The 125,206-nt window shown below is 39.8% G+C and overlaps 8 protein-coding genes and 1 long non-coding RNA gene across 28 annotated transcripts in view; 4 read left to right on the top strand and 5 right to left on the bottom strand.

Moving 5' to 3' along the window:
- Positions 1-3,731: 3,731 nt before the first annotated feature.
- LOC124855058 lies at positions 3,732-4,587 on the top strand. Its single transcript, XR_007034982.1, has 3 exons — positions 3,732-4,172; positions 4,351-4,394; positions 4,560-4,587. It is a non-coding gene; the product is annotated as an uncharacterized LOC124855058 (long non-coding RNA).
- A 12,606-nt stretch (positions 4,588-17,193) lies between these two features.
- Positions 17,194-29,534, top strand: LOC118117935. 5 transcript variants are annotated; one of them, XM_047343898.1, is made up of 5 exons: positions 17,194-17,239; positions 17,383-17,796; positions 28,814-28,951; positions 29,127-29,170; positions 29,338-29,534. In XM_047343898.1, the coding sequence occupies exons 1-5, from the start codon at positions 17,203-17,205 to the stop codon at positions 29,461-29,463; spliced, it is 759 nt and encodes a 252-aa protein (XP_047199854.1). In that variant the 5' UTR covers positions 17,194-17,202; the 3' UTR covers positions 29,464-29,534. The 5 variants fall into 5 exon arrangements, with proteins under 5 accessions (XP_047199854.1, XP_047199848.1, XP_035026523.2 ...); XM_047343892.1 differs by lacking the exons at positions 28,814-28,951; positions 29,127-29,170; positions 29,338-29,534 and adding exons at positions 24,687-24,821; positions 24,979-25,040; positions 25,245-25,817; XM_035170632.2 differs by lacking the exons at positions 17,194-17,239; positions 17,383-17,796 and adding exons at positions 23,478-23,612; positions 23,756-24,169 and having other exon boundaries at positions 29,338-29,530.
- A 4,226-nt stretch (positions 29,535-33,760) lies between these two features.
- On the bottom strand, positions 33,761-46,004 carry stim2a (tromal interaction molecule 2a). Of its 4 annotated transcripts, none has more exons than XM_035170537.2 (12): positions 45,108-46,004; positions 42,262-42,392; positions 40,979-41,090; positions 40,716-40,827; positions 40,465-40,580; positions 39,526-39,700; positions 39,247-39,424; positions 38,753-38,914; positions 38,451-38,551; positions 38,115-38,362; positions 37,592-37,778; positions 33,761-37,455 (listed from the first exon to the last, which is right to left on the bottom strand). In XM_035170537.2, exons 1-12 carry the CDS (start codon positions 45,229-45,231, stop codon positions 36,183-36,185), a joined length of 2,919 nt encoding a protein of 972 aa, XP_035026428.1. In that variant the 5' UTR covers positions 45,232-46,004; the 3' UTR covers positions 33,761-36,182. The 4 variants fall into 4 exon arrangements, 2 of the variants coding, with proteins under 2 accessions (XP_035026428.1, XP_035026436.1); XM_035170545.2 differs by having other exon boundaries at positions 38,217-38,362; positions 45,108-46,003; XR_004697847.2 differs by having other exon boundaries at positions 37,314-37,455; positions 37,592-37,746.
- Positions 46,005-47,120: 1,116 nt separating this feature from the next.
- LOC118117920 (recombining binding protein suppressor of hairless) lies at positions 47,121-55,216 on the bottom strand. Its single transcript, XM_035170588.2, has 11 exons — positions 55,073-55,216; positions 53,131-53,169; positions 52,931-53,026; positions 52,680-52,845; positions 52,120-52,294; positions 51,835-51,972; positions 51,558-51,670; positions 51,102-51,242; positions 50,587-50,742; positions 50,354-50,457; positions 47,121-49,332 (listed from the first exon to the last, which is right to left on the bottom strand). The coding sequence occupies exons 1-11, from the start codon at positions 55,090-55,092 to the stop codon at positions 48,990-48,992; spliced, it is 1,491 nt and encodes a 496-aa protein (XP_035026479.1). The 5' UTR covers positions 55,093-55,216; the 3' UTR covers positions 47,121-48,989.
- Positions 55,217-57,097: 1,881 nt separating this feature from the next.
- hgsnat (heparan-alpha-glucosaminide N-acetyltransferase) lies at positions 57,098-65,387 on the bottom strand. Of its 2 annotated transcripts, none has more exons than XM_035170564.2 (18): positions 65,108-65,387; positions 64,172-64,287; positions 63,888-64,024; positions 63,274-63,392; positions 63,061-63,130; positions 62,699-62,768; positions 62,313-62,416; positions 61,929-62,005; positions 61,754-61,784; positions 60,988-61,148; positions 60,731-60,846; positions 60,487-60,608; positions 59,642-59,768; positions 59,364-59,450; positions 59,176-59,253; positions 58,946-59,016; positions 57,995-58,107; positions 57,098-57,732 (listed from the first exon to the last, which is right to left on the bottom strand). In XM_035170564.2, the coding sequence occupies exons 1-18, from the start codon at positions 65,316-65,318 to the stop codon at positions 57,551-57,553; spliced, it is 1,992 nt and encodes a 663-aa protein (XP_035026455.2). In that variant the 5' UTR covers positions 65,319-65,387; the 3' UTR covers positions 57,098-57,550. The 2 variants fall into 2 exon arrangements, with proteins under 2 accessions (XP_035026455.2, XP_035026465.2); XM_035170574.2 differs by lacking the exon at positions 65,108-65,387 and adding an exon at positions 64,571-65,085.
- Positions 65,388-66,240: 853 nt separating this feature from the next.
- Positions 66,241-69,203, top strand: LOC118117969 (dynactin subunit 6). Its single transcript, XM_035170682.1, has 7 exons — positions 66,241-66,349; positions 66,539-66,603; positions 66,721-66,826; positions 67,440-67,525; positions 67,668-67,715; positions 67,855-67,997; positions 68,866-69,203. Exons 1-7 carry the CDS (start codon positions 66,321-66,323, stop codon positions 68,956-68,958), a joined length of 570 nt encoding a protein of 189 aa, XP_035026573.1. The 5' UTR covers positions 66,241-66,320; the 3' UTR covers positions 68,959-69,203.
- A 282-nt stretch (positions 69,204-69,485) lies between these two features.
- Positions 69,486-79,609, bottom strand: gtf2e2 (general transcription factor IIE, polypeptide 2, beta). Of its 2 annotated transcripts, none has more exons than XM_035170601.2 (8): positions 79,374-79,609; positions 78,121-78,276; positions 72,667-72,749; positions 71,928-72,035; positions 71,373-71,555; positions 71,038-71,131; positions 70,402-70,517; positions 69,486-70,232 (listed from the first exon to the last, which is right to left on the bottom strand). In XM_035170601.2, exons 2-8 carry the CDS (start codon positions 78,269-78,271, stop codon positions 70,113-70,115), a joined length of 855 nt encoding a protein of 284 aa, XP_035026492.1. In that variant the 5' UTR covers positions 78,272-78,276; positions 79,374-79,609; the 3' UTR covers positions 69,486-70,112. The 2 variants fall into 2 exon arrangements, with proteins under 2 accessions (XP_035026492.1, XP_035026500.1); XM_035170609.2 differs by having other exon boundaries at positions 70,405-70,517.
- smim18 (small integral membrane protein 18) lies at positions 73,413-77,584 on the top strand. The gene is made up of 2 exons (XM_035170695.2): positions 73,413-73,893; positions 76,391-77,584. Exon 2 carries the CDS (start codon positions 76,399-76,401, stop codon positions 76,720-76,722), a length of 324 nt encoding a protein of 107 aa, XP_035026586.1. The 5' UTR covers positions 73,413-73,893; positions 76,391-76,398; the 3' UTR covers positions 76,723-77,584.
- A 44,993-nt stretch (positions 79,610-124,602) lies between the features above and the next one.
- The window catches only part of adgrl3.1 (adhesion G protein-coupled receptor L3.1), a 123,704-nt gene continuing 123,100 nt past the window's right edge, over positions 124,603-125,206 (bottom strand). For all 11 annotated transcript variants that reach the window (XM_035174108.2, XM_035174122.2, XM_035174097.2 and 8 more), the window contains one exon: positions 124,603-125,206. This exon is cut by the window's right edge and continues 2,117 nt beyond it. The gene's annotated coding sequence lies outside the window, so the exon portion shown is untranslated.

The following is a 125,206-nucleotide window of genomic DNA, read 5'->3' as shown; positions in this document are numbered from 1 at the left end:
AGAGGTGTGGTGCCGTTTGTTGCTTTCATCCGATCAGTTTAAAACAAAAATACAAAAATATACAAAACAGACGTTCACTACCTCGGTAAAAGAATTTGTGCTGACGACACAAAATGTGTGAACAAAACCAGAGAACAGGCCCGGTCGAGGGCCTGGGCGTGTCGATCCCCTGTAGGTCACCTAGCTCTGTGGATATGTATAATATATGATTCAGATCATAAGCCTTCAGGCTGTATTATAATGTATAAAGCAGTGTATCACCACTAGCTACAGGGTTTCCACTGGTCAAGTAAAAAAAAAGGGAATAATTCAATTCAATGTCTTAAATATGTTAAAATATTGCATACTAGGGTCTTCAACATTAATAAGGTAGGTCTTATATATGTTAACATTCTTTTAATGCTACTTCTCCACGTGCTTTAAAAAATTTTTTTTTAGTTTTCAGCGCCATCATAGTTTGTAATGTCTCAGTGTTGTAGTTCTTTTCTCAATGATATTTCCCAGCTTTCTTTGTAGATTCTAGTTTTGTTGATGTTGGTCGGGTATTTTGTGGAAGTATTGTAAAAGAAGATTAAACTTCAAACAAGAGGAACTGAAAACTCAGAACGGGGTCCAAATACTTCCCTCGGTTTGTCTGTGGGAAAGACTATGAACACTTATTGTCTCTGCCTGTAGTTTGTGAGACAACGTGGTGTTTGGTGTTATTCTCTACTGCTGCTACTTCACCTTATCTTCACCTACGGGCACGTGGAAGTAATTCTGGGACCCTGATATTCCTCATATCTGCTGTATTTATTGTAAAGGTCTTAAAATTCATTCATTGTGTTCTTATTAAGGTCTTGAATACAACTTCTTGAAACAGTGGCTATGCATTAGATTTAGTTTACAGGCGGGAGGTTGATAGTTTCTGTCACTGTGAGAATCCTGTCCTGTGGTTTTTTCATTGGATGTGAAATGATTCACTTTCAGGTCAACAACAGCAGAAAACCACACAAATCTTGTAGACCTCTATCACGAAGAGAAGCTCTGCATCAGAGTCCACTGTGAATGATGCGTTGGGCTCCTGTGATGTGTTGTGAATGTGTGTGTGATATCCAGCAGCTTCCTGTTTCCTGTGAAGTGAAGTGTTAGAGCACACAAAATATTTCTGGAGTCTCAGGGGTAAACTTTGTTAGAGCAGAATCCAATACTATTGAAGTCAATGGTGAGTCCTTCTTCAGACGTGGTTAAACAACAGAAAAACCACAACATGCCTCCATACTGCTCCTGTGGTTTCATCGAAGTGTCTGCAAGCCCCAACATTCAAATTCGACTCAAAACGTGTTTTTAGCCTAAATGTCCTCTATCTTCCAATGAGGTGCATTCAGGGACCGTCGGAAATGCTATTGTCCGCTAGCTTAGCCACTTCTGGTGGACTTTTAGGCTGAAAACACGATGTTAATGACCACGTTTCGAGTCGAATATGAATGTCGGGGCTTGCAAACACTTGGATGACACCACACGAGCAGTATGGAGGCATGTTGTGTTTTTTCTGTTGTTTTATTACATCTGGAGATAGGTAACTAATCAGCTAAACTGTTTACCCCTGAAACTCCAAAAGTGTTTTGTGGACTCAAACACTTCACCCACCCCTCCATCAGCATTGGGGTGAGTAGATAATGAGGGCATTTTCATTTCTTGGTGAACTATCCCTTTAAGAAGGTTGACCGTGTCCTGTTTTGAAAATAATTTTATTATCCAGTCCATATTTGCATTGATCAGAAATCAGTCTTACATCCAACTAGGTTCTTAGAAGGCAGTTGGAATATTGATCTGTTCCTTGGATGACGTTATGTTAAATAATTCTAATTTTGAAATGAAGGCGATACAGTTCAGTGATTGATGAACTTGACTCTATTTTTATTGTACAGCCACAATTTAGGAGTAAACTATAAGATTCAACGCTGGGGAACTTAAGCATATTCTGACCATGCAAAAAAAACTCCTACTGTAAGCTTTCATGCACCATGTTAAATGATTAAAAGTTAGTTTAACCCATTTGTTTTTCACCTAAAACACTAATCTTGCAGTATAATATCCACTTTACTACATTATTAAACTTTTTAAAAAGGGAAAGATTTTTGTTCCAGTTTTTAACACAATTCGTGTGACATCACTGTGAACTTTTTCTGTATTAAACCAGCCTAAGATCATGAGTGCCTGAACAAGATCAGAAAAAGATTCAGTAATGCTGTTTGCTGTCTACATCTGTTTTTTGGCTGAAAATAAATAGAATTTGAACAATTATATGTTCAGTATCAACATATTTTCATATTGCTCCAAAACATTAAAGCACAATGACACACTCAATTCATATAACATAATCCAGTTGTAGCAGATTCCAAACAAAATGCATTTGTCATTTGCAGTTGAGTTGCATAAAAGTCTAATATCTACCTGTAAGGAAAGATCTATACGTACTGTGACACATAAGTGTTCTATAACTTCAATGTAAAACTCTCCAATTACAACTGGAGCAGAAGTATCACAAAGTGCCTTTAATGTTTACATCTCTACCCAGGATGTTGCATATTGTAAAATTGTAGTATACAGTGTAAATTGCAAAACCTTTGTTAAGTGTGTGCTTCCCAAAAGTTTCTTCTTTTCTATTCCTGCAGGAAATTATTCTTTACCAATCATTGGCCAAAACATCACATAGCATCACCCCAATAGAAAACAGCAACAGAAACTCTTAACGAGCCAATCACCACCTTCATTTCTTTAACGGAAAAGTCTGCACAGATATGAACCCAAGTTCAGATCTTTGACTAGAGGTTCTTTTAACACTTGGATCGTGATCAAAGATGATCAGCATGTCTTCATCATCCCTTCTTGCAGGTAATTATGATTTTCGTCTTTAAATTTGAAATTTAACCTTAAACTTAACCACTGCTCTCAAGGAAGGTTCGATTGTAGAGTAAAACGCTGCACATTAAAATTACAATTTTGGGTGGGTTCTACCTGTGTTTGCTTGTTAGGCCGTTGCCAGCAGTCAAGCCTATATCAATGGATCAGTGTTGAATCTGACAGTGAGCCACGGAGGCAACGCTCACTCTATTGTGACTGCAAAAGTTCCAGTGGAGTTTATATAGTGTGGTACAGGAACTGTTCATGTGAACCAGCCAACGCTTGTTATGAAGACAAGATACCAAGCTGAACTATTACTGCCAAAACCATAAAATACAAAGACAATCTGCATCCCTTCCTGTTTTCACCTGGTGAAGAATGAGTCCTCTGAATCCTATGACTCGTTGATCACTTAACATCAGCGACTCTGATGAGGGTCTCTACTATCAGGAATAGAACAGGTCAACACAAAGGATGGGAAAGAGAAGGATAACTATATACTTAGTGCTATGGCAATGTCACAAGAATGATTTAACGTGTAAGTATCCTGGTATGAGTTCTCTTTGAGTGTTTCCTTGCAATAGAAACTCTAAATAACAAGAAAAATACGCTGCACATACAACATCAACCCGAAAAATAGCTGCATTAGTATCACCTGGTTGTTAGTTCCTGACAAATCAGAGACATCTTACTTTTGAATGTGTGAGTCTTGGACATTGTGCATTTGATGATAGATTCCTTGTTTTGAACAATAACGTTCACATATTGCTGGAACCGACATAGTAACAAAACTTTGGAATAGTTGTATTGATATCAAGATTTGTTTATTATTATTATATTGGTAGCCAAAAGTGAAAAGGTAAATGAATGGTTGATACACCAAAAACAGTGTTTTCTGCCGCCCAGATCGTATGACATATATATACAGAGTGTGTATGGAAGTGCATCTAAAAATATAACACACCAAAAAAAAAATCACTTTTGATAAGATTAGAGATTTGTTAATGGTTGTTTGTCTCTGGATGTCGGCCTCCCGCTTTTCGCACAGTCAGCTGGGATTGGCTCCAGTCCCCCATGACTCTTAAAGGATAAGATAAAAAAAGATGAAGCAGAAAGAAAAGTGTTTATGAATTTGTGTTTGATTCCAGATTCCATGGGTGACCACAGTGGATGCAGCTCGAGCGGTGGGTTTGCGTCCTGGAGGCTGGTGGTGTTCACGCCAGCCATCGCTATTCTCTCCTCTCTCCTCTCCTTTATTTTGGTTTACCACTTCTGTCAGAAATCAGGTAGGTTTCCTGCTGTGATGTCTCAGCAGAAAAGTTTTTTTCTCTTCTCATCACATATTTCCTCTCATATTTTCTTTAAACATCTTGTCCAGTCGATTTGGAAAATCTATTTTTATTGATCTTTTTCCAAAATAAAATTGATAAAAAGACTCTGCTACTTAATAATTCATTTTTGCAGATAAAGAGCCTCAGGTTCAGAGAAGACAAACCAAACAGAAGCAGGTAACCCACATCAGTTTTTGTATTAATATTTTTGTCAGCATTTTATTTTTCACTTTTATGCAATTTCTTCATAATTGTACATATCCAGAATTTATTGAAGTCACAAATCTTCTAAACAACAGCAAAATAGTAGTAATGATTCTTAACTGTCGTATTGTTTCTCAGGATGAAGAGATGTGTTTAACACAAGTCGGTTCCATAGAAAGGACGGATAATACAGCAGCAGACAGAGGATGGAGAGCACAACACCTTTGTTTGTCTGAAGCAGCAAGTTAACAGAATTAAAATAGTTTCTGGAATTCTGAATGTTTAGAATTTTAGGGTCAACGGTCTTCTATGTTCGCGTTGAGTTTGTCCTGTGGCTTACACAAATAGTGCTTTTAAACCACAAAGAGGTTAGATACTAATGCTTTGTGACCAATTACATTCACATATTTACTGGTTTATATTTACTTTTTCTATCATAACTGTTAGTTGTGACATTGTTCTTTCCTGAATTAGTTAACTCAAACTTTTCTAACTGTAATTGACTGTTGTTTTATTATAACATTCGAAAACAATGTCTTCCGCTGAATTCTCTTTTTGTGTGCTTTATGAAATAAAAACAACATATTACCAAAGACAGTAAAATGTTTTTCTTGTTATGTAGCAAATTTGAAGTTATCTGACTTGCAGGTTTTTGTTGGTAACAGTTTCACTGTGTCAAGTTATCAAATCCCACCAACAAAGCACCTGACCAAACCACATAGATGGGCACAAGTACATTTGTTGGTTAAACAACGCCTCTTTAGACTGGAAAAATTTAAGCTACGCTGGTGTGAAAATAGCCATTTCACACATCATGCTTGATTTATGGCCAGTGCAAAAGGGCTTACCATACCACTCACTTCTAAGATTTAGATAAGATTTCAGATAAGTTGTACCATTTGTTACTGTATTTACATTTAGAATTAAAAACTGTGGACAGACACAAAGCTGCTTTTGTATTTTAGTGACAGTGAATCTAACTGTTTGACCAACTGACAGATAGAGTGATGGATAGACTTGTGACTTGTACTAACAATGTGCTCATATTAAAATCGTTATAGTTACAGTATACACTATTATGTAGTGGAAAAACTATTGTCCAACATGTAATATTGCACATACAACATCCAGTATATCTAAAAATAAGAACTGCCAGCCTGAATTAAATACTGTATCACACTAATAGTACTACAAGGAGCTCCCATGTATGAGGGACCTCTTGATCATGGTAAATGACCCAACAAACATTTTGTTTTCATTAGAATGTATTTTACAGATATATAGATATATATTTCTTGAATTCTGTTAATTTTGTCCAAACAGATGCACTATTGGTATTTGATGCATTTATTTTGAAATGGTGTTGAGACAGTTGAGAAATGGTATACTTCTTTTATTTTGAAAAGGTAGTTCAGAAAACCAAAAGATGACTGAGCAAAATAGCAGGTAGTGGGACTAGTTGTCGAATGAAACATTACCTTCAGTTGTTTAGCACCTGGCTGATGAGGGCACAAGGTTTGTGGATATTTCGTTTCTTATTGTCATTATTATAAACTGAATTCTAAACGTACCTTTGCAGTTGTTCTAAGTGTAAGGACACTTTTGTGTGTGTGTTTAATTGTACAATACGTGGGGCAAAGTATGCTCATACTGAGACTGTGTATCATTCACACTAATAATTTGTCGTTATGTTTATGATAATATGATGTGGTTTATAAAGTGACAAATCATTTTATTTAAGTTGAATTTGTTTATATGCAGCCCTCTATTAAGAGTTTGTTATTTTGTTAAAGATAAATAGCTATTAAGTTCATAGGATTTTAGTGTTTGTATAAATTCATGTTAAAGTCAGTTTCATGAAGGACAATCTGGCAAGACAGTCGGTTAATAATATCGTTAACCTGAAGGACTATACATGTTTATGAGTACACAGGGAAGTAATATTTGTTTTGTTTTCCTTCTATGTGTGTTCACACTTATCACAGCATGTATGGAGATGGAAATAAAGTATTGTGAACCATCAGTAAAAGAGAGTCAGACCATCATTCAGCTGGGGATGCTACAAGTGGTACAACTCATCATAAATGTGCATGCAGAAGTTTCCTCATCCACGTGTGTATTTTAGGCATATTGAGGTATCATTAGCCTCATTATCACCAGGCTAATGCCTTCTTCAGAGTACAGGCTCCAGATGTGTGTGCATTATATATAGACAGACATGATGGAAATTAGAACTTCAAAAGACAACCTTTTAATTTCTACACTACAAACCCTGAACAGTGCTATTGGCAGCTCAGATAATAAAACAAATGCAGCACCAGTTCAGTGTTGGTCATGTAATGGAAAATTTTACCAATATACCAAGCTTGTATTATCTCTGCTTGTGCATACTATTTCTCTGTGTGAAACTCAGAGCCACATATCTGCAGAATGCTTGTCTTCCCCACCAAGACCTCGAGGAGGCCATCAGCAGGTGTTTGTGTCTTATCTCCTGGGATTTCACTATTCACTCAGTTTGCACACATAGTTTACATAGGCACACACACAACTAACATAGTTCTCACACACACACACACACATTTCTTCATTGTATCTGCATAAAAAGCATATACCTGCAACTGTTTCTTGTTCATTCCCTCTGCAGAAGGCTCATCGCACACTGTATGACTGTCTGACCTTCCTTGCAAGGAATAAAATCCTCTTAAAAGACTATTACTCTCGAATCTCTTTATTTCAGAAGTCTCACCAGGTCAAATTTCCATCACAGTCAAATGAAGTGTAATTCTTACTTCCTCATTAAGTCTTCTTCAGTTATGTTGTGTTGGGACCTGGTATTTGTGAACTACAGTTCGGCCTACATGTGTAGTCAAAAGCCTAAGGCCGCATGTCCTTTGTTCTGGAGAAAACTAGAGCCTCCAGAACTCAGTCTCCCACGGTGCCTCAACGTCACACAGAGGTGTGAAAACCGACCGGAGACACAAGTGTCAACCACTATTGGTCACTCTGGGCCCCATGACCTATGAGGTCACCAAGCCAATATAAGGCCAGGTCTCCCCTCTCTTCTCTCTTTTTCCATGCACCTCTTCGAGAGGAGAAGGCTGTCCAGCCTCTTTCCAATTCCTCTTTCCACGAAACCCTCAATGGAGGAGAGGTGCAGCTTCCAGCTCATCTCACCAAGGAAAACTGCTCGCAATCCAAGCTCTATCAACCTTCAAGCAGCGACGCGATGTCCTGCCGGAGAACTTCGAACAGCAACTGAGCTGCACCGCACAACAGAACCACAAACGCAGGAGCCACAAAAAAAAGCAAGACGACTTCACAGAACTTCGAACAGCACAGCACATTATATTCATAATAAATGTTTTTCTTTCACAAATGTTTTTTCATTGATGTTGCATAAGATAATTTTGCCAACCTCTACACTGTCAAGAACTCTATATCCTTCAACTTAGCTAACTATCTATATGGTTATTTTGGTTATAGTTATTAATTTAATCAGTGTTCCAAATTTGTAGTTAGTACTTTTATGAGACTTAATCAATAAATTGGCTATCTTTTTCCTTCCTTTGAAGGGTGGTGCCCCGAGGTACCTTTAATCAATTAAAGTTATTATTTAATATTAATATTATTAATTATTTTATTTTGATAACCAAATTTATTGAATGCCGAAAGGCACAATATTTTATGGTGTCACGTTTAATGCATTATTGCACAACAGTTGTTAACCAGAATAATTCACTGTATATAATCGGTGTATATCACTAAAGGATTTGCAAAGAAGAATAAAAGACAAACACATTTAGCATGCTTCTTTTCTAATTCATTGTGGAAATCTGAATGCTGTTGTTTCATTCGACAAAACAATCTCACTGCAGTGTGTTGTATCACATGATCTTCAGCAGGTGGACTTTGCCCATAATGTCAAAAAGTAGCTTCCTTTGAGCACTTAAAGAACTTCACATATGTTGTTGGATTAGCAAATATGTCTCTTCAATGCCCAACACACACTTTTCATGTTGCAGGTGCATATGGGCTCATTGGAGACCCCCCCCCCATCCCAGACGGAGGTTTAAACGGGTAAGCCTGCTACTGGTGTGCCTCTATAGGTTGAATCCAAGGGTTCTCATAAACAACCATAGTCATTATGTTGTTATATATGTAACTGTCTATATATTTTTCAGAATCAATTAAAAAAACACAATGACACATGGAAACCTACAACAGCCAAATAGTTATTGTATAAGTTCAGGATCCTTTAGAAGTAATAACTAAGTTTCCCAGTGACCTGATTGGTCAGTGGTCAACATCTTTTTGATCTGGTCCTCTGAGGTGAACTTGCTTCACAGCAGCTTAGCGCTGCAGCTCATGTTGCCATGGTGATCTAAGAGTGTGAAAGTTGGGCCAGTAAAACCTGAGATAAACCCGATGATAGCTGGATAACTCACTTTAAAGGCCCCTGGATACTGAGGTAAAGATGCACCAAACTATTGTTGTAGATATATTCTTGGGGCATTTCAGCTGAGACTGAGGTCAAGATTTTATCTTTGACATGAAACGATTCACCAAGCACAACACTGAACCTACTTTATGACAACAGCTGTAATTATTTTGATGACAGTTTGGCCAGGTAACTCTTTTATCAAATATTCACAAACTAGAAATTATATAATCTCAGTCTTCACGGTGTACACGTTGTTCTTATTTCTATTTTGTATCTTTTTTCTTATAATAGCTATAAGCACGGATGCATGATCAAGTGTGTGAGATCAGGCTCACAGGAAACCCACAGAGACAAACAGCCCCTGCAGAGCTGTGCACTTAAACCAGTTGAAACTCCATGTCAGTGACCTGCTTAAGATCTTGGTGCTTCACTGTGGTCATTGATAATGAGTGGAAAACTAAAGACACCTACATCACACTCAACCGCAGATGACGCAGGCACTGTGCACACAGAGTGAGTGTGATTTGCTCGCTGAGAGATGCTTTTTGTTGGTTCGAGCACAGACAACAATGTCAGTGAAGTCACATTAAACCTGCAACTACTTTTATTTTGAAAATTTCAGTCAAACTAAACAAAACACATAAGTGCTGTAAGTCTTATAAATGCCCATAGTATTTATCTTCCTGTCTGAATAAATATGCAAAGGTCAAATACAAACTCACAACACAAACACAAAACCACATTAAACTACAAACAACAGAATAACGTTTACAAACAAACACTGCATAACTTATCGCAGCCACCTTTACATTGGTCAGCTCAATTATCCCTGTTTTCTCTTTGCAAGCCAATGTAGTTCTGAGAAAGCTGTTGATGAATCAGTGTGTTAGTCTGCTGACCTTATGATTGACTCTCTTCACAGCCACAGTTTAGAGAGACTAAATTGAAAGTTCCAAAGCTGAGGAATGACCTGAAATATATTCTGACTATGCAAAGAAACCCTGTTGAAATCTGTCATACACCAGATTACAAGATTAAAGGCACTGACTCTAAAACCGGAGATTACATTTTACTTTTTCAGCAAAGTAAATTTAGTAAGTAAGTCAATTTGATCAAATAGTCCTGTACAGTTTCTTACTCCTCTTGGTCAATGGGGATTTGTAGAAGCACAAAGTCAAAGGAAATGCCTCAGTATGCCATTACTTCAGTGACCAAGAATCTACACAGTTGATATGCCTTTTGGGAAAATCCATCCATCCATCCATCCATCCATCCATCCATCCATCCATCCATCCATCCATCCATCCATCCATCCATCCATCCATCCATCGTCCATCCATCCATCCATCCATCCATCCATCCATCCATCCATCCATCCATCGTCCATCATCTTATCCAAGATTGGTTCGTTAGTTGATATTATTGTATTTTATGAATGTTTGAATAAATACATTTAGTATTCAGTATTTAGAAGTTTGTGAAGCTAGCAGTGTAACCAGTGTCTCAACAGAAGAAAGAGTTTCTCTTTTTGCATCAGTGATATCAGGATGTAGTTTGGTGGCTCTTATTGATGACTTTGGCTACTTCAAGAACTTAAAACAACACACATTGACGTTGAACTTCACCACAACCACAATGTGTAGCCCATGTGATCAGGGCCACAGGAAACCCACAATGACAAACAGCCCCTTAAAGGGACAGATCATCCAAAAATAAAAATGCACTCATAATCTACTGACCACTATGCCTATGGAGGGATGGGTGAAGTGTTTGAGCACACAAAATACTTCTGGAGTCTCAGGGGTAAACTTTGCTAGAGCAGAATCCAATACTATTGAAGTCAATGGTGAGTCCTTCTTCAGACGTAGTTAAACAACAGAAAAACCACAACATGCCTCCATACTGCTCCTGTGGTGTCATCCAAGTGTCTGACACCACATGAGCAGTATGGAGGCATGTTGTGTTTTTTCTGTTGTTTTATTACATCTGAAGATAGGTCACTAATCAGCTAAACTGTTTACCCCTGAAATTCCAAAAGTGTTTTGTGGACTCAAACACTTCACCCACCCCTCCATCAGCATTGGGGTGAGTAGATAATGAGTGCATTTTCATTTCTTGGTGAACTATCCCTTTAAGAAGGTTGACCGTGTCCTGTTTTGAAAAGAATTTTATTATCCAGTCCATATTTGCATCGATCAGAAATTAGTCTTACAGCCAACTAGGTTCTTAGAAGGCAGTTGGAATATTGATCTGTTCCTTGGATGAAGTTTTGTTAAATAATTCTGAATTCTTGACGAGCTTGACTCTATTTTTATTGTACAGCCACAATTTAGGAGTAAACTATAAGATTCAAAGCTGGGGACCTTAAGCATATTCTGACTATGCAAAACTCCTACTGTAAGCTTTCATGCACCATATTAAATGATTAAATGTTAGTTTAACCTATTTGTTTTTCACCCAAAACACTAATCTTGCAGTACAATATCCACTTTACTGCATTATTAAACTTTTTAAAAAGGGAAAGATTTTTGTTCCAGTTTTTAACACAATTCGTGTGACATCACTGTGAACTTTTTCTGTATTAAACCAGCCTAAGATCATGAGTGCCTGAACAAGATCAGAAAAAGATTCAGTAATGCTGTTTGCTGTCTACATCTGTTTTTTGGCTGAAAATAAATAGAATTTGAACATTTATATGTTCAGTATCAACATATTTACAGCTGCTCCAACACACAAAGTGACAACATGCAATTTCAATTCATATAACATAATCCAGTTGCAGTTAAGATTCCAACAAAATGCATTTGGTTGGGTTTGCAGTTGAGTTGCATAAAAGTCTAATATCTACCTGTAAGGAAAGATTCTATGGGCTTACCTGTGACACATAGGTGTTCTATAACTTCAATGTAAACTCTCCAATTACAACTGAGCAGAAGTATCACAGTGCCTTTAATGTTTACATTCTACCCAGGATGTTGCATATTGTAAAATTGTAGTATACAGTGTAAATTGCAAAACCTTTGTTAAGTGTGGTAGTTTCCAAAAGTTTCTTTCTTTTCTCTTTCCTGCAGGAAATTATTCTTGTCAATCATTGGCCAAAACATCACATAGCATCACACCAATAGAAAACAGCAACAGAAAAAACCTTTCAACGAGCCAATCACCACCTTCACTTCCTTTAACGGAAAAGTCTGCACAGGATATGAACCCAAGTTCAGATCTTTGGACTAGAGTGTCTTTCTTTTACTGATCGTGATCAAAGATGGATCAGTTGCATGTTCTTCATCATCCTTTTCTTGGTAATTATGATTGCATTTTAAATTTTAAATTTAACCTTAAAACCTAACCACTCATTCCTTTAAGAAGGTTCGATTGAAGAGTAAAACGCTGTAACATTAACATTACAATTTTGTGTCTTTACCTGTGTTTGCTTGTTAGGGGCTGTTGCCAGCAGTCAAGCTCATATCAATGGATCAGTGTTGAATCTGACAGTGAGCCACGGAGGCAACGCCACTCTCTATTGTGACTGCAAAGGTTCCACTGGAGTATATATAGTGTGGTACAGGAACTGTTCTCATGTGAACCAGCCAACGCTTGTTATGAAGACAAGATACCCATCTGAACTATTACCGCTAAGCCATAAATACAAAGACGATCTGCATCCCTTCCCTCGTTTCCACCTAGTGAAAAATGAGTCCTCTGAATCCTTTGACCTGCTGATCATGAACATCAGCGACTCTGATGAGGGTCTCTACTACTGTAACAGAACAGAACACAAAGGATGGGAAAGAGAAGGATAAATATATACCTACAAGTTATGGCAATGTCACAAGAAGGATTTAACATGTAAGTATCCTGGTATGAGTTCTCTTTGAGTGTTTTGCAATAGAAATCCTAAATAACAAGAAAAGAAAATAGCGCTTGCACATACAACATCAACTGAAAATAGCTGCATTAGTATCACCTGGTTGTTAGTTCCGACAAATCAGAGACATCTTACATTTGAATGTGAGTCTTGACATTGTGCATTTGATGATAGATTCCTGTTTGAACACAACGCTCACATATTTTGAAACTGATATAGTGAATAAACTTTGAATAGGGTTGTATTGATATCAAGATTTGTTTATTATATTACACAGCCAAAAGTGTGCGTAAATGAATGGTTGATACACCAAAACAGTGTTTTCTGCCGCCCAGATCGTATGACATATATACAGAGTGTATGGGAAGTGCATCTAAAATATAACACACCAAAAGAAAAAATCACTTTGATGATAGTGCTACTTAGATTATACTGAAAACCGACTCCGAGAGCCGCTAATTAGTAGAAGTGTGTGTTTGTTTCTACAGCTGGAGTCTCAACAACGTGAGACTGCACAGCCGTGGTCCGTGCTGGATGCTGCTTTTCTCTGTGTCCAGCTTTCGCTGTTCTCTTCCTCTCTCCTGTCGTCTTGTCTGGTTTATCACTTGTAAGAGAACAGGTACATGCTGTCATCTTCTCAGTTCTCCACACACATGATTAATTCCATATTATAATATTTTTGTTTTCAGTGTTAAATTATTTTAATCACATGTAAAAAATTTTAAAAATGTCTTCTCAGTTATCTGGTAAGAATTGACACAATATTAATATTTGCAGCTAAAGAACCAGAGGTCCACGAGGAAGGATCTAGTTCCAGTGATCGCATGAGAGGAAATCAGGTATTTCACATGCAGCAACTCATGGCCATCCACCATAAATGCGTATTAATTAAATTGCTTCACACTGTATGTTCACAACATGGAGCGGATGTAATAGACGTTCAAAGTAGAGAAAACTTTTGACAGTGAATTGTAACACATCAAAGTATCAAATCAACAATGGTCGCGTGATTCTAACAAATGTCAAACCCTTTAGATGGAGAGACGGGTGTTACGCTGCACTGGAAATCCGAAGCAGACCACACAGAGACCATGAGGAAGAAAACACAGAGTTCTCTGTAATTTTAGCACGTATTCTGGACATCAAGACCTGCAGGTTGTAAAGGTGATGTGATGCAACATAAGACAAAGTTTGACTGCTTTGTTGCAGTGGTGCGGCTTTACAGGCCATTGACAAATCAGTAAACTCACAGCCTCATCCTCTGTCTGTGGTGGTGATCTCTGATCGGTGTGGACAAACAGCAGTGTAATGTAAAGTCAACATTCACATTCAACCTAACCTGCATGTCCATGGACAGTGGAAGTGACAACACACAGAATAAACACTCACACGTGTGAACTATGAAAAATTAAACACTACATATACTGTATATATATCTGACTATACAAGACGCTGTGAAACAGAAGTGACATCGCAGGACACAAAGCAACATGACAACAGACACACTTGCATTTTTTCAGCCACAGTTATAATACTGTAGTTGAGTCTATTTCTCTGGAGCAGATATACTGCATTGGTTTTCTGTGTTTGTTTTATGACAACAAACGATTTCTGTTGAAACTACTTCCTTTCTTATTTATTTTGACAAGCATAATAAGCACAGTCAGGATTGTTCGGCCCAGCAGAGGTGTGGTGCCGCTTGTTGCTTTCATCCTAACAGTTTAAAACAAAATACAAAAATATACAAAACAGACGTTCACTACCTCGGTAAAAGAATTTGTGCTGACGACACAAAATGTGAACAAAACCAGAGAACAGGCCCGCCGCAGGCCCAAGCGGTCGCATCCCTTGCAGGTCACCTAGCTCTGTGGATATGTATAATATATGATTCAGATCATGTTTCAGGCTGTATTATAATGTATAAAGCAGTGTATCATTCTCACTAGCTACAGGTTTCACTGGTCAAGTAAAAAAAAAGGAATAATCTGAATTCAATGTCTTAAATATGTTAAAATATTGCATACTAGGTCTTCAACACATTAAGGTAGGTCTTATATATGTTAACATTCTTTTAATGCTCACGTGTTTTTAAAAAAATTCTTTTTTTTAGTTTTCAGCGCCATGCATAGTTTGTAATGTCTCAGTGTTATAGTTTTCTCAATGATATTTCCTAGCTTTGTAGACTTTAGTTTTGTTGATGTTGGTCGTGTATTTTGGAAGCATTGGTAAAGAAGATTAAACTTCAAACAAGAGGAACTGAAAACTCCAGAACGGGTTCAAATTACTCGGTTTGTCTGTGGGAAAGACTATGAACACTTATTGTCTCGGGCTCACAGCTCTTTCCAGAGACAACGTGGTGTCGGTGTTATTCTCTCTACTGCTGCTACTTCACCTTATCTTCAATTACGCACGTGAAGTAATTTGGGACCCTGATATTCCCTCATATCTGTTGTACTTGACAAAGGCTCAAAATTCATTCATTGTGTTCTTAAGGTCTTGAATACAACTTCTTGAAACAGTGGCTATGCATTAGATTTAGTTTACAGGCGGGAGGTTGATAGTTTCTGTCACTGTGAGAATCCTGTCCTGTGGTTTTTTCATTGGATGTGAAATGATTCACTTTCAGGTCAACAACAGCAGAAAACCACACAAATCTTGTAGACCTCTATCACGAAGAGAAGCTCTGCATCAGAGTCCACTGTGAATGATGCGTTGGGCTCCTGTGATGTGTTGTGAATGTGTGTGTGATATCCAGCAGCTTCCTGTTTCCTGTGAAGTGAAGTGTTAGAGCACACAAAATATTTCTGGAGTCTCAGGGGTAAACTTTGTTAGAGCAGAATCCAATACTATTGAAGTCAATGGTGAGTCCTTCTTCAGACGTGGTTAAACAACAGAAAAACCACAACATGCCTCCATACTGCTCCTGTGGTTTCATCGAAGTGTCTGCAAGCCCCAACATTCAAATTCGACTCAAAACGTGTTTTTAGCCTAAATGTCCTCTATCTTCCAATGAGGTGCATTCAGGGACTGTCGGAAATGCTACTGTCCGCTAGCTTAGCCACTTCTGGTGGACTTTTAGGCTGAAAACACGATGTTAATGACCACGTTTCGGAAATGGTCATATGAATGTCGGGGCTTTTGTAAACACTTGGATGACACCACACGAGCATATGGAGGCATGTTGTGTTTTTTCTGTTTTATTACATCTTGGAGATAGGTCACTAATCAGCTAAACTGTTTACCCCTGAAACTCCTAAAGTGTTTTGTGGACTCAAACACTTCACCCACCCCTCCATCAGCATTGGGGTGAGTAGATAATGAGGGCATTTTCATTTCTTGGTGAACTATCCCTTTAAGAAGGTTGACCGTGTCCTCTTTTGAAAATAATTTTATTATCCAGTCCATATTTGCATCGATCAGTCTTACATCCAACTAGGTTCTTAGAAGGCAGTTGGAAAATTGATCTGTTCCTTGATGATTGTTATGTTAAATAATTTAATTTTGAAATGAACATACAGTCTATGATTGAGAACTTGACTCTATTTTTATTGTACAGCCACAATTTAGGAGTAAACTATAAGATTCAAAGCTGGGAACTTAAGCATATTCTCATGCAAAAAACTCCTACTGTAAGCTTTCATGCACCATGTTAAATGATTAAATGTTAGTTGAACCCATTTGTTTTTCACCCAAAACACTAATCTTGCAGTATAATATCCACTTTACTACATTATTAAACTTTTTAAAAAGGGAAAGATTTTTGTTCCAGTTTTTAACACAATTCGTGTGACATCACTGTGAACTTTTTCTGTATTAAACCAGCCTAAGATCATGAGTGCCTGAACAAGATCAGAAAAAGATTCAGTAATGCTGTTTGCTGTCTACATCTGTTTTTTGGCTGAAAATAAATAGAATTTGAACATTTATATGTTCAGTATCAACATATTTTCATATTGCCCAACACACAAAGTGACAACATGCACTCAATTCATATAACATAATCCAGTTGCAGTTAAGATTCCAACAAAATGCATTTGTCATTTGCAGTTGAGTTGCATAAAAGTCTAATATCTACCTGTAAGGAAAGATCTATACGTACTGTGACACATAGGTGTTCTATAACTTCAATGTAAAACTCTCCAATTACAACTGGAGCAGAAGTATCACAAAGTGCCTTTAATGTTTACATCTCTACCAGGATGTTGTATATTGTAAAATTGTAGTATATGTAAATTGCAAAACCTGTTATGTGGTAGTTTCCAAAGTTTCTTTTCTTTTCTCATTCCTGCAGGAAATTATTCTGCTGACCACAATAAACATCACAGCATCACCCCAATAGAAAAACAGCAACAGAAAAACCTTCAACGAGCTAATCACTCACCTTCATTTCCTTTAACGGAAAAGTTCACAGGATATGAACCAAGTTCAGATCTTGACCAGAGTGTCTCTTCTTTTACTTTGATCGTGGATCAAAGATGGATCAGTTGCATGTCTTCATCATCCTTCTTGTAGGTAATTATGATTTTCTGTCTTTTAAATTTGAAATTTAACCTTAAAACTTAACCACTCGTTCCTTTAAGAAGGTTCGATTGTAGAGTAAAACGCTGTAACATTAAAATTACAATTTTGTGTCTTTACCTGTGTTTGCTTGTTAGGGGCTGTTGCCAGCAGTCAAGCTCATATCAATGGATCAGTGTTGAATCTGACAGTGAGCCACGGAGGCAACGCCACTCTCTATTGTGACTGCAAAAGTTCCAGTGGAGTTTATATAGTGTGGTACAGGAACTGTTCTCATGTGAACCAGCCAACGCTTGTTATGAAGACAAGATACCAAGCTGAACTATTACCGCTAAACCATAAATACAAAGACAATCTGCATCCCTTCCCTCGTTTTCACCTGGTGAAGAATGAGTCCTCTGAATCCTATGACCTGCTGATCACGAACATCAGCGACTCTGATGAGGGTCTCTACTACTGTGGAACAGAACAGGTCAACACAAAGGATGGGAAAGAGAAGGATAACTATATACGTAAAAGTTATGGCAATGTCACAAGAATGATTTTAACGTGTAAGTATCCTGGTATGAGTTCTCTTTGAGTGTTTTGCAATAGAAATCCCTAAATAACAAGAAAATAATACGGCACATACAACATCAACTGGAAAATAGCTGCATTAGTATCACCTGTTGTTAGTTCCCACAACCAGAGACATCTTACTTTTGAATGTGAGTCTTGACATTGTGCATTTGATGATAGATTCCTGTTTTGAACACAACGTTCCACATATTGTTGGAAACTGACATAGTAACAAACTTTGAATAGGGTTGTATTGATATCAAGATTTGTTTATTATTATTATATTGGTAGCCAAAAGTGAAAAGGTAAATGAATGGTTGATACACCAAAAACAGTGTTTTCTGCCGCCCAGATCGTATGACATATATATACAGAGTGTGTATGGAAGTGCATCTAAAAATATAACACACCAAAAAAAAAATCACTTTTGATAAGATTAGAGATTTGTTAATGGTTGTTTGTCTCTGGATGTCGGCCTCCCGCTTTTCGCACAGTCAGCTGGGATTGGCTCCAGTCCCCCATGACTCTTAAAGGATAAGATAAAAAAAGATGAAGCAGAAAGAAAAGTGTTTATGAATTTGTGTTTGATTCCAGATTCCATGGGTGACCACAGTGGATGCAGCTCGAGCGGTGGGTTTGCTAGCCCCTGAGGCTGGTGGTGTTCACGCAGCCACTATTCTCTCCTCTCTCCTCCTTTTTATTTTGCTTCTACTACCTCTGGTCAGAAATCAGTAGTTTCTGCTCTGATGTCTCAGCAGAAAAGTTTTTTTCTTCTCATCACAAGCATATTTCCTCTCATATTTTCTTTAAACATCTTGTCCAGTCGATTTGGAAAAATTATTTTTAGTGATCTTTTCCCAAATAAAATTGATAAAAAGACCTGCTACTTACTAAATTCATTTTTGCAGATAAAGAGCCCTAGTTCAGAGAAGACAAAAGTTCAAACAGAAGCAGGTAACCCACATCAGTTTTTGTATCAATATTTTGTCAGTATTTTATTTTTTCATTTTATGCAATTTCTTCACACTGTAATATATCCAGAATTTATTGAAGTCACAAATCTTTCTAAACAACAGCAAAATAGTAAAGTAATGATTCTTACTGTCGTATTGTTTCTCAGGATGAAGAGATGTGTTTAACATGTCGTTCCAGAAAGGGACGGATACAGCTACAGCAGCAGACAGATGGAGAAGGCATACCTTTGTTTTTGTCTTGGTATGAAAGCAAGCTAACAGAATTAAATAGTTTGAATTCTGAATGCTTGGGAATTTAGGTCAACGGTCTTTATGTTCATGTGAGTTTGTCCTGTGGTTTAAGACACACTGCTTTTTAAAACTACAAAGCAGGGCAGATACACGCTTTGTGACCAGTTACATTCACATATTTACTGGTTTATATTTACTTTTCTATAATAACTGTTGTGACATTGTTCTTTCCTGAATTAGTTAACCTCAAACTTTTCTAACTGTAATTGACTGTTGTCTTTATTATAATATCTGAAAACAATGTCTTCCATTGAATTCTCTTTGTGTGCTTAAGAATAAAAACTAAATATTACCAAAGACAGAAAGGTTTCTTTCTTGTTATGTAGCAAATTTGAAGTTATCTGACTTGCAGGTTTTTGCTGGTACAGTTTCCACTGTGTCAAGTTAACAATGCATCAACAAAGCACCTGACCAAACCATTACAGATGGGCACAAGTACATTTGTTGGTTAAACAACGCCTTAGACTGAAAATTAAAGGCTGCTGGTGTGAAATAGCGACGAGGCACGCATGCTTGTTTGCGCTTGTGTGCAAGGGCCACTATACTCACTCACTTCTAAGATTTAGATAAGATTTCAGATAGTTAAATGCATTTGTTACTGTATTTACATTTAGACCAAAACTGAGGACAGACACAAAGCTGCTTCTGTATTTTAGTGACAGTGAATCTAACTGTTTGACCAACTGACAGATAGATAGATGGATAGACTTAGACTTGTACTAACAATGTGCTCTCATATTAAAATGCTGATAGTTACAGTATACACTATTATGTAGTGGAAAACTATTATCCAACATGTAATATTGCACATACAACATCCAGTATATCTAAAAATAAGAACTGCCAGCCTGGAATTAAATACTGTATCACACTAATAGTAACTACAAGGGAGCCCTGCTGTATGAGGGACCTCTTGGATCAAGTGGTGTAAATGACCCAATAAACATTTTGTTTTTCATTAGAATGTATTTTACAGATATATAGATATATATTTCTGAATTCTGCGTTAATTTTGTCCAAACAGATGCACTATTGGTATTTGATGCATTTATTTTGAAATGGTGTTGACAGTTGGAGAAATGGTATACTTTTATTTTGAAAAGGTAGTTCAGAAAACCAAAAGATGATCGATAAAATAGCAGGTGTGACTCGTTGTCGAATGAAAAACATTACCTTCAGTTGTTTAGCACCTGGCTGATGAGGGCACAAGGTTTGTGGATATTTCGTTTCTTATTGTCATTATTATAAACTGAATTCTAAACGTACCTTTGCAGTTGTTCTGAGTGTAAGGACACTTTTGTGTGTGTGTTTAATTGTACAATACGTGGGGCAAAGTATGCTCATACTGAGACTGTGTATCATTCACACTAATAATTTGTCGTTATGTTTATGATAATATGATGTGGTTTATAAAGTGACAAATCATTTTATTTAAGTTGAATATGTTTATATGCAGCCCTCTATTAAGAGTTTGTTATTTTGTTAAGATAAATAGCTATTAAGTTCATAGGGATTTTATGTTTGTATAAATTCATGTTAAAGTCAAGCCTTATGAAGGACAATCTAAAAGACAGTCGGTTAATAATATCACAACTTTAAAGGACTATACAAGCCGTTTATGAGTACATAAGGGAAGTAATATTTGTTTTGTTTTCCTTCTATGTGTGTTCACACTTATCACAGCATGTATGGAGATGGAAATAAAGTATTGTGAACCATCAGTAAAAGAGAGTCAGACCATCATTCAGCTGGGGATGCTACAAGTGGTACAACTCATCATAAATGTGCATGCAGAAGTTTCCTCATCCACGTGTGTATTTTAGGCATATTGAGGTATCATTAGCCTCATTATCACCAGGCTAATGCCTTCTTCAGAGTACAGGCTCCAGATGTGTGTGCATTATATATAGACAGACATGATGGAAATTAGAACTTCAAAAGACAACCTTTTAATTTCTACACTACAAACCCTGAACAGTGCTGTTGGCAGCTCAGATAATAAAACAAATGCAGCACCAGTTCAGTGTTGGTCATGTAATGGAAAATTTTACCAATATACCAAGCTTGTATTATCTCTGCTTGTGCATACTATTTCTCTGTGTGAAACTCAGAGCCACATATCTGCAGAATGCTTGCCCCCTCACTGAAGACCTCGCTGAGGCATTCAAAGCAGTGCTTCTTGTGTCTTACTTCCGGGATTTCACTATTCACTCAGTTTGCACACATAGTTTACATAGGCACACACACAACTAACATAGTTCTCACACACACACACACACATTTCTTCATTGTATCTGCATAAAAAGCATATACCTGCAACTGTTTCTTGTTCATTCCCTCTGCAGAAGGCTCATCGCACACCTGTATGACTGTCTGACCTTCCTGGTATGAATAAAATCCTCTTAAAAGACTATTACTCTCGAATCTCTTTATTTCAGAAGTCTCACCAGGTCAAATTTCCATCACAGTCAAATGAAGTGTAATTCTTACTTCCTCATTAAGTCTTCTTCAGTTATGTTGTGTTGGGACCTGGTATTTGTGAACTACAGTTCGGCCTACATGTGTAGTCAAAAGCCTAAGGCCACATGTCCTTTGTTCTGGAGAAAACTAGAGCCTCCAGAACTCAGTCTCCCACGGTGCCTCAACGTCACACAGAGGTGGAAAACTGGGACTGAGACACAAAGTGTCAACTACTATTGGTCATCAGTCCCCATGACCCATGAGGTCACCAAGCCAATATAAGGCCAGGTCTCCCCTCTCTTCTCTCTTTTTCCATGCACCTCTTCGAGAGGAGAAGGCTGTCCAGCCTCTTTCCAATTCCTCTTTCCACGAAACCCTCAATGGAGGAGAGGTGCAGCTTCCAGCTCATCTCACCAAGGAAACCTCCTCGCAATCCAAGCTCTATCAACCTTCAAGCAGCGACGCGATGTCCTGCCGGAGAACTTCGAACAGCAACTGAGCTGCACCGCACAACAGAACCACAAAGGCAGGAGCCACAAAACAAGCAAGACGACTTCACGGAACTTCGAACAGCACAGCACATTATATTCATAATAAATGTTTTTCTTTCACAAATGTTTTTTCATTGATGTTGCATAAGATAATTTTGCCAACCTCTACACTGTCAAGAACTCTATATCCTTCAATTTAGCTAACTATCTACATGGTTATTTTGGTTATAGTTATTAATTTAATCAGTGTTCCAAATTTGTAGTTAGTAGTTTTATGTGAGACTTAATCACAAATTATTACATTCTTTCCTTCCCTTGAAGGGTGGTGGTCTTATAACTTTTAACTAATTAAAAGTAATTATTTAATATTAATATTATTAATTATTTTATTTTGATAACCAAATTTATTGAATGCCGAAAGGCACACTATTTTATGGTATCACGTTTAATGCATTATTGCACAACAGTTGTTAACCAGAATAATTCACTGTATATAATTGGTGTATATCACTAAAGGATTTGCAAAGAAGAATAAAAGACAAACACATTTAGCATGCTTCTTTTCAAAATGTGCATGGTGTTGATTAACTAGTGTCCCAGTATCCTCAAAGTGATCAGAAAGTCGGTTGTTGGCTCAAAAGGGTGCATCAGAGGAAAAATGGCATACCTGCATCAAGAATATCAAGTAAGCAGCATGTATGGCAACACAATCATGCTAGTGGTGAGATGGAAGACACAAGAAAAGAAAAACACAAAGCAGAGTCACAATTAAGACGTAACGGGTACATTTTCAAAATAAAGTAGTTGCAGGTTTAATGTGACTTCACTGACATTGTTGTCTGTGCTCGAACCAACAAAAAGCATCTCTCAGCGAGCAAATCACACTCACTCTGTGTGCACAGTGCGTGCATCATCAGCGGTTGAGTGTGATGTAGGTGTCTTTAGTTTTCCACTCATTATCAATGACCACAGTGAAGCACCAAGAACACATAGGTGTTCTATAAATTCAATGTAAAACTCTCCAATTACAACTGCAGCAGAAGTATCACTCAATTCATATAACATAATCCAGTTGCAGTTAAGATTCCAACAAAATGCATTTGTCATTTGCAGTTGAGTTGCATAAAAGTCTAATATCTACCTGTAAGGAAAGATCTATACGTACTGTGACACATAGGTGTTCTATAACTTCAATGTAAAACTCTCCAATTACAACTGGAGCAGAAGTATCACAAAGTGCCTTTAATGTTTACATCTCTACCCAGGATGTTGCATATTGTAAAATTGTAGTATACAGTGTAAATTGCAAAACCTTTGTTAAGTGTGGTAGTTTCCAAAAGTTTCTTTCTTTTCTCTTTCCTGCAGGAAATTATTCTTGTCAATCATTGGCCAAAACATCACATAGCATCACACCAATAGAAAACAGCAACAGAAAAAACCTTTCAACGAGCCAATCACCACCTTCACTTCCTTTAACGGAAAAGTCTGCACAGGATATGAACCCAAGTTCAGATCTTTGGACTAGAGTGTCTTTCTTTTACTGATCGTGATCAAAGATGGATCAGTTGCATGTCTTCATCATCCTTTTTCTTGGTAATTATGATTTTCTGTATTTTAAATTTTAAATTTAACCTTAAAACCTAACCACTCATTCCTTTAAGAAGGTTCGATTGAAGAGTAAAACGCTGTAACATTAAAATTACAATTTTGTTTCTTTACCTGTGTTTGCTTGTTAGGGGCTGTTGCCAGCAGTCAAGCTCATATCAATGGATCAGTGTTGAATCTGACAGTGAGCCACGGAGGCAACGCCACTCTCTATTGTGACTGCAAAAGTTCCACTGGAGTTTATATAGTGTGGTACAGGAACTGTTCTCATGTGAACCAGCCAACGCTTGTTATGAAGACAAGATACCCATCTGAACTATTACCGCTAAGCCATGAATACAAAGACGATCTGCATCCCTTCCCTCGTTTCCACCTAGTGAAGAATGAGTCCTCTGAATCCTTTGACCTGCTGATCATGAACATCAGCGACTCTGATGAGGGTCTCTACTACTGTGGAACAGAACAGGTCAACACAAAGGATGGGAAAGAGAAGGATAAATATATACCTACAAGTTATGGCAATGTCACAAGAAGGATTTTAACATGTAAGTATCCTGGTATGAGTTCTCTTTGAGTGTTTTGCAATAGAAATCCCTAAATAACAAGAAAATACGCTGCACATACAACATCAACTGGAAAAATAGCTGCATTAGTATCACCTGGTTGTTAGTTCCTGACAAATCAGAGACATCTTACATTTGAATGTGAGTCTTGACATTGTGCATTTGATGATAGATTCCTGTTTTGAACACAACGCTCCACATATTTTTGGAAACTGACATAGTAACAAACTTTGAATAGGGTTGTATTGATATCAAGATTTGTTTATTATTATTATATTGGTAGCCAAAAGTGAAAAGGTAAATGAATGGTTGATACACCAAAAACAGTGTTTTCTGCCGCCCAGATCGTATGACATATATACAGAGTGTGTATGGAAGTGCATCTAAAAATATAACACACCAAAAGAAAAAATCACTTTTGATGATAGTGCTACGAGATTATACTGAAAAACCGGGACTCCGAGAGCTAATTAGTAGAAGTGTGTGTTTGTTTTACCAGTTGAGTCTCAACAACGTGAGACTGCACAAAGCTGTGGTCCGTGCTGGATGCTGCTTTTCTCTCTGTGTCCAGCTTTCGCCGTTCTCTCCTCTCTCCTGTCGTCTTGTCTGGTTTATCACTTCTGTAAGAGAACAGGTACATGCTGTCATCTTCTCAGTTCTCCACATTGCTGATGATTAATTCCATATTATAATATTTTTGTTTTATGTTAAATTATTTTAATCACATGTAAAAAAAAAAAAATGTCTTCTCAGTTATCTGGTAAGAATTGACACAATATTAATATTTGCAGCTAAAGAACCAGAGGTCCACGAGGAAGGATCTAGTTCCAGTGATCGCATGAGAGGAAATCAGGTATTTCACATGCAGCAACTCATGGCCATCCACCATAAAGTGTATTAATTGTAATTGCTTCACACTGTATGCTCCACACATGCAACACAGAGCGGATGCATGAGACGTTCAAAGTAGAAAAAAAAACTTTGACAGTGAATTGTAACACATCAAAGTATCAAATCAATACACGGTCGTGATTCTAACAAATGTCAAACCCTTTAGGATGGAGACGTGTGTTACGCTGCACTGGAAATCCGACAGACCACACAGAGACCAAAGAGGAAGAAAACACAGAGTTCTGACTTTAGCACGTATTCTGACATCAAGACCTGCAGGTTGTAAAGTGTGATGTGATGCAACATAAGACAAAGTTTGACTGCTTTATTAGTGGTGTGCTTTACAGGCTATTGGAGCAAATCAGTAAACTCACAGCCTCATCCTCTGTCTGTGGTGGTGATCTCTGATCGGTGTGGACAAACAGCAGTGTAATGTAGAGTCAACATTCACATTCAACCTAACCTGCATGTCCATGGACAGGAAGTGACAACACACAGAATAAACACCCACACGTGTGAACTATGAAAAATTAAACACCACATATACTGTATATATATCTGACTATACAAGACGCTGTTGAAACAGAAGTGACACGAGGACACAAAGCAACACGACAACAGACACATTCTGCATTTTTTCAGCCACATAATACTGTGCTGAGTCTATTTCTCTGGAGCAGATACACTGCATTGGTTTTCAGGTTGTTTTATGACAAATAAACGATTTCTGTTGAAACTACTTCCTTTTCTCTTATTTATTTCGACAAGCATAACAAGACAGTCAGATTGTTCGGCCTTAGCAGAGGTGTGGTGCCGTTTGTTGTTTTCATCCGAACAGTTTAAAACAAAAATACAAAAAATATACAAAACAGACGTTCACTACCTCGGTAAAAGAATTTGTGCTGACGACACAAAATGTGTGAACAAAACCAGAGAACAGGCCCGGTCGAGGGCCTGGGCGTGTCGATCCCCTGTAGGTCACCTAGCTCTGTGGATATGTATAATATATGATTCAGATCATAAGCCTTCAGGCTGTATTATAATGTATAAAGCAGTGTATCACTTCTCACTAGCTACAGGGTTTCCACTCGGTCAAGTAAAAAAAAATGGAATAATCTGAATTCAATGTCTTAAATATGTTAAAATATTGCGTACTAGGTCTTCAACACATTAAGGTAGGTCTTATATATGTTAACATTCTTTTAATGCTACTTCCGTCGTGCTTTAAAAATTTTTTTTTTAGTTTTCGGCACCATGCATAGTTTGTAATGTCTCAGTGTTGTAGTTCTTTCTCAACGATATTTCCCAGCTTTGTGGACTTTAGTTTTGTTGATGTTGGTCGTGTATTTTGTGAAGTATTGTAAAAGACGATTAAACTACAAACAAGAGGAACTGAAAACTCAGAACGGGTCCAAATTACTCTCGGCTTGCCTGTGGGAAAGACTATGAATACTTATTGTCTCTGCCTGTAGTTTGTGAGACAACGTGGTGTTTGGTGTTATTCTCTTCTCTACTGCTGCTACTTCACCTTATCTTCAATTACGGGCAAGTGGAAGTAATTCTGGGACCCTGATATTCCCTCATATCTGTTGTACTTGACAAAGGTCTTAAAATTCATTCATTGTGTTCTTATTAAGGTCTTGAATACAACTTCTTGAAACAGTGGCTATGCATTAGATTTAGTTTACAGGCGGGAGGTTGATAGTTTCTGTCACTGTGAGAATCCTGTCCTGTGGTTTTTTCAGTGGATGTGAAATGATTCACTTTCAGGTCAACAACAGCAGAAAACCACACAAATCTTGTAGACCTCTATCACGAAGAGAAGCTCTGCATCAGAGTCCACTGTGAATGATGCGTTGGGCTCCTGTGATGTGTTGTGAATGTGTGTGTGATATCCGGCAGCTTCCTGTTTCTTTTTGGACTTTAATTTTTCTCGAAAGAAGTTAAAAAAACTAAAAAAACACTGTGAACATGTGACCTCCTGTTCTCCTCCAAAGTAAAACAGTGCATGAGCTGCAGGGTCAGAGTAAATCCGTCCTCGTATCTATGCTTTATTTTTGCAGATCTGTCAGCGGTGCTTAGGTTTTTTCGTGTGTAACTGAAATAGAATGAGCAGTTAATTTTGGTGTTGGAGATTTCACCTCCTCAGGAAGAAGACAGGTATACAGGGAGGGGATATGTTCAGTCAGATACCGAAGAGATAAGTACACACTAAGGCACAAGGATTTGTATGATCGATGATATTATTTTCTGAAAGTTGAGACATTTCACTTCAAAGGAAATTCAAATATCACTATAAGTTTGGACTTTAATGCTTGTGACTAAGTTATGGGATCGTCTTAGACAAGAAAAAAAGAAGAAAGAAAAAAAAGAAACCGCACAATAAAAGAAATGTCCATTCGACGAGCCAATCACCACGGACATTGCCTTTAAAGGAAAAGTCTGTACAGGTTATATATCTGCGGTACGATGTCACGTTGCGTCATTTGGCTGTTTTTCAACACCGGTCATCTCCAGACATGGACGGGCGCCAAATTGTTCTCGTCGTTCTCTTAGGTAATTGTTTGTAATGAAACTATATCGTTCTCTGCCGTGAAGTGAAATGTATATTTTTTACATCCTTGACATTTTTACTGGTATTGTGTGTTTTGTTACCTTTTCTTTTTATAATTCAGGAGTTGTTTCCTGCAGTCGCCATGAAATTACTGGATCGCTGTCAGAGGTGACAGTCAGACGAGGAGACAACGTCACTCTCTACTGTGACTGCAAACTGTCCACTGGCGTTTACATCGTGTGGTACAGGAACTGTTCTCATGAGAACCAGCCCACTCTCGTTCTTAAAGCAAAACCTAATTATTTAGTTGATTTCCAGTTTTTGAAGAACTTTACTTCTAACTCCTTTGACCTGCTGATCGTTAACGTCACCGATTCTGATGAGGGTCTTTACTACTGTGGAAATGAGGAGATGAAGGTGGTGGATACGGAAAGGATCGTCCCCAAATATTTTCGAAGTTACGGCAATGTGACAACAAGGATCCTGCTGAGTATGTATTGTGGTCTGACTTTGCTATGTATTAGGCAAGCAGCTTTTCTATCATATTAATTCTAATGAAATTAGACAAAGCTACAAATCAGAGACTGCTTGAGTTTGAAGGGTTTGGGTTTTTTAAAGTGCAACATTTTTCATTTAGTCTTTTAATGAATATGAGAAGCCTGAAAACAGCTTTGCGCAAGGAATAAACAGAATAAACACTGTAAAAAAGATATGTCCAAAAAATTCTACTTGTTTTCTGAATTAAAGTTGTAAACATTTGGTTGCATTTGTATTTAATTTGTATTTATCATTGTTTGTGATTAAGTTCATGGTTAAACTGTAAAATATCAAGCTACAATTACATGTCTTTGTCTTAATGGTTTGAGAACGACACCTTGAGAATTATTGCCAAATTTTTTGATGTAAATATTGGCCAATGTATAGTATCTGAATTTTTTAGTCCCCAATATTGACACAGGGCTCAAGTCCTCAAGCCCCGAGTGCTCTGGCTTCCTCCCACAGTCAATGTTAATAATTGGTGATTCTAAATTGACCGTAGGTGTAAATGTCTCTGGATGTCGGCCTCCCGCTTTTCGCACAGTCAGCTGGGATTGGCTCCAGTCCCCCATGACTCTTAAAGGATAAGATAAAAAAAGATGAAGCAGAAAGAAAAGTGTTTATGAATTTGTGTTTGATTCCAGATTCCATGGGTGACCACAGTGGATGCAGCTCGAGCGGTGGGTTTGCGTCCTGGAGGCTGGTGGTGTTCACGCCAGCCATCGCTATTCTCTCCTCTCTCCTCTCCTTTATTTTGGTTTACCACTTCTGTCAGAAATCAGGTAGGTTTCCTGCTGTGATGTCTCAGCTGTTTTCTTAATTTGTACCTCAAGTTTTTTTCTCTCATATTTTCTTTAAACGTCTTGTCCAGTCAATTTGGAAAATCTATTTTTATTGATCTTTTTCCAAAATAAAATTGATAAAAAGACTCTGCTACTTAATAATTCATTTTTGCAGATAAAGAGCCTCAGGTTCAGAGAAGACAAACCAAACAGAAGCAGGTAACCCACATCAGTTTTTGTATTAATATTTTTGTCAGCATTTTATTTTTCACTTTTATGCAATTTCTTCATAATTGTACATATCCAGAATTTATTGAAGTCACAAATCTTTCTAAACAACAGCACAATAGTAAAGTAATGATTCTTACTGTCGTATTGTTTCTCAGGATGAAGAGATGTGTTTAACACAAGTCGTGTTCCATAGAAAGGACGGATACACACAGCAGCAGACAGAGGATGGAGAGCACAACACCTTTGTTTGTTCAAGCAGCAAGTTAACAGAATTAAAATAGTTTCTGAATTCTGAATGTTTAGAATTTAGGTCAACGGTCTTTATGTCCGCGTGAGTTTGTCCTGTGGTTTAAGACACACGGTGCTTTTTAAACCACAAAGAGGGCAGATACACGCTTTGTGACCAGTTACATTCACATTTTTACTGGTTTATATTTACTTTTTCTACAATAACTGTTGTGACATTGTTCTTCCTGAATTGGTAAACCTCGAAGTTTTCTAACTGTAATTGACTGTTGTCTTTATTATTACATCTGAAAACAATGTCCTCCGCTGAATTCTCTTTTGTGTGCTTTGCGCGAATAAAAACAAAATATTACCAAAGACAGTAAAAGGTTTCTTTCTTGTTATGTAGCAAATTTCAAGTTATTTATCTATTTAATTATGAGATAATATCACCTACATTTCTGATTTATATCATTTATGGAGCAAATAGCCACTTTTTTTATATACAGATGATACAGGATGTGAGACAGCCCAGGATCTGGTTTGTCTTTGCAATGTTGGCTGTGAAAACACAATACATAATAATAATTTGTATTAAATGAACAAAGAAATTAAAATAACAGAATAAAATTGAATATAATTTATACAACTATTAGGCTATATGGGCGGCATGACTCAGGAGGTAGAACTGTTGTCTAACAATCAGGAAGTTCCTGGTTTGATCCCCAGCTGCTTCAGAGAACATGTTGAAGTGCCCTTGAGCATGACACCAAACACTAATTGCTCGTAAAGTTGTCAACGGTGAAGGAACAAGTTAGTGGGAATAGATGAATGAGACAAATGATCCATTGATTAGAAAAGTACAAAATGTATTTATATACAGTATTGTATATTTGTGATGGGCCGTCTTTACTTGTCTCTGTTCTTTTATGATTAATATGTATTATTGTTTACCACTTTTGTATAAGAAATATATTTCAGTACTTTCATAATTTCACTATTTTTTGCTTTGTGTGATTGAATTTTTTTGGGACCAACTATTTACACACATTATTACATTATTAATTTAATAATTAATAGTGGCTCAGGGGTACAGTGGTTAGCACCGGCGCATCACAGCAAGAAGGTTCAGGGCCCTTCTTTGAGGAGTTTGCATGTTCTCCCTGTGCTCGTGTGGGTTTTCTACAAATGGATGAGCAGTAAACATCAGACTGTTCTGAAGTAGTCTACGAGTCCTGACCTTCATCACACTGAACTATGTATTTATGGAAAGATTATAGCAGCACTTGGGAGAAGGCATCTGTCAAACCTGTGTGAACTGGGGCAGAGTGGGCCACACTCCGAGCTGAGAAGTGTAGGCGTCTCATTAGGATTTGCAAAAAGCACTTGACTGTAGTAACTCCCACAAAAAGCTGTGCCGCAAAATAGTAGGTCAAGGGTCCCAATATTTCAACCTGTGCCAATTGTTTTTGTTATTTTATTCAAAATGTTACATTGAAAATCCAATGCAACACGTCTGTACTGTTAGATCTGAGATACAGAAAAGTGAAGGCTAGTTCTTTTTTTGCGGTTTCAAACCATTTCAGAGAAAATGCAGGTTCCTTTTATTTTAAGCGAAAAAGTACAGACCCTGACACTCAGTTTCCAAAATCTCACAAGAGCGAGTGTTCAATAAACCACAGCATTCTGTCCATGCATGAACAGCGAAGCTTTTACAGGAAACTAACACTGACAAACATACGACCACAGAGCACAGACGCTGCAAAGCTCCGAATGGTCTGCCCGCTGAGGGTGGTGGCATCTGGCCTCGATCTGTAGAAATGTTTTTTCCTCTTACAATGAAAATGCAACATGTGCAAACATAACGGAAGTAAAACACGGGTTAGAACTGCAGCTCTGTAGCCACCTCAGCTCTGAGTCTTTACACATATAGCACTGTTACAGTCACTGTTCATCCTCTGAATGATAACATCTGAATTACTCACATGGATATGTATCACCTCCACAAAGGAGCTTATATTTTGACCCCTGTCTGTTTGTTTGTTGGTGTTACGACCCAGCCCAGGCGAAAACCCAGATGCAACATGATGAATGAGTCTCCCCTCTTCTCAGCTCCCAAGAACCACCAGCAGCAAATTACTACAGCCTGTTTAAAGGTTTATTAAAACTATGTTTTTGCATCAGGGTGGGCCAACAGCAAAACGACAAACAAAAACAACCTTAAGGCTGAGTGTGAGAAATTGGGTGCAGATCCAAACGAAAACCTGGATATAGTGAATTTAAATCTAGTTTCATAGGAGGACTGTGTGGCCTTGGTAGAGGTTAGAGACATTCTAACCTGTTCATGTACTGCCTGTTTCTGTTGCACCAATGATTGATGATAAAAATATTTGTCATTCAGACCATGTGAAATTAGAATATTTATAGAGGAGGTCAGGAGAGGTAGTGATCTCTTAACATCACTCAGTAACGTGACTGACTCCATTTGAAACACTACTGACCTCTAGTGATGACGATAAGAAAAAAAGAAAAAAAGGGCCATTTGTGGGTCTTCATCTGTTGACCCATCTGATGACATTACAGCTCCCCAAAAGTGATGCCAAACTGTCTTGATCGCCCCCTGGTGGCTGGCTACAGTGTAAGTCAACCCTTCCTTCTCCATTTAACTGGATGGTGCATGAACCAAACTAAAAAGTGAAAGTAAAGGAATGAAATAAATGAATTAGTCATTTGATGCTCTAAAAACAGGGTGAAACCTCATGATTGACAGTTGACACTGACACACGATTGGTTGTCCCCTGATCACTGTTGTGCAGAATGTGGTTTTACATGACATCATCATCACAAGATGGCAACATTCGTATCCAGGATATTTTAGGTTCATTTCTGGAAAGTGGAGACGCGTCGTCCATCTTTATATTCAGTCTATGAATTATGCCTTTTTGTGGCATGATTTATTTAAGATGAAAAACCACAGGAAGTATGTCTCCTGTCTAAGTGTAGTCTCAACAGAAAAAGGGTTTCTGCTGGCAATGCCTTAACTTCATTAAAATGCAATAAAATCTCATGTCCCCTAATGTGACCATCTTACAGAGTAATCTTCATCAATCGGCGCATCATAAACCAGTTCTTCAGATTTTTATGTGACATTAAAAATGCTTGAATACAATTAAAATGATAAAAACATGCTCAAAGCAGGTAATTGTACCAAAGAAGCTCGCTGCAGGCAAATTATTTAACAAGCCACACTGGTGGTAAAAAAAAAGTCTGAATAACCGCATTAAATTTGAATACGATAAAAGGATATGTCTCCATTACACAGGCTGTGTCGTCTGGTGCACAATGTAAAAGAGTGAATTTCTCTGGAAGCTGTCTGAAATATAGTCCACGGTCTGATGATGAGCATTCATGTCACAGATGGTGTTCTCAGTAGGATTTGGAATGAATACGTGTCAGAGTGGCAGCAGACCAACCTGGAAATGGGTCGTCCTTTTTTCATTGTATTTTATTATGACAATACGGCAGCTTTGTTTTTTTAATCAGACCAAAAAAAAAAAGAAATGTGTTTTGTTCCCATTCGGATTTTCTAAGCCTCGTTTTCACACGGAACAGTGAGCAACGAGTTTCTTAAAACATTTTTTTGCATTTGTGGTAAAGCCCCTGCAGACAGTAAATGCTCTGATATAGTGTCAGCTTCAGATTTACATGCTGTTTGTCACAGATTCCATAGATGTAATGAAAATCAAATGTACTGTACAGATTAACAGTTCAACCTGTTGTGGTTTTTGTAAGAATATTTCCCTTATCTTTCTCCAAGGTACTTTTTATTTGTGTAAATCCTGCAACGCTGAGGACATTTCATAAAAAAGAAAAATTATAATTATATATATTTTAATAACTAAATAAACATATTTTCATTTGACTCGTTCTCATCTGATGTAAAATTATTCTTTTCAGTTTGAAGGGAGGTGTACTGTGAAATAAATGATTCGTAAAGATGATCTTTACCTGACCTCTAGTGGAAAGTCAATGCAATGCACCGTATAGTCCAATTAAAAAAGTTGGACCTCACAGTGAAAGGGTCCAAATTGAATTATACGGCTCTTTTTAATTCTCAGTCACTGTGGCTGCAGGAAAAAACATGATGTTCTACCTTTAACAATAGAAACACTGCTGGTCTATTCAAGGGGTCTGATGAAAACCTTATTTCTACTAAATAAACGAACAAAAACATTACCTGTCAAAATATCCTTTTTACTGAGCATGAAGGTTCTGTCAGGACTATATCCATTCAAGCTGCAATTCAATATTTCAGGTCTCTTTCACAAAGGATTGAAATAATTTATAGACTGGTGATGTGTTGGTTGTTTTTAATCGTACATATGAGTGCACAACATTTCCTTATTTCACCTTGTTTATTTTCTCAATCATCAGTTGCTATTAAATCAGCAAATAACAACAGTCCAATAAATCTTATTTTCATACTAATACACAGCAGCAAACAGCAGTTATTCTCAGATAAGAACAGGGGAAATATTGTATTGATATATCCCCGATACTTGACACTCATTCAAAGTAAGACATGACATAAAACATATTCCAATAATCATTTTTAAATCAATAAAAAGGCATTTTTTTCAGTTATTTGATTTAAAAGGTCATAATAGGCTACTGTATTTATGTCTGTAAACAATAAAAGGATCATTAATAATCCATAAACAATTCACGCAATCAAATATGCATCTAAATGCACTTATTTAAAAAAGAGAAAAAAAACCCTTTACTGTTTTAGTAAGTAAACTGCTCTTCAGAATTATGCACATTTAAAAAAGAAACTTGGGTGATTCCAAACTGGGTCAATAAAGGGTCAATATTAGCTTTGTTAACCCTGATCTATCTGCAACCTTGTAGGCTATTAGATTGTTAGGGATACACCAGCTGTCAAAAATGCCCCATTGCACTTCATGAAAACGCAACCAGAACGCTGTGACTGAGGTAGCTGCGAGTGAGTAGTAGAGTGCAAAAAATAAATAAATACACAGCAACCAGCAGTTTCCGTTCTGAAAGCATGTGCTCCAGGTTACAAGGTAATGCAAATGTTGTTTTATGTCTATTCCAGCTGGTGATCAGAGTCATGGCCCTTTGCAGGGGAGCCTGATGTTATGGCTCTGTTACGTTCTTAGATCCAGCTCATCCTTCTCTTTTGTTTTTAACTGGACCACAACAGCAGGGCCTGCCCTACAGCCCCAAACACAAATGTCTGACCCGCTGACGCACTGGTCAATAGCAAACAACAATCAAATAATAGGGAAAAAAGCAAGACTAAAAGTTTAAAGCAAACAACTACTTGGCTTATCTGCCTCAGCAGTAGTGTGTGGGTGTCGTCAAACAGCCATACAATAAATCTGATTTTGATTTAAAATGTTCCTAAACCTGATTGGTGCATGACAATCTGCTGTCAACAGCCGCCATGTGGTCAGATATATCTTTCAGATTGTAAAGGGAGAAGTTGGATATTGACAGTGACAGAAAGCTAAAATTAGCTTAACACAAACCATGACCTATATGCCAACAATGTAACACTACAGTCTAGATGAAGGAAAACAACTTAATAACCTCCAGTCCTGCTCTTATTTGCCTGCAGGCATGTTTTCTGTTCAGATCATGGTAACTGTGGTAGTTGAAGTCAATATCGCATCGGTCATGCAGCAACAGCAACAACTACTCCCCCCCCCCCCATGACTGTTGTTTCCAAGCGTTTGTGCTTCTGCCCAAGGCTTCCACTTCTAGAGAGGAGTGCAAAACGATTACTGCCTTTAGTTAAAAATACAAGTGTTACCAGAAGCCAAGAACTGTGACTGCCAGAAACCAAAACATTGTACATTGTACACTTTACTGTGTGTCAACCTCCAATAAATGTTGATTAAAAACTTAATCCTTACTGTATTAAAAAAAATGATCTGGTCACAATTACTTTTTTGTTCTAGTTTATTCGAAAGGTAATTTATAGGAGACAGCGTAAAAAACAATAAAAAAAAATCTTTCATGCAATATTATCAAAACTGTCGTAGTAAAAAACTAATTGACAAAATAGGTTTTTGGGGCCTTCAAACTGCCTAAGTGTGATGTGTTCACCAAGCAGCTGTAGGGAAAATGAAGCTAAATGTCGGACCAGACTCCCTTTCATTCGTTATATCATAGAATACAAATCGAGTTCCAAGGGGGGAAACTTATCAAGACCTCACTTAATATAACCACAGTTCTCTCAAAACAAAATGCTTTCATTTTCTACTGCAGTAAGTGTCTCCGTTCAAACCTCTGTTATACAGAAGAGCAGCATGTATTTAAACATTATTTAATCCTTCAGCCATAGGCAAAGCATCAAAAAAATCTACATTCAAAATAATATATGGTATCAACCATATGTGTAAATAAGACTTAATCAAAGATATCATCTTTAAATATAAGTAAGTCACGTGAAAAGCTTTTGCAGTTTCCTATTGATTACATATTCAACTGTCATATGTTAACAAATGTACTGTATCTTCTTAAAAAAGTGTTCACAGGCAACATTAGGCATCATGCGTGTACCATGATTCTCTCAGTGCCACCAAACTCAGAGAATGAAAACATCATATTTAATATTCCAGACACCACTGACTTCTTCAGGTAAAATTGTCCTTTCTTGAAGTGCTACCTGATATCTTCCATGAGATCCTAAAACGCCATTTTATGATTCAATAAAATGCTAAGAAAACGAAAAAAAAATTGATTGTCAGAGTTTCTGAAGACCACTTTGAGGCTTCTCTGTTGTTGAATCATTTTTCTTTTTAAAAAGACTTTTGAGCTTCATGGATTTCTTGCTCTTTTCTTTATCCTTGCTCTTCTCTTCTCCAGTCTCAGAAGGGGAAGTGAGAGATGGAATGGCGACCCTTGGTGGTGGCATAGGGGGCTCCACGTCTGCTGGCAGCCTGGCCTGAGGAGGTGTTGGGGAGATGCAGGACTTCTCAAGGATTCCATCATACACGAGCTGGCTCAACGGACCAGCGTTAAAAAGATCTGATGATGTCCACGGCCCCTGGGAGGTTAACATAAGGTCTGGAACATCAACTCTATCCCTGATTTTTCCTGCGGGATTGTCAACCAAACTGTCTGTGTCATCTCTTGCCATTCTTGGTATTCTCCGTCTGAGAGAACCAGTAGACAGCTCAAGTTCATCTCTCAGCATCCTCCGGTTTGCTGGTTCTTGCATCTCTGCAGAGGACGAGATATCCATAAGGGCATCAAGTTTCTCTCTGGGTAGCATCTTTTGGGAAGCAAGATCTGTACAATGCTCCAACTCATCTCGTGAGATCCTTCGTGGTGCTCTAGTTGTCTCAACCATTTTGTCCATTGCCAATGCCCTCACTGAGGAATCAAGCTGACATTCTCCTTTATTCCACAGAAGCTTTCTTGAACCTGTGTCTAGGGAAATAGCCTTTGAATTTCTTGTCACTCTTCTGGGTACTAAGTCAAAAGGATGCTCAGCATCATCTTGTGTTATCTTTCTTAAGCTGCTGTCAAATGAAGCCCCCATCATACCTCTGGATATGTTCCTTTGTGGCTGTTTATCTGTTGATGCTTCTAATTCATTCCAAATGATCTTTCTAACATCCATTGGTAAATCACTTATTTCTCTGTATATATTCCTTGAAGAAGGGTCAATAAAATCCCCTATTGTATCTCTTTCTACTTTCCAGGATGGAATATCTTTTGAAGACTCTTCTTTAGACATCTTCAAAGATTCCAAAGACGAATCCAGCAATTTGTCTCTCCCCATCTTCCTGCAGACAACATCTACCTCAAGCTCTTCTGTGGAAACTTTACGAACTGGAACAACAACCTCTACTTCTTTACTCAAAGTCTTTGAAATTGAGGGATCTGCAAGTAGCTCAGTTTCATCATGATAAAGCCTTTGAGAGGAAGCATCAACAGTGGGATTATGGTACATTTTGCTGAGAGGAGGAGAAATCATGCAGTCTGTGTCTGAGTACTTCTCTTGGGAGTTTCTATTAGTGAGAGAAAGGAATGGAAGAATAAGGGGAGGAAGAAAGGAAGGAAGGAATTAAACTATGGACAAACATCAATACAGGTTCTGCTGAAATTGTTCACAAACTACTAAAAGTTGTGGACAAGGAGACATACTGTTGCTTTAGCGTTTTCCGGAGAAGGCTTTCTTCCTCATCAAAGCAAAGGTAAGGAGCTCGGATGGGGATGAGAAGGTCAGGGTCTGGGGAGATCATGGCAGTCGGTGGCTGAGTAATGACACCAGGCCGACGTGGCCGACATTTGGTAGATCCCTGTGTTCGAGGAGAGCGCTTCAGTGGTGCAACTGGAACCAAGATGAACCAATTAGCAGGTAACAATCCATATATATCAGACAGTGTTGTAGTGTAATGCCAGGCACAGACAAACATGTTTTCCTACTTGTTCAGCTAGTTGGTGAGCTAACCACCAACATGCTAGTCAGCCATAAACATGCTAATGTCAGTCCCTTTACACTTTCTTCCTATATTAGTGGAGAAGTATAACATTTGCAAGTCTTCCAGGACATGAATTGTTGATCCAAATGTAAAGTCCAGAGCCTCAAGAGTCTGCTGATAGGAAGCTCTGTGGACTGTATACGTGGGATCTTAATAGACAAAAGCTTACAATTCCTGTTACTTACCTGTCATCTGTGGTAAGATTGAGGATTCTTCTAACAGATCCTCTAAAGATCCATGTACAGAGCTATGGCATGAACAAGGTGGCTGAGGCACTCGGGGCATACCCAGGGCAATTGAGTCTGAGTAGAGCTGAGCAGTGAGGTTTGCTAGACCAGAATTCCTGATTATGGGAAAGCCGCAGAGGCGTTCAATCTGCTGCCAGCGATGGAGTCGCTCCCGCAGGCAGGCTGTTACTTCAAACAAGGCATTCCTTAACGAGATACAAAGACGTTTGTCAAAGACATTACATGTTGCATATTTACTGGAACACAACCGGCACAGGGAATTCTGTCACTCACTTTGCTTGCAGGATCTTGTGGTCGACCTGATCTAAAGAGGAGCTGTGGGCAACATGGAGAGTCCCCAGCAGTGAACTCCTCTTCTTCTTAATCTTCTCCGCCTGCAAGGAAGTAAAGGCAGTGGATCAGTCAACAGGAAGTAGGTTGTGCAGTACAGATCAGCTCCATATCCATTGTAACTCATTTCAATTGTCTCACCATGATCACCAGTCACACAATCATGAAGGATGAAAGATAAAATGTCCATGTCCATGTCCAATGTACATTTCCATGTATTCAAAATAGTCTTCTTCAGACATTACCTCTTCCTTGGCGACGGAAAGTTGCTGTTCTGCACTCTGCTTCTTGACATTGTAGTACTTGACCTCTACTTCATGCGTTAGCTGGAGCCACTGCTGCAGAACCTCTGAGACACTCCAGCTTGCATGCATGTCCTTCTCCGCCTGCTTCAGTGCCCCACGGACCTAAATGGATACCATCGGTTCAAGGTTCGCCATCAATTTGTTCAAACTACAGCAAAGGTAAGCTACTTAATGCTGCAAATGTGTTGTTTTCTCTGGTTGTGTGAATGAATAATAAATAAATTCAAGCATTTATTGTCATTGAACAGCTGTACAACGAAACTTAAGTGCAACTCCTCTCAGTGGTACAAAGAGACAATAACAACAAAGATCAAAGATCAAAGATCAAAGATCGGCCAACAACTCATCATGTAAAAAACTATTGTAAATAAATAGATATTGCATAGACGGTTATAAGATAAAATTAGGTATGGTGTATGATGCGTTGCATCTACCTGTTCCAGCTCTTCCTCTGCATAGCGCAGGCGGCTGAGCTCAGTGACAGCACCCTGCCTCAGCTCATGCAGACGATAAGTCTCCTCCTGTGCTCCCATGATCTCATCCCTCATCTTCTCCTCCAGGTTCTGTTTCTCCTCCGCAACATTACGCTTCTCTTCTTGGGCTTGCTCCAGCCTGAGGGCGTGGAAATGTTATTAGTATAACTCGACAAGACTACCAGTCATTTATACAAAGCACTGCAGGTGACAGACAAAGAAATACTCCTGGATACTCACTGTTCCTGTAAATCTGTGAGGCTCTGCTCAGCCCTCTGAAGACTATCCAAATCTTTCATCATCTTGGTTATGTGGACTTTACTGGCTTTGTTCTGGGCCTGAGCAAACCAGCAGCCTCCAACTCCCATCACCACCGACACAATGAGCACCAGGTCCTTCATGTAATTATGAGGACCTATGGTTTAGTGAAAAGATGATAAGTTATGGTGGATGTATCATAAATGAATCATAAGTGAAGAGATAAAGGCTAATAAAAGGAGATTTTAAGGACAAGAAACAAGATGAAGTAAACCAAAAACACAGACTAAAACCTTACGTGTTTTGTCTGACAAAATGTCTAAGCCTCTTAAAACTAGTGCACACCCACCCACAGTTCACTTGTACCGTTTTTAGACATTATTCTTTACAGCACATTGATACCAGCTTCGGCCCCTATCATCAAAAGTTCTTGAACCTCGTTGTCTCTGCAAGTTAACATCTTCGTCAGTGTCTTCTACATATATGACACCTTTTTTTTAATCCCAAGATATTTTTCTTTTTGTTGTTTTTTTCAGTTTGGCCCCTGTTGCATTTTAGAAACTTCATTTTAATGTCCCATAATGTTCCTACTGTATTCTCACATTCTCACTCAGACATTTACACAGGGGTCTGGAAGGAAAAGTTCTGGAAAATGTTGGGGGAATGTCCGGTGCATGTCTGAAAGCAGCTTCAGTATGCCAGATTAGATTTATACTGTTTAGGAATGTTATTAATAACATTGATATTCACTTCACATTTTTAATTAAGTGGATTTACGATGACTTTCTTAGTGAAACGGTACAATACCAGTTGTTGTCCATTAAATATCGGAAAAACAGGGTGAAAACTAAAGAGGCAGGAACAGAAACAGATACATTTAAGAGACATAAGAGTTGGGAGAGTGGGGGGGCTTGTTCGTACGTGCAGGCGGTCCGAACAGCACCACGTCCAGAGCTTTGATGTTGAGCTTCTGTTTGTCTCGCTGGTCCAGAACTCTCAGCTGGGCGCTCAGGAATGAAGGCTCATTAGCAGCGATCCTGCACAGGGACGTCACAGACAGTGCTTGTTCACCGTGTTGCTGTGGCTCTTGACAACACAGTGACTTAGTTTGACAACATGACACAAGAGAAGTCGTTTTGGTTGATATTATCTTTCTCGTCGGCCATTCTCACCTGGGGAGTGTGTTTCCATTGACCTTGAAGTCTTTAAAGTTTCTCTCATACTGCGGCAACTCAACAAAGTCCTTCAGCCAGCGAAGCACCTCATCTTGAGTCCAGTTGTGTACTGACGGTGAAAGAAGACAAAGAGAGATAAAGCCAAAGTAAGAACCTGCACGCACGCACGCACGCACGCACGCACGCACGCACGCACACACACACACACACACACACACCCACAGTCTCTCTCTCCCTCTCTCATACACACACACACACACCTTCAGATGACTTCCAGCCCCTCCACAGCTCCTCAACCGTGATGTGTTGGTCTTCTCTGTGCAGGTTGCTGTGTTTGTTGGTCTGCTGCTGCTTCATGTCTTCGATGATGAACTGCAAAGAATGGAGGGACACAGGAATAAAGAGTTTTTCAGATACAAACATAACAGAGCGAGGTCAGGAGCCACCAGGCGTGGATTTCAATCTAGGCATAAAGAGAGAGAGACTATTGACATATTGAGACTATATTTATTTATAATGGGTGCAGAAGCACTAGTGTGTATTGCGAATTCCAGCGAATGCATGTTCCTGGTTGTGTGTGTGTTAGTGCTGTCTTGGAATGTGTCCTTGGCTGTAAACGGAGGCTTCATATGATGGCCTGGAGGAATCTCGGGGCTGCGTTCTGATAATCCCAGGCCCTTCCCCTTACGTTTCTATGGCAACCGCAACCTGAGCCCCTGGATACTGTATCCGCGCACCGCATTCTGGACGGAGAAGGCATTCGAGAATTCTGGGTTTACTACCGATGTCACACACAACTAGACTCTCTGAACAACATATCTTTCTGCTCTGAATGTTATCCACTCAGAAATATGCATCTGAACACAAAAAGACCACACAAATTGCACATGCAGACAAACGTGTTTTTACATTGATTAAAAGTGCCTTAGCCCTCGTATAGAGCTAAATAAAGACAGTGATACATTTTCAGACTGATAAATTGTTTACATGGCTGAATGGAAAAGTTTTGATAATTGCTTTTTGTGCCAAATGAAATGTTTTTCTCCAATTGATGAAATGCTCTGGAAGTGTGACATTATATATAAAAACATATTATTATAGTTCTGCAAACAGAAGCGACGCATATCAACCTCAGTTTGCCAAAACATTCCGTGATATTTAGTTATGTGTTGCTTTTTGTTGGGTTTTTAATTGGATAAAAGAAAATCCTTGCAATGGACAAACAGATAAATAGTTTGCGACTTCCTGAAGAAAATCTATGTTTGATTCAGGAAACATTGTGAGGACTTAAAGTCTTAAGCGTGACTGTGAAGGTCAACAGTGTTTCAGTATTCTTTTGTCACTGAGCCAAAAGCAAAAGTTATACTGTTACTATCCTTGAAGCAGCATTTGACTCTCGCTGCAGCCAGGACACCTGTTGTCAAACTGCTTTACCCTGTCGGCCTCTTGCATGCATGAGCACGTACACACTGCGATTTAGAACATCTAAGAAAATGGTGTAAAGATTATTGGGGGTTAACATTCTACGAAGAGCGAGCTGTACCTCCATACTCTCCTCCACCTCGATTCCCCCGTCCTGGTCATCATCCATCATGTGATGTATGCTCCGCAGGGCCTCCAGGCTGTAGCGATCGGCCTCGCTCATACATGGTGGGGTCACCCCCATGCAGGGGTCTACAAGGGTCAGGGGGACATTTTTAATAATCCATACTTCACTGAACACATCCAAGGAGTAACCCTCATTTATTCATCCATCCAGCTCAACTGATCCCTTACAGCTCGGATCTATAGAGTAAGCGTGTTCATTTCTGTTGACTCCTCAGTTCACTGATCCTTTCAGAGCAGAGAGATCATCTCATCTGCTCTGTGCTGAGTGAATGGGATTGTTTCTGCTCATGCCGGGAATGCACAATGAATAATTTCGACTAGTTTGGAGCAGCAGACATAGAGTGTGCGCATTTTGTCAATATTGCTACTGAGAAGTCTTTTTGTCGATGCAGAATTTTCACATTTCAAAAAACAATATGTTGAGTCATTGGCTGTGGTTTTTCTCCTCAAAACAGGAAGTAGGTCATGTTTTTGCCCCTGTTTGTTTGTTGGTTTGTTTTGACTACACAGAAACTACTGATAAGATGTCCATGTAACTTGGTGGTAGGATTGGACATGGGCCAAGAAAGAACCCTTTCATTTTTGGCACAGATCCGGACAAAAGGCTCCAGGATTTTTGTCACTTTCTTTAACACTGTGAGGCAGTGCGTTTTTATTAAATTATTTTCCCCAATATCCCCGCTGGCCAATTATGGAAATGATATCTATGAGTGTAGTTAATTTAGTGTGGCTTGAGTTCATTTAAGGGGACTGTTGCCATCCAGGCTATGCGCTCTGCTAAATACAATAATCTTTTATCAACATCAACTCGATAAATATGCAAAATAAACCAACTCCATAATCCTGACAAAAAAAACTCACACTACAAAAAAATTGCTTCTGGCTCCAGGGAAAATTAAAAAAAATGTCCAATGTCTCTCAGAAATGAAGTAATACATTACATTTAGCATTTCTCTTCATCAGCCATTCAAAACACTTTTCTTTTGTTTTCTACCATAACCATCATCCATTGATGATGTGCTTTAAAGCCATGCAGGGACACACTGGCAGATTTGAACAGTTTTAACCAACATTGACAACACACATTTAATGGTAAGCACTTGAATGTTACACTTCAACAAACTGAATTTTTTCTATAAAGTAAAAAAAAAGAGAACAAATAAAAACAAGGTTGTTATAATCGAACCAGTTCTGAATTATGTGTTTGAAAATCAAATTGGTGCAAAAAAAGTTGTTGCCTCCAGCACACGGAAAAACAGCGTGGGCAGAAATTCCGTAGCAGAATGTCCTTGGTCACGTGGCGATGACGATTACATGGAGGATCTAGTCATCGAGACCAAATCAGCTGTTGTTATGAGGCATTAAATCGTACATTACGTTTAACACAGGGATACTGTATGCATGGGAAGATGACACAGCTTTCTGTCGGCGGTCAGGCCAGTGAGTCAGAGTCCATTTTTGTCTCCGTGACTTTAGAGTTTCGGAGCTCAGAGGATCTGGGAGTCAAAAGGTCGGCCAGTTAAACCCACCATGATCCGTTCCACTGACACTAACTGCTCCCCAGTTCAAGTGACCTGTGGAAGAAGTAAATCCTGGTTTCTGTCATTAATCTTTTGCAAGAATATTGGACTTGATGTCTTGAGTAGAATTTTTACATGGAGCAAGTCGTCTTGGAATGAGCCCATGCACGCTCAATACAATTCAGCACTGAAATAAGAGTAGGCCTTTGAAAGACGATCCTACAACATGGATCACTATACTAGCAGATAAACAGGTGGAGCTGAGAGAAGGTGCAGAGAACAACACAAACTGAACATGAGAGGGTAATATGATCTTCAATTCTAAATGACTCCATTGTTTCCTGTTTGTGTTGCTTACATGACAGACATGGAATTTTTTTTTTCCAAGATAATTACGGCAACAAATATTGAAACTATCGATAATCTGCTGTTTCACTTTACATCGTCAGTATCCTGAAAAAAGAAGAGTAAATATCATGAAGAGAGATCCGTGTATATCTCCTCAGTCCCACAGTGTTTGATGTATAACACTTAAAGTACAGAGCAGAGACATTGGTCCCCCTGGCTTTTGGTGATGAAACTTGTATTTCTAAACAATGAAGAGACATCTCAGGCTATGAAACATGTGTGTTGTATGCAAAGGTCTTTCTGGACAGTTTTCTCAGGCAGTTCCTCAGGCACCTCCAACTCCCTCTCCACAGGTGAGCTGAGGCTGGATTAAACTGGGGGGAAAAATCCCTTTACAAAGTCAACATTTTACTGAATGTAAAGAAAGAAAGATTTATCAAAATGTCCCCAAAAAAATGGTTACAAAGGTTTTTGGTTTATTTGAATTATGCTCTCTGTGCTGCCTGTTGAATAATAATAGATTAATTTAAAGGGCGGCAGCTCAATTCAACCTTCAGTTATCATCAAAATGCACTGAACTGGCTGAAAAATAAGTCAAGACCAAACATTTCTAGTCAAGTCAAGTGCGCCTTCGAGAGTTCTAAGGAAAGTTCACATAGAAGATAACACATTTGTTTCTCTCATAAGATTGTAGAATAAACCTGGATGAAGTTAGATGGAAATCATGAGACATCCAGACATCCAGCTGGAAAGCATATTTCAAAACACTGGCATGCACTGTCATCCTCAGCAGTGAAATGTGCCAATATGTGTATCCATGGTAAATGGTGCTTTGATAGATTTGAATACGTGTCCAGCTTTCCTTATTGATGTGAGTCTTCAGTTGCTCCATGCATGCTGCTTGAGCACGTACCTGTAGGGTCGAAGCCCGCGCTCCCACCAGGGAGGCTGAAACCCTGCAGGTCCCCGGCGCCTTGCGCGGCCACAAAGATCGCAGCGGGGAAGACGAGGAGCAGCAGAGGCGACAGAGGCAGCATTTCAGATGATATCTCACAATATATCGTCGTGCAGAGTTGAGAAACTCCTTAGTACAAATGGAGAAGATATTAATCGCGACACCACCCCCCGTTTGGGAGCGCACCAGTGTCAGTCTGCGAAAATGTGTTAAGCGATATCCGTGTTGCTATTACGGGGCACAGCCAAGAAGTGAGATGTGATACCGATGATTCGCTTGAGAAATCAGACGAGCTGGATTTATAGTGTGCAACCCGGGATATTGCCTGTAACAGTGCGCATAACGGGTTTGGCAGTCAGGATTTGCGGAGTCATCCAAATGCGCAAAGGCTGTGCGTAAAGGTTCCTCCAAACGGCTGTTAATCCCCAGAAAAAGGCTGATTCTGCTCAGATGATGAATAATCCAAACTAGATCTGATAAAAACACATCAGAATAAATGAACCTGAGGCTGAAGCATCCTTCATAAAACCCACTGTTATAACCACACAGACACACAGCAGATCTCAGGAGTTTAAAGAGGAAGAAGGAAAGCTCCCTTTTTAGGTCAGATGGTGTTTGAATTGAGGAGGAAACACAAGTTTAGGATCCTGTTCAGGTCGAATACACCCTCTCATTCCCTCGAGTCCAGTGAGAGTCTGTTCTGTGTCGGCTATTGATTCTCTTCATGAGCCAGATAACCGGAGAGGCTTCAGTCTGGTCTGTCTCCAGCCAGCCCTTTCCCAACAGAGACATCGAGGTGTGACGCTGTTGCGCGGAACTCTCTCCCCCTTCCCTCTCCCTCTCCCTGTGAGTGTGTGTGTGTGTGTCAACAGGGCCCCCCAACACTTCATTAGGTTTCCTGACTCACACTCCGACCCAAATATAGGTCAGCATTTTTCAGTTCGCCTCCGTGTTGGTCCAGATTTGTTTAGATGTCCACTTGTCCACTTTTTATAACTTCTGTATTAACACTGAGGGGGTGACACATCCTGAAGAGACATTCCAACTCCACTATTCCTTTTTTTACGGCCTAGCTGATTCTCACTTGGAAGGAAGATAAATTAAAGTATGAAGTATTGCTCCAGATCAAGACCACCATTCCAGAAATAGAGTGTCATATGTCATGTCCTGGCCAGGCTGTCCGGGTCTGACAGTTGTATCCACAGATCCTCAAGCAACGTGGATGGACGTAGCAAATTTTGGGGCTTCTAATGATGTCTAGATGTGGCTGGGGATGGAAGTATCTTCGTCACAATTGGGCGCGTGGTCGACTTAATTAAAAGCTAAATTAACAGGAGAAACATTTTGTGTTGAGGGGACACAAACAGAGCACATTACTACACACACACACTAAGAGTAACAAAGTGTCACGTTACAGCCCAACAATCCGGCTCCTGGTTTAAAAATAGTGGGGCACATTCAACCTCTCCCCGCAGAGCAACAGCCCAAGTGGCAAGTGTCCAGTGAGGCCACAGTAGGACCGGTGTAACCAGTGAACTGTATATGTGTATTTGTTATAATCCTAAATCCTACAGCTCATGCTCTGCTCTGCGATGAGAATGACACAGAGAAGGGAGATGGAGGTGATGCAACAAGAGCAAAAAATGCCCAACTGAAATAAAGGAGAAAATCTGCACAGCTAAAAGTCCCGTTAAAGGATTTCTCTTTCTCAGACGTCTGTCTCCCTCAGCACCCATCAAAAGATTATTTACTGGATGTGCGTGTTGTTCAGCTCATTTTTATTCATGACCTTTCACTGAAGAGAACCTCGGCAGACTGACTGACTCTCTGTATGACCAGAGTGTTATACCAGACCTGAGAGACGGAGGGAGAAGAGAAGGTACAGCGTGAGAACAAAAAGGCAGGATGTGAGTCCCAGTCACAAAGACCAGGTCGACTGTGGATCTGCATATGTGACCAAAAATTCAATAATTTGAAATAAGCAAAGATTTTTATAAGGTGTACAAATAACAAAGACACATTCACCTCTGCAGAACCAGTTGTAATACTGAAATTTGCAGTAACAGAATCTCTATGAAATGTTTGTACATCAGTTAAGAGACGAGCAGGACCTCATCTACAGTTTGTTCCTCTAATACAACTACTGTGCTGGGAGCATGGAGGGAAAACAATGGAGCGGACACGAAAGGCCTTTCAGGTGGAGTTCGGTGGCACCAGAGGAGGTGATGTAAATACTTAAGTCTATACAACAATAAATCTATTAGGCACGGTGAAAACACATATGTTACAACTGAAGCGATTCACATCACTGTCATGAAAACTTCCAATGGGCAAAAAGTTGGCCAACCAGCCACATGTACTTAACTTTGATGTCAATCTTTAAACATGACAGAGAGCACGATACAAACAGAATGATGGGAATCAGGTCACTTTGTGAGTCAGGTACTGCAGGTAGTGGTTTTTAAGGCAAGATAAACTGCTCAGTAAATCAGTTCACAGTTACATTTTTACTTTCTAAACAAGGTGGGCGGAGAGTCTGAGTCTGGACAAGCCATCATCTCATCCCAGAAGACTCAAGAGCACAAGCACAGCTGATTGTTCTGGAGTTAGATCTACTGTATCTGCAGCAGACACAGCTCAGTCCCAGCATGGTTACTGAGCAGGTGAACTACAAGCTCCACGGCAAAGACGGTGTTAAAGCTTCTTCTTCCAACACGTAAGCACAAAAGGAGTCTTAAGGCCTCTTAAAATCAAACATATGAAAGAGTAAAAAGTCACAAAGACAGTTTAGAAATGCTCTTCCTTGGTTCAATTACTTTTTCCTCTGGGAATATAATAGCAGTACTTTTGTTTAGATTTAAGTTTACGCAGTTTACTAGTACAAAAACAGCTCGCTGATTAGAAAACCTAGACCTTGTCTCACAGAACACACCGATAGTGTCATATGTTATCCACAAATACACTACACTAATCAAAAACGGTCATCTTGGATGTAAAGAGACTGATCAGAGAAGATCTAAGCGAATAACTGGGGCCAGATATGCTCATGTCTTCATTCTTTAAAGTGCCTTCTTAAAAACACAGTTTGATCATTTGTTTTTTGCACAGCATGTGGAATTGTGAAAAGTTCTGTTAATAAGTATGAATTTGGGTATCAAGTTCCAAAACACACCAGTGGATATTAAACTAGAGGTGAGGTGTCAGACTACTAGAGACTCACTAAAAGCCGTTTCAACCTTTAACCCTCCATTGAGACAAAACTCTATTTGGTAACAAAAGTGAACTTACTATGCAAATGTCATAATGTACCTCAGCAAAAGCTTATAAAATATAATATGAATAAAATAATATAATAATATTTCTTGGTCCGTAAAAACTATGTTACTCTTACAACAAAATGTTTCCCTTACACACAACAGAAAAATCCCCACAGTACAAATGTGACTGTGGCAAAAAGAAAGCACAGTGAAAATAGCTTTCAAGCCCATGTATAAAAAACTAAATGTTTGTTTACAAATCAGGTTTGTTGGCAGATTCATCTCCTTTTAAGTGACGTTTTGAGACATCAAGCTTCTCAGATTGGGGCGTATGTCGTGTCCACAACGAACCACAAGATGGAGCTACAGAGAGGAGTCAGTAATCCCAAGTAATGTCGGTGAACTTTTTTCCCTCGACTCGCTCGTTCATTCCTCATGATTCCACAGCTGCTCTGTCGTGAAGAGTTCCTGTGCAGCTCTTCAAAAGGTCCATGAGCCTCTTTGGAAAGTACGTGCACACATTTTCTATCTCATTCACAAAACAACGCGCACACACACACACGCACACACACGATAGGTGTTACTACGACAGCACTGACATGGTGGAGGCTCCTGATGACATCCCTGAGTCACTACTGTTGTAAGCCACCTGGACGTCCCCGAGCCCACCCAGCGAGGATGATGGCGAAGAGGAAGACGCCGGTGATGACGAAGAGGTGCTGTGTGAGCGCAGAATGGCCCCGGCAGCACTGCAGTGGGGTCGCGGCCCAGGTTCAGGGGTGTAGGTGAAGGTGAGGGCAGTGGCATAGATGATTCCATCGTTGCGGACCAGTGTGACAGGGACCTGCACCGGCTGCCTCACCCAGCGCCAGCCCTCCCTGAAGGCAGAAATGTCCGGCACCACACACAGAATGCTCTCTCCACATCTTATGGGGCAGACAGATGAGACAAGGTTTGAGCATTTGAACCATTAAACATTAAATTCTCTTTTCCACCGGTGAAAAAACACAACTATCATCTGATAGCGACGGAAACATGACACTCAGGTGAACACGTTAATTTCTTCTACAAGACGTTATGACACACATTGAACTATTGGGCTGTATGAATAGCCATGAACGTTACTATACTTATTGTTGTTTACATCTTGGGCACAACGTGAACAACGCGCCCTACGCAAGATGCAGCACTGGCGAGACAGTGAGGTGACAGAGCTTCACAGTTTCCGTCATTAGAACTTGAATCACCTTTTCAGCAGGTTTACCCGCATTTAGAAAAACCTGCGTATCCCTGCATATTTTGTTGTAAACGAGTTATTAGGGCGCTTTTACATCTAGCTTGTTTGGTCCAGACCTTCAGACTTTTCAGTTTAGTCCAAACCAAAATAACAGGTGTGAAAGGTGCCTCCAACCGACCAAAATTAGGTCCAACCAAAAGAGGTGGTGTCAGTCCACATCAAACTCTACCATGGTTCAGTTCTTTTGCAGCCTGAAAATACGTTTTTGGATTGTTGGGACTTCAAATTGACCAATGAGGTTACTGGTCTCTCCAGAAACATAGTTGCCCAGGTTTGCAGGATTGCAGTGTTCACCTCTCAAAATATTGGAAATTTAGGAATGAGGGAGTTCATTTCGCACATTTAAACTCGTGTTTTGTACTGCACCTGAAGTTGGTGATGAAGGTGGCAACGAAATTAACATTAACATTAACTGGTTCATTCATTTTATCAATTGAAACAGAAAGAATACTACCTGCTAATTTTTAACGTGCCAATGTCAGACTCATCTACAAACCAATCAATGTCGAACAGGACAAACGTGCGTCTTACAAAAGTCTCAAGTCCGCTCTCTAAATCAAAACGTAAAACTAAAACTAACGTAACTAATGTAAAGAATGCAACAAAGACATGAACCTTGGTAAATATACACACTGTATAAGCACACTCACCTGTACATGGTGTCAGCCTCCACATCTCCGAACCACACTCTGAGGTTAGGGGTGAAGTTCTGTCCTGTCAGTTCCAACATCGCCACATCTCCTCCTCCGTTTAACTGGCAACATTAAAGCCCAAAAGGTTTTATGACTTTAAGAAATGTCCCCACAGGCTGAGTAAGGCTTAAAAAGGAAGTAGTTTGGAACCACATAGTCACTCATGTTTACTGATAAAAATCATGACAAACCTGCAGACTTTCCACCACAGGAACAGGTGTGACCGGTGTGGGGACGGGACCCATGCCCTCATAAAAGGTGTACTCTGCCTTGTTAGTGCTAATAATAGTCCAGGAAGCCCCATCGTTGATAATATCTTTGTTTGTCTCTTTGGAGCACTGTGTGGCCTGGAAGAACAAATAAAAGTAAATTCATTTCACTGCCCACTTCATGTCTAATGAGAGGAAGAAGCTACTGGAGTGTCGGGTCGGAGCTTCTCATAGATAAGATTATTATTATTGACAAAGATTAGACTCTCTTCCTGGAGTCCAAGGCAAGAAGAAAAACAGCAGCTGTGAGCAATGCCCTCAGCAGAAATATTAAAGGGATAGTTCACCAAGAAATGAAAATTCACTTTAATATTCTGTTCGCTATAGGCAGAAACAGAAGCACTATTTCAACTTTATAAAATGTTCTGTCTCATAAACCAGTTCATGTTCGATGGATTATGAGTACATTTTGAAGGACTTTTGGTGACAATGCGCACCTGGAACTGGATGATCCTCTCCTGTGAGAGACAGAGATACATCCTTTCTGTGTCTTTCAGGTAGAAGGCACACTTGTGCAGCTGAGACACTGGGTCATCTGCCTCCATCAACGCCATCTGCTTGTCGACTTTGCGAATGACCTGAGAAAGAAACAAGTTATATATTGTGTATTTGTGCAAACACATTTGGAAACGTTGCACAGTTACACTACCAATCATACGTTTTTAAACTGTTTTTTAAATATAAAGACCAAAGATTTGAAAAAAATGTATCATGGGGGAATCTTAAATATTAGGTTTAGTAAAGAATTTGACTCATCCAGCAGCTGACGTGGGGTGTTGTAAAACTTTTGACCAGTGGTATACATACAGATATCACATACACTATATTTTAAAAACATCACTAGTATGGCCGCAAACTCTCTCACGTGCTATTTGACATAAACACACACATACCAGTCTGGGCAGGGCCATGCCAGTAACAGAACAGACCAACTTGACCGTCTGGCCATAATGGATGTAGCCATCTCTCACAGCAAACTCCTCCCCCTCAGACTCCTCCTCGTCCACTGAACACATGAGAAAACACAATAATGAGTTAAATGTCTAAAAGTCCCGCATTAGCTTTACATGAATGCCTCAGATGGGTGTAAATAATCATGAAACGCACAAGAAAACTGGCCATGGATAAAGTATAACAGGCAAAAAAGTAAAAAAAGAAACTGTGACTCACAGAGGTGGATGAAGAAGGCGCCCCACTGCTGGGAGCTGGCATGAAAGTTTCCGCCCTCCACGTGAAGATACCTGGTGCTGACGGTTTGGGAACGGAGACGGTTGAACAACGCCACCTTAGTCCCTGAAGCTATACACACTAGGAGGACCGAAAGAGAGAGAGAGAGTGAGTGAGAGCGAAAAGAGGTGAAGGATGAGAGATAATATGAAGTCTCTAAATTAAATGTTTGCGGGGAAAACATGCAGTTGTCTTTATACGAGTGTATTGACGCGGCCTGCTACTCACAATCTGCATTTTTCAAGGACTGCTTCTTCTTGGAGGGCTTCGAGATGACCTTGATCCTCTTGCTGAGGAAGACTCCTATGTTGGCGCTGTTGCCGTATAACATCTTCACAGAGAGCATGAAGTGTTTCCTTTTATCCGAGTCACTGATGTACAGCGTCTTAGCCGTGCAGAAGTGCTAACGCAGAAAGAAGATACAGATTAGGGGGTTATGTGAGTGTATGTGTTTGTTCTCCATCTACATCCCTCCGTCAGCCAATTATCTGATTCTGAAAACAAGCTCATTAATGGCATCAGTGCACTTAGAACACAATGGCAGCTACAGTAGGAACCTTAGAAGGGGTTTTGCAGTAACAAACACAGGATATTGTCAAGCTGTAAAATGCAAAGCAGCTTTGCATTTCATTGTGAAGCAGAGCAATAAACAAGTGGACCAACAAACGATCTGTTTCTTGCTAGAATGCCTGAAAAGAGAGACGTATATGTCAGTATTCGAAGCGGCCATAGGAAGGATATAAAATTCTAAGTCCTGAAGTGTTGCGTTATCACACACGCCTACACACCTTCCCCTCCAGATTGAGTTGCTGCATCTCCTGCTCACTGTTGCCGATCCCGATGAATGCACATGGCTGAGCCTCCTGCTCCGTGCAACCCTCCTTCTCCATAATCTCCAACTTCCTCTTCCAGCCACTGCCCAGCAGGTACACACAGGGCGGAGGGCAGAAAAACCTGAAGTAAACAAACATACATACTTGAGTTCCAATGCATCCATTCTGACTGGTACAGACGCTGTGTCAACCAGTAATATACAAACCTTTTTTCATTGCCATATGACTTTTGGGCCACTTTTGCGTGTAGTATGAGCACCGTTTGATCATCTTTGTCCTTCAAGTAATTCCTCATAGCCTCCCTGAATGGGGAGAGGACACATTATAACACAGCACAGTACAAACTGTTGGAGCATCTGCTTAAATCAAATTGTGTCTCTTGACTTTTTGCAATGTTTCCCTCTACCTTGTCAAACGCTGAGGCTGAGAACGCTCACCAAACTTCCTGCAAAACAACAAACAACAGACCATACAGAGGTGTTTACACGTACGTGTAATACAAAACCAGTGAGTACAGTGTCCATGAGATCTGTGAAGGTGATATTCCCTCCGTCATAAAACTACTGGACTGATGGATGTGGTGGGTCAGGGAAGAACCCATTACACTTTGGTGCAGGTCCAGATTTGTCCAGTATTTTCCTTGATTTCTTAAAGATTAATTCATGGATCTTGATGAACAAGATAAGGCACATTTACGGGACTAACAATTATAAAGGTGCTAAAATCAGTCTTTAAACTTTAAAGAAATAAGGGCTGAATGTGATTTAATATTGCACAGGAGATATATTACATATATTATCAAACCCTTGTCCTCTTGGTGGCTTTTTATACACTTTTTTTTTACTCTAATTAACTTAGTATTTATTCTATATTTATTCCTATATAGTCAGATCCCTCATTTAGCTCCTGTATATCTTGTAACTGTCTGTGTATGTTTTGACCAAGCTGATTTATAAAGTTGGTCAGAATTAACACTTGATATTGAGCTACAACTAGACAGTGTAAAGTAATGGAATATGAATTGTTTAAAGGGGATCTTAAGTTGTTTAAAAGGGTGAAATCATTATTAAAAAATCAAATCAAATCACCAAAAGCTATGCTCATCAGTACTATTACTGTAAATATATTTATACTGTAACTATTTAACGCTGTGATGTCAATGGAACAATGTTGGTAAAGATCTCACTTTACTCAACTTACTGAAACAGAAATTAAATAAAACATAAATAAGTTGTTCAGACAAAATGCAAAAGTGTCAAAAAAAGATTCCGAAAGAGTTTGAATGTCATTGAAACCTTCGTTCTTTTTCATCCACTTTTTCAAAAACCTTTTTACTCTCATGAACCAATAATGATAGATTGTATATTTGTTCTTATAGCCTCACATCCCTCAGTTAGCTCTCTTATATCCTATATCTGTCTGAGTATGTTTTGTACAAGCTGTTCTAAATGAATTGTCCCCAGTGGGATCGATAAATTAACCTGAGCTAACATGTGGAAGTTACTCAGAATTGACTTGAAAATAAAACAAAAAAGAAATGTGAAAGTGATTTTAAGTTGTTTAAAAAAGGGACAAAACAATCATTTAAATGAGTTTATGCCCATCAACACTCTGCTGTGACTACTTAAGGCAACAGGCTGTGACGTAGAGGCAACAATGTGTGAGGAGTTAGCAAAGATTTCACTTTACTGAAACACAAATGAAAAAGACACAAAGAAGCTGTTGAGGGTCCAACAAGTTAGTAAAATAGTTTGAATGTGATTTTATGTCACATGGTACAAAAGATCCTTAAACCCTATTGTTGTCCACTTTTAAAAACATGTGTATAGTCGTTAATTTACCACTATACAGTCTAAATTACTTTTATAGTTCCAGCTCGCCAACCCTCGCCTGGGACTACTTGGTGCAACAGGCTGTGACGTGAACGTAACAATGTGTGAGGAGTTAGCGAAGATTTGACTCTGCTCAACTTTACCGAAACAGAAATGAAACCGACGGAAGTTGTGGAGACCGAACGCAGAAAGTGTCGAGTGTGTCTAGAAGGGAGTGAAGTGGCGTGAGCGTGAGTGAATGTGGCGGAACAACAGACGGAGCGGCGAGCAGCACAGACACCGAGAGGAAGAATGAGGGTCTTTTTCTGCACAACTGACCCCACATCAGGCTCAGTGTGTGTGGGGTCGATTCCGCTGGGGCTCCGGTAACAGCTCCCCCCACACACACACACACACACACACACCGACAGATACACAACCCAGACAGACACACACACACACACACACAACAGACAACACACTGACCGAGAGAAAACTTTCTCCACAACAACACGGTGCCTTGATTTAAACACTTACCCCGTAACAACGGGCGCCATCTTCCGAATAACTCACCCCCCCTGTGAGAGAGAAAAGTCCAACAATCGCGAGATCCCTCCCACAGCCGGACCCCCCCCCACACACCCACAGAAGACACAGACTGAGTGAGTGAGAGAGAGAGAGAGGGAGTGGGGGAGAGAGACAGAGAGAGAGAGAGAGGGAGAGAGAAAGAGAGAGAGAGAGAGAGGGAGAGGGGGGAGTGACGGGGCAAAGGGGTGAGAAGAAGTGGAGGGGGGAGGGGGGAGGACAGACGCCAAAACAACAGGCGTGGGAAAGTTGCGCGCTCGCGCGAGAGCAGGAAAACTCTCACCGTCGACATGAATGGAGGCGGAGCGGAGATATCGCGAGATCACCCCCTCAGTGCTGTTTTTGTTTTTTTTGAACATGGCAGCCGAACTGTAACTCGATTCCCACGACTCACTGAGGCTCGTTGAGCAATACACACAAACTCACACCTCCGTACACAGCCTGGAGATTATTATCATAGGCACTAACACAGACATTTAAACGTCTTCACATGACCTTTATACAGCGTTGGGAGGTACTTTAGTACGTGTTTCATGTTTCTGTACTTTACTTTAGTAGATTTATTTCCAGGTACTTTTCCCTTTTGCTCCACTACATATACCAGCAAATAGATTTCCACTCCACTACATCTTTACAATGCATTGCGTTACATGCTCGCATTGTTTTATATTTATGTTTGTAGTAATCAATAACGACATAACAGCAGCAGTACTTGAGAATATGATATATTACATGATATTACTATTTCAATTGTGAATGTTAAAAAAAAAGAGTAAATGTATAAAAAAAGTACAACAAAAGGAATTTCATCAGTTAAGATGAGCAATCATTCAAAAATCTCTCTCAGTCTTTAGATCCTCTACATACAGAACATGTGGTTTTGTAAAGTCAGTTCACAAGAGTTATATTTAGAAAAACGGCCAATCACAAGATGGGGAATATATAAACAGTATGGTGGGAGTAATGGTAACAGTTGTATAGTGAGATATGAGATAATTAAATATACACTCTGTGGTTTTACAAGGTTACAAGGTACACCCCCGGGTACACCCAGCAAAAACATGAAGTCTCAAAACAGTCCTGTGATAAATCCTCCCTTTGTGACAGTTTTTTATGTTCAGCATGTGTTCAAACTCTTCTGGTATTAATTCAACTTTATGGTTCATGCTGTAGTTTGCATTACCACTGAACTGAATAACGTTATTTAAATAATATCTAATAATCTTATAAATTACATTATGGACAACAAAGTCGAACTTTCTTTATGGAAATTCATGACTCATTTAAGAAAGACAAATCATTTCTGGAAAGGCAAAAGTAAAAATGGGCATTTGTAATAAAATAAAAAGGGAAATTCAGTGACTTCTGTTTTTGTAAACCTATTGATGACAAACATGTATTTAATCACAATGCAAAACCAGCAAACCTCAATGGGTTTCAACAGTCAGCGGATGTGGCCTCCTTCACTTCCCCTCAGTATTGAGAGGAGCTGAGGAAGGAGAGGAGCTGAGGACTGAGAGGAGCTGAGTAGTGAGAGGAGCTGAGGACTGAGAGGAGCTGAGTAGTGAGAGGAGCCTAGGATTGAGAGGAGCCTAGGATTGAGAGGAGCTGAGGATTGAGAGGAGCTGAGGATTGAGAGGAGCTGAGTAGTGAGAGGAGCTGAGTAGTGAGAGGACTGAGTGAGAGACTGGTAGGAGCGAGGCTGATAGGAGAGGAGCTGGTAGGAGGCTGAGCTAGTAGTGAGAGGAGCTGAGAGTGAGAGGGCAGTTGAGAGGCTGAGTAGGAGTTGAGATGGCCGTCTATCCTACAATAATGAATGATGACTAAATCTATGCAGACAACTGATTAATTAAATATGGCAAAACTTTCTTATTTCAAAATCTTGACACATTGTTTCACCTTTGTATAAATATCACTTCCACCTTGTGTAGTGGAAAATGATCACACAATCTCACAAAAAAAAACAACAACTTCAGCTTTCAGAGAAATGCTGTAATTACGGTGGCAGCAGAAGAAAGGGAAGTTAACAAGTGGCTTGTTAAACATAGTCTGTGTCACAGGGTGAGGAATGAAACCTGAATTAATAACACAAAGTAAAAAAGTAGATTAACAATGAGAGTCTGCAAATTCTCTAACTATTCTTGGACAAGTTCTTCCTGAGTCAGTGGGGATATGAGACGCTTCATATCTGAAGATCTTTGGGGGGAAAAAAAGCTTTTAAACATTAATGGTCGTAAAAAATAGTGTCTAAACAGTTTGAAAGAAGAAACCCATTCATGTTCAGGGACACAGAAACAACATAGTTTTGCCAAAATAAATCTTTAGTCCCCGGTTATCTGTGCTCCAAAAGTGTTCTGATTAGGACTCCAGCAATTCTGATTTCATCAATGTCCTCTGCTACTGGAAGGAATCATTATTCAGGGATTCCCTCTAAATCTTCCAAAAAATCCTCTTCCTGTACAGCACATAGGCGATGAACACCCAACAGGAAGTAGCCACGAGGTTTTGGGTGAGGTGCTCAGCGTGGGATTGGCTGTTTGCCATACGCCAGCGGAAGGGGAAGTACTCCTCCAACACTTCATGGCCCACATACACCAGGATGGAGTTCATACCTAAAATGTTTGACAGAATTTGCGATTAGTACATTTGGCAGATTTTATTTCTCACTACACTAAAAGACAGACAATGCCTGTTCAGTGGTTTCCTAGACTTACTAATTTTTATAATTGCTAATATCAAACCACAAAACCCTGATTTCTAAAATCATATCAAACTGTATTAATTTGGGAAATCAAAGCCTGCCATTTGGTTATAAGTCCAAAAATTCACATTCCTAAAAACTGAGCCGGCTTTATGTCTGATGATATTACAAACCTGGGTAGTAGAAAGGTGCTCCAGACCACCACCTCTGCACGTCCACTATGAAGTAGAGCAGCACTAGCAGCACAAAGGCAAAACAGGCCAGTGTTGTCACATAGGACAGAGACCTAGAAAGCAAGAGGACAGAAACACGCACAAGTGTTAAAGACATCTTTTAGAATCCTTTGTCCAGAGATCTGCTACAATTTCTCTCTGGTTTAAGAGAGATGCTTTCACTCAACACAACTCCACACCTGTAAGTTAAAGCACACCACTGCAGTGGCCGCTCTAAACCTTCCTGTGTGTTTGGCCCTGTGGTGATGCTGGTTGCAGCTTATATTTCTGAAACTGTTAAAGTGACCTGCAGTAAATGAGACACAGAACCCCCGTAGCTGAACCCCCGCTGCTGCACAAAGAACTGTTCAGCCCTTAATTCAAAGTTTGGTGAAGCTCTACTCTGCAGAACCCCGAACTGGAGACTCAGTTATTGTCGTCCTGAACACGCTGTTGTCATGATCAAATATGTCCCTTGTTTATATCTGTATCATGTCTCCAAATCGTATCAAATTCAACATTGCACTTCCTTGGGCCCTTAACAATACACATGTAAAGTGTGATGCTGATAAGGTGAACAGTTCTGGAGATGTGTGAGCCACATACAGACTTCTGAGATTTCTGATATTAGTGGATAGATTATTAATAACAGTGGCTTGTGATAAACTTCAACAACCTCTGACTGTGCTGAGCAATGCACTATCATGGCTGGGTGTCCAGCTTGAACTTGTGCTCAAAATCTTACCATGTCTCACTTTATTTTGTGATGGAAAGTGTGTGTGTGTGTTAAATGATTAGGACGTATATTTAGGACAGTGAGAACTTCCCCAAACATTCAGTCAACAGCTGCGGTATAAAAAAAAAGCTGCCAAAACCAAGTTCCATTTGAAAGTGCATGAAAGCAAACGTTACCATAGGTTCTTGTTGACAGGAATGAAGCCCTGGTCTGTGGAACACTTGGTCAGAATTGCTGATATGGCTCCCTGAGTGTCACAAGACAGTTTATTATAAAATCAAGAAGGGGAAATGGTCCTGGAAATAAATGTGTTTGGGGAAAGTCAAAGACATTGTGCAATGAGTCATTGAACAGCAACTGTTTGAATACATATGTAAAACGTGATATAGCAACATAAAGTGCTTACCAAAAAGAGACCCCATAATAGAAACCTTGACATTATACTTGTGTGGAGATCTCTGTAGTGTAAGATAATTTTTCCTGCCTGGGGAAATTAAAAGCACAACAAATTATTATCAATGGCAATTTGGACTTTAGAAATATGACCAAAAAAAGAAAGACACAAAAAGAAAGAGACAAATTCATGTGACAAACCTGTAAACCAAGAAAAGCCATGAGGACAGAGTTGATGCTGCCAAGGACACCTTCTGGATCAAAGGGCATGCGAGTTGCGTAAATCACCTGAATTGAAATGGAAACCGAAGTGGAAACTTGTAAATAGGTTCTGGTGCAGTTTAACCTACCATCACCTGTCAAGTCAACATTTTTGGGAGTTAGAAATGTGGGTTAGCCTGGGAGAGAGAAACCTGATAAGTCAGCTGAAATTTCAACATCCCAAGTTATAAAAAGACTGAACGTGTGGGGTCACTTACCCGTGACGACGGAGTCTGGTAGATGTGGTTCTCTCCCAGCAGCCAACGGTCTATGAAACCAGCCGCTCCACCAGTGCAATTCATGTAAAGGCCCATGTCCCCAATCCCACCTGGGCCCAGATAGCCTCTGTTGAAAAGAGTGAGGTGAAGCTAGTGTCAATAATGTGGGATAACGGCCATCGAGAGCAAGGATAAGATTTGAAAACCAATACAAGCTCGACTGAGGATTTGGGAAGGGACATTTTTTCAGATCTGATATAAATTTGGACTCTTTATTAATTTACTACCACTATTCATTTTATCAGTTTTTATTTTTTAGAGCTTATGTCTGCAATCCCAGGACTCTGCAGTCAACAAGGGTTTTAATCGGCTCCATCTTCGATCGGCAGTGATGGAAACCTCGGTGAATATCCTCGACTGGCAATGGGAAAGGAGTCAAACCCCCCTTTTCTAGTGCATTTACCTGCATTTAAAAACCTGATCATTTCGGTGTAAAAGAGGGATTAGTTTCATCATTGTTGAGTAAAAGTAAGTAAATGAAAACTTAAAGGGAACCGAAAAATTAAAATCTACACAAAAAGTTAACATTTGTCAGTTTTGAAAATCTTATTAATGAAAAACTTGAGTGAGACATATCCGAATAACAGACCAAACTGCCATTACATGTTACTTCATTATCAAAGCACACAGACATAGGACCAAAGACACATGACACAAATACTCATTGGAACTAAACAATTACGTGTTGCTTGCCGGGAAATGTTCCTTATAACATGGACTCTTATAACATGGACTCTTATAACATGGACTCAAAGAGACACAAAAACATGCCCTGATCAACTCACGCTGGACAATCTGCTACCGGGAGTTGGAAAGTGAGGAACAACCAGAGGATTTCTAAGAGGATCACACACAGCCAGGCAGGCCAGTACAGCAAGATGTCACGGAAGGGGGACCACCAAGCACTCTGGAAAACACACAATCATTAATCAAACACTTAAGTTTCAGTTTATTTCAGGGGACTCTTGTGCCAGCAGAGCAACAAATAGAAGGTTAAAGAACGTGGGTAAAATGGAGCTGTTGGCTGACCGTCGTGAGGATGTCGAGGTGACCTTTTGCCACCAGCAGATCCAGGCAGGCTACAACCAGGTAGGACCAGGCCAGGCGCTGCAACACACCTGGGATTCGCAGGTTGTCCCAAGATACTGTGGGGTGGACGAGGAGGGAGTGGGAGCACACGGGTCAAGAAAGGAACAAATTACACCAAAGAATAATAGTTAAATAAAGGTTTCAATAAAGGGTTTAGGATTTTGTCATCAACATGTAAGAATAGTGTTTATACTCACATGGTCCCTGGCAATAGTTTGGGTTGATAATGACGACACCGAGGATGAAGAGCTGCAGGCTCCTCCACACAGTTTTCCTCAGCAGTGAGCAGCGTGTTGAGCCTGCACACAGCAGGGAGTTGGTTGACAGTGCAATGGATGTCCCCATTATAAACACAAACCTGGTGGAGGAGGGAAACACAGTGTGAGGAACAGAGAGCAGTGCATTCAAGGGAACTGGGAAAGGATTTATTATTTTGGTTTGATTCATTTTATTTTTTTCTTGACAGGTGAAATTTAGTCTCCTTTACTGCAAGCTAAGAACACTTAGATACACTGAAAAACACATATTACAAGCACAAAGAACAAAACTCTGTTGTAAGATACGCAACACACCAGCTGGGAAAGCAACACAGGAGGTAATGGATGCTGAAATCACTGGAAACTGCATTTCACCTCACTTTGGACAAATGTGCAAATTCAACTAATCTACAGGGGTAGGGTTGAATTAGTTTGTGGTTCTGGCACTCTGTTAAGATACATATGTGATCTTTTATCTCGTACAACCCTGCTCGCACTTTGAGATCCTCTGGTAGGGGCCTTTAATTGTTACAGATCTCGGCTAAAGACGAAGAGGACAGAGTTGTTTTAAATTTATTTTCTACGCGTTTTTTATTTGTGAAGCACTTTAACTTTGTTTTGAGAAGGGCTGTATAAATAAGTGGGGTTCCATAAGCTACAGAACTAAGACATACTAGTGAAAATCTGTTGGAGGAATTGATCTTACCAAGGGAAGACTAAATCTGCAACAGTTAGACCTGTGAGGAGACAAATGTAAAACACAGGTTTATACATTGAATACAATACCAAGGATAATACTGTGCCAGTTTACAAAGATCTGTGAGTATCTACTAACATGGTTTAACAGAACAACAACAAAAGTAGAACCAGTCGGGGCTCACCATTCCAGCTTTGGTGCCTGAAGAACCAGTATCGCCCCCCTCCATAGTTCACAAACACCATAATGACTAAGGCAATTCTGACAGGAAACACAGAAAATGCACCATAACTGAAAAGCACCACAAGCAAGAGATTACAGAAATACAGCTCAACGGTTCGCTTTGAGAGAAATGTTGCTTGAAACAAATGTACTACTTCAGATAACTGGATCCTTAACGACTGACATTTCTGGTGTCAGCTGCAAAAATGTCACGCTGCAGCGAGAACCCAATGACACAGTGTCACACATCAGATCAAGTGGTAATTCAAATAAGAAGCAGTATTTTCTCTGAGAAAGTCGAGCTGCAGGGGTGAAGGGGGGTGAGGGGATGTGGAGTGGGGTTTACCCTCTGAATGTGTCCAGAGATCGCAGCCTCTTGCTGGGGTTGGGTGGAGGAGGGAGGATGGTGTCACTAACTGGTGGCACAGCTCTGCCAGGGGAGCCCAGTTCCTGGACGGTGAAATTACAGTTAAATATGAACATTATTCTGTTGGAAGCACACACACTTCTGCACGAAGACACGAGTCATGCATAGCGGTTAAAATCATTTGTTTTAACACATTTTCCACAAAAACAACAACTTCCACTGTGCTTTACAATGCAAACTATAACTACACAGGGTGTCAGAACATCACTCACTTTAAACAAATCGAGTATATTAGTCACAGCATGAAAATGAAGCTGCTTCACTCGTGTGGTGTAATGACAAGCTCCCTACATATTAACACTCACAGAGTTGATGAGCCTCTCCGTCTCCAACGAGCCAGTAACTCGGAAGAGGATATTCCTCACCACGTCAAGCCTGGACAAGACGTATTCAACCAGGTTAAGAGTCTTTCTATAAGAAGCTCAAGGTGCACAATACATTAAATAAAGCAGCAGTGCATCTCGGGGCTTAGTAATAATAATAGTTGTTTACACTTATTATTCTACAGGACCACAACAAATATCTAACTAATTACACAAATCCAATGCAATCTAGTTATCGTTACATTAAGACATCATTAGTAGAGTTGACTTTGTTGGTATTATCACAGTTCTATCTGGGAATTTAGTGCATAAAGATTAAGAACGAAATGATAACATGACATTACCTCAATATTATCCGACCAATGCAGGACATCAAGATCAGTCCAGCAAAGATAAGAAAAGCCACTAATATCGCTGTGAAGAGTGGAACAATATCAGTTAGATGTAGCGTGTACATGGTACAATGCTATAAGGATGAATATAGCACTTATAACAACACTTAGAAGACGACATGTTTCCATGTCACACAAGCTAATGAAGGTGTTGAATTGACTCACGTATGTAGCTGTTGATGGGGTCTGCGTCAGTCACTACAGAACAATTCACCACTGAGGAGTCGGTGAAATTTTTCACCCACAGAGAGTAGTTCCCGTGCTCCCCAAAGTGGAAGGGAACCCTGCGGATGAAAGACGTTACGCTAAACACATAGCAAACCAGCCAAACTATAAATATATGAAGGGCATATTCCTTACATGGATGTAAACTGTGATTCAACAGTGTTTCTGTAACAAGATTAACTCACACAACACTCACCTAGATAAAATGTGCAAGACATGAATTTTAGAGTTTGCTCGTTTTAAAAAGTGTGTTTTCCTCATATGCTGGTTGGATATGCAAACAGAATTTTATTTAATGATGTTTCACAACACCTCGACTGTTAAGGATCTGTGAAGACCCTGAATTGTTATATTCATGTATTCATTCATGATTAGCCCAGCTATGGAGTACTGTCACATGACTGCATATCTACAAATCATTGAAGTTACTTGTTTGGGACCATTTACACAGTAAATTCTATTAATTGTAATATTCCTGAACATTTACTGCATAAAGTTAAAAAAAAAAGCCTAGTTCTCATGTATGGGAAAGATGTCAGTGTTATTAAACTTACGTGCACAGCTCCAGGTTGACAGGGGTGCTGTTGAGCTGTAGTGTTATTTCATGCTGTGTGCTCACAACAAAGTCAACCGAACTGGGCTGTCCAGGAGTGGGCGCTGCTGGTACAACTCCCAGCTGCTGGTACAAACACTAGCTCACAAAGACACAAGACCAGGTACATTAAAAAAACCAAAAAAAAAACATCTTCCTTCTCATCTGACATAAAAGCCATACAACCACCGAACAAACTGAAGTCAAATATTAGGTGTGTGTGTGTTTGTGAGTGAGTGAGTGTACCTGGTAGCAGCGCTCTGACACCCAGGACACCACCACCTCAGTGCCCAGCTCATTGTTGACTCTCAGAAATGCCTCGTCCATCTTCAGCACCCTGTGTTTGTGATGGGTCGAGCCAGCTGGGGGGAAAAAAGAGACATCAGTTGAAATGCATTTGCTGTGCAGGAGGAAAACACATGCAGAAGATGGTGCAGCTCCACAGTGGGTCTGACCACACCCCTCTGAGCTGACACAGCTATAGATATCATCTGAATCACCAAGAAACTCGAAACACTGGGTTTGCATTAGAACCAAAAGCCTGATGGTAGATTAATCCCAGCTGCCACAACTCAACGTGGACTTGAACCGACGAGAGATAAACAAACCCTGAATGCTTCGCTACAGCCACTTTCACTAACTTACCTCAAAGCGATGGTTCCCTGCTACTGAGAAACTTACTCCAGACATAAGAGTGTGCTGGCTCTATAGAAAGGTCTCTGGAGAGAAGAACCAGTCCAGCCTAAGTGTGAGCTACAGGCAGCTAGCAGCTAGCTGTGTCTGAGGAGGGAAGCATGTGAGAGGGTTGAAGTCCCGGCTGCACAGCCCCATGGTCACATGCTGGATTAATCCGTGCGACACCCCCCAGGAGGGAAGTTCAAACATCCAGAGCTCAGGCTTCCTCTGCTGACTGGATTTCTCCAGTCGATGCTAGAGTCAGCTCCTATCTAGAAAATGTTAACCGAGCCTATTAAAACCCTTGTTTATGGGCTTAATGGTCAAATACTTCAATCAAGCTACGTACTATTTTCACGTGGTTGACGAAAGACACTAATTCATTGGTGAAATGTGATCTACACACATGCAGGCGTTTATGTAAACAAGTGTTGACATGTTCGCTAGCCGTGTAGCTCACTAGCTAGCTCTGGTGGTCCTCAGTAGTAAACACTGCTGGTTACTCACAGGCAGACGCTTCAGCCGCCAGTGGAGCCACACACACCGCTACAAGCAGAGCAGTGGCAGCAAGGACAAACATGTATTTCTCTAGTCGTGTCATGTCTTCCTGTCGTTGCTGTTTCCCCCCCTCGACAGAAGAAGATGTGGATTTGGACTTTCCTTCAGTTTCCCCTTTTCCATAACTGATTCCACTTCCGACCCTTCCTTGTTTTGACATTGTAGAGGGAGCGAGAAGGGACAAAGTTCATTATTAACGCAACCAGGCCAATGCCCTCCTCAAAGGTTCAATAACACGATTACTATTATCTGTGTGTGTGTGTGTGTGTGTGTGATGGAACCAAACTGTGCCTGATCAATTTGCATCGTATGAGAGGTTTTGTGAGAACTAAAGTCAGATTTACTGGGATTAACTGCCTGTTGTCAACATGACATTCATGTATTTCACTTGCTTTACCAATGTGCAGAATATGTAAACAATCAGCCATGCATAGACAATCTAATTCAAATCTACTATGCAAGATCAGTCAAATTAAATAATAATCAATAAATAAACGTAAACGTTATGAAATAACATAAACGCAAACGAGTCAAATTACTTGGGGTCAGAAAACAATAGTGTGTGCTCACTTTTTTTGTAATTTAATCATAACATTATGAACATTTGGAGAGAACTCTAATAAATATGAAGTTAAGGGGTTAATAGTGACCAGACTACTTTTTATATATTATTTTTTTGATAACTAATTTGACTCATTTGCTTTTATGTTATTTCACTGATATTTATTGAATATTAGTATGATTTAATTGTAGATTTGGATTAGATTGTCTGTACATGACAGATTCAGATTCAGAAACATTCCCTTAAAGACACATTTCCAGACATGGACTACAACCATAGGACTACAACATGATCAGCTGCACATGTTTTCCACTTCCTGCGCGGACCCTGTTGCCGTGGTAACATGAATATTTTTCAACGAATCAGTGGACTATAAATGACTCAACTCCACAGCAGAGTTTAAAAACAGATCTTCAGCACAAGGAACAATTAAAGCTTCGAAAACGCACTGAGCTGTTTCTAATTACAATCTAATCAAATCAAATAACGTTGATCATCAAATCTGCCAATTGACGCATGCGCAGACGCGATCATAGCAAGGATTCCTAGTCGATAACCGAGTTAATCCCTAGTGCCTCTCACCGGACATCATTCGTCACAATGGCAGATAAACAAAGTGCCCAGAAAAGGTAACGCGAGTAATAACATGTCAATGAAGTTTGGCCGCTTGATTAAATAACAACAGTATCAAAGTTCAGTGTCTCCACAGCCACAGTGAAGTGGACATGTTGCTAGTTTTATCGGCTTTTCCGAGGGGTTAGCCATAGCAACATAAGCTAACACCTCCACGCCTTGTTTGTCCCTCTTCTGTGTTGCAGTGTCAAAATAGCCGCCGGAGCCGTAGTTTGTGTGGAGTGTGAAATCAGAGGAGATGTCACCATCGGTAAGATGTCCCCCTCTTGCTACTGGACACTGGTGTCTTAGCGACAAACCCGCACATCTATGCGAGTCCGACTTTGTTGGAGCCACTGACACACTTGTCATCCTCTTGTTTCCTCAGGCCCCAGAACAGTGGTGCACCCAAAAGCTCGTATTATTGCAGAGGCAGGACCCATAGTGATTGGAGAAGGCAATTTGATCGAGGAGCAAGCTCTGATTATCAATAGGTAGGTTTCCTGTACATATCTGTCTACTACTACTACTACTACCACTACTACTTCTACTTCTACTACTACTACTAATCATAATAATACCTTTTTTCTTAACAAGGTTACAAAGTGCTTTAAAACAACACAGAACAACATAACACAAAATGAAACAAAAACAAAACACTGTTAAAAGCAGTTAGAATCATCAGGCATTAGAGGCTTTATCATAAAAAGATGTTTTAAACAAAACTTGAAATCAGGTAAATAGATGGAAAGTCTAATCTCCTTAGGCGATGCATCACATTTGCCTTGTCACCCACTTAGGAACTACTTGCAACTGTTTGTTGGAAGATCTTCGATAATGGCGTGGAGCACAAGGAGTGAGTGGGTCTGTAATGTAACTGTGGGCCAGACCATGCTGAGATGGAAAAGTTATTAAAAGAATCTAAAAACCTGGCAGCCAGTGAAGGGAGGAAAGAATCGGAGAGAAATCCACCCTACAAGCTGAGGTTGAGACTCAGAGGAAACAACATCTCTCTTATCTTCTTATATGAGCTGCCTCTGATTTGTGATCCTCCTCCTCACCTGCATCATAATAACCACCAACCCGTTTGCTCTGCCCCACCTGCAGTTACCCAGAAAACATCACACCAGATTCGGAGGTGGAACCAAAGACAATGACCATCGGCATCAACAATGTATTTGAAGTCGGCTGTGGTATCCTTTTTATTAGCCCGAGCAGTCTCATCGTATTATTCAGGGGATTTTAAGGTTTAATAATCTAATAAGATTTTAAGGTTTAATGATTCTGATTCTTAGCCACCAAAAGCATAACTTTGCCTTGACAGACGACGTACAGTATCACAAGCTCTGAAGATCGGGGACAACAATGTGATCGAATCTAAAGGTGGGATGTTCGTGTTGCTTCCAGTGTGTGTTTGTGTAGCGATGTTAGCAAGTGAAACCCACATCTGCTGAGGAGGTCGGAGCATTTAGACGAACACCATCACCAACTGTATCAAATGTCATCTGTGTCGCCCTCCTAGCTGACGTCGGTAGGAATGTGATCCTCACCAGTGGCTGTATCATCGGAGCTTTCTGTCAGGTCAACACGTGTGAGGTCATACCTGAGAACACGGTCATCTATGGCTCCGGGTGTATGAGACGGGTTCAGACAGAGAGACCACAGGTACGTTCACACACACACACACACACACACACACACCTGGCCTACATCCTGGGGTGGAGATGGATACCCTGTGCTTGTAATTATCAATTCAACTTCATAAATAAAGCAGTCATGTGTAGATTGTGTTGTACAGGTTTTACTGCTATTACATCCGCCTTATCTTAACATAATACTGCATGTGAACGTGTACTTTGACTGTGTCTAATGTATTTAAGTACAATGTTAAATACTAAGGATTGAGCAGTGCGGCAGTACTATGACCTTAGAGACAGATTATCTAAATATGCTTAAACATGAGTGTTAGCAGGTGCATACTGTACATACTGAAACATTTGGTCATGCTAATATGATCAGGGTTCTGACCAGTCTGTCCTGTGACCTCATTAGAGAAGCTTATGTCCAAAAGGTCCTGCGTGTACATATCAAAAGTAATCGTCTTTTTAACAGTGCTGCATTGAAAACACAGTTTGACCTAATTACATAAAAGTATAAAGTTTAGCTTAAACATCCCGGGCCTGATGTTTTTATGACCCTCCACTTAAATAAAACTTAGTTTTTGCACTCAAGCAGATTTTATGAGTTTTTGTACATTACTGCAATAATCTGCATTTAAGGAAGAAAAGTGGGGCTATGGTTATCACAAGTTAAATCTACTATATCACAATTTGTGGTACAGGATACGCATTTAAATTTCCATTTGTCATTTTCTTCCATAGTCTCCTCAAATTGTTCAAGTTGAGATCTTAGTATTTCAGTTGTCTAGTGGTTTTGAGTTGGTGCAAAATGTTCAGATGGCAAAGCATTATGAAACACACACATTGTGATTATCACCATTCGTTAATAAACATTTGTTTTGTTGCCTTCACAGCCCCAGACTCTTCAGCTCGACTTCCTGATGAAGATTTTGCCTAACTACCACCATTTAAAGAAAACGGTCAAAGCAGGCCACACCGCCAGCTAAAATTTAGCTTTCTAGTTTTTAAGTTGAATTATAAATGGCTAATAAAACCTTATCAGGATTAGCGCTTACTGGAAGGAAGCATGAATGTATATAATCATATATAATAAGCAGCTGGCTTCATCAGTAAGTATTTTCACTTGCCGATTAATATTTTCTACTCTAACTGAAACAGATTTAAGCATTTCATCTTTATTTCGCTGTGCTGATGTGCTTTTCTATAATAAATTAGATAACCTCAAATCAAAGAAGTGTGTATTATACATTTTTTATAATCACATAGTTAATGTCTAATATTGCAGTTACAGTAAGAGTAACCATAGATATATCCACATTTTGAAAAAGGAAAATACCAGTATTAAATGATAATTGTTAAGAAATACCATTGATTTACAACCTGAATTCATATTCAACAACTAAATACTCAATGTTGGAAACTAAAATGGTAATTCAGTCAGAAGTAGTACCACTACAGTGTGTGTGTGTATATATATATATATATATATCAGACGTTTCAGAGCAACCATCCATTATCCTGTAACAGTGTAATTTATTAAAACAATTTCAAAACAAATTCCATATTTCAAACCGCTATGCCAAGGTGCTGCAAATTAAAAGAATTTAAATATTTTTTTAATTCCACAGAAGGTAATGTCCGAGATGTTTCTTGCTGGATAAGAGACATCAGTGTGATGCACTGCACAACAAAACATCTGCAGTTCCTGATCAAAGGAAGCCGTCAGACGACTGGTGCCATGTCACATAAAACCTTCACACACACACATACACACCTCTCTGCAGTACTCTAAGTAAAATAAAGAAAAAAAAGTATTTACACACTTTAACTCATTTACATTTTAACAGTAAGGTTACAGCGCCCCCTTAAGAGCATCCACTGTCCTCAATGGTCTCAATACTCTTTTTCCCCTGCAGTGTCCTTCAGTCATCACTGATCAATAAACAAACTGAAAAGGATTCCGCAACACGGGTGCTTTTCACATCATGTAATACACGATCACTGATCACTGAGAGGGGTGCAAAGAAGGAAAAGAAGCCAGTTTGTTTGACCTAACACCCAGCAAAGGTCTTTGTACTGTATTGTGGCCAGGGTCCCCATCTGATGAAGGGACTCAGCTGCTCCTCTGAGTGAAGGGACTTCACTTCTTTGCAGGAACACCTTCTGAATAATCCTCCAGAACCCCGGCCAAATGGTTGTTGTGGGTCTTGAAGTGTCTCTTCCTCTGCCCACCTTGCTTCTTCCTCTTTTGAACTGGCAACTGCACAGAAACACAATCGCTGATTATGACGCTTAATGTAGTAAGTATAAATGTCAGTATTCAATATGAAAATGTTTGTCTTCATTTCTCGTGACAAATCAGGACGAGTCCATTCAAAGTTCAGGATGTGAGACTGAAAATCAAACATGTGAAAACAGAAGTCACTCGCCACTTTTTTTGGTCCCGATTCCTGCATGGACGAGATGCCTTGTTTCTTCAGGTACTCCTCGATCTTCTCTTCATCAATGGAATCAACTGGAACGCTCCTCCACAGTTTCTGAAATTCTGCATTTTACAGAGAGAAATACACTGAAGACCCAGACGTAATAATAATTTCATGAGTTTGACCAAATACATTTATGAACATAAAAATTTATACCAAAATATGGCTGGTAAATACATTTAATATGAGTCTATAATGAATATAGAGCATTTGGGAAACATTTTCTTTTTGTGCATCAATCACCTTTATAAACCGACTTTAACGTGAGGCCGAATTTGCTTGTTTTGACAATCTTCCATGTTAAAGTCAGACGTTTCAGAGCAATTAAAAACCTGGGTTTCCTAGTTAATCACAACTTAATGTTAATGTTATAGTGAACCTCAGTTCCAATTTAGAATTTAACAGAATCTTCTGTTAGAAGAAAAAGCACCAAAGTTTGGCTTACACATTTTGATTTGATGAGTGTATTTAAAGGTGTTGGTTGTTGTGCATTTTGATGATAAATGAATTGTGTAGGAGGATCATTGACAGCCAAGACAGAGACTGACACATCACAACTGACAGAGAAAGACGAATTCTCACCTTCATCTACTGTAAACTGACAGTGTTTGTCGTTGTAGAAGAGGATCTTTTTCTTGTCTGGCCTCGTCACAAAGATGATCTGATCCCCCAAAGCCTGTGAACGACCACATGAGTGCTCATTACTCAATATTCACACAAGATAGAAAAGGTGTGAGACTGGAGTTTATAACTAAAATGGGTCCAACAGTGATTTGAAACTTTCTTTAGTTAAATGCAGGAAAACTCCGAAGTAGTGTTGACGGCAGGTGTAACTGTAGCAAGGTGTTTCAAAACTAAAACATAGCAGTGTGGATGTAGCCTTTGTGTAGCCATACATTATATTTACTATGCGTTACCTTAATGGCTTTGGCCGAGTTGGGCAGCCCCTCCTCTACATCGTCCAGCAGCACTCCTCCCAGGCCCAGCTGGTCGTGTTTGTCCAGCAGCCTCAGTAAGGCTTTCTTGTCCTTCAGGTTGTACTTGGGCTTGAAGCCATACGTTCCATCCCGCACGTCGATTTTCGGATTGTTGACCAAAGCCTGACATTTGCAGGGAGATGTACAGCAGTGAATTCCCAATTCTAAGCTCACTGGTTAAGTAGTAAACCACAAAATATAAACTTCAAAATCAGGTTGAAAACGTATATTTTATATTTACATAAAACACCATCTCTTTTCTTTAGGTTATAAAGGTAACTAGAAGGTATGTGTTATTGATTTGTTGCGGATCTGTGGCTTCTATCTTACATACTGGATGATATTATAGAAGTGAGAAGGAAGCCTACAGATGTCCGTTAGGGCAATCAAGTATAATTTGAGAACGTCAGATGTAAAACAGCTTAGTGTAATGGTGCAGGACAAACGTACTCCTGATGATAAATACAAAGGTTGTATACAACTTAAGAAACACACCTCAGTCATAAGCCAATGTTTCTGCTTCATGCTGATGTCCAGAAGCTTGGTCTCATCCAGAATCTCTTCTAAGGTCAAGCAGTGCGTGTCACCATTCTGATGCCTCGTCTGAGAGTGAAGCACAGAGAAGCACATGAATTTACAAACAGAAAATACACTCACAGTAAAAAACAAAACTTCTTTAGCACTCATTCGATCTGAGCAACTCGTCATCTTACACCTCCGACAGAATTTTAGTTAAGTTTAATTTTGTCCCTCTCAGCCAACAGTCAGGTTTTAAGATTGAACTCTGTTTTCGATTATTCAACAGATGGCACAAAAAGGCGCACACTCAAAGAAAATCTGTCAAGTTGAGAGTGAGTTTGCCGCGAGGGATGAGTCAGACAGTGTGACGGGGCCTGGCAGCCTCTCTGCACAGCCACAGCATGAGGAACAAGCTGTTTACAAACCAAAAGGAAGGCCGGGGAGCAAATGTTACAAAGGGGACACAACTGACTCACTTGGTTGACACAATAGACAAGTCAAAGCTTTTCAAGAGCTTTGATGGAGATGACATGTTAAAAAATCTGGGAATCATGCAGAGGCTATTGTGACAGCTGAAAGCAGCATGGAGAGGAGACACCCATGAAGCTGAAATGTCTAAGACAGAGGTTGTTTGCAGAGAAAAGGATTAATACATTCACCACTAAATTACAATTTTTTTTTTTTTTTAAAAGAGACATTTTCTACGGAAACTTACCTTCATATAATTGACTATCTTGGCCAAGCAGCCAAATTTGTACCCGGAGCTTGCTTTGATGTTTATGTTGCCATTACTCGACTCTGAAAAAAGGAAGAAGAAGAAGAGCAGTTAAGTACAAATATTTTAATGTTATTCAAATGGATAAATAGGAGCTACAGGTTTTGGTGAAAAGCCCCTCCCCCTTTCACATGAAGAGTGAGAACATATGGTTTTCATTGCTGAGAGGGGAAAGGGGGCCGGGCATCTTCTCCAACCTCATTCATTACATTGATAAGGCATCACCCTGTGTAATCTCAACAATACAGATGATTAACATTAGATCAAGGAAAAGACATTTAGTTCAGTTAAATCTAGTTCACACATGCCAAAGGAAACTGGTGGGATGTCCAAGTTTGATTCTACTTCAAATCCATCAGTATCATATCAGTGATATATATCATATTTCAAACAAAACCTGGTAACCCCCGCTCCCTTTCAAATAAAAAAAGAAAAAGATGAGCTGTACTTTTGATTGGCTCTCGAAAGGAACAGAGCATCTACCATTGAAGAGCCAAAATTCCCATCACTACTATGTTAGGTTTTGGTAACAACGCTTGTTAGTGGCATCAATTTATTGTTGATTTTGTTCTTTTCAGGGAAAATACAGATAATCACCTGCCTTATTCAACATCCTTCTAAAAATACAGCTGGAGCAGTATGAGAGCATAATTTGATAAGAGTGATTAGAGGAACAGCCAGATGGTCCCATTGTCTCTCTTGGGAGTAAAACAATGCTGCTCCAACCCCCAGGAGACTGTCTGAGGTCTGGAGTCAGCACTCGCCAATCCAGGCTGAAAACACACTGACTCATGAATGATTCATGGTGTGGGCGGGAGCTTCTGTCGCTGCGAGCTGCGCCGTGGGCCCGACGCCGAGATTGTGACAGGCTGGTTAACCAACGGTGCAGAGGCAGGGCAAAGACGGAAAGAGCCAATGATGGAGAGGAGGAGCCTGTGCCGCTCAGCTGAGACGTGAAGAGCTGCAAGGAGTGGCGGAAGGGAGCAAAGGGAGGGAGTGCACGAGCGACGGCTGGAAGTGCACGAGAGTGCTAGAGGAGGAAAACAGGTCGAGGAGTGAACGCGGGGGGAGGGCGAGAGTGGGAGACAGAGCGATAGGTGGAGCACCGAGAAGAGGAGAGAGCATCTGTTGACTTGCATCTTCTAAAGAACTGATCCAGACACACAGGTGAGTCTGCATATTTTTCAGAATAGCATCCTAGGAATCGTGTCTGTGTGTCTGTGTGTGTGTGTGTGTGTGTCTGTGTGGGTGTGTGGCATCAACGATCCACAGTGTGAATTGAAGCTGCGGGCTGTTCTCGGTCTTAATGTGCAGCTATGACTGAGGGGTTTTGGTGAATAATGATGATAATCTTTAATGCAGCAAATCTATTTCAGCAGCCAATTCCTTCTACATTTGAATAATCTAATATTGCGATTACCGTTTCAGGCAGTGATGTCTGTTATACAACAACTAAGTTAAGACCTTTACATCGAAATTAAAACATTCAGGGCAAAAATAAGGAGCTACGCAATGGATTAGATAATCATGGATCTGTACGTATGCACTCATGCCACTAGTATAGCAAGTATTATTGTTTCTGTGTCTGTATCTGTGTGTGTACTCATGTGCATCATGTCCGTCTGTGATTGTGGAAAATGCAAGAGTCGATACAAACTGCAGCTCTCAAGACAAATCACTGATGGTACTGACAGCACTGAGGCGCCAAGCAGGGGGCATTAGGAGTGTGCAAGTGTGTTTGTGTGTTTAGTGAGCCTGTGAAACCAGAGGACAACATCTAGTCCCACAGCACCTTTTAGAGCTTGGCTGGGGTGCGGCTCATTAAGAATCTTATCTGTCACTGTGTAGGAATTGTTGTAAGAATAGGTGAAATATTCAAATTTTCTGAACCAACTTCACACATCACATATGCATTGTCATGTTGGGAAACACAACCAAACTAAACCTGTGCTTGAAATTTCACAGAATGTTCTTGATAAAACAATAAAACAAAACATTTGACTGACATGGTGACGTGCAGAGCAATATTTGTTGGTAATGTTTTAAAACGAAAAGTAACCTTAACCCCATGTCAAGCAGAGTACAAAAAGAAACCAACTAGAATGGCATTAAGTAGAGCTCACACCTCCGCCAGGGCCAAATAGTCCCCTTAAATTCAATCAGGCACCAAAACTGACCAAATTGCACACACACCCCTACTGTAGATATTATACCACTAAATATACCTGATTCTTTCCCATCAAGATTCATGAATTAATCTGCGACAATGTCAAAAAACACCCTATAGCTCAATGTTAAATGAGTGATACAAATTCCTGGATCTGCCCCCGGATCTAGATCTGCACCAAAATGTAATAGGTTCTTCTCTGACCGATACCACAACCATCCACCAAGTTTCACAGAATTCTATCTGTCCAGTAGTTTTTATGTAATCTTTACAATCAAACCAATCAACTTAACATCCAGGTTGTATAAAGATGTCCCAAATCTATTCAACATACAAAAGTCCAGTTTAAGGTGTAAGGGGAGAAAAAGACACAGTAAAATGACAGGATGCTGTAAAAAGAAGCATGACCCTCTTTTCTCTGCCTCTTTTAGTGGTTGACTCAAGTAATCTGGGTCAGCTGCCTTGCTCTCAGTAGATAAATAATAAAAATGTCTGTGTGAGTCTTTAAAACATGCATGTGTGTGTGTGTGTGTGGGCAGAGAGACGGGTGCACTGCTCCCTGAGGATTTAAAATGGTAGGCGCTGGCTAAAAATGTGAAAGTATTGCAGAAGAAAGACAAATGGCCTGACAACATGCATCGTTCTCCTCATTTCTTTATTGCAGTTCCTCAACTAGACGCCACATCTCACTGTGCACTCATCCGATCTATGGCCTCAGTCAGGTTTCGCTCTGTAACATTATTTGCAATTTCTCCAATAACACGTGAAAGTCCTTCTTGTTCTGACAGACGTAGACTCAGGTATATTCTGTGAATAGGTCGATACTGCAATTCCTTTTTACAACATGACACTATGACTGCTACTGATGTAGTACTAAAATAATTACATTACAGCAAAGTACCCAACAGAAACCCTTTAGAGCAAATGGCTTCCCCATTCAGTCTGTGCCCTCCAGTGAGGATGTGTCTTTTACAAACAGCCTATTAGCAGTGCACATGGTCCATAGAGACAGTAATACGTTCACCAAGGAGGTTATGTTTTTGTCTGCATTTATTGGTTAGTAGTATAGGGCGTTTTTCAACATTTTCCTCAGTTTCTTGAAGAATAATTCATGGATCTTGATGAAAACAATTTGGTATATTAAGGAGACTGATATTTATGAGTGTTTGCAATTTAGTGCATGTTTAAATGTGGTTTTATAAGGGACTACTGGGCCTTGGCGGAGATACTCTGGTGTGGGACATTTGACCGTTTCTAATATCTATTGTTGTTAGAGGTGCAGACACTGTCTAGTCTGTCAGGTTTAAGATATTGCATCACATTCAGACAACAAAGACAATCTTAAATATAATGGCCTAAAGGGGAATTCATTCATTCTTTCACCATGGAAACAAGTATTTCACAACCAATACTCTTGAATTTGCCGTCACCACCTTAAAGTGAAACGCAGAACCACACTCAATACTAATATTTTTCTCTGTTTTTGTTGCTTTTAAGGAGAAATCATGGCCAACCTCACTGCCACTATAAACCCAAGTAATCTCTCGTGGCACCATGAGGCAGTCTCTCTTTCCCATGTCTCCTTGCAAGTCCAGGAAGTGTACCCCTTCCACGACGGCTGGAACGTGGCGTGCTTCGTCATCCTCCTGCTCTTCATCCTCACTGTCCTGTCTCTGGCTGCCTTGGCCGTGCTCTACGAGCTACTTGACTGTGGGTGCTGCGCCAAAGAGAAGACACATCACCAGCTACAGGAGGAGGGGCCAGGGAGCTGCAGCAAGCTCATGACCAGCATTTGCAAGGAGCCAGAATCGCATACTGAGGTGGTATAAAGGCGGCCATGACGACGAAAAGGAACTGTAGGAATTCGGGGGTCACTGCTGAGCCGGGCAAGAGCACAGGCGCTGACCTCGACGCACAGAGAAATGAACTTCTAAAACAATGTAATAGTGGTTCAGACGCTCACAGTTGAAAAGGGAGCCCAGATACCATTAAAAAAGAAGGGGGCAGTGTTTCATTGATTTGGAGTGAGTCTTAATAGCTTTTTTATTTTGTCTATGAGGAAACGCTCACACATATACATTCACTACCACTTAACATAGAGTGCAGACCCTGAAAGCCATATTTTACACCAGAAAATAATCAGGAGAAAGAGAGAGCACCAGAGTAGAAAATGACACCAAGAGTGATTAAAAAAATATATATACACAATTTAAATAATCTTGTTTTTACTTTGTTTTCTTTTATATAGTAAAAGCCCAAACATATTAACTTAAAAAAAAGACACTAATCGGAACAAATATCATACATTTAAAAAAGAAAGCAAGTTTTCTTGTTCAGCGACACCTGCCCTGTGAGTACTGCACATACTTATTACCTGTTTGATCCAGAGAACCATCTACGAGAGGTTGTAAAATGTTGTACACAAAGAAGAATTTGCATATTCTTGTTTCCCAAGCAGCAAAGACATAATCTTTAAGTTGGATATCATCTTTGCATTGGATAAAGCCTGTGTTTTTCTGCTCTTTAGTAAATTGTGTAACTGTGCTGTTAACATGTTAAGCATTACAACATTATTTGATGACTGACAGTTGGTTGCTGCACAGTGATGTACTTTATCATGTCATATTAAGGACGATGTATAATTTCATATGCCTTACCACAAAATGCCTAATAAATTGTCACTGAATTATGTACCAGTATTTTGTTTTTTCTGCTGAAAGAAGCAGATTATTCAGTAATTATACTGAGAGTGGTAATATGATGAATATAAACTCTATTCTTTGGTTGTTTGTCATATTATATATGACATATTGTATTATATTCAGACAGTATCTTGATTCGTGAATTACTGCTCCTTGTAAAATAATAGTTTTAAAACAAATACCCTGTATTTAGATGCAAGCATTTTTAGTTTGGAGGAGAGGAGGGAACTGAAATTATGAGAATGATATGACACAAGGCAAAATCTGTGAATAAGAGGGGCTCATATAATTGCACTCTCTAGAAATTTGGGAAACTTTACTGAATGGCTTTGCCTCAGCTATTGACATAATGAGACAGTGTTGGTTATATAAATGTTGACAGATGCATCCCTATTGAAACTGAAAAGTAGTACAAGTAGTCTTTTCAGTACAAAGCACTGTAATACATGTTGCACAGACCCTTCACGACAGCGGTACCAATCAAACACGTGATAACCCGTTTTTAAAGCTGCCTGCCTCACTTACCAGCGCCGTGCTTGGACCCTGACGATCCGTCCTTGTCTGCTTTGGACTTCTTTTTCTTGTGAGAGTCTGATGTCTGTCTCTTCTCGACAGCTGGAGTGGACAGAGCTCTTTTTTTGAACAGCTCCCTCTCCCTCAGTAGTGCTGGATCCATCCTGGCTGATAGGGCACGAAAAAAATCATAATTAAAAACCACAGTTTAATGAATATTCAGCAAAATATGAGTCAACAAAGCTACTTTTGGAGATGTTAGTGTCATTTTATAAGTTCACCAAGGAGGGTATGTTTTAGTTGCTGTTGCTTGTCAGTCGTTCAGCAGAATTACTCAACAACCACTGAACCTGTTTCCATGAAATGTTGGAGCGGATCTGGATAAATTGGTGGAGAGATTCAGGACTTTTTTACCCTCACTTTCTTTGACGTGGCCAAAAGGTCCATTCACCTCTGAGGTGTGTATCTACACTCACTCTCCTTCTTTGTACTCTACACTCAGTCTTCTTTTTAACTTTTCAAATGCAGCCGAGCTGTTAAGGCCGAGGTTTCGCAAGTACCAAATATTATTCATCGTGCATCCAGGAGAGTGAACGGTTTCATATCCCACACCGAACACAGGAGGGATCCCACTGTAAACACAGCTGTGTGAAAAGAGTTCAGGGCTCCTCAGTAAAAACAAGCAGAGAAATGTGAGACCCTGACACCCTCAGATTTACCTCCTGTGTGTTATGTGTCCCCTGTCTCCTCCATGTCCACCCAGCAGACAGCTCAGCCTCATATTCCCACTGAGATCAACCTGTACTAGTACTAGTGGACTTCATCATAAATAAAATCATAAATAATGACAATAAGAGAGTGGAATTTGACATGAGGCTCCTCAATGAACCCAGGCTTCTTGGAGAACCAGTATAATAACATTTGATATGGAGCATGGAGAACACTAGTAGCTGATAAGAGCAGCCAGACTGTGTGGACATTAAATCATTGTGCACTAATATAAACTGAACAGAGATAAGACCCCCACACATAACAGCTAACTGAGTTAACATTAGCATGGTTCATGTACCAGCCTGGCGTTGTAGCTGTATCGAGATGCATTTAACTCGTCAAACAGCGATGGCTGCCGCTACCTCGCTTTACCAAACGCTGTTTACTTGTTTGCATCCTCTGACACCACCGAGGTTAAATGTGAAGCTGCGACACAGTCCAACACTGGCTAGTTAGCGTTAGCATTAGCTTTGCGGGTCGTGGGCGAACGTTACCTGAGACTTTGTTCCGGTTCTCAGAGAAAGTGACGGATTCGTCCCGGAGGACAAACTAATATCAGAGGTGATGCACCAGGAGGACAGCAGCTTCCTTCCAGAAATAAACCACTTTGTCTTCCTGCAAAGATCATAGAAGTTGACGTTAGCTAAATAACTTCAGACACAAAACATCACATTTTTCTCCACAGGCTGAACTTCCGGTTCTTGTTCGATTCCTCAGGATTCGACAGTTGATCCTTGGAATACGTCATCGCGTATGATAATCATTCACAGTTGAAAAAAAGGAAAAACAAATAAATGTATTTGCAAAAACTGATAAATAAAATAACATAATGTAGCCCTGGCGAGTTTATTCACATCAGAGACAGCAACCAGGCCTGTAATAATGTTTATGATTAAAAAAAGCTGAGGAATACTTAAATCTAAGCTCAAAATTTAACACGTCAATATAATTTCAATTATATATACATATATATATTTTTTGTTTTGTTTTGTTTTTTTTGGGGGCACTACTGTTTCATAATCAGTTTCTATTATATTTCTACAACGCATGGTGTATATTTCTGTTATGTGACTTCATGTGTACTTCATCTTTTTATTCATAATTTGATGATTAATAAAAGAGGAAAAAAAAGATATTGTAAAAAAAGAGACACAATTTGAGTTCAGTGCAGTTTCGCATATAATTATTGATGTTTTCCATCAAGCAAAGTAACCTGAATAAAAATTACAAAGAAGATGGATGGATGGATATTTCTTTCAGAATATTAAAATATACCTCTGGTTTGGGTGAATAGGGAAATTAATTAATAGTTTTGTTTAGATATATCAATATTATTGAGAGTACTTATTCAGAGCAGTGCTCAGTAGTTCTTTAATAACTGCACCTCTGATTATTAATTTGAAAGTGGAGCTGGAGGCAGTAAATGGCACAAGGGCGCCTCTCAGTTGTTCCTTCATGGTACTGCCTCGTACACACAAACATTTCTCCAATTTTCTCTGCTCTGACTCTGACAACAAAAAGATAAAATCTGTATGTTCAACGTGAACAGTTTTATCAGCACAGGGGGAGAGAGAGAAAAGCATAGTGACAAAGAAACTAACAAACAAAGACCGGAACAAATTAAGATAAAATGAAAACATTGATGTGCTGATACATAAATCATTTTTGTCATGTGACCCCCATCAGCGCTTTGTTTTCATTCTACCTGGTGGCAGAAGAAAACAAGAAAAGAAAAAAATAAACACTAAAATATTTCATGACAATACTAATAATTTTGTACCCTCAGCAGAAAATGATTTGTTCACAAAGGAACATTATTTATAGTAAAAAGCTCATTTAATATCAAGGTTTTAAAATAAATCTTTGGAAGACTTTTGTTTTAATTACAACAATTGCGGATATAGTAACTAAATTACAGATCTTACAAGGTTTGTTGTAGTTGTTTGTAGTAATGTATTTATTCATGCTGAGCACACTCATTGTACTGAAGTGGTTTTTACCTCCCATAGTGAGAAAGAATAACCAGAATATGAAAAATAATTAAATTGTCTTTGTCTGTTATTATCAAATTTTTGATATGTGTTGTGTTCTCTGTTGTAAAAACCACACAACACACTGTGACATATTATGTTTATTAATAGATACTCTCCACTGGGAAATTAAAAAAAATGAATAGGAGCTTATGTACATTTTTGGTGCAAACTAATCTTATCTCATATCCTCCATCTGTTCCGGGGCCTTAATATCAAAAACTGGAGATGCTGAGATTAAAAAAAAAATATTCTCAGTGTGATCTGTGATGTTTGTGTGTGTGTGTGTGTGTGTGTGTGTGTGTGTGTGTGTGTGTGTGTGTGTGTGTGTGTGTGTGCGTGAAACACACATCCACACACACTTAACATCGACACATACATACACACGTATGCATGCAACACAGTGAGAAGCAGACGGAAAGTGGTACGACTATATTTCTTTCAACATTTCTCCTCCTGTGTCCTGTGAATTTCTTCACTGAGGCGTAATTGTGTATTTTTAACCTCACAATGTGGTAATCACGTGGTTTTCCTTGGTGATTCATACAGTGGATCAACAAATCAGTATTTAAGCTCACATATTTGTCAGGATTAGTTTGATGTCACATTCTAGATTCTTATCAAAGCAGTGAACTAAAATTTATTTCATTCTTCCCCGAATTAACTCAAGTCCCTGGTTGGTTCCAAAAATGATCCCCAGTCTTTGACGATGAATAATGCAGAAAAGACTCGATGAGCAGGTGGAGAACAGCCCAGAACATAAACGCACACATCAGCTCATCCAACTCTCAGATGTTCATGTGAATCATAGGACAAATTAGCATCTCCAAAACTCCTAATTAATGATTCAGCAGGCCAGTCAAAGAAGTGAGCCCACATGAATGATTAAATATGTGCTAACCTAATTTAGGGCCTGATCCATAATGAATGAATTACACTGTTTAGTCATAGCAGGGAGGGAATGGAGGGGAGAGGGAAAAGATGTGGACATCAGAGTATTGTTCGACTCACGAAGCGATGAATTATTGTGCTTCAGAAAGCTCGACCTCTCGGTTCCAGTCGCTTTCAAGCCACAACGACCTGCACAGAAAAGTATAACCACTGGACAGGAGTCACAATTTGCTCTGTATTAATCTGTTCAGTGTTTTGTTGGTTCTCACAGCTGAAATTGTGTGAGAGAGAGGGGTCATTATATCATGTTCCACTGTAACAGAGGGAAAGAGAAAGAGAGTCAGCACCAGTAATCTACAGGTGAGGAGCAGAGAAGAGATGAGTGAAGTCCTGGAGCTGCAGACAACCAGTGCAAATCCCTGCGAAGGAGGAAATCTCAAGGTGACAGCTTTCAATTACAACAGCAAGAGAAAGTGAGAGTGTGTGTGTTTGTGTGCGTGCGTGTGTGTAGTGTGCGTGCATGTGTGTATGTGTACTACCTGTCAGCACTCCTGGGCTTCACTGACAGTTCAGTGTCACAGCTTCTGAACTGAAAGTACCTCATACACAAAGAGAAACACACACATCCTCACACACACACACACACACACACACACACACACACACACACACACACACACACACACACACACACACACTTTTTCTCCGTCTTGTTTCCACGTTTGTCTTTGCTGTATTCTCAGGTATCGGGGTCGATCTTTTGTTGGACTCTGAGCAGCAGAGAAAAGAGAAGGGAGAAACAGCTCATTGGAGCTCGGTGTACATTGTGTGTGTGGGTGTATGTAAAGTGTTATATGAATATATCATGGATCGGGAAACAAAGGCCACGAGCAAACAAACTACAACTGAGAACTGACAATGTTATTTATTTATTTGTTAGATTGTTTAATAGGACGATACAGGAAAAAAAAGTATAACCAAGAAAGAAGGCAGGAAATCCAACAGATATTGGATTCAAGAATAAAATTCAGCGAGCACCAGGATTAACATTATTTATTCAATTAACATTAAAGAAAATGACAGAAGTAGCAAACAATGCATTAATTTGATTCTATTATTATTATTATTATTATTAGTAGTAGTAGAAGTAGAAGTAGTAGCAGTAGAAGTAGTAGTAGTAGTAGTAGTAGAAGTAGTAGCAGTACGATTATTTGTATTATTTGTGTTATCCATCCATTTTCTATATCACTTATACCTTAATATTTTTAATAATAAAAATAATACTCATAATAACCATAATAATGTTGCTAAATATGTCATTCCAACACCATGGGCATAGATATGCTACTTTAACAATGTCCCCATGTCCCATTCACCAATACATTTCTTCATAAATGCAGCACTTTCTTTTTTCTACTCATACTCTGTCGGTAGAGCCACCAAAGGGCAAGTTGGGTTTCAGTATCTTGCTGGGGATCTAAGCTGGTGTCTATCTGGAATATGACTTTATACTCAACTGCACCTAAAACTCAGCACAGAAAAGCAGCAACAGACCAAAAGTACACAAAGGTGTCCACATACCCTTTTCCACATTTTCACATGCAGTGCAATTTTCAGATCACCTTCAGGTTGGTTAAGCGAAGTGTCGCTATATCAACACAGCTGCCAATTCAGGTCAATTGTTATTGCATTGCTTGTCAAGCGTGAAGATGATAATGATGTCATCGGTGACATCATCACAAGATTTTCTCTCAATTCAGTTCAAATGAATGGATGAATCTCTCTGTGCGGATTCTTCGAGAACCGCAAATCCAAAAGAAATCTGTAGTCTGCAGTGTTTATTGAGAAAATGAGACAGACAGACATTCATTTATTTATTGGTGGCCATATACTGCTACTGGTGTGAGGTGATTTTGTAAAAATAAGCAATTTTGTAATTGAGCTTCATAATGACAGTAACCACAGGGTGGCAGTAGAACAGCATTTTCCTCTTTGCGAGTGACTCACCGAACCAGAGGAGCTGCAGCCTCTCAAAACAGACAGAGGAGATAAAAACAGCCAAACCTGCCATATTGACCCCGGTCTCAGGGCTGCATCTCGTCCGCTAACCTTCCAAATGAAAAGCCCACCACGACTGCTGAAGCATCCGGATTTACTCGTTAAAAGTCAAAATCCAGGAGGTCATGGGACAGAGCATCTCTAATGGAGGAGACGAGGAGGTCTGACATGCTCTCATGCTCGAAAGCCAGGCCAGCAGTCTGTGGCTTTGTGCAGACAAACCTCTTATCAAAGAAACCAATGTTCTATTTTTGACTGACTGGTAAGAAGGGCACCGGTCAAGCCAAATGATCCTTTGTGCGAAATCTGAAAATTTAAAGAGGAGATGTCTCTTAAGGATTTTGAACAAGCTCTCTCGCTGTGAGGTGGCTGGTGAGGCATCGTTATGTAAGACAGCGAAGATACTCGAGGATGAGGCAGAGTTTTGTTGCCGAGGCAGTTTTTAAACTATTCTATACTTTGTAGCAGAAACAGTGTCCCAGAAATGAGTCGTACTGGCTTGTGAATATGAGATGATGAACAGCATTTTATGTAACTGCAGAAAAGGGGATTTTCACTTATGTACAGAAGGGGTTTAAGATACACACACACACACACACACACACACACACACACACACACACACACACACACACACACACACACACACACACGCATGTGCATAGTCGTGACTTGCAATGATTTCCTGGAGACTTACTCTAACTCTAACTCTAACCATGGCTACTACTTGCCTAACCCTAAACTTAAATGTAACCAAAACCATATCGTAATCTTAACCTAAATTTAGCCTTAACCAAAACCTTAACCTAACCTTAAACGCATCATCACCTTAAAATGTAATGAAAACGGAATGATTTACATTACGAGGACTTGCTTCATCATAAGGAAGACATGTCCCCATAATGTGATGTGAACAGATGTAGGTCCCCACAACGTCAATAATACCACACTCAGACACACACACACACACATATAAATATATATACTGTTATTTCTCTTCATTCATTAATGTCAGCCTTCATCAGTAAATGCCAAATAACTTATTCTATCCATATGTGCACAAATACATGTGTGTGTGCTGTTCAGATGCACATGCGTGTGCTGTGTGGTTGTGTGGGTGGCACCCGAGCACTACAGGGGACAGCCAGGTGAAACGAGTGTGTGCTGTCCAAACCCTGCAGGGCCAAGCTAATCCTGGTTCCTGATGTTAATCTGAGTATTGAGCCTCTGTATGGGGAGGGGGTGCTGACACCTGATGGTGTGGAGGTCAATGCAGTGTGTGTGTGTGTGTGTGTGTGTGTGTGTGTGTGTGTGTGTGTGTGTGTGTGTATGAATGATGCTCCTCTTGCCCTTTCCAAATGTCACAGAAGGGCCAACTCCTGAGAAGCAGGCCCATAACGTGGGCCTACACAACATGAGTGTGTGAGTGTTGCTGTTTCCGTCTGTGATTGTGTGTGTGTGTGTGTGTGTGTGTGTGTGTGATGATAATCTCCACCATTAAGCCCTTCAAAAGCCTGCCAATGTTTGTGCGTCTATGCAAGACAAGAAAGCGCGTGCACATTTTTGTGTGCACAGTCTGTTTGCGTGGAACTTTCTCTTCTGCATCCCATTCTCTATTCTCTTACTGCATCTTTAATAACCGCTGTCCACGCCGCAGTGCAGTTCACAAACAAAGTCTTCAAAACAACATCTGCTTACCACAAATTTAAAAAAATGGATTTTCATACATTTTCCCCAAGTGGTTTATAGTTGAGTTTTGATTTATATTCACTTAAAGATAGAAATAAGAAGAGGTGAATGAAGGCCCAGGTTTGCCACACTAACGATATTGTTCGAGGATCTGTGTCACAAATGGTTCTGCTTTAAAATAATTAGTTCACATGTGTATAAATTCAGCCTGAACAATGTACACGCCTTGCTTAGCAGCATTAATCACCATTTAATCAAATTCATTCCTCAGCCATGTGACTAATGTGGGCGAGAACAAAAGGGAGTGCACCACGGTGCATGCATTGTCCGCCTACAGTCTGTCACCTGTTTGTCCTGTTCCATTCCTCATAGCATAACAAAAAAACAAACAAACACATAAACACAAACCATTAGCACAGCCACAATGCTTTCTTAAAAAAAGTTTGAGCTTCATTGCCAAACAGAAGTTGAAAAGATGAATCATTCCTTTATGGTGATAAAGTTTGTTTTAGGCACATTTTAGCAGAACATAATTTTTTTTTTTGCCTGCTGGGAGTGTCCAAAACATAAAAGAATAAACAACAAATGTTTGATGTATTCCTTTGCTGCTCTTACACGGCTTGTGCCTCACTTTCTACTTCTTCTCTTCCTTTTTTATTTATTTGTTTATTTGAGTTAGTTTCCACATTTGTGAGCGTTGTGTTTGTGTTGCCAACGCTGATCCTGATGTTCAGAATTAGAGGTTTAATAAGATTGATTTTCCCTTCAATCACCACATGAAAATAACAGTTTTCACCAAATTTTGGGGGAGGGGAATAATTGAATGGTTTGAATTGCACAGGAGATGGAACTACTAATCGGATATTTTATTTTATTTTTCATCAGTGCATCTTGATACAAAGGTGGTTATTTACAGCTTTTACAGTCAAACTCTGCAGGGGACTGGGAGTGGTTGATGCTGCTGATGGCGGGGGGTTGCACATATACAAGCTCACAGAGAGCACAGTTCATTTAACAGTTTCTATGTCCATGATGGTTTGACTTAATAATGACTGTTTGAATTCTTACAAACTGCGAAAATATTGTCATTATTCCAGCAGACAAACTTCATCCATAGTGCAACTGCCATATCCCTGGAAATACGGATGAGGCATCTATCATAAAGCCGACTTTAAGGTTTAACAAGCAATATTTTAACTGTATTTTTTACACCATCAAAGAAACAGGTAAGGTGCTAATTTAAAACGTAACAACTTGCAAAAGTGCCCAGCTGTTTTTAAGTTTAAATAAAGCAATAGCTGTGTCCAAATTCATCCTTTGGAGGCTGCATTTACAGACAGATTGCGTCACAGAGGCGCGACTAGGCGGTCTCATTAAGAAGGCTCCTTCTTTCGCCCCCGTGCAACAAAGGGTCCAAAGGGTGGATCCTTCTCAGGACAGCGTTTCCCAGGATTCATTGTGCTTTGGTTACAAACATGACACCTCAAAAACATCCGATGCTTATACACTTTCAAATGTATCAGTCTTCAACTCGATAGAACAGCTAATGGTACAAATGTCAAAAAAACTAAACAAGGAGCATTACAACTTTCTCACCATGTCCAATTACAGCTCTGTTGCTAGCCTAACCCGATAGTGACAAGCTGGTGTCGCAAACCAAGAAAAGATACCAAATTCCCTGATTAGTGTCACCAACTTACCGCTCTCACCTAGCAACAGAGCTGCAGTTGGACAAGATGAGAACGTTTATGCCCCTTGTTTTTTGAACATATATCTGTGAGCTGCCATTACCTCTTCGGTTCATCACCGAGGAACAATAAATGGTAAATGGTTTGTATTTATATACATTATATATATTATGTATTATTATATTATTTGAAAGAAAAAATGCTCCGAGCAATTGTATCTTCTCTTTTCATTAATAAATAAAGATAGATATATAGAGTTTTAATTTTTAAACTGCATTTTAGTCTTTTTTCCGTAAACTATATTGCCTTTTGATATTTAGAGGTTTCGGATTTCATCAGTGAGATGCATTCACAGGCAGCGGGAATCCCAAAATACAATTTTCTAGTCTTGATGACCACTCAGCGCGCTTACAAAAATCCTGGGATAGGTTGGTTGGAGAAGGAGCCTTCTATCTCAGCGATAGAAGGAAGCATTTATTGGCTGCATTTGGAGCCTTCGAAATGGGTCTTGCTGCGCCACTGTGACACAATCAGTCCACAAGTGCAGCCTCTGAAAGATGCTGCCCCTGAATTGAGACACATGCTTATATATTTGCGACAAACAGTTTGATGTACATCTTCTGTAGAGTAATGAATTGGCTTGGGGCTGAGTGAAGAAGGCAGGGCAGTGAAGCAGGAAAGTACTGAGAGATAAACTAACACGGTGATGGTTTGATAGAAGAGACAGAAACAGATGAGAGGGACAGAGGAGAGAGTCCACCTCTACTTTGAGTGACTCACCAGAATTAGATAATTTAGACATCCTTGCCATATGACTGCTTTATTCCCACCACGTACGCTGTGGGAGATCTGTTCTGCTAATCACTTGTTAATAAGATGGCTAAAAGCACAGTTTCACAGAGGCCACTCAAATCCACTCATCTATTTCTGTACATCGTGTTTTTTGTGAATTCCTCTCATGTTCCAAGGAGGATCATTGTGGATTTCCTACTCGACCAACTGGACTCTGTGGCAACAGATGTCATGGGAACTGTAAGGGTCACTCATGTGTGCGTGTTTGTGCGTTTGTGTGATTGTGTATGTGGTTGCATGTTTCCACACACTTTTATCTGTGTGTGTTTGTGAGCTCAGATTTATTCGGGAATTCCCCTGATATCAGCTGGCACACATTTCTTTCCCAGCCTCCTTCATAATCCTCTTCCCTTTCCATAAGTGTTTCCCAGACCAAAATGGAAAACCAATAGAATAATGAAATACAATATAATACAATAACTCACATATTTTCCCTGCACTAATGAGGCAAACAGGGTAGCTTACCAGTCTGTTTGGGTCGGACATCATGGCTGATTTACAGCGTGTCCCTTTAGACAACTGATAAAGACACAGATTCATATTCTACCCAGTGTTTCTTGTTACTTCTTTCACTCATATTTAAAGGGGGCTTTACTGACTTTACTGTATAAATAGCACAGAATGTGTATAACATATATCATCAAAATTCATATTCCAGCCCATGTTCTCATTGAAAATAAACCTTGAGGGGCTACCAGTTTCTTTGCAAACCCAACAATACAAGACATTTGTTTGCAATTGAAAGTGGAATGGAGGATTGTAATTCTTTACTTCTGTGTTATTTCTGTTGAGTCCCAATACTTTCAACTTTCTACCATGAAAATTCATGTACATCATTTGCAGATTAGCATAAATTTTGTCTGCTAACAACTGATAGAGCCGTTAGTCAGTATAACATAATCCTAAATATACTAAATATAGCAAATCTGGAAAATAAGAAGACTGAATAATGCTCATTCCTCCACAACTGAGGCCTGGATAGTGTTGCTAGATGGTAAACGTTTAGAAGTATCATACCAGAGGCTTAACATTATTTTATCATTGAATCGTATTTAAGAAAACAATAACAATGCTTAAACAAAAATATCTATAAAAAACTATATTTTCATAAAGTATTTGACACCGCCCACAAATCTTACCATGTGAAAAAAGCATGGTTCAAGCTCCACCTCTGAATCGTAGCCTGTGTCTCCTACTTCCTCTGTGAATTAGGATTGGCTGTAAAGACGTCATGTGAAAAGAGAAGTGTAAACAAACATGTGTAAACAAATAGACACATGGTCCCTATTAATGTCATCAAAACAAGCATGTTTATACGCAGACGTTTATCCAGATTTTACTACTGATAATTCCTAGTACTCCATATATTGTCACTAAATGATGAAGTATCATACATTTAAAAAATCTGAAATCACTATTGATTGCACATCGTACAGACGGCGACATTATTGTACAAATGCAATAATTATCTGACACCTAGTTACACTTCCTTCTTGAGGGACATTTTAAGATCCATATATATGGCCAAATGTGTGCAGAGGAACAAGCTGTAAACACACCACTGACCTTCTCACCATTAACACTAGCATTCATTTGGTGTTGTGTGTATGTCCACCTGATGAATCCAAGTCCAATATTCACTCTCTTTTAGCCATTTCCACCAACATCTGTGAAAAATGTCTGTCTTTCTAGCTGGCGAGATGGTCCACTATGCTCACCGGCTAGTCAACAGCTTTGTCTGTCTGTCATTCGATGCTTTTATCTGAGGTTTTCTTTTCTTTTTTTTTTGCTGAAGACAGGAGACTGCTGCCAAAAATCTGTTTAATAAAAGCAGAGTTTTTACACTTATGAGCTGGAAACCTTGACAGACAACTAAAGTCGGCTAAAAAGCTCCACAGATGCCGAGGTGAGGTGAAATGTTGTGCGAGTCTACAACCATTGCTCTTTGTGGCTGCACTTAGACACAGCCACTGCTTTATGATAAATGCTACCTTATAAATCCGATGCTTAATGTTCATCATCTTTTAGCATGTTAGCATGCTAACATTTATTAATCACCAAAGCCCTTAGGCCTCCTCGTCGTCGTCTTCATTAAAATTTCCTTACATCCATCAAGCAGGAGCTGACTCACAGACCGGCCCTACAGCCAAGCCACTGGCCTTACTAAAAATATTGACTGAGTGCAGCTTTAACACATTAATATGCTGTAAAGACATTAATCGCAACACGAGAAGAGTGATGACTAAATACCCAAAATATTTCCATCACAGGGAGAACGGTCCTGGGAACCTTGTGCATGCTGTTGCATAATATACGCAATCATCTGAAGCTTGTGTTCTGGTCTTGGAGGCTGCATGTGAAGGATCAAGCTCTCCTTCCATTCTGGGTGAGATTTAATAGTCATTATAAAGTGATTATTGCCTCTGTCCAGCACCCCCTCTCCCACACTCCCCCTTCATCTCTCTTTCAGTAAAGCTTCCACAGATCGTCAAGCACATGCAGCCGCAGGTCCTTCAGAAGACTGAAAAAACTGATCGTTCACTGCTGTTAAGATTTGCAATTGCTGGGTATGTATATGTGTGTGTGTGTGTGTGTGTGTGTGTGTGTGTTGTGTGTGTGTGTGTGTGTGTGTGTGTGTGTGTGTGTGTGTGTGTCTTACTTACAGAGTGAGGATATTTTAAGAAAGTGAGGATATTTTGGTGGGTCCTTACTTTCTGACCCACCAACAAAGTTCTGTATGAGGGTCAAGAATATTTTTTGTCCACACTTTGTTGCACGTTTAAAAATAAATATCCGATCATGTGGTGTCAATCCTTTTTACACACAGACTCCGAAACTTTTGTCCATCCTAAAGTTTTCGGAACAGGTTGGATTTGCTGCAGTTTTTGCATCTGTCATCATATGTTCCAGAGAGTTGTTTGAGTTTGTTCGAAATCAATCCGATCATAGAAATGTGTTTTCTCATGATTTTCCTTGTGACTCATACAGAAGATCAACAAATTGTGGAAATCAGTTTTCAGTTGCAGTTTGATGCCACAAACTAGATTCTTATCAAAGCAATTGAAGGAACCAAACTTTACTTTTTTCCCTGTCTCACACTTTCCTCGTCTTCTCAGCATTCCTTCCTTTTTCCTGTTGCACCAAGTTGGCACCACAAATCCTGTTATTCTGACTCTCCCATCTCACCCTCTGTGGCTGAGCCTGACTGCGCGGTGGAGGCAGCACTGATATCTCAGTTGTGGGTATTATTAGTCTCTCTGGAGAGCTCCACCTGTAAACAAGTCACGCCACTGTCAGAAAAGAAGGTGAAACCAACTGTGAGACATGGGCAGCGGGGGGGTTGCAGTGGGAGTAGCACACTAATGAGAAAATAACCACAGAGAAGACACTGAGATGAATGTTAGCGGAGTGCTTTGCCCAAAATTAGCCTTTTCATATTAATTACTCCTTCTGAAATTAAATGCTTTTTGAAAACGTGAGCAGCAGCAGTAATCTCCAAAGGTAGAAGCAAAAACTCAGGACATTTGAATCTAGTTTCAGTTGACAGAATACATTTAGATACAATGGGCTGATTCCAAATGTAAAGGACGATATTTAGGTTGTGTGTTTTTATGGATAACACGTTTAATACACCACAGCAAATTGAAAGTGGGTGCAAATCTCAAACCATTTACGTCGCCGCAAATATTCTATTCCCTTCACTGTGTACTTTCCCATGTCTGACAGCCACAGCCTGTAAGTGCACATCAAGGTCCAGTGTAATACTGTTGTCAGTTCGTGTTCATAGTTGTGCTGTTGTTGTGCAGAATCCCCATGAAGATGATTCAAGTGTGCAGGAACAGAAATGTGCAGCACAGCTATTCTCTGAAGGACCTCGGGATTAGGTCAGTTTGAAAGAAAAATGCTCTGAGCAATTGTATCTTCTCTTTTCATTAATAAATAAAGATAAATATATACATATAGAGAGTTTTAATTTTTAAACTGCATTTTAGTCTTTTTTCCGTCAACTATATTGCTTGTTGATATTTAGAGGTTTCGGATGTCATCAGTGAGATGCGTTCACAGGCAGCGGGAATCCCGAAATGAGATCAACAATGTTTGTGCCTAAAACTTGTCCAAAAATGTCCAACATCCTCATATGAGTATCTCAGGCAGCATGTTAGCATCTGCTCATATGAAAATCATCGGTGGTCTACAATGGTAGAGTTGTGTATTTAAGTTTAACCTGTGCTGTCAGTATATATTTATGAACACACAGGTCACGTCTCTTTGCCTCTGCTAACTTTGTGAACAGCCTCATGCAGCATCAACACTGCAGCTATCTGCTGATTCTCACCGGAGTATGTGTCATGCAGCTGTCAGGGCTGGGGTTTTAATAAAAAGATAGACCTACGCAATGCAAGAGTGTATGTCGCATACAAATTCAGCTCAATGTTCCAGGTTGCCAGCAGCTGATTTATTCCTCAAAAGTGAAAATGATCAGACATTATGACAAGTGCAAATGTGTCGTCTGCACAAATGCTGTGCGTGCATTGTTGACTGTGAAAACCGAGAAACAGATGCAACTCTGAAATGGCATCTATGTTGATTACAACAACTGACTACAATCTTGTGACCTGCCACCAAAGTGGTTTTCCCTCCTGGATGCACACACTGTACTCAGTTACTTTCTGATAATGTCAGAGCCATCTCGCCTCATAGTTTTCATAAAAGAAATATACTCGACTGTTGAGTTGATCTTTTTTAATGTTTACTTCTGGCATTTCAAATGATTCATAAATGATTTGTGAGACGAAGTAAAAATATAAACAGTTAATCCACATCTCACCATGACTGCAAACTTAAGGAACACTTCGCTTTTTATCACTATGCTTTATATTACAACAATAATGATCTCATAACTACATATTTTATACAGTTGTGGTATTCACTTTTGTAGTTCCCTTAACGTTTCCTTTTCTCTCCTTTATTTCTATTGAATAAATGGATAAAGATACATCTATAAATATTTATAAACTGCTTATTGTTACCGCTTATAATTGCTAACATGGGGGACTTAAAGTAGTATCTTGATGTTTCAAAGTAAGTAACACTTGTTTTTGTTGTTACAAGCACAGAGGGTGCTCTTAGTTCTGTTATAAGGTTTGATGAGGCATCAAGTGTGGATGCAACTGAAGCATGAGATAAAGGAGTTGTTGGCTATTATATAAATGTAGTATTTTATTTTAAAAAAACTTTAAAATCTAAAATCCATTAACCCAATTTTAGATTTTAACACAGAATAATGAATTTGAATTATTAATTGTCCCATGTAATTGTATCTTAAAACTTTACAAAATGTTACTAATTGTTTTTTAATTGCACAATCTAAATGCAAATTTAAGTAATCACTTAATAACTTGTTTCAATATATCAATGAATTAATCAATTATGACTAAGCACCGACAAACTCTATAATTATTTCAGTGGCACACTTAAGCCTCAATACAAATTGCCCCCAGGGGACATAAAAGATATATTGAATTGTACTTAATGGAATCCACCTTGGCTGTGTGAAGCAGCGATGGGTGCCGGGTCGTCTTTAACACAGGAGGCTACAGGTCGGACTGAGTCACTGTGACAACAGTTATCATAGAGAAAGGTGGTACTGATATGTGTTTCATTTTTTTCTGTTCAATGAGAGGATAGAAAACATATTACACACAGGCTCAAAGTGTGTGTGTATGTGTGTGTCCAGGTTTTATTCATATTGTGAGGAACTAACGCCCAGTCCACACTAATGTAGACATGTTGCTAAACAAACTTTTTCCTCTGTGTTTGGTCTCCTCCACAAACAAAAAGCACCAAAAGTCTATAAAATGGTGACTGTTTTACAAACGCCTACCTAAGTGCAGATTTTCTAAAACTGCTTTTTGTGTGTGGATGAGACCAAACACAGAGGGAAAAGTTTGTTAAGCAGAACGTCCACATTAGTTTTCCTCACAATATGAATAAAACCTGGACACACATACAGAAACCAGAGCATTTGGGGAAACAATGACATCACAGCTCATTTTGTGCATGGCCACTGTTGCTCTGTGTGAGGATCATGCGCCAGAAACAGCAACAACAATGGCGACTAAATACTGGTTTATCTACGTCTAGTTACCACTGATATGTCTAATTACAAGTTTACAGCTAAATTTAGCTTCACTGCACCACATCACCAACATTCACAGTCTCAGCCAATGTCGGATCGTACCAGATCATTGATGTAGACTTTATCGCCCCCTGCTGGACCGGCATGCTTCTTTGATTGTTTCTAGTCGTTTTTTGTGTTCTCGTCTTGATGAGGATATTTTGTAAAACTAAGGTCGTGCGAACAGAGATGTTTTAAGAAATGGAGGAGAAAATATCTATGTGTGCATAAGAGAGAGAGAGAGAGAGAGAGAGAGAGAGAGAGAGATTGCACATACACATCTGTGTGTTGAGGCCTCATTGTTCATTAATTCACTGCAAACCCACCTCAGCAGCTTGTTTCTACGTCCCTTGCAAAAAAGGACACAACTGGGACATTGAACAAAAAACTCTGGCTGATGTAACGTCCAATTAAAACAGATTTAATAAATGTCATTACTTTTAAAAACTTTTTTCTTTATCGAAATAACATTTATAATATTCAAAGAACCTGTGTAGGGCATGGAATACATTATATTTGGGTTATACACGTTGTTTTATAATAATGTATCCCTCATAAGACTAGAATGGGAAAAATGTATTGGCGCATCTTTAGATGGTTAATGGTATTTAAATGCATTGATTGGGTCCTATTGTAGCTATATGGCTTTAACACTTTTCCTTCTACTGCTAAAGTAATTTGTGGACCCAGCTGAGCTGAACACTGCCTTGGTGCCTCAGACACGTCACATTCACAACGTGGGCCAGCCAAGCTCGGCTCGCTCCCTCCTTTTAAACTCTACTTTTTAATCACTTTCACTTTTGCTATCTTCACGCATCTGTTAGCGTCACCATCTCTCTCACCCTCACGCACACACACTCTCAATGTCTCATTTCCTCACACACCCGGCAATCTTTTCAAAATCACTTCCTTGATTCACATCTTTGCCCTCCCCATTTATGAGCACTTTATTGAGAGGCAGAGAGGTGGCAGAAAAACAGACATAATTGCCTGGGGTGGTAAGTTATTGGAAAATGGATGAATTGCTTTCTTCAGGGAAAAGCCGTGAGAGTGTCAGGAATAAAGAAGCCTTCTTAATAACACTGAAGGTCATGTGGAGATGTTGGGGAGTGATTTCTCTGTGCTGCAGCAGAATGAGGGATGAATAAACACACACTGCATTTTTTTTCTCTCTCTCTCCCTCCGTGCATATGCAATTTATGAGTGTGTGTTTCTAAGGGCATGATTCTTCATGTGTATGGGGCTCATGGGTTTGGGCGTGTGCCGGCGAAGGGCATTGGGACCGCTGGTATTGTTATTCTCTGCCAGCTGGGCTTGGCTGAGTAAGGTTAGGGCTCCGTTTGAAAGGGTCCTTCAAGTTCATCTCCATGGTTACAACCAGACCCCCACAAGGTGGTTCAGTTGAGTTAAGTTAGGATGGATATAAAAAATAATGCTGAGGCACAGCAGGCAAAAAGGTGCATTAGTCATTCGGGTTTATATCTATATAAATACACACACACATACATATATATACATGTATACATACATGTATACACACATACATACATATATGTGTGGGTGGCACATGGTGCGGGGAGCAGTTGCCTCTTGGCAAGGGGGTTCCCGGTTTGAATCCCGGTTTGGCTGGGGTCTTCATGTGTGGATTTTGCATGTTCTTCCCATGTCTGTGTGGGTTTGCTCCAGGTACTCCGGCTTCCTCCCACAGTCCAAAGACTTTGGGGTTTGGATTAAATTAAATGTGAACAATGAATGGATGACTGTATCTGGCCCTGTGATACGCCGGCAACCTGTCGTGTATCCTGCCTTGTGCCCAAAGTCAGCGGGGATTGTTGGGATTTATCCAAATATTGAGTCTCTTTAATGCAATCTTAAAATGCAATTGTGATCTTGTAAACCCAACACACGGGGAACTGCAATATTCAGGGATAGGAAATAAATGATTCATTCAAAATCATTTAATATCCTATTTCTTCCTATTTCTCTCATCTCCTGCGCTTCTCCTACACTCATATTAGTCAATGCTAACAGATGGGTGCCCGAAAATAGATGTAAAGGAAACTGTGTGCACCATCCAGCAGATCCAGCACATCCAACAGACCAGAGACAGTCAGCACATTGCTGCCATTCTGTGGGTGGACTCCTCATGACCAATCAGTAAGAGACGCATCGGAGTACAGGAGTCAGAGCCGCCGGGGGTTCCAGGAGACTTCATCTGTCTGATGAAGTGTTCTCAAAGGCAAAATGATGGATTATTGAAAAAGCAATTATCACTTATCACAACTGCTTTCTTAAAAATCTAATTAGGTCATTTTTATTGTCAGTCATTGAGGAGCAATAATAACGAGTAAATATTGCGTTGCCAGTCATGATCAGTGACAGAGACAGTGAACACATGGGCTCCATTTCTTCCATTACACAATCTGACTTCATGTTTTCGCGCCTGTCCGTTTGTTTGTCAGCTGGATTGCACAAAAACTACTGAATGGATTTTTACGAAACTTGGTGAAAGGATGCGACTTGGACCCTATACAAATTTCGCATATATCTGGACAAAGGGGCGGATCCAGGAACTTATTTTAACCTGTCATTTTCACCAAATTCCCAGGGAATAATTGATGGATCTTAATGGCATATTTAGATGAGAAATATGTGTGTGTACTGTTTGGTGCAGCTTGATTTAAGTCAAGGGGACAGTTGGGCCTCGGCGAAGGTATTTGCTTTGTGCAGATGGAAGATTCTCAGTCGTAGTGGCATTGGTGCATTTATCTGGACAGACGATGACAGTAGAGAGGGAAATTTTAGGATTTCGAGGAGGAATCTGAAAGACGTATGTGGCATGATCAGCATCTTAAACCCTGCAGGCCACCAAGCCACTTGGATTCAGCTATATTCAGCATCCATACGAGAAGACACCCAAAAAAGGACTGCATGGCTGTAAAGTCAACATCAGCAATGCGTCGAATACCAGAGAAGCCAATTGTGAGCATGCTAGGTGAGCTTATTCTCCTGGCATCCGTTATGTCGCTGCCATGTTGTTGATGCTGGTGCATTATGGCACAAAGCAACAGGGAGCATGTCAGCAGTAAGCTTCCCAGTTTTACACGCACACACAGACACACAGACAACAGAGTTTTTGAATGGATGAGACCAAACGCAGAGGGAAAAGTTTATTTCGCTGAAATTCACTGAAGTGGGGACAGGGACCCAAATAATGACAATGCCTCCACTTTTTTTTCTCCTGATAGTAGAGACAATGAGCCGATTTAAATACGTTTTCCTTCAGAGAAAATACAGGTTTTAATTAAATCGAAATAACCAGAGTTACTTGAAATATCACTGCGATGCCTGACACTGCTGTGTTACTAAGAATAAAAATGTGTGTTATTATATTCATGCTGAACATTAATTAGGTACAAAGGTGTTACATCCCTGTCCAACTGACGTAACACTGACTCACACTAATAGTGACTTAAGCTTCAGGCAAGTTGGGTTGGCATGTTAGGAATATAATGACATGAAAATGTGAGGTAGAAAAGTGTGAGTATGTGCAGGTGTTTGTGTGTGTGTGTGTGTGTGTGTGTGTGTGTGTGTGTGTGTGTGTGTGTGTGTGTGTGTGTGTGTGTGTGTGTGTGTGTGTGTGTGTGTGGGAGAGAGATTGATGGAGTGTCAGAGGATGTCTGTGAAGATTCTCAGTCATCCAGATCCTGTTTATCCAAGAAGAGTCGAATTGAGGACAGCTGGACTTGGACCTGTCATAACCAAGTCCACTTGTCCTCAGTTCAACTCTTGTAGGATGTCAGACGATGGGATTTGTATGGACTGAAGCGTCTCACACATACCAGCCCTGCAGACAGCCCTGGAACCACAAACACCGAGCAGCTCCCTTGTTGCTCTGAGAGTTTTTACCTATAGGCAAGTGGTGCCTCGTCTTTGCATGATCCCCTGGGGACACGAGACCTGACATCATTCACTCACAGAAAGAAACACAGCAGCACCTTGGTGCAAAACCATTGACGCAAATGCAGACATTCAAATGCCTTTACATGCACACACACACACCCACCCACCCACACGCACACACACACGCACACGCACTCGCACACGCACACGCACACGCACATACACACCCATTTCCAAACAAACTCTATAAGAGTTTCTCAGTGGGAAACTGGGACAAACTGTTCTGGCAGGGGAAAACGTCTGTGCTCACAGAGCAAATCTTACTGTTTGGCAGCCAACGAAGCGAACGGGCAAGCTAGCACGTGCACGAGAGTGACTACACGCACATGCACATGCACAACCAAATGCGATTATTTGTTATAAAGGAGCAGGCCACAGTGGCAGATGTAAAATGGATGACATCTGGCTGTAGAAGGGTTTTCTCTCCGTGTTCATGTGTGTCCTATTATTCTGAGAAATAGAGGGAGAAATGGCTAAATTTGGCAACGAGTTCTCAACATCTAGAGGCAAACAATAATCTCTGTCATGCAAGAACGTATTAATATCACCTGAAGACAAATGGTAACCGATATGTGGAGGATGAGAGGAAAAGAGGTAGAGGTGAAAAGGCTGCGAGAGGAGCTGAAAATAGGACGTAGAATAAAGACGAGATGTGAGAGCTAAAAGAAATAAAAGGTTGATTGGAATGTGAGGAGAGAAGGAAAGGAAAGAAATTCGAGGAGAGGAAGCGGAAAAGGAAGAAAAAGAGAAAGCAAAGAAGTTTTAGTTTTTTCCTTTTTTTTGCTGTCATTTTTTCACACTTTTATTCAATCTCTCTTTTTATTCCTCTCCCCCACTGCTGCTCTCATGGGAACCCAGTTCTGAGTTGCTTGAGCTGTTTGGAGTGTTTACCAGTGTTTGTGTGTGCATGTGTGTGTGTGTGTGTGTGTGTGTGTGTGTGTGCGCATGTGTGAGTCGGCGCGTCAATGTGTGTCGGTGCATGCACGTGTGGGAGGTTGTAAATTGAGCAGGTGTATCAGGAACAAAGGAGCAGGGAAGATCAGTGAGTCAACTATCGCCAAGCTGTGTGTGTTTGAGCGCATTATTGAATGTGTGTGTGTGTGTGTGTGCGTGTGTGTGCGTTTGAGTGAGACAGAGAAAGAGAGGGCGTGTAATAAAAGTGTCGACCTGGGGGATTTGTCAGGGGAAACAACACTCTGTGAATCCCACTTAATGTGCGAGCAAACCCACACACACACACACACACTCTTGCACAGAGACTCAAACATGCAAACACAACATGTTGATTTTTGTAATTTCCAGGAGACACTCAGTGATGCAAATATGCCTCTGAGTGATTGATTCTTGGTTTGAGGTGACAAAGTGGCTCTTGACAAACACGAGGCCTTCCAGAGCTTTTACGTTTATTTATTTATTTTGTAATGCTGGCCTTTATAAACCACCACCGCAGTCATACTGTACAGGGACAGACAAATTACATAACGTTACGACAGCTCAGGGTTTGTTTATTGCACAGGACACAATGTGTGTGTTAGAATATGCAAATCCTATTCAAATGCAAAAAAAAAACTGAACACGAGTGAGTCAACAATATTATTCAGTCACATTATTATGGAGAGACCCGGGCTCCAGGTAATAGCAGCAAAGATCCCCATCTATGATTTTCCCCCGAAATGGCTTCTTTGTCAAATATAAATACAAACACTAAAGCAGACACACAATTTGAATTCATTTTGTTTCCTTTTTTCTTTTGATCCCCTTGTCTCAGAACTTTAATGAGGTGCAGCGTGGGTGCTTCTTCTCTCTCTCTCCATCGTTTTCCTGCCTCCCTCCACACCCACTCTATTCCTCTTTTTTTTTTTTTTCTGTCAAACACCCCCCAGTCCAGTTTAACTGCCTTCACTTTCCGCAGGGCGTACTGACGGAGGTAGCTTCCTGACAGATGTTGGTCTCTTATTGTCTTGTAATGAACAGCCTTAGAAATCCAAGACGCTACATGCCACATGAATATATATACACAGTAAATAATCGGGGTGTATACATGGTCAGCTTCTATCTGGCTTTTCAGGAATATTTGAGATGTTTTGTTGATGTGTGGTGAGCTGGGTTGTGGCCGTTGGAGTTCGTCAGGAAACGTTAAGTGGTGAGAACATACAGGGATCTGTTATGATGTCTCTAAAAGCCTTTATGTGGAGAAAAGGCTTGCTGCACCAGGTGCATGGTCCAACAGGGTTGTTCTTAGTCTCTTAAATAATCATGGGAAAGTTTTGGGTGTAACATGCAAGACAACCAATCAGAGTGCATCTCCTATTCCCTTCCTAAGCCACATCTCTGTGGATTGCTGTTATAACGGTGTATTTGCCAGATAGTACGAAAACACGCTGTTCTGGAGAGGGAACAAATCAGAAAGGGAATGAGCAAAGACCATGTATGTGTGTAGCAGAGTTTATGCATGTTGTGCACCCACCTAAGCACATGTTACTATCTTCTTAATGCACCCTTACAACAGTGAAAAGTTGAACCACTCACTTCAGATCAAGCTTTTGTTGGTCAAACGTGCAATGGCTCCCGACTGCCTGAAGATATTGTGCCAATTATGTGCGTGACCACATCTTATAACAAGCCTATGTGCATTCAGATGGGCACAAATACATTTGTTATTTAAACAATGTGTTCAAATCCACTCATGGTAGAATAATCAAAACCAAAAAAGGAAAAAAAAAATGTTGCTGCGCCAGTTGCACGGTCCAACTGTTCCGTCCAACTGTTCTTAGTCTTTTGATTAATCATGGGTGTGTTCTGGGGGTAACATGCCATTAGCCATGCCATTGTCCCTCCTTTGTGCATATTACTAACTTCTTAAAGCTCCCTTAAGAATAACAGTGAAACACTGCACTATTGACTGCAGGTGTTTTTTTTTTCCTGCTGTTTCAAGACAGCATTGCAGCTATAATGCATCTAATTTTGAATGCAACAAACCTATGTGTGCTCAGATAGACACAAGTTAATCAATAAATTGGGTTTGATAATGAAAACTGTGTCCGTCTCTAAGTAGAAAAAACACAAAGTACTGCAGGTGAGGGGGGCTGTAGATTCAGACCGACTTACTGCAATGGTGTTGGTGAAGATACAAAACACACCACAGAATTTAAGAATTATACTTCATATGTTTGAGCCAAATGGTTCTTCATCAGTTTGCATTTTGGTCACGGAGCACACAGCACTGAAGGCAGTAGATTTATCATTCAAACCGTGTGTGTGTAGATAACTATGTCTGTCTACAATTTTACCTGCAAAGGTTTATGAAAAGTGTCGTATCAAGAGAAAAATGTCATTATTGGTGTAAGGTTTTCATGTGACAGAAGGGATGTGGGTGTCAATACCTCAGCATGTGCTGGTGCCTTGATGTATGCATGTACTGTGGGCGTTCAGTCCTTCTTACCTGCCTTCTCTCTCTCTCTCGCTCTCCTTCTCTATGTTCTATGATCCCTTCTTTGCTTTTCTGCTATGCAGTAAATTTATGTGGTGTAGTAAAGACAAGGCGGGAGGGGGGGTGTGCTGCTAGGTGGGTGGTTAAGAGGGGTGGAATTGAAAAGATGGAGCAAGAGAAAGGGGGAGGTAGTGATAGAGAGTGAGCAAATAAGGGATACACAGAGTGAGAAGGAGAAAGAGAGATTTGTGCACAGCCATCTGTGCACGTTAGACTGAATTTTGTGGTGTGTGTGTGTGTGTGTGTGTGTGTGTGTGGACATCTATATTCTCTTTACAACAATACATTGTGTACACTGCATTTTATTCACATATAAGTATTACAAGGGATTTCTTAAAACAGATTATATCTAATTATATTATATAACAACATAATCAACATGTATATGGATTCATGTGTATGCTGATACAGATATTAGGGAGTACACATATTTATGATTTATTGGCCAATATTTGTACCGTATCAAAAACATTGACAATGATTCCTAAGATATAACTATCAAACCCTTATGACAAAGAAATGCAATTGAGGTTTGATATTCTACAGTTTTACCCAAAAAATTATCATTAATAATAATAAATAAAAGAAAAATTCAATTCAATCCAATATGTATATATAGACCCTGAATTTCATTTTTTTAAATATATATGGCATGTATAAATGCACATCTTTTCTTCATAATTTATTGTGTGACATAAAAGTTTTCAATTTGGCGCATATTAGCAAAAATAAACCTTGATAAAGTCTGTGAGAAGCTCTTATCAGCTGATTTATCCTTCCTCAGCCACCATTTCCAAAAGTTAGAAAATATGTTGATGGTCTTTCCCTTTGTGACATAGCCAAGATGGTGACCATTGACTTATTGTAACCATGATGATCAAGGTCCTCTAAATTAAAAAAATATATTTTTGGCCCATAATTACTATTAAGCTCTTTTTCCTAATCTAAGCAAACTTTAACCATGACATTATCAGAAAATATTTTTGAAATGTTAACAGTGTCGTACGGCACAGATAAACAATGTTGCCGTGCCTATGAGGTATCATAAAATGTGTCTTTCTGGAGGATGGGCTGTGGACAAACTTTTGTTTTCTTTAATTTTGAAGAACTCGTTGGTTTGGCCTTTATATGTGCAAGTTAATACAGATTGTCATTAATTTGTAAATGTTAAACAAACCCAACTCTGGTTTTTGAGACCAGCAGGGGACAGTAGCAAGCTCAGTTTACTCTTCTCTGTGTATAGAAGTTAAATGTTGGCTTCTAAAATTGCACATGTGCCTGCTGGGATCCATGGTGTTTGCAGGCTTTACTCTTTGAGGCCCGAGGTGTTGTTTTGCTTGTGTTGACTCTCCAAACTTAAAGTGAGACATAGAACGAAAACGTGGGCAGGCAACAGTGTCTGGTTTTGGCAAAAGTCTGAATTCAAATGCCATCTGAAACGTGTTGACCACCTGGACTGTTAACCTTCTTGTGCTGCATGTGGCCAAGACAAACACAGCTGCTTGGATAAAGTTTGCCATCTCTACATAACAGTGGAAAGTTTGTTAATTTCAAGAGCCAATTAGGATCAATCCTCGAACAAGTTTTCAGTGGGAACAATAGAAGATATACTCTTATCGTCCAAAATGTAACTGTTACTGTCCATGATGCATTCTGAAAGTTACCAACAGAAATGTTCAATACATATGAGTGTATGATTGAGTAAGTGATGAGACCAGTCCATGTATTTTAGAAACACTCCCCCTCAGGCATTTGGCCCTGTGACAAATCAAGCTTGCCAGTTTCTGTTCGGCTTGTCTTTGAGGCGCTGCCATCCAAGGTCATGTCATTTAAGTGGAAATAACAAAATTTCGATGTGGGACATTTCAATATGGTGGGTTGAGATCAGTGGAGGGTAATAAGAAACAATGACAATCCAGGCTGAACACATCAATAGTTGTCTAAAAAAAATTAAATAATAATAATAAATAGATGCAGGGATTGATTCTGTTATTTTTCACATGAGGAAAAACAGTAGAGGACTGAGCCAGTTGATCAGTGGCCAGATGGACACTGGAGTATTTGGACTGACACTTGCTTTGGCTCGGCTAAATCCTTGTGGTTTCCAAACGGAGAATGTGTTTTCAATTGACTAAAGATGTATTATTTCAGACAATGGGAAACAGAGACATTGTAAAACCTCAACAGAACACAATCTGAACAATGATTAACTACAACTCAGCTGGCAGAGCAGCTTGCAACCATAATTCAAAAAAAATTTCATTTTATAATAAAAGCATCAAATTTGTTATGTGTTTATATATATATGTCACCAGCAGTTGGTCAAACATGCCTTTTCCATTGGACCAATATGCAACATTATCATTGTAATAATCTACATAGTAACCCTGAGAACATAATGAAACACTCACTCAAAATTCGATGGATTTACAGTCACATTTTTCATTTTGTTGTATAACGTCCTATGAATCAGATCCTGTAGTACTGGTATCGGAGGATGTATTTTCAATCCACTTCCCAAATATCTATTATTTAAGACTAATGCTTTAGGAAATAAACTGGTGTCGGTGGTGGGTTTGTGCGTTGACAATAATCTATAAATTAAATAAATAAATAATCAATTAAATACATATCACGATACAGTGGTTACGATTTGACTCAATGGCTCCACCTGACGCTTCTTTACAATTTCACAAGAGATATTTACCACTTTAAGCAGTGTTCTTAAACATCAGTTTCCCATACACTCTATTTCTAAACAATTTTGCTGCAATGGTATTACAGGATCTGATAGAAAATCCAGAACAATGTTGAAAACCACTTGGGCAGTCTCCATTTACAATGAAATTGCTCTTTAAATATAAAGTCTAAGAAATTATTTTAATAACCATAGAGAATTTAGAGCCATTCAAGTCAATCCACTGTCGCTTATTACAGAATTTGTTAGGCCTCCTGCTCTCTGTAAATCCATGAATTTGAATACCATGTACCATCTCTTTCTTCTCATGACTTCATTAGAAAAAAACATGTCTGTACAGTTAGGGAGCTCATGGGCAAAGAAGCTATAAAAGACGAGAGAACATGAGGGACAGCGTTGGATAAAGCAAGGAAGAGTAGATCTGGGATTAAAGGAGAGAGGGATGAAAGATGGGATGAAGAAGATGGGAAGAGGTGCCGTGGTGCGAGTGGATTGAAGATGAGAGGAGCGGGCTGGAGACCGTGGGGTATCTGCACGTCTGCCACCAGCAGAGAGCAGATGTTGGACCCGCAGGCCTCCACCAGCATGGAGCCCCTAAAGCTGGCACAGTAGCAAACATGCAGTGACACACACTAATACTGCACGCACATACACATGTATGCGCTTTTGTATGTACATGCACACAACAACGTAACAAACCATTTGCAACCCGCTGTACTGTATGACGAGATCATGGAGCTGGGTGAATGCACAGAGAAGCAGTGTTAAATACATTGAACAATTTAATTTATACACAACTGGTGGTGAATTAAAGATGTTTGCGTTTTGTTAAACAACATCTTCATTAGTGTTGTTTTACATACAGAAAACAACACAAAAACAGCTTTTTGCCTCATCAACAAAAACGCACACTGAGGCACACAAAAACGTACATCACATTGATTTTTTTGTACAAACACAGACTCGGGCATTAAACATATTGTAGAGATTCATCAGGTAGAACTCATTCCTTCTCTTCATCATTTTACAGATCCATACATTTCACAAAGAGCAATAAATCGTCCCCATACCCTTTTACCTCCCACTTTTTCTGAAGGAGCAGTTGTTGGGATTTGGATCTGGACCTAAAATAAAGAGACACATCTCCATTGGAGATAATATTTTCTTTTCTTATTTTACAGCATCGCCAAACGTGAAACAATATCCCCTTTAAATCCATAAATGTCATGCATAAATGTGGGATATGTGTTTGCATAACTTAATAAGAGTGAATATGAAATTGGAATTTAATGAAACTACAAGGCTCCTGAACATTTGCAATTAATTATAAAACAAAAAGGCCTGAAGCAGTAGTGAACCCCCTGACTACTGTGTTAAACTGTACATACTGTAAAACAATGCAGACGCTTTCCTGTAAAATCGACTCATGTTGGAGATAATGTGTCTCTCATCCGTTATGTTAATTATCTCATTTGTTTACTTTTGGTTTAGAATCAATCTTGGTGAAATGCTGCATGAAGCCTTATAAATGTAAATTCAAAATTTTAAGAAAAACTAAAAAGCAGCAACCTCGACCTTAATATCAAGAAAAACATAATGGCAAAAGTGGACGCACAAAAGAGTGAATACACTCTCAAACACAAACACGCACGCGCGCACACAGAGTGAATGACAGCGGGGGCTCTGGGTCGATGAACATGTGGCAGCAGATGAGAGACCATAAGAGAGTAGGATAAATATTTGAAGCTTAGCGCAGCAGATCTGTAAGCCATCAATCAATCTGCAGATTCCATGGTGATGCTGTGTGTTTGTGCAGGTTGATGTGTGTGTTCATGTTGTTGGGTATATGTGGGTGTGTTAGAGCTGATGACATGACATTCACTGATATTGAGCCTGCATTTTAAGCATCTTTAATATATTTTACTCCTTTTTTTTAATGTGTTTTGAAAGAGCTCTGTGTGTTCTTATAGGAGCTGAATGACCCCTGTGTGAAAAAAGGCCACTTTGAGGAATTATAGATCTTCAGAGGAAGGTCAACAATGCCATTAGGTCAGCAGGTCACACAGATCGATCCCAGTAGTGTATCGGCCTGTTTTCCCTAAAGGCTATCGTCCACCTACACTGGCTCATTACAAGAGTAAAGAAGCTGATTCACATTCACAGAAGGAACAAGGGCCTGACTATGTGCACTGCTGCAATGTGGTAGGTTTGTACATATTGTTGTTATCTATGACCATCTGAAATTCCAGTTGTATAGCCTAATATTAAAATAACATATATATATATAATACTTTGACGGGCTTAAATAGAGTATAGAGGAAGACGATAAGAAGAAGATCAGAAAAGTCAAAGAGAGATTCCCATGCTCTGAGAGTAATGTGAACCATTATGGTTGTTAATGTGCAGTTTTATACTAAGGGGGCTTTTACACCTTTCTTGTTTGGTCCGGACCCTTTGACTTTTCAGTTAGGTTCAAACTAAAATAACAAGTGTGGAAGGTGCCTCAGACATACAGGCAAAAAATTATTCCGCACAAAGTAGGTGGTTTCCGTACGGATCAAACTTAGACATGGTTCGGTTTGTTTGCAATGCGAAAAACACTTTTTAGGATAGTTTGGACTTTCGGACTAATTGTAGGAAGTTGAGTCAGCATCAAACAATAGAGGAAAAAGATGTGGAAGCAGCTCACAGGATTGTTTGCAGTCTTCGCCTCAGATGATGTTTGAACAATGAGGACATTCCTTTTGCTGTAGTAATGCAATAATGATATAAGATTGGCGACAAAATGAATGACGAGAACCAGTTCATTCATTTTCTCCATTCAAATGAATAGAACATTTTTTTCTAGCAAATACAATAGGCAAATTGACCAGCAGGCCAACGTCAGACGCACACCCGTCTACAAACCAATCACTGTCAAGTAAAGATAGACTCATCCCAGGTAGGTGATAAAGACAGGACCTATGTATGACGTGCAGTCATACATAGGTCCACAGCCTACATTACAATATGAAACCAAAACTAACCGCATAACAAAGACATGAGCCTTCGTTCAGCCCTTGGTCCAAACTTTCAGTTGTAAAAACCCCAGTCAGTTAATTTCACTCACATTTTATACTGAACCAAAAATATGAACCTGCTGATGGGGCTGGAAGAGAAGTAAGGTGGACACAAAAGTCTTCAGGATTTATTCTCTGAGCGTCAACTGAAGTTTTTGAGACATCTTCCATGCAGTCCAGTTTGAGGGACATGTTACTGAAACTGCAAATGTCAACCTCACAATAACTGTGGTTAAATGAAGGATTCACAAGGCTTTACCCTGTTGGGACCATGAACGTCTATATTTCATGGCATTTCTTTCAATATTTGTTAAGATATTGCAGTCTGGACCAAAGTGGTGGACCGATCGACTGGCATTGATGGAAACTCCATCCCTCCAGCCACATTGCTAATGTGGTTTAAAAAAAAAAAAAAAAGATAGGAAATCTCAAGGGATGTAATTAAAACATCTCTGCCCACACCCAGAGAGCAAAGAGAGCCATAAGTAGTAAAAAGGCAATTAGAAAAAATCTACATGAAGTTATAAGAGTACAAATAGGAAATATAGACGTATAAGTAGAAATCAGAAGTAACATCTATGCATAATTAATTATCTGCCCGTGACAGACAAAAATTACAATAAAGACAAAAGCAAAGAAGAACCCAGACTTGCTTCATGTTCTGTGGCTTTATAATATATAGGTCTTAAAATGTACTAATGTTCCAGCATCCCGTTGACCCATAAACTTAGCCAGGCTTTGGCCACAGGCTTGCATAGTTAACTAGATGCGTCATGAACTATATTGTTTGAATACTTGCTGTCTGCTATGCATATTCCTGGAGTATTACACTAAAGGACACGCCGCAGTATTCAGACTGTATAGGACCTCCAGAAAACAAAACTTGGCGACACTGGAGGTTACGTATTGCCCCTACACTGCCCCCTACAGTTCATGTGCATATTGCATTTGCACGTAGTGTTAATTTCTAAACCAAAAGGACGCAGTGGAAGCCATGATGCTTACGCATAATTTAAAGCAAGTTAAAGCTCTGGCCTAACTTTATTTTAGAATTAAAGTGTATTAAATAAATGTGCTGTTTCTTTTGACTGAATTCTAGTAAAATTACAACACCGTGAGTGAGTACATTTTTTAAACTGACTAATATGTGATTATGTTTCTGTGTTCTATGTGCTTTATGTCTGATCGCTGTTTTTTTGTCTCTCCCTGCTTGTATTGATACTGTATAGGACATTTATTTATTAAATTTGTTGCCCATCTTTATCCTGTTTACACTCCCTGGCAGAATAGATATTGTATCTTAATGGAACCTACCTGGTTAAATAAAGAATAAACTAATATAAAAGATAAATAAATAAACTCAACTAGTGGCCTTAAGCTTTTGCACCACAGGCCAAGCAACGCCTGTAAGATGTGCTCCAAGGTTGAAATAAAAAATGTCTCCAAATTGCAAAAACAAATATTTGTGAAAAAAATATGAAGATAAATATTGTGTTGGTAAATTTTTAAGTTGTAGATCCCAAAGTTTTCTTTCACCTTCCCAAGATATTCGGCTGTATACAGGAAAGTTTTCAGTATTGTCTCATAAATAATGTCATTCTCTCGTTTTTTCACAGATTGCATTGCAGTTTACAGTATGATACTATACGGCATTAATATTTTAGTTTTTCTGCCAAATCTACTGCGAGAGGATGTGACAGGATAACATTTGGTGTTCAGCCCAGAAATCTGCATTCAAGGTTTCAGAACTCAACCCAACAGTCTGCTGCCTCTGACCTGTGGAGCTGAGACGACTGTCCAGACGAGCGCTGGGATCCTCTGGGTTGGATTTGTTCTGATGATGGTGCAATCCCCAGACTGTCATCCTACGCCAGGCTCAATGATTGGGTCGGCATGCTGGAATGTGTGTGTGTGTGTGTGTGTGTGTGTGAATCTATGAGTCTGTGTGAACTTGTATGACCTTAAATAAAAACGTTGACCCTCATATTTCTGCTGATTCTTTTTCCTTTTTTAGTCTTGAACTGTTGCTTTCATTCTTTCTTGTATTTTCCCAAAGGTGGGTCTGACTTTTTGTACCAATAAAATTGAAAAGATGGGAATTTAGGTTTGTAGTGAGGCTTAAACAGTTTCATTCATAAACTAAATGAACATATTTTAAGTGTCCTTTATTTTTAACCTTTCTAGTTTCATATTAAGTTTCCATATCCACAAGAAGATATACCTGTGGTTTTAAGTTCAGAAACCCATCGACATTGACTGTATAGTTGTGACATCATACAGTTACAGATGTCCTGAAAGTTTTATTCATTAAAGACACGGGAATCTTTTTTTTCCTCCAATATGGGACCTTTGAGAAACCAGACAAGTTAATGCTAATGTGAGAATAATGAAAAAATATTAAAAACAATAAACACCCATCTGTCCAAAAGCCTAACATAACCAATGCTTCATTATCAAATATACACATTAAGCTATTACATTTTAGAGGGGATAAATGGATTCCTCGTTCTTTTAGTGAATAAACTCATACTAGATAATTTACGTATTTTCACATTAACAATACACAAATTCCAATCCTCTTTATATAGTTTTTGTGTCTCCTGACTGTAAGCGTCTGTAAACCTTAAATAATAAAGATGAGATCTTGGGAACTGGCACAGCACTGAGCTGAAAAACAAATCTGCTTTATACCTTGAAGCTTTTTGCTCGAAGCAAAGTACTTTTGCTTTTCATCTTAAACTTTCATCAATAATATTATACTCTGCAATTGACTTCCCCACTCTTCCCCTTCCCAAAGGATTTCTGTTGCTGTAAATTACTGTAATATCAACAGTAACATACAGTAAAGGTGTTTGAGAGTAGCACAGTTGTATTTTATTATGGGGACTTTGTCATGGGCTGGGACACATGGACTGTATTTTGAGTGGTTAGTGTAAAACTATCAGAACAAATGTAGTAAACCTACATCTTATTGTATTCAATTCACAACTTGCTCACACTGAAAATGAAGACAAACAACCAACATCACTCTTCAAAACTGAAAGTGAAAGTGAATTTGTGGATCTGGAGAACATCAAAACATTGAGGTATGTACCAGCACTATGTTGCATTCTTTAATAATGCAATGAGTTTGACCTCAGGCCTTTTGAGATCAAAACAACAATCTACACCCGCTACTTTCTTACTCTTTTGTTTTCTTATTCAGCTCCATTGATTTGTTTTCATTTCTTTTAATGCCTCCCAGACGTCCACAGCCAGTGGCCCGGTGCACATTTTTCGGGTTGTCTGTCCATTCCATTCTTGTGAACACGATATCTAGAGAAAACCTTGAGGGAACTTCTTCAACTTTGCTACTAACATTCAGTTGGACTCAGAGATTATCTGATTACATTTTGGTGGTTCAAGGTCAAAGATCATGGTCACCTCATGTTTTTGTAAAAGTGTTCTAAACACCCGAATGAAATGTTATTAATAAGATAAAGTGATTAAATGTTAGTGTTCAAAGTCAAAGGTCAGGGTCTCTCTGACCTCGCAAAGCCTTTCTTGCCTTGTTAACGTGTTATCTTAAGAAAACCTTGAGAGAACCTGTTCAAATTTGGCACAACATTTTACATAGACTCACGGATTAACTGATTCGATTTGGGTGGTCAAGCTCACAGGTCAAGGTCATGTGGCAAGTCTGCCTTTAGAAATTTAGATCAGTTGTCACATGAGTGACCTCACATGAGTCTGGAAAGATTTGTAAAAAAAATTGATAATTAAAATACAGTTACTATTAGACACTGACTTTTTTTTCCTTCAATGTAAAATACATCTCTTTGCAGGCAACTGGCTGCAAGAAGGTAACTGTACATTTCATGCCAGCCACTTCACAGTGCATTCTTTCACACAGCTTTGTTGCATTCCAACAAACTATTGATAAACTGGAGCTGGAACGTTTTCAAATGAAACCTCAACTAAACTCTTGATACTTTAAGATCATTTTAAATGTATCTAAAGCTATAGTCCCTCTTGTTAAGTAATCTGAATAACAACGCTATAAGGCCAACTCTTGTTTTCTCCTGTAGACCCTTTATCCTTTTTCAGAAATAGTATTTTTCTTCTTCTTGTAACATTGTTTTCCAATAAATCAGCTATTGTGGCTTGTCCTTGAGAGTCTCTTCTCACTCAACCAGCCAAGACATCAACTCCTCCGTACCATCCCTCCACATACAGCCGCGCCATTTGTACAAAGCGATGCTCAATCAAAGGCCGATATACCCTTGCGGTTCTGAGGGTTAAGAGGGTGTGAGTGCGTGCCGGTGTGTGTGTGTGTGTGTGCATGAGGATGAGGGGTAATTGAGGCACTTCATACCCTGAGTTTTGATAAGGGGACTAATGGTGCATGTGGTTGCTGTGGAAACCTTTGTTTGAACATAACAGTACAAAGATCTCCTTCCCTCCACACAACACACATACATGCCCCCTTCCTCTATATCTGGATCCTTCTCTCTCACTGTGATATGAGAGCGTATTCTTCTTGCACCAGTGATTTGAAAAGAGGCAGCAGATACATAATGAAGAGTCCTTGGACTCCAGCAAACAGCCAGTGTTTTTAATCCTTTTCCTGCCTGTGAGGGGTTGAATATCTGCCAGCTCACTGTAGTCTCAGGGTGGTGGTTTTTCGCCAGATCTCAGGAGGATCTTGAATAAGCACAACAAAAAAAAAGATGCTGCAGTTCATCAAAATACACACAAATATGGATGTGGAGATGTACACAATATTACACCCAGCCATCTTCCCAGGTGAGCGGCATTCATGCTGAGAGCGTGTTGGTAAATTGTTAATATTGTGCGGTGCATCGCTGCTTATACATTTGAATGGTTCTTAAATTACATTTTAAATTTAGATGAGCTGTTTCAGTTAGCTGACAAATGCGTTGTCCTGTTCCCTGAGGGGGGGCTCGGAGCATTTGGTTCCTACAGAGCCAGTGTGGGAGAAACCAAGTAGCCAATCAAAATGCACAATACTTCATTTTTCTGCACCACACCCAGGCTGGATTTTTGATAATAAGATACATCTTTTGAGCAGAAAGAGATATGCAGTGTGTGTGTGTGTGTGTGTGTGTGTGTGTGTGTGTGTGTGTGTGTGTGTGTGTGTGTGTGTGTGTGTGTGAGAAGTCATTTCTTTAGGTGGTAGGACCTTTTCCAGTAGAAACACTGCCCTTGTCAGGACTACCAGACCTCATGGGGACCGTAGCCCTGTCCTAATGAGGTCTTGGTTAAGATTAGGTTTAGGTTAGGTTTAGGGTAAGGTTAGGATTATAGGGTAACTCTCTAGGAAATCAAGGTAAGTCAATGAAATGTCCTCTGGAGTTATGGAGACATGACTGTGTGTATGTGTGTAATATCTTTGTAAGGACCATTTTGAGCCAAGACCCTGTCGAGTGAGGACATTTTGGGAAAGTGAGGACATTTTGGCCAGTCCTCACTTTCTGACCCACATTCAATTGGTTGTTTGAGGGTTAAGGCTTGATTTTAGGGTTAGGGTTAGGTTAAGGTTAGGATATGATTAGGCTTTTAGTTGTGATGGTTTAGGTTAAGAGACGGGTAAGGGAATGCATTATTCCAATGAGTGTCCTCACTAGGATAGAAGAACAAGTGTGTGTGTGTGTGTGTGTGTGTGTGTGTGGGGGGTTGGGGTGGGGGTTGGGGGTGTCTGTTTGTGTGTTTGGCATGTGGAAATTCATTAACAGCCTTTCAATCAGGCACATCCATTATAGCAGGTGATCACGCTAGCAGAAATTTAATCAAATTTAATATTTGATGAGGATTCTACATTTTCTTCTTCAAACTCCAACATTTACACAGCCTCTTCTCACACAAAACACCTATTGGTTATTGTCAACAGTCTACTGTACCAACCCAGCTCACCCACTGACTCTGTAAGTTTCTGTGATTAATGCAAATCATGCCGATACATGCAGGATGGAGATATTCCACCTGTAAATGTTTGCATCCAGTATTCAACCCACATATTTCATGAGCTCTGCACCCAAACTACTGAGCCAAAAATGTTTGGTTTTCAGGGGTTTTGTGTACGTGCTCAGTATCCCCGCATGCACTGATTAATGCGAGCTAACTATAGCTCAGATAAATCTTCTAAAACCTGACTGCATGGAGGAATGGAGATTCAAACCACGGTGCTGCATCTCCATACATATGAAATAACTGCACTTTATCTAATGTGTAGTGTAAATGTCCTTAGGACCTGCAATAGTTAGAGAAAAATGTGACCAACTTTGCACTTGAACCCTCAGTCCTTACAACACATACTCAACTATTCACAAAATGCTGAAGAGTGAAAGAGGCTGTGGGCCAACTAGCACAGCATCAGTGAAAGAGAGAGAGAGACAGACAGAAGACAGGAGCCTCACTATCTCCATCTCGCAAAGGTGTCTCTCTCAGCCACGATGTACTGTAGCCATAGCAACTGGCATCCAGCATCTCCTGAAGGGAACGAGAAAAAAGATCCATGATTCATATCCAAACAACAACAGCCTGAGAATCCAAATATACTGAGGTAAAACTGCCACCCCCAGACAGTCAAGCTGACAGCTGTGAAGAGGAGGGGCCGAGCAGAAAACAAATAAACAAAGGCAATCACATCCGCCCTCTGTTTCGCTTCATTCTAACCACTTGTGGTCATTTTTTTTCATCTGTTTGCCTCTTGTGATCTTAGCCATGTTGACTTGTCCCGACAAAAAATGCATGACAGTAAGAAGTAATAACTCTGTCAGGCCAGCAGGATGGAATAAAGCGAGACTGGCAGCTTTGCGAGCGAGTCAGCTCCTGCGGTTACACACCAATACTTTTCAAATTCACCAGTTGAGGAGATGGATAGGTTAAGAGGATATGATGGAGTTCTGTATCAATCAGAGTACGGCGTGCACACCATCCACTGTGAGCAAAAACTGCGATCCACTTTTGGGTTTTTTTTCATTTCCTCGTTCCAATCACATGCAAATGCAACTTGCAACTGCAGCTGTTTCACTCGAATCAGAGTCTCGCAACTTTCTATATTCGCTCCAAGACTGTCTGCCGGAAACAACGGCCACATTTACAGCCTCCGGGGGGGGGGGGAGCACCACAATCACTGCCAATGAAAACATAATAAGCAAGCCAGAACTACTTGTGAACCGCGTTTAGTCGAGCTGCATCATAATAACCAAGATTGGAATCTCTTCATTACCAAAAAGTCCCCCGGTTCTGTCACTCAAACGTTGCAATCCGGTCGTCTTTGACGCCTTTTGCCTGCTCAAGTAAGCGGCAGCAATCAAGGCCCTGCCTGCTGGGCCCACTATAAGGCAGCTGCGCCTCATTACCAATCAGAAGGAAAAGGGAGACTGGGCCTCCGGGAGACACCAGTTTGGACTGTGGTGCTGTGTGGTGATAAAGTTTATAGAGGCTTCCTTCCCTGTTTGTTTCCTCGGTCCGCACACGTTCACAACTTACTTCTGTCCCTGCTCCTCTGTTAGAGGAAAAGCCCTCGCCCTCCTTTGTGTCTAGCTTTCTCAATTTACTGTCTTTACATGCTCGGCTACGAGTTGTTAGTTCATTTCGATAAACCAGTTCTAAACCTGCCAGTTTGGTTTGAGTTGTTTTCTTGGCCTGTGTTAATGCTACTGCAGAGTTATTCCTATTCATTACTGAGTCCTCCTCAAACAGGCCCACAATATACTGTCACGTTTTATTTCATGTGTGTTGTACGTTGTGTGCAAAACTATCTCCAGTGAAGCCTTCGATGAACCGGATCAATTAATCAATCAAATTTTATTCGTACAGCCCATATTCACAAATCACAATTTGTCTCATAGGGCTTTAACAAGGTGTGGCATCATCTGTCCTTAACCCTCAACAAGAGTTAGGAAAAAAAACGTAGAAACCTCAGAGAGAGCCGCATGTGAGGGATCTCCTCTCCCTGGACGGACAGAAGTGCAATAGATGCAGTGTGAAAACAGTATGGATAAAATGATCTGGGGGGGAAAGATATTATTATATAGTGTAGGTTATCCAAGGACGTAGATGAAGACATGTTCAACTCTGTCCAGAGACTGCCTGTTAGCACAGCACGCTGCCCTGCCTCCACTGACTGCAAGGCACTATTTTCCATTAATACTGAATGTATCACGTGTCCAAATCGCACCAAATTCAACACTGCCCTTGCTTGGGCACTTAACAATACGCAAGTCAAGTGTGAAGCAGATAAGAACGGTTCTTGAGATATGCATTTCAAAGAGAGACAGACTGAGAGTTATGGAATCAATAGCTAGATAACAACAGTGTAATTGTATTTTTCTGTCCCCCATCACATTTGCTGCCCATGAAAGCTCGCAGAACTCTGTCTGTTCTTTTGCAGATATGCCCTACATCCATACTGTTTCAAACAAAACACTTAAAACGAGTCACAGTCATATTGCTCCATAAGGTAATGGATTCTCTATGGTGAACATGATACAGGTTCCAATTAGTTTAAACCAAAATATTCTAAATTAAAAATCATATTCAGGTAATTCTCCTCACACCATATTTAAAATGTTAAAATGGAAATTTTATTTCCTTTTGCCAAACGTTTGTGACTTTTGTTTCATTTGTTTCTCTCCTTGTTTATTTATTTATATTTACATTTACTCATTTGGCAGAAGCTTTTATCCAAAGTGAGTTACGACTGAGGGACAACACTAAAGCTTCAGTACAGTAGGAGACCTTGTACTAAGTGCCAAATCTGCTCAATAAGACAAAGTGCAGGAGATCAGATAGAGGAGCGCTTCAAAAGTGCACAGTAAGTGCTAGTTAGGCATGTTAGGGTGTTAGAGGTGTTAGGAGGGGAGGTGCTCGCAGAAGAGAAGAGTCTCGGACAGGGTCTTGAAGGGTGAGAGGGGGGGCTGCTCTGATAGCATTTTGTGGCTTGTTCCACCATCAGAGAATCCCATAGGAGAAGAGTGTGAACTGTGACTGCCTTACGGTAACTGGAATTTGAGTCAGGTGGCCGTGAGTAGGAAGTGGAGGTCGATGAGCAGCGGAATGACATGTTGATCAAAGAATAGATGTGCTGCTGTATTCTGGACCGCCTGTAGGGGTTTCATTGTAGATATATAATGTTGCATTCACACCAAACGCAAAGCGTTTTTTCACATGATGAGATTCAATAACGAGTCAATGCAAAAACGCGAATAGACAATGTGAATGACGTGATAGCTCAACGCGATAGATGCCCACTTGAAATGTTTGAACTTGAGAGAAAATGTATGTGAGGCAATTTCAGATTCGGATTCCTGTGATGTATAGTGCAAAACAACACAACATGGTCAGAGAAGGATACAGCTGGTTATCAAACCTGAAACCTCTTATAAATAAAAAAGTTGGACATAGACAGAGCAGTCTTTGTGCTTTGGATGTTTATTTTCTATCTCCATTTTTCTCTCTCTCGCAATTAACCCATCAAAATGAGAACGTATTTGAGAGTACTTTTGTGTGTCATTTCGTACAGACGATTTACACTGAAGGCAGAGCAAGTTCATTTTCAAAGATTTCCGGAAAAAGAAAGAAAGTATAATGAGTTTAGAAAATGAAGGAACCAGCAGAGGTTATCTTGGTAACAGTGTGAGGTGCTTGTGTATATTTATCTGCTCTGCAGGAGAAAATACGTGAATGGAAATAGTTCTTCCCTTTCTTTTTGCAAGACAAATAGCTTTTCATTATGATTCTTTTGAGCACATTCTGCCGCTTTATGGATTCATGATAAAACCAGGGCGACTTTTCTGTCCAGTGGGAAATGTCATTACAGATGCAATGAATGAACTCCATAGACCAGACCCAGCACTTCATTCACGTCATTACATAGTGTAGCCAAAATGCCTAAACTCTAAGAATGAAAAAAAACTATGATGAGAGTTCTCTATAATTCTCTGGGGAGAGGACACACCAGAGGCCATAATGTAAGAGTGTGTTGTTTTCCTGGATCTTAATAAAATAAAAATAAAATTGGGATTGTCTTATATTTGAGGACTAAACAATAATGTGTTCAATCAATACACATATATTCTTAATGATATTTACACTTTTACAGGGTGTTGCATTAGGGGTAGTGTTTGCAGTGTTTTCATGTTTGTCAATACTGAGTGTTGTAGAGTTAAACAGCCTGTTTAGTTCAGTTAAACCTGCAGGAGTTGTGTAATGTGCTCTGCCACCACCGAGGGAGATGCATTTCTCCCGACTGCAGAATTGAACCAGGGAGAAAAACTGTCAAACAGCCATGGATTAAATCAGTCACAGATGATGAGCTCAAAAAGACTAAAGTCGAAAAAAAGTATTAAAAGTCAGAGAAAATAATTAGATGTGAGGAATGAGAGTGAGAGTTATCAATTCTCTATGGTAACTCAGTCAGCTGACCGGTGGCCACAGTGTCCCTCTACAGACATTCAACCTAATGAAATTTGTAATAAGCAGCCAAACAATCTTTGAATTGTCAGACGGCTATAGGAGGATGAAGGAAATGCATATTCCCCCAAGTCAACACAGCACCTGAGCCCCCCCCCCTCAGAAACCCAGGGAAAACCCTGTTACAACACTTATTACACCTCACTAATACATGAAATTACCCAGTATTGGGGTTTAAATGAAACATCTGTAATTTCAGTTCATTACACAACTGATGATAGAGATGGAGAACAAGGTGGAAAAGACGTAGGTGTAGCCAAACGTAGGCTCCTGGTTCCATTTAACATCCAGAAGAAATTATAAACTGGGTAAACGACACAATGTTGTTGCTTTTCACTTCTTTGCAATGTGAGGCAGGTTTGACTTTACTTAGATAATCCAGTGTCAATAACTGCTCTGTTCACAAGAAGAGAGAATTTCGAAATACGGAATGGTCACAAAGTCCCAATGTTCTTCTATTGTAAGGTCACTAAATGCCCATAAATTCCTCCGCCAACCACTTTTAAATTCACTAGATTGAGGAGAATTTTTATTTGGATCTGCACCAAACTGCACTGACTCATAAATATCAGTCCCCTTAACATGCCAGAGTTTTTCTCTGATAAAACAAATGCTCTTTCACAAAGTTAACAAAAGTAAAAAAAAAATCCTCTAATCCAGATCCACACCAACAGTTAATGGGTTCTTCCCTGATCCATGCCACATCTTTCCACAATGGTAATCTGTTAAATAGTTTTTTGCGTAATCTTGTTTACAGACCAACCAATGGACATGGCCTGGGCGGAGGTAACAACACAAAATATAATGCATATATCATATATATTATTAAATACTTAACATTTAATACATAATATTTAATGTGAATTCCCTAATTTTGTAATTAATTATGTTATTAATAACCTTTAAATTCATAATGTACAGTAGCTTTTCGGTAAGTTACCCATTGCTTTCCATGCAGTCGTGTGTATTTACCTGGCAGCAGCAGCACTGAAGCACACAAGAACAACAGGTACAGTCGAGTCAGGGGAACAATGGGAGGCTCCATTGTTAACACAAGTTTATGGAGTTTTTCGGTTCCACCTTTGCACAGAATATCACAAAGGTCAGAGACTGCACAGTCGAGGTATGAAAACACACAGATGCCCAGTGTGTTTGAGTGTCTCCAGGACTTACAGTACATCTGTTCATGTGCACAGGCTTTCCTCAGCCTTTTCTCCACCATGTAGTGTGAATTGAATCTGATTTGCACATTTGAGGCAAACTAATCAGCTCTTCAGTTTAAAAGCAGTAAATGAATATGTTTCAGAGAGAAATTTGACATGTGCCTGGCCTGCTGTACCAGCTCTCCATAAAGCACACCGGGCATATCTGTCATACACTCTAATGACTAGCCCTCTCCCTCTCCATCCCGGCAATAATCTAAATGTCAGTATTTTCTGGGCTCCCAATACGTTCCCAAAATAGTATCTCCATTGCTGAGCCTCCACGCTCTGAAAAGACGCAGTGAGCGTGACTCACAGCAGAGGCAGCAGAGACGCCATGCCACCCCAAACCAAATTTTTAAAAAACAGGCCAGTGGATCGACAGCCAGCCTCTCCCCACTCTCCTATTCTACAGCTCACCGTCACTCTACCACTCTTTTTGCCAACTACGCCTTCCTTTCTCTCTTTTCACCAATAAGAGTGAATTATTCAGGGCGGCCTGTGTGTACCTGTTAAGTGTTTTTCTTCCAATGAGTGCTCTCACAGAAAATTAAGGTGAGGAATCAATGAGCAAGTGTGCATATGCTGCAGCCCACGGGCTGCCCAAGAGAATGAGCTGGCATAGAAATGCCTGCGCACACACACACACACACACACACACACACACACACACACACACACACACACACACACACAAGCTTACATACACACATAGGTCAGCGGAGGAACCCCTGTGCATTTTGATGTGTTTCCAGAGGTCAGGGCGAGAAGAGCCATTCAGCTAATATGATGTGGCTCGGAGAAAGACTCTTCAGCTCTCACTCGCAGCGGGCTGCTAATCAACGAAGGAATGGCCACATTGTATTGTCCGGGAATTTCATCCAACATGATGAAATTCCCGGACAATACAATAAATTCCAACGACTGGCCAGGAAATCTAGAATGCAAGGTCATGTGTTTCAAATCCATCAGCAGCTAGATTCCAGAATGGCTGGGAAATGTCCCTCTTGTGCATTATAGTGCCCAACGGTGCAGAAGAAGGAAATGGGATGGAAATCTTGAAATGTCATAGTGTGTATGGATGTGCTGATTTTTCATATTTAATCAAATTCAAACTCAGCTTTAAATGCCATTGTTGCCTTAATTAACAGAGACCACAATGTAATATCAGTTTCACAATGGGGGCTGCCTGTTACCAAGCCATTCATCCACACTCATCGCTAACGCTGGATTCCACTGGCGAATCAGGTCACATTCATCACATCATTTATAGAAAAAAACATACTGATTAGCTTTAGAGCCATGTTAATAAATCTGTGAGGTACCTTTGAACGCTCAGGGTCAACATTAACTGGACATTAAAGGCAGGGTTGGTAAGTTGTTTCTGTAACAATTTTGATTTTATTTGTTGAAATCCACTTCACGTCCTGGTAGTCATCAAACATAAAGAAAAAAGCCAGTGTCTGTGGCCTTGACAGGACTGTAATAAACACGACCAATCATGCAATTCGGACTGTTTGAAATGATTGGTCCATGTACCCGTGCTCTCACTGTGCACAATCACAAGCTAGAGCGACAAACACAGATGAAGCAGAGACGATAGCTAAAAGTTAGCGAGCGGGTCATTGAAAAGTCGGCTTGCGGCAGTTGTCAGGCAGTTCATGTGTTTTTGGGGCGTAGCTTTGACGAGAGGGTCGATGGGAGGGGGTGGGATGTATCGGTTGCATAGTGTAGCCTCGTCTTGCTAGTGTTTCCAGGATTACCAACCCTAGCTTTAAGGGAATACATGGCAGACAAGACCACACTGATCAGATTTAGAACAAATCGATAGGGATGCACTGATATGGAAATTCTTGGCCGATACCGATATTTAAAACAACAATCTAGCCGATAGCCGATACCGATATTTGTTTATTACTTGAATAATATGAAAAACAGAAAAAGTGACAAGTGTAACTTTAGATGCCATGGATGGACATAGACACCTATTCAGCCAAACATTTAACAGTATCACCAGGCCTACTCAAGACATCATCTCAACTGTAAACAGATGCTTGCAATGCAGCCTTACAAAACACTAGCATAAACCCTTAGGGAATGCCATATAAATTCAAGTCAAGATGCAACTGACATGACATAACTGAATGTTTTATGCCGTCTGTAGGTGTGTCTTCAATTTATGTTCCGTGACATCCAACATTTCTTGATTTTAATTTCGATATTGCTGTTTCTCAGCACATTCCCTCAAATTGCAAAAAGAATATTTCTGTGCATGAACCTTTTCTAAAAGCTCTGAAGTATTTTAAGCCCAGAGTCGCTTTCCAGGAAGGATTTGTTACTGTACGCTCCCTGCTCTGTTTTGCTTTTTGTACCCCTTGTATTAGAGTTTCCACATTTAGATTCCCTCAGCTTGCCACCATCATTAATTAATCATATACAATAAACAGATGTATTCCCTTTAATTTACACCCCTGCGCATCCTCGCAGTCTTCTGCCTTTGGTCTGCGAGCTGAGTCTGAGAGACATGTCACCTTGTAAGACATACTGAATGCCTTCCCTTGAAGGAGGGAAACAGAGAGCGCGGGAAGATAACACAGCCAGGCAGCACTAACCGATCAGAGCACTCCAGCAGAGATATGACCCACATAGACCAACGCTCGTTTAATCAGCCTGCTACTGGCAGTGGTGGAGGGAAGAGGGGAACAGGAGGGAAGGAGGGAAGGGGGGAGCACTAGGTGGCTCCAGTTAGTTTTGGAGAAAACTAAAATACATTTATTTTAAAAAAAATTATTTTTTTCCAATGCTTGCTTTTACTTCGCACTATCATTCCTTTTTGCAGTCTCCCTGCCTTTTCTCATTATATTCTAACTCCATTTTTTCCTGTCATTTTCTCTCCTTTGCTTTCCATGAACCAAATCTTCCATCAAAGTAGATAAGAAATATGGAAAGTCCTCAATATAACATAGATACTGTGCAGAGATTACACCCAACCGAGTCAAAAGAAGCGTTTGTGGGGGGCACTGCTGCAAATAAAATGGCATATTGCGATTTTCTCGAAGCTTTTGAAATTTATCCGAGACCAGAGACATTTAATTTTCGTTTTTCTTTTCACTAGTATATTGGAAATTCATTGTAGGTCAACCACTGATACCAACTGTCTGGGATGTGTTAGCCAAACATTATTGTCACCTTCAGTTTCACTTCAAGTCTGTAAATCTGCACCACTAGAACAAATACAACCCGAGCCGCCATCAGAGAGAATATTTATATGCATGGGAGCAGGTTGCAATGTAATTAGGGCTAGTTGCTCTTTTACAGATATCTTTGTCATGTGCCAGCATTGTCAGTCTCACAGCCAGGATTTAGAAACATGAGCCCTGAACACGGAGCATTAAATGTGCAGTCTGGACACACATACCTCTAATTATCTCGTACTCTATTTGTAAAAATTTACATTTTTAAATTGGATAATTAATTGATACTTTAGAGGGAACACTCTGTCTCTCCATTAAGTTGTACTGTGTGTTTGGGGGAGTGGGACAAACCAACAGTGAGGTCTTGGTGCACCCATGAAACTCCCAAAGTCTCAGAGCAGCCTTGAGCTAAACTATCAGTGGTGGAGGAAGAACTCCACACATTTTAAGTTAAAAAATGTACTCAAGTAAGATTAAAAGTACAACATGAACTTTTCAGATGACATGTCAAGTGATACCAATATGTATGTGAATATATGTTATATTAACGTAACTTTCAATTGACATTACACATCTACAGTGTATCTGAACATTGGAAGGGAACGTTTCCTTCCAACAAATTATGCTGTAAGGCCTTTCTTCGAAATAGATTGTGATAAAAAACAAACAGAAGTTGTTGTTCCTCACACACGTGTTGTGTTAACGCTTGATGGTGGGTGTGTCCAATGGTGCAGTTGCGATCGTCATAACGACAACAATCATAGTTTCATGCTTGAGAGACACAACATAGCCGGTTTCAGGCTAACATGCGATGTTAGCTGTCAAAGCAATGCAGAAAGAAAAGGAAGAAAACTGGAAATCAAAGCCACAACTAAATGAACACACGCCAGGAATCATCTGCTGCCTCTGCCTCCAATTTTGTGATTTGATGGCCCTCAATTAAAGTCACACAAAAGAACTTTCTAGAGGAAAACCTCTTTACTCGTAATTTCCGTAATAATTGTGGCCAGAATTCTTACTAGGAACCATTGAAAAAAGCAGGGTCATTTGGACTGTATATTGATAAGATGTTAACAGTTCATTGCAACATCTCTTAGAAATCTTGTTGAAGGTGTCCAAGGACCCTGCAACCTGTCCACCACTTACAGCTTCTATCTGTACTGATTGGCATCTGTACTGATAGCCAACGAGTTCACCTGTTGGCCTTGGTGCTGACCATGTAGGCAGAGGCTGTGGAGGTTGAAGAAGCAGATCCATTTAAATGATTATGTGCTGGAGAACAAACTGAGTCCTGGAATGTGACGCTCTCTGTCCATGTCTCCTTTTTCTAATATCTCTGTAAGTGTTGTTGCATCAAGCTCAGCAAATGTAGGACACTGTTTCAGATGAAAGTCTGTAAAGCCTGGAATAAGACCTAAGTAATAAAGGCTCTTCTTACACAAACATGTCTATTACACACACCTCTCAACCCACACAGCTGATTTAATGGTGCACATAACCACTTCACAGGTGGTTTGTTGGGAAGTAATTCTTCATACCACTTGACTCTTGCAGGTCAGGTCCATACATATGGGAAGTGTAAATGGGTGAAAAGTTAAGTCTCTATATTGGAGAACTGGTGCATGCATATATAGTGTGTGTACCAGTGAAACTGTGAAAAGGGGAGGGGCAGTACACAGGTTACCAGTGTATTCCAGGGCTGACATGTGGAGAAAAACAACCATTAACACTCACATTCACCAACGGCAGCAACGGGCAATTTTATATTCTCCAATTAACCTAAGCTGCAGGTCTTTTGGATTCAAAATGAAAGTGCCACAGACGTGCGACCCCCCACTATCTCTGGAGTTGGCTACAGACAAAGGATCTTTTTTTCAGCTGGTCTGCAAAAAATCCCTTACATGTCTAAGTGTTACCTATGGTGCTGTAAATTGTCTTGCTGCAAGTGAAGCTGGTCTGATAATGACTTAAAACTGCTATTTCTAATCGTCACAACTACTATGTTCAGAACCCCTCCTATACACCCAGCCAGGCCACCGAGTTTTTACACTTCTTATGGCAGGATTTCATCTGAGAGTGAAACACGAGTACAGAAATGCATGTAACACAATGTCCGTTGCTATATGCACAGTATGTCATTTCCCTAATGAGCCAGAAATGCGTATTTGAAGTGAAAACGCTGCGGCTCTTCAAACTTTTGTGTTTGCATTCAATTTGGATGTAATGACTGATGGAGGCGGAAAACCACAACGCTATGTCAGTAATTTATTTGTTGGCAAACAACTTTCACTGTTACAACAAATATTAGTTATGAGATCATTCAACTTGGAACCCATACAAAAAGAATAAATAACTAGCAATAATATTGTAATAATAATAATGATCATAATAATTTAAAAAAAGAAACAAAAAAATAAACCCAGTGCCACTTTATTTTCTCCCGTCTAAAGCCAGCTTCCTTTCCTCCAAGCTTGTTTTGCTAACTTTAAACCAATAAACAGATAAATAAATAATTTCTCTCTTGGGGACATGGCGCGGGGGCTTGTGGGATACATGTGCAAGCTAAACTTCATACACTTTTTTAAATTTTTCCTCCTAAATAAGTAAACATTGGCTCTCCACATTGGACAGTGCTGCTGTGTGCAGTTTTCACATCTTCAGTACATATATGGGGAGTCACTCATGGCATTTCACAGGTGAGAACCGCCCTTTCTCAATTTATGGAAGCAGTGTTAATTCTCTCTTATTTAGTTTTTGAGAAGGCCGCTTGTTATTCTCAGCATCCTTTCACCTGCACAGTAAGATCTCACCCAGCACAGCAAGGTAATGTCGATTTGTAGAACATTTGGCAAATAG

This window comes from Hippoglossus stenolepis, chromosome 2 (genome assembly GCF_022539355.2).
Source record: "Hippoglossus stenolepis isolate QCI-W04-F060 chromosome 2, HSTE1.2, whole genome shotgun sequence".
NCBI lineage: Eukaryota > Metazoa > Chordata > Actinopteri > Pleuronectiformes > Pleuronectidae > Hippoglossus > Hippoglossus stenolepis.
This window is presented reverse-complemented; position numbering and strand designations above follow the sequence as displayed.

Coding starts and splice junctions, on each gene's coding strand:
- LOC118117935 (XM_047343892.1), top strand. CDS start 17,203: ATGGATCAGTTGCATGTCTTCATCATCCTTCTTGTAG. Junction 17,240..17,382: donor CTTCATCATCCTTCTTGTAG/GTAATTATGATT, acceptor TTTGCTTGTTAG/GGGCTGTTGCCAGCAGTCAA. Junction 17,797..24,686: donor CACAAGAATGATTTTAACGT/GTAAGTATCCTG, acceptor TTGTTTTACCAG/TTGAGTCTCAACAACGTGAG.
- stim2a (XM_035170537.2), bottom strand. CDS start 45,231: ATGCTGCCTCTGTCGCCTCTGCTGCTCCTCGTCTTCCCCGCTGCGATC. Junction 39,425..39,525: donor CTCACAGATTTACAGGAACA/GTGAGTATCCAG, acceptor CCACGCCCTCAG/GCTGGAGCAAGCCCAAGAAG. Junction 37,456..37,591: donor CGGAAAACGCTAAAGCAACA/GTATGTCTCCTT, acceptor TCTCACTAATAG/AAACTCCCAAGAGAAGTACT.
- LOC118117920 (XM_035170588.2), bottom strand. CDS start 55,092: ATGGCGCCCGTTGTTACGGG. Junction 53,027..53,130: donor CAGCCTCAGCGTTTGACAAG/GTAGAGGGAAAC, acceptor CTCCCCATTCAG/GGAGGCTATGAGGAATTACT. Junction 52,846..52,930: donor TCATATGGCAATGAAAAAAG/GTTTGTATATTA, acceptor TGTTTACTTCAG/GTTTTTCTGCCCTCCGCCCT.
- hgsnat (XM_035170564.2), bottom strand. CDS start 65,318: ATGTCAAAACAAGGAAGGGTCGGAAGTGGAATCAGTTATGGAAAAGGG. Junction 61,149..61,753: donor GCAGATTTAGTCTTCCCTTG/GTAAGATCAATT, acceptor CTCCTCCACCAG/GTTTGTGTTTATAATGGGGA. Junction 58,108..58,945: donor CCTGTCAACAAGAACCTATG/GTAACGTTTGCT, acceptor CTTGCTTTCTAG/GTCTCTGTCCTATGTGACAA.
- LOC118117969 (XM_035170682.1), top strand. CDS start 66,321: ATGGCAGATAAACAAAGTGCCCAGAAAAG. Junction 66,350..66,538: donor AAACAAAGTGCCCAGAAAAG/GTAACGCGAGTA, acceptor TCTGTGTTGCAG/TGTCAAAATAGCCGCCGGAG. Junction 67,716..67,854: donor CAATGTGATCGAATCTAAAG/GTGGGATGTTCG, acceptor TCGCCCTCCTAG/CTGACGTCGGTAGGAATGTG.
- smim18 (XM_035170695.2), top strand. CDS start 76,399: ATGGCCAACCTCACTGCCACTATAAACCCAAGTAATCTCTCGTGGCAC.
- gtf2e2 (XM_035170601.2), bottom strand. CDS start 78,271: ATGGATCCAGCACTACTGAGGGAGAGGGAGCTGTTCAAAAAAAGAGCT. Junction 72,036..72,666: donor AGATAGTCAATTATATGAAG/GTAAGTTTCCGT, acceptor CTTCACTCTCAG/ACGAGGCATCAGAATGGTGA. Junction 70,233..70,401: donor AATCGGGACCAAAAAAAGTG/GCGAGTGACTTC, acceptor GTTTCTGTGCAG/TTGCCAGTTCAAAAGAGGAA.